This window comes from Coffea eugenioides, chromosome 11 (genome assembly GCF_003713205.1).
Source record: "Coffea eugenioides isolate CCC68of chromosome 11, Ceug_1.0, whole genome shotgun sequence".
Classification (NCBI taxonomy): domain Eukaryota; kingdom Viridiplantae; phylum Streptophyta; class Magnoliopsida; order Gentianales; family Rubiaceae; genus Coffea; species Coffea eugenioides.
In genome coordinates this window covers 43,909,115-44,037,097 of record NC_040045.1, presented here as the reverse complement: position 1 = coordinate 44,037,097, position 127,983 = coordinate 43,909,115, and the positions used below count along the sequence as shown (strand labels likewise).

The window sequence follows — 127,983 nt, the reverse complement described above, 5'->3', positions numbered from 1 at the left end:
AATACAAGACGTCACGCAGGTATGATCGAAATGGACACTCTCAATATGTTGAGTGCTCAAATGAATAATGTGATGAAATTGCTAAGTAGACAAGGTGGAGTTGGTCCAAGTTCATCTAATGCACATGTAGCATGTTGTTCTATATGTGGAGGTGAACATGATAGTAATGAGTGTGTTGATTCTGAACAGGTACAATTCGTCAATAATTACAATCGTAATGCTCAAAATAACCCCTACTCGAATACTTACAATCCGGGGTGGAGAAATCATCCAAACTTTGGATGGAAAGATCAAGGCAATCAACAAAGGCCAACCAATCCGTCGGGATTTCAACCAAGGCAACCACAGGCTGAAACTAAACCAAGTTGGGAGATCGCGGTGGAAAAACTTGCTAAGGTGACTTCGGATAGATTCGAGCGAGTTGAGGGGCGGTTGGACCAATTAGCTGGGATGTACAGAAACTTGGAGGTTCAAATTGGTCAAATTGCCAATGTGATCAACAATAGAAACCTTGGTGAATTACCAAGTAAAACCGAAGTGAATCCGAGAGAGCATGTCAATGCAATCATTCTTAGAAGCGGTAAAACGGTTGAGGGATTCGATTTTGAAAATTCAGGTGGTGAAAAAGACAAGAAGCAAGCAATTGAAGGGGAGCAAGAAAGTCAAAATGATCATGTTATCATTGATATTGATGCACTTCATCCCAAATTAAATTCTAATGTGATACCTTTTCCTCACAGGTTGAAGAAAGATGGACAGGATCGGGAGTTTGAAAAGTTCTTCAAAATGTTTAAACAATTGCACATTAACATTCCTTTCATTGATGCTATAACACAGATTCCCTCTTATGCACGTTTCTTGAAAGACATCATGTCAAAGAAGAGGAAAATTGTAGATAATGAGATGATAGCATTAACGGAAGAGTGTAGTGCATTGATTAAGAATAAACTCCCTCTTAAATTGAAAGATCCGGGAAGTTTTTCTATTCCTTGCACTATTGGTCAATTGCATTTTTCTAATGCTTTATGTGATTTAGGTGCAAGTGTGTCACTTATGCCGTTATCGGTTGCCCGGAGATTGGGACTTCAAGAGCTAAAAGCTACCAATATTACATTGCAATTGGCGGATCGGTCAATCACACGTCCCATGGGTATTTTGAAAAATGTGCTCATAAAGGTAAGACAATCTATAATACCTGTGGATTTTGTTGTCTTAGATATTGAAGAAGATGTGAGAATGCCAATTATTCTAGGACGACCGTTTTTAGCCACTGCACGAACTATAATTGATGTAGAAAAAGGTAAGCTTATATTACGGGTTAATGGTGAGGAATTGGAATTCAATTTGGATAATAAAGAAGGGAATATAGAGCCTACTGCTCTTGTTTCTAATATGCCATATGATGAAAAGGTTAACCAAGAAAGGACCGAAGAAGTTAAATTTATAAATGTCCTTGGTACTAACTTTCATGGTATAGGAACAAAGGAGGAGAAGATAAGGATGGAAGTTGGCTTAATAAATTCTTCATTCCATGAAGAAAATGGTGAAAAGTTGAGCCAATTCAGAAAAGACAAGCAAAATCCACTCCAAGGTGAAGTTGAGCCTCTCTATGACAAGTCTAATATTCCTCCTTGGCATTTGAGGAAATTGGACTATGAAGATCAATGCATGGTTCACCACATGGTGGATTGGTTCGGGAGTTTCGACCCATGGGGAGAAAATCTCTCTCTAATGCTCTAAAGTGATTCAACTTTTTCAGTCGAGCCAACGACTATAAACAAAAGCGCTAATTGGGAGGCAACCCAATATTTAGGTTATATTTGTTAACTTGGTGTGATTTTGTGGTTTGAATCAATGTTTTAGCTAAATTGTTGTTTTTGTAATGTAGGGTTGGCAATTGAAGGCAAGGATGACCAATTGAGTACAAAAAAGGCGAACTTTGATCAAACAACTCAACCCCTCGATTTGCGTTAAAGGTGTTTTTGATTCATTATAAAGGGGTAAAATGCATGTTTTTAATGTTTTACATTTGTTCCAGCCATTACAATTGGCAAACAAATGATCTATGATGCATTTTGAGTCATTGGGGTACCTTTTGTAATTTTTCAAAAGTTAAAATTCTGCTAAAAATCGAAGCAGAAAACGCGTTTTCCAAGAAAACGCGACTCAAAGTCGCGTTTCTCAGAATCGCGTTTTCAATTCTGCGCCTGCAGAAAAGAAAACGCGCCTTAAAAACGCGACCTCAAGTCGCGTTTTAATGGAAGTCGCGTTTTCAAGCCTGGATCAAGACTCAAAAACGCGACTTCAGAAACGCGACTTTGAGTCGCGTTTTCCAACACAGTCGCGTTTTTATTCCTGCAAGATTTGTGCAGGAAACGCGACTTCAAAAACGCGAGTTGAAGGCGCGTTTTTAGTCGCGTTTTCCGTGTCTGAATATAGCCTTCAGAAACGCGATTTCAGCCTTTCTTCTTCACTTCTCCAATTTTTCCAGCCGCGTTTTTCCCTCTTCCTTCTACCCAACTCACAAATTTTCATTTATACTCCATAATCTTGCTAGAAATCATCACCCCAACACCTTTTGAGCTTCATACAACCTTTTTAACCGATTAAAATCCAAGAAAAACACCTAAAATCAGGTTTTTGAGGGATTGAAGGTTAGGGTTCTTAAACTCTAATTTCTTCAATTGGAGGTCAATTGGAGGTTGTTTCATAGGACTTTTTGCATTTTTAGCATCACCAAACATCCTTCTATGTGATTGAGGTAAGTTTCTTCATCAAATCTTTTCATTTTAGAAGTTCATATTTTTTATCCTGAGCTATCTGACATCTTTTAATTTCGAAAATTTGATGAGGTTCATGGCTATTTTTGATTTTATTCATGATTATTATGATTGTTTAAGCATGTTTAAATGTTTAAATGTAGCAATTTATTGGTTTTCAAGTACTTTAAAATTCACAATTGCTATATTTAGATGAAATTGGAAAAAGGAACTAGGATGTTTTTGAGTCATTGGTGATGTTAAATTATGGTTAAAAATGGTTAGTTGATGATGTTTAAGCATGTGCATTGTGTATAGTGAGTAATTTGGTTGATTTGGTGAGTTAATTAGTTTAATTTTTGCCTAAACATGATTATAGCTAAAAGCATATTATTATTGTTAATTCTAAATAGTTATAATCATAATTGTTCCTATTTTCACTAATTAAAGTATAATTGATACATATCTTGTGTAATTTGGTGATTTTGGGCAACTTTAGGCAGAAAATATGTCTTGTACGATCATTGAATGATTAGAACTTGAGCAATTGTATTTGACGTTATTTGGATTAATGCTGAACTTTTGTTGCCAAATAATGAGTTGTAGTACATGTGGATAATTGAAATATTTTTTAGGTACTATGCCAAGGGGAAGAAGAGCGGTACTTTCATCCTCTAGTAGTGAGGAGAGGGAGGTTAATGAAGAGATGGAGGTGACTGAAGAGGAGAATTCACCTTCTCCTCCACCAGTTAACCGTCGACCTGGTGAGGGCACCTCCCGTGGAGCGGGAAAATCGGTATTTGACAGTGCTAGGTTCAACACTCGCAGGAATCAGGAGTGGCATGAGGCGCGTGCTAATTTGGAGTTTTTGTTTGAGATGCACGTCAGTCCACCAGTTGAGATGATGTACAACATCTCAGAAGCTTTTGCTCAGCTAGGATGGGCTCCGATTCTCACCCTTCCAAACCATTACTACCCAGAGTTGGTGCGCGAGTTTTACGCCAACATTGAAAGTAAGGCGCGCCATAGTGGAGAAATAGTTGAGTCCTGGGTGCGTGGAAGACGAATCACCTTGTCACGGCAAGATTTGGCTGCTATTTTGGGGTGTATGGATGACGGACGTCCAGTAGACTTGAAGAAGGAGTTTGTTCCCCCGAATAGGAGGTGGGATCCCTCATTGGCCATGGCTAGGTTTGGTCTCGAGTACCAACCTTTTCGCTCTACCAGAAAGGAGACCATATTGGCGAATGTATTCGAACCTCGTCATCGTCTTATCATTTACATGATGGCTCACAATGTCATCCCAAAGAAGACGGGGCACACGGAGGTCCGCAAGAGCGATATCTACTTCTTGGATTACATGTTCCATAACCGGACATCTCCATATGCTCGGATTTCATTGCCTAACATCATCATCAGCCACATTAGGTCTACGGCGAGGCGTAAGACAACTTCCTTCAAACTATCATTTCCTCGTCTACTGACTTTAATCTTTCCCCGTTTTGAGGTTCCCTTGGAAGGCATGCGGCGGGAGTATGTGCCACCACGTGCTGAGATGACTATCACTACTCTTCGCCGCCTTGGTATTGGCACGGGAGACATTCCACGCCCTGTTCAGGAGCGGAGACAAAAGGCTAGACATGGTCGGGATGAAGCTGGACCTTCTACTGCAGCACCACCTCCTCCTCCACCACAAACTAATTGGCAGCGACTTTTTGATCATATGGAGGACTTTGCATTCCAGTTCGCTGACGTTAGGAATCGTCTAAGCCGAATTGAAGATCATTTGGGCATTCATCCACCGCCCAATCGTGATGCACAGGATGACGATGATGCTGAGGGGGATAACTGACTTGGCACACTGCAGAAGCTATCTTTAGTTGATGAACTTGCTTGCCTAATTATCTTAACTTGTGGAACTTAAGATGTTTAACTTCATTTTATTTTCTATGTGGTAGGTACTTGTATTTTGACAGTGGTTCGTGATTAGTGGCTGATAAGGATCTCAGCCATTGACTTGGGGAGTACTTCTTTCTTTTCTTTTCTTCTTTTGTTTCATTTCTTCCCTACACATTGAGGACAATGTGTAATTTAAGTGTGGGGGGAGAAATATGTGTGATACTTGTGGTTTTAGTTGTGTTTGATATAATTCTTGTGCTTAAATGGTGTTTCTTGTGGTTGCTGGCAGGGAGATTTAGTCCACTTTTAAGGGGAGACTCTGTCAAAATTTTTCCAAAACCTTATACATATATATGTTATTAACTATAATAAATAAATAAAATTTTGTCACTTATCCTTTTGAAATAAATATATGCGGTTTTGATACTTCTTTTCTCATGAAATTTGGAAATGATTTTTATGTGATTATAATTTTTACATCTATAGGAAAGTATATCTAGTAAAGTGGAGAAAATTATGCCTACATTTTGTATATTTGATGAAAATTCTTCTTTTTATCTAATTTTATAAGATAAGAAATTAATATGGTTAATAAGTGTCATACTCTTCTCATGATTACTCTTAGAGGGAATTTTATTATATATTGTTAAAAAAAATAAAAAAAAAAAAATGGTTATTCTACTCCAATGATTCTCGTACCGAGTAACCGGGGGTTGGCATCTACAAATGTCGACATTCGCGTAAAAAGGTACTTGAATTAAGAGTATGCAAAGCAACTTGAGTATGTGAAATGTTGAGTAACCGGGGATCTGCATCTAAAAATGTTGATCTTCGCGTCAAAAGGCATTTTTCACAACTTAAGCAATATTTAACCCTTAAAATAAATAAAAAAAAAAAAAAAAAAAAAAATTAAATCCCTCTTTAAGAAAAATAAGAAGTTGATCATGAGATTAGTTAGCATCTTTATTGACTATAGGAGTTGCTTGCTTGCGAAATTAGATAAAAATAAGAAGTTGAGTTGAATTGGTAAAATTATGGTATACTTGGCTCTTCTTTGCTTGATATTATGAGTACTTGAACTTAATGGAAAGATCACATAAGGGTTATTTACCTTGATTCAAGGAAATGGAGTTGAAATACTACATATGTTTATTTTCAATTTTTGGATCATTGATGGTTGGAATTTCATATTGCTTGAGGACAAGCAATGATTCAAGTGTGGGGGTATTTGATAAGAGTTTATTTTACGTATTTTTAAGTGCATTTTATTAGTTAATTTTGAGTTGATTATTTAGTTTTATAAATAAAATAAAGAGGTTTTTGGTAAAATTATATATTTTTGGTAAAAGTGGATAATATTGCATTTCTATTGATTTTAATGGTAAAAACTTCATTTTTATGCAGGAATGATGATTCAATCACCAAAGGATGTCAAATGAGGTAAAAAATAGAGATTTGGTGATGAATTCAAGTGGCAACAAGAAGAATGAAGTGAAAAATGTTCAAGTGAGGAAATGCAATACAAGTCAGTTTTGACACTCTTCAGTATTTTGACCATATCTGGAGCTACACTTATCGGATTGAGGTGATCTTTATACCATTTTAAAGCTAAGAAAGAGACCTACAATTCGTATGAATACATCGAAATCCATTTCTGCCATCTTCATGGGCAAAACGTTGGAATACAGAAGCTGCATTCTGTGGTCGGAAGTTAAAACAGAGGTTTGAACAGGTGACAGTATTTCGATCATATCTCAGGTTACAATGCTCCGATTTGGATGATTCTTGAAGCATTGGAAAGCTAACTCAAAGGGCTACAACTTTTGTGTTTTGCACAAAAGCTAGTTTGGCCTTTATCATGGAGAAAATCGCAGTTGAAATAAGGCCAGAGTGAAAACGCGAGTAGACAAAACGCGAGTTTATACCGCGTTTTGTGTAGGCGCGTTTTATAGCCGAAATTCTGCAATTTGACTCAGTCAATTCTCTTGTGTGCATACCACTTTCCAGCTATAAGATGCAAGGGAATTCGGTGCACATGCTTCTGCAATAAAAGAGAAGACCAAATGAGTGTGGACAAAAGGAAACATCATATCTTTGACTTCTTTTTACAAAATCTGAGTGGAGGAAATTATGAAGTGAGAGGAATGGAATTTCTACCACCTTTTATGCAGAAATACAGAGGAGAAGCCAGGAGGACCAGACGTAGCTAGTTTTCCTTCTTGCAACAAGTTTTCTCTCTAGTTAAGAGTTCTTAGAGAAGCATTTAGAGTTTTGACTTGTAATCATATTGTGCAAGAACATAGCAGGAATTGGAGAGCTTCACCTTCAATTGGCTAAGCTTTCTTTTATCTTTCTTATACTTGTACTTTATGATGTTTTGCATTAATAAACTTGTGAATATGAGTGTTTTATCATTCATGAGTAGCTAATTTTCTTTATCTAGGGAGTAGATGAAACTTATGGCCAAATGATATGAAGTGATTGTTATTCATTCTTGTTATGTCTTGTATTAACTTATCTACTTGTGTATGTTGGATTACTTGTTGTTGCTTGATCACCAATAGCAGGTTTATAGTTATTTTTATTCATGGAGAAATGGTAAAAATAATGGAATGACACAAGTAGAACTTGAGTTGTATATTCATGAGAATAGAAATACGTTCAAGTGGATGAAATCTGCATTTCATGTGTGAATAAGAACAGATTTAGTATTTACCAAGAGATTAGGACAAACTAATCTGTTTTAACCCATTATTATCATGAGAATGTGATTCTGGTATTTCTGGAAATGAATCCTTGGTTAAACAAGAGCAGTAACAAGTGTTGAATTAATTCATTTTAGATCTTTTGTGTCATAAGTGGAATCTACATCCCTAGATCTTAATATTTAGTGAATTCTACTTCCCTTGAGATATTGCATTTATCTATTTAAGAATTTTTGTAGTTGAATTAAAATCTGAAGTTTCTGCTCAAATTAATTGTGAGTCTAAATAATAGAGTAAATTAGTATCTAATAATTGTTTTAAATTGCTCCTCGTGGGATCGACCCGATACACATCTCGTACTACAATTGCGACCTGTATACTTGCAGTCCAACGGGTGTAAATTCGGAATTAAACTTGCACTTAAAGTAAAAACCCGTCAAGTTTTTAGTTCGAAATTTTTTCTGATTGCAGAAGTGGATCCGAGGCCTCGGATCCATATGGATCCGAGCTCGGATCCATTGAAAAACGACCGCGGATCCTTTTAAAAACGAAGGCTTGGATCACTTTTCAACTCCACTTTTCTTCATGTTGGCTTGTTTTTAGTAAGTTTTAGTTCTTCGATTAATGTTTTTGTGTGTTTTGTAGGTGGCAATGGCAAGAGTTCATGCAAATGATCTCAATTGCAAAGGTGTTTATATTAAGGCAAAAAGGGAGTTTTCATGTTCAATTGCTGCATTTCATGCATTTAAAGTGTTTCATGTTTAAGTTATATTCATGCATGATCATGTTAAATTTGAATTTTATTCAAAGAACATGAAGTAGGTTGAATGTGGAAGGTTGGCCAAGCAAATTTGGAGGAAAAACTGCAGAAAACAGCTTTTTCTGCAGCAAATCCGGCCATAAATCCGGCCAAATGTTGGCCGGATTGAAGGCCGGATAGTCAGGGGAGAAAAGAAAATTTTTTCGGAGCTACTGCCTAATATCCGGCCGAAAATCCGGCCTGAAATCCGGCCAAAAACTGGCCGGATTGTAAAAAAAAAAAAAAAAAAAAAAAAAAATCCGCTGTAGCAAATCCGGCCAACAATCCGGCCGTAAATCCGGCCAGAAAGTGGCCGGATATGCAACAGTAAAAAAAAAAAAAAAAAATTTCTGCCCAGAATCCCTCCAACAATCCCTCCACGAATCCCTCCAATTTCTGGCCGGATTGTGAACAGTAACCAGCGTAAGATGAATCCGTTTCACGGATTCCTCACAATTTTTCTCCCTTCTTCTTCAACCTACACACACACTCACACCTCAAACACACACCACTCACTAAAACACCACTTTTCACCATTTAATCTTCAAATAACCTTCACCAAATCACTTTCTCCTATCCTCTAGAGTGAATTTCATAGTTCATATTTTTTCAAAAACAACTCTAAAGTGGATTCAACCTTACCAATAGTTAGGGTTGTACTTTCTTGAATCACTCAATTGAGGTCATATTGGAGTAAGTTTCTTGGGGGTTTTCACATCATATTCATCTCTAAACATCACCAAACCACCTTGAGGTAACAATTCTTCACCTAACTTTGTTATTTGAATTTTGCCATGAATGAATATTTTCTATTTTTAGGCAATTTTTAATATGTGAAGTTAGGTGCATTTATTTGAGCTTATTGATGCTATTGGTGATTGTTAGTGATAAATATATTTTGTGATTTGCATTTATTGTATTTATTTGGTGAATTCTTGCTAGTTTTATGCTTAATTTGGCTTGGTAACGAAGTTGCATATTAAGTAGCCAAATGTAGCATTTTAATTAGCTTAGTGGGAGTTTTTGATATTCATGTGAGTAATTTAGATTATCTAATGAATGAAAAGGTGCTTGATTGAATGATTTTGTGAATTCTTAGGTAATTCTAAAAGAAGAGGTGAATTGAAGATGACCTTAATTGATGAAATTCATAAATGCACTTATAATCCTTGTGGTTCAATGGTTTTTAGTATTTCATGAATTCTCAAGAAGGTCATTTATATTTTGGCTTGGTGTGTTTGCCTCAATTTTGAAATTACTTTTGTACTTGCGGGGATTTGATCATTGATGACAAAATGTATAAATGGAACTTATTTTGTTCATGATTGTGGATTTTTTGTGTGAAATTAGCTTCCCTTTGCTTTGGATACTAATGCATATATTTGATTAGCAAAGATTAGCTCATTTTATGTTTTTATCCCTTGAACATTGTATGGTTCCACATGCTTGATCATTTTTCCTTTTTCCTTGAATTGCATGATTTTGTTGATTGCAACCTTTTATTTTTAAGAAATTTATTTGTTTTGATTTTGTCTTTTTCAGGGTGCAATAAGTGAACTTCCATTCTTTCTCAAATACGGTTGAAAATTCATCATTTGGACATGGATTCGGATTGCGCAAGTCATAAGGGGAGTATTTTCTTTTACTTTTTCTTTATTTTCCTTTTCTCACATTGAGGACAATGTGAAGTTTAAGTGTGGGGGAGGAAATATGTGAACTTGCATTCTAATGCTATGTGATGATATTTTGTGGATTTAAATGCTTAGAAATATTGGAATTGTGTTTGAATTATTTGCCATGTGGATAATTTGCTTGAAATTGGGTTTGTTGGCAGGGAGTTTTCTTCCATTTATAAGGAGAAACTCTGTAAAAAATTTTCTAAAATCTTTTCCAATATTTCACTATAGCCCAAAATTTCTTCAAATTTTTGCATTTTCATTCAAAAAGGGCTAATTGTTCCAACCTTAAGTGTTTAATTCTTCCAATTGTTGAAACTTTATATGTATTTTGGAAAGTTTAGTCCTCATTTAACTTGAAAATGATTATTATGCAATTAGGATTTTTACATTTTAGAAAGTATATTGGATAAAGTGAGGAAAATTATGCCTATAATTTTACATGTTTAATGAGATTTCTTCTCTTTACTTAATTTTGCAAGTAAGTAATTGATATAGTCGATAAAGGTTATACTCCTCCTGTGATTATTTTTATATATTTTTTCTATGAGGGAAAAATAAAAAAAATAATAAAAAAATAATAAAATAAAAAAAAAAAGAAGAGAAAAAAAGAAAATAAAAGAAAGTAAATAAAAATTGTTCTACTCCAATGATTCACCTACCGAGTAACCGGGGGTTGGCATCTACAAATGTCGACATTCGCGTAAAAAGGTACTTGAATTAAGAGTATGCATAGCAACTTGAATAAGTGAAATGTTGAGTAACCGGGGATCTTCACCTAAAAGTGTCGATGTTCGCGTAAAAAGGCATTTTCACTATTTAAGTAAAAATTAGTATGAATAAATCCCTCTTAGTTATAGAATTTTGAGAAAAAGATGATTATAGGAGGAGGAAGGCTATAAATTGACTATGTGATTTGCTTATTTGTAAAATTAAGTTAGGGTAAGAGATTAAGTTTAACTTGTTGAATTTAGGGTATAATTATCTTTCCTTTATTTGATATTATGAGTATTTAGTGTAAATTGAATAATTGTATAATGATTATTTTCCAAGTCTTGAGGAATTAAATTGGACAAAGTGCATATATTGTTTCACCTCTTGAATCATTGCATTTGATTATGTGTGAATTGCTTGAGGACAAGCAATGATTTAAGTGTGGGGGAGTTTGATAAGTGACTAATTTACGTAATAATTGTATGATATTTTATATTATTTTTAGTCACTTTTGTTATATTATTGGAAGAAAATGAATCATTTTGGCTATAATTGGTGAAAAATGCTTTTAAATGATTAAATGAGGTTTTTATCACTTTTTAGTGGGATTTTGTGTATTTTGACAGTTTTGACACATCTTCGTATTTTGGCTATAACTTGAGTTACAATGATCGGATTGGGATGATTCTTGAACCCATTTGAAGATAAGAGATAGATCTACAACTTTGGTGAAGACATCTAAATCCAGTTTGAAGGTTTTCCAAGTCAAAATGCCGAATTACAATAGCAAATGTCTACTGGTCGAAACTGAAACAGGGCAATGAGCAGTCAAGGGTATTTCGGTCATTTCTCAGCCTACACAGATCCAAATGAGATGATTCTTGATGCATTGGAAAGCTAACTCAAAGGGCTACAAGTTTTATGTTTTGGTCAAGAGCTAAATCAGCTTTTATCATCAAGAAAAGTTCAGTGGAAGTTGATGCAAAATCGGAGCAGAGCTGGAAATTGAACCAGAAGTGACCAAATGGTCACTGTAGCAATCCGGCCGGAATTTGGCCGGATTTAAGGCCGGATTTCTGGCCGGATTGCGGTCAGAAAAGGCTGCTCTGTACGCGTAAAACTCAATTTCACTCCCACCAACTCACATTGGATGCTAGACATGTGAGAGACATTACCAGCTGTAAGGAGAAAGTGTAAAGCTTCATTCCTTGACCATTTTCATCATAAAAAAATAGCCAAATTCATGGTAAGAGGGGTTGGAGTTCATAGCAAAAAATAGAGAGTGAGCTACGGGAGAGAGCTTGAAGTTGCAGAAATGTAGCTCTTTCATCTCCCTAGTGTTAGTTTAGCTTAGTATAGAGTAGTGTAGCTTTTCCATTCTTGTTTATTATCTAGATTAGGATGAAGATGAAGGATGAAGAAGGCAAGGAAGAAAGCTCATGTGACAAGGGTTGTATTCCTTCCAAACTCTTTATCTTTTGTACTTGATTCCAAGTTTAGTTAATATACAAGTTCTGGATTTTGTGTTTAATATGTGTATCTAAAGTTTAAGCCTTGGGTTTGGTTGAACTTTCTATAATTGTTAGTGTTTATTATTTGGTTATTTGACTGCTATGATTTGAGCAAGTTATTTAGCACTTTAGCTCTTGAAATCATGATTAATCTGGTACCATTAATTGTGATTATCTAAGGTGTTGTTTCTGCAATGAAAATTGAAATTTAACACTAGTTCAAGAAGTGCTAAACATAGGGAGTACACTCACGAAAGTAGAGGTGCACTTATGTGGTTTTTAGTGATTCATTTCATGTAATTTCATTGAAGAAATGAACTTGTAGCTAATTTCATAACCATGAAAATAGGTATGGATTAGTTATGAGTATAATTGATTCACTACGAAAGTAGGATTCAAATGCATAAGGAAATTACACCATAATTAGCCTAGATGTAGTATTCAATGATCCAAATATAGCACTTGCATGAGTAGTTAGGGATACCACAACCCAAGGAGCTTTCATTTGTTATTTTGTATAATTTCAGTAGGTTTAATTTGTTATAATTCATTGATAGTCTAAATAATAGAGAAGCTTTAGTAGTACCGGTAATTGCAATCTTCCTTGTGGGATCGACCCTTAATACCCTATACTCGCTCACGATTCGTATACTTGCGATAAATCGCGTGTGGGGTATTTAGGAGTTTATAAATGTAAAACTTGATTAGAATGAGGCAAAATTGATATGTATACCCTGCGCACGTCATTAACCAAAATTCGTAAACCCTTTTTGTTTCCAAATACAACCCTTCTTCCCTGACTATCGCCCCACACTTCTCTGATCAAAAGAGTCTTGAGAAATCATGGCATCTGGCCACGAAAGCTTCCCGCAAATAGAGGCCTCAGCCGATACGTCGACTGCTGTTAACGTTATTACCAGTCCCGGTGCCCATGCCTGCGCCCATCATCTGAGGAAAGACCATGAAAATGTCTTGTCTGGACTGAACAACACTAGCACGACATTGTCCAGCCCTAGTGATTCAAGACTCGTGGACAATGGTAACAAAAACCACAATGTCGTCAAGGACGATGATGATGCTTACAACAACGACGCTATAGATCGTGACAAGGACTACTTTGATACTTTTCCACCGGGGTATCGCTTCTGTCCGATGGATAGTGAACTCATTGTTTGTTACCTGAAGAAAAAGATTCTGGGCGAGCTTTTACCCAGGAATCAGATTAGAGAAGTTAATCTTTATCGCCAGAACCCTGATACAATATCAGGTTTTTCTTTTTCGTTCTTTTTTAATAATTTTTCTATTTTTCCTCAAGTACGCTTTTTTACTATATAATTGATTTCGCCATAACCCTGATTGTTATGCATGCATCAGGTTGGTCTAAATCGAAGTTCATTCGATTGACATGCACTTACTTTTGTGATGATATCTGGCATGGGGTTTTAGGGGTTTTACTTTAAGGGTTTTAGGGTTTCTGTTTTAATTAAGTTTTTACAGTGGATAATTATTAGTGCTTATTTATACATGTGTCCAACTTTACTTGTTCGTAGGCCTTGTTTATCACTGGCATGTTTGCTGCTGTATCTGGTCTAGCGACGTTGTATTCGCATTAACTACTATTCCTGTTCAATAAATAAATACATGCGTTTAATTCCCTCCTATCAAAGTTTTGAATTCTTGCAAACATGCATTACTATTTTGTTATTATACCCGAGAGAGTACTAGGGAAGTTGTGGACCATTAGTTCTCCGGCAGATTTATTTAGTCCCCTTTTTAGTCTATTTACGTGCTTTACTATATATCTTAATCCCTTTCTCTTTTCCACTTTAGGTCACAATCCTTGTTTGCTTCTGAGGTTTCTGACCGTGTTAAGAGCTTACTACATTCACGTTTAGTTTTAGATGTTGTCTTCTAAATTATTTCACTGACAAGAAAAGTGAAGATTTTTCCTTTTTTCTTTTAGGTGTTTGAAATTTTATCCCTGACAGTTACACACTTAATTACCTGATTTTTTTTTTTTTTTTGTTTTGCGAGAGTGATCATGCACTTTACTTGTATACCACACTAAGAAAAATACAGATTTCTCTTCCATGTGGACCTTTTTATGCTACCAATTGTGTATGATAGGAAGATTTTCTACCGCAATTTTCTTTTTTAAAAATCTTTCTTGTTTTATCTTCTCTATTTTAGGGAGATATCCAAGCATGGGCGATAATCAATGGTTCTTTTTCACACCGAGGGATAAAAAGTATTTGAACGGTAGTCGCCCAAATCGGGCTGCCGGTACCGGTTATTGGAAGGCCACTGGGGCAGACAAGAATATCCACTGCAATGGTGTCACTGTTGGTGTTAGGAAGACATTGGTTTTTTATGAAGGCAGACCTCCCAAAGGTGTGAAGACAAGTTGGATTATGCACGAATACAGGGTTTTAGGACATCATAAAAGCAAGAGTGCAAATGACATGAGGGTAGGTAACATTTACATAATTCTTAATCTTTTCCTTGAGTAAGTACTTATTAACCTTCCTTTTCTAATGTTATATATATATGTCGTACGTAATTGTTCTTCATTGATACTATTGTTTATTCTTTGGATCTAACGTGTTATTCTTGTAGCTTGATGATTATGTCCTGTGCAAGATTTATAAAAAGAATCACAAATCTTTCAAAGCTCGGCAAAGGAATGATGAAAATCCTGGTTCATTTAATCAAAGCAATGATGGAAATCCTGATGATGAACTTGGAGAAGAAAAGGGCAGTTTATTTGATCCTCCTCCCGGTAGCAATGAACAAAGTGGCTGCCCTTACACTTACCAAGCTAACTACACCTATCCTCATTTGGAATCTTTTTATCAATATCCGCCATCAGAGCAATTTCCAATGCTTGCGGGCATTCAACCACTATCCATCGAACCTGCAACAAACCCAGACATTGCCAAATACATCAGTAATTTTCCACCGCACTACTATCATCACGGGGCCAAACCTATCAGCAGTTTTATGCATCCATCTTCGTTCCTTCCAATACCTCCTGTCAATCCAGCTTGGATTTACGAGCTTGTACAAGATAATTTGGATTTACCGATGGACTTCACTGATTATGGTAATACAAATTCTGTGGATCCTTACCTTGACTTGGACAAACTCTCCTCGCATGGCTTTGAAAGTCCTTCGATGCCTCAAGATTCGCGTGGCTCCCAAGATTCTTGAAGCAATATAGATCATCTTTATATTGACGATATATTGGTTAGGAGTATATATGGCTACTATTAGCAAACATTATCATTATTGACTCTATTTTCAGTTATTTTTACTTTGTTTTTCAGTTGCCACATTTTTTTTCATGGACAGTGCTGTAGTGCCTATCTATATCTATATGTATTGAGGAAGGGGTTTTTATCAGAGACCCTCTAAATGGCTTCTAAACTTCTCATTCTTTTTTCTAGATTTTTGTATTTATTTTAATACATAAAGTGGGTTATAACTAACCCTATCACCAATCAAATTTAAAATTTAAAACATTTCCACTATCTACTTCATAAACTGTTTATACTTTGTTATTTATACTTTAAATCACTACAACAAAGAAGGGAATTAGCTACAAAATTTTTTACGAGGAGCAGACAAGTCAACGCTATTAATGTGTGGATGACGAGGAACAGAGCATATCCTCACCAAATGTTGGAGACAGCTTGACTTTTGCTAGCACTATGACTTTCCTCGCTTAACATCCTTGCCAAAAAGAAAGGCGGGAAGCTTCCCTCCAAATTGTAGTCATAGTGGCGCCAAGGCTTTTTGGTACTCGTGAGAATTCATGCAGTTCCACGCTGATGTACCGCACTTGGTGAGGACAGGTTCTCGCCGATCTGTACTTGACCAATAGCAAGAAGTGGTTCTATTCTTGCTAAAATAAAAATACAACCAAACGTTGTAGTTTTAAGAGTTAAGAGGCCTTTGAAAAAGGAAAAGAAAAAGAAGAAACAGAAGAGTAAAGTGCAGATGCGGGAAGATAAATGCCACCAAGTTCGTTGATTTCATTCTCTTTCCCTTTTAATTTCTCCGAATTCTCTCTCTAACAATTTGTAATCAGGTGCGCTTTTTCTTCTTCTATTTTAAGATCAAGGCTAGATATGTAAAACTTTACTTGTTATTTTTATTGCGGTTACTAATTGTGTCTATGTGGTCCTCTTGAATTTAATAATCGATTGCTACCATGCGAATCTGATTGAGTTTTCTTTGCTACCTATCATCCTCCGTGTTCATGTTTATAATATTTGAGTTATTCACTTCTTTTAACACATTTGGCATGTTCAACAAGTCAGGATTCTTGTTTTGTGCTTCTTTATGGTAGAACCATGTTCATTACCTTTGTAACCTTTTTTTGCTTGTATGATTTTATATCCCTAATCCTTCTTAACTTGTATAGGAGTTGTGTCTTTAACATGGTATGCTTTTGTTGATAAGTGGTTAAATTATGGTCTGCTATATCATAGAAGATAACAATACTTTCGTATCATTAGCTATTGTCCTTTTGGACAATTTATAGGTTTGGCCTTATCGTTAGTAAAGGCCATTATTCTTCAACTACTGAAAGCATAGAAATAAAAAATTCCAGTCCTCAGAGATGTCATTTTGAGTAATAGTAGTTTTGTTTTACTAGTAACATCCAATGATATCTTCAAGATTTAGAATAGCGCACTACTAAAATGAGTATTGAATAGCACTAATCGGAACATGAAAAATGAGAAGATATGTAGATTTTCTAGTTGATTACATTCACCCAGTAATTCATTGCCAACCAGTATTTGGATTGAAATTGCATTTGTTCTGGTGCATACCTTGTTGATTATAGGATCTTTTGTCAATCTGTGTATGTTTGTGGTCCTTCAAGTTGGCTGAACTTAGATGCAGAAGGCATGACGAATTTGACTATCAGTACTTTACACAACGACATTAATCTCAAGGCTTAGTTTCAAAGGAACAAAGACACAATTCAAAGTAACAAATGAGAAAATAACTCTGCTGCAAAAACATTTTTGTTTTTCTCTATAAAAATTTGACAAGGCCTAGAACTCTCAGGATTTCTTAGCATTCTCTACAGAACCATACATCTATCCAAACCTGGTTGATTTGCCACCTCCGAAATGCGTCCTGGACTTGAAAACAAAGATGGCATTTGGGTCCTTGACATCATACATCCTAGCCAATTTCTCCTTCAACTCAGCCTTGGAAACATTAGGCCTTCGAGGATGCAGAACATCAATGACGAATTGTTTTCTGGAAAGAAGACGATTGGTCATGAACTTCCTAGTACGAATAGTCACCACCTTGTCCGGCGCCGCCACTGCTTCCGCTCTTTCTCCTCTGAATGGGCGGTTGGTTGGGGAAGCGACAGAAGGGGAACGTAAAAGGCTTTCTTACAATAATCAATGTCCATGAGGGTCTTGAATTTTATAGTAATAGATTGATGCCAAGTTAATCCCAGAGCAATCTTGCTGAGTTTTCTTGGCCATGATTCCATGTTCACTCTTTAAAAGATAGGGAGTGTAATTGATCAAATGGGGGAGCCAACAGCTTCAACGTCTTCAGTGTTAGAGCAATGGACAAATGCTGCTAGTCCTTTCAATGAATCAGTTGTGGCATTTTAATTAGCATTATCTTGTGTGAAAAACAGGACTTCTTTTTTCTCTCTCTCTCTCGACTTAATTAGAACATTTCTTTAGCTGTTTCACCACTGAGCTGGGTGAGGAATTGGTATGGTGCCATAATAGCACTGCTTTCTTGAAGTGATATCGCTGCTCTGTTTTTCCTCTGTTTCTAGCCGTGTTTCCAACAACTTCTTTGGAACTCTCCAGTTTTTACAGCTTGTGTTTCTGTCAGCCGTTTCCATGACTAGTTGCAGATGTAGCTTCTCTTCTCACAATCCAAAGCCCCAAAATCCAAACACCCCTCGCCCCCCACCCCCAAAAAAAAAAAAAACTCCTGCATGTATGCATGCAGCTTGGTAGGTGGACAAGTGCATGAGCATGCATGACATCTTTCAGCAATAATAATGACTTTCCATCGTTGTATCATCATTCTTTCAAACAATTTATTGGTGATGTCACCAATTTGTGCTTCTGTGTGATGATGTTAGTACGAATCTCAATTAATATGAATGCATAGAGTCAGTTCTCTGTTATTTCTAGTAATACACTATGACAAAATGATGAATGGATGTGATGCAAGTTATATGTGATTTTGGAAAGCAATATATGGGTAGCCAAATACATGGGAAGTTTTAGTGCTGAGAAATGCAGTTGAGGCACAATGGTTTTAGTAAAAAATTTCATTATGTGGAAAATCTCTTACATTAAATTTTTGTTTTGCAGGTTTATTTTGGAGATTTTGGATGGAAATAGGCTGTGCAATCTAGAAGGAGCCACTTGAGCTTGAATTGTTGTTGTAGTTTGGCTAGTTTTGGATGTGGTAGATGATAAAATATTTTTGAAGCTAGGCTTATTTTTGTTTAAAAGGAGTAATGGTATGTGTTTTCCTTGCTCTATGTGGCAATTTGTCTTCTTGACAAAAGTCCTGTAATTCAATTCTAAAAATGCTTGCATTTAATTTTTTGCTTGAATTTGGCTTGTTAATATGTGATTTTTCTGGTGCAGGTTAACATTGCGAATTTGGAAATAGGTTGCAATCTGGAAGGCACCGTGAAAGTGTTTAAAATGTTTAGGTGGCTTGTTTGGGATGTAATAGGTGACAAGACCTTTTGGAAGCTCAAGTTTGTTTTAAACGGTGGTTATTTTGGAAAGGCACAATTGCTGTTCATGTATTTTTGAAGTAATGACTTCAACTTTTGGTCATGCATAGGTGCTGAATTATGATTAAATGTCACACGTCCCTTTTTCCATCCTAGTTTATGCTTATTGCTTTTTTAGTTTCAATTTTGCATTTTATTATTTTTTATTAATCCGTGTAATGAAAGTGGGAAAGTCTAACAATATGTAATACAATTGCCCAAGATTTTTGGAACTTGGAGAATCATATAGACCAAATACTTTAAATCAAGCATATTTATGGGTTTTGAATTTTATATCTACCAGCCAAACAATGCAGGCATGGAAAAAGTGTTATACATGGCTCATTATCTTTCACAACTCTGTCAAAGAACTTCAAATTTCATGAAACAGTTGTTATGTACTTCCTTTGTCTGTAGTTGTTATCATATTTTTACTTTATTGATGTTCCAAAATAAGAGTCGCTATTTCAAATTAAATACATACTTTTTAATTTTGCCATTTGAAAAAGTTTTTTTTTTTAAATTTTGATACACTTCTATTAAAACAATATTTTGAATTCAAAGGATAGATATGTAATTCATCAATGCCACCTCATCTAAACATAATGATTATCATATCTCCATATAAATTTGGATTCCCAAAAAATGACTCTAATATTAAGATTGAGGGAGTACTTTAGAATCTTGTCACTTAACATGGAAACAAGGGGAAATGATATTACAAATAATATTGAAAAATTAATTAATCTATATATGCATTGGTATTTGACAAAATTGGAATATAGGTCAAAGTCACATTTATTATTTTGGTCTCAAAACAATAAAAATGGAGTTGGTTACAATGATTAATACTCAATGAAACTTCTAAAGTACTTTATTTCAATCAATTTTGTAATTAAGGAGAGATTAAGCCTATTACACAAGACTTTTTTCTTAATAAATAAATTACATACTTTCGTAACAATTCAAGAATCAATTGATAGGCACTGTGAAGCGCTTGTTACACGAAATTCTTTTTATAAACTATGATTAAAATGTCATCATAAAAATATGAGTTTAGAAGAATAACACATATAATTTAAAGTCACATTTGATATGTTGGTATTAGAATAATAAAAATGGAGCAGTTTACAATTATTAATACTCAATGAAACTTCCAAAGTACATTATTTCAATCAATTTTGTATTTGACTAGAGATTAAACCCATTACACTAGACTTTTTTCTTAATAAATGAATTACATACTTTTGTAACAATTCAAGAATAAATGGATAGGCATTGTGAAGCACTTGTTACACAAAATTCTTTTTTATAAACTACGATTAAAATTTCATCATAGAAATATGAGTTTAGCAAAATAACACATATAGTTTAAAGTCACATTTGTTAAGTTTGTATTAGAATAATAAAAATGGAGCGGTTTACAATTATTAATACTCAATGAAACTTCCAAAGTACATTATTTCGATCAATTTTGTAATTGATGAGAGATTAAACCTATTACACAAGACTTTTTTATTAATTAATGCATTACATACTTTTGTAACAATTCAAGAATAAATGGATAGGCATTGTGAAGCACTTGTTACATGAAATTCTTTTTATAAACTACAATTAAAATTTCATCATAGAAATATGAGTTTAGCAAAATAACACATATAGTTCAAAGTCACATTTGTTATGTTGGCATTAGAATAATAAAAATGGAGTGGTTTACAATTATTAATAGGGATAATTACAAAAACCTCCCCCGAGGTTTCTGACATTTGCACTGACCTCCCTTGTGGTTTGAAAAATTACACTGACCTCCCTTGAGGTTACTAATCATTTGCAAATTTAGTCCAAACGATTAAAATATTATTTTAGAGAGTGAAATTAGAATTTTGTGCAAGATTTGCCATTTGTGCTACATATCCAATGAACGACAAAGTACTATAAATCAATTAACAATTAATAAACTTTAAAAAGTATAATTTACGGGCAAACACGCATTACTCATTTAAAGTACCACCTCTTTACGGGTATTTTACTTTCAAATATTTAATTTATGATAAATATATCAATATTTGTAAGTAAAATTCAAAAATTGTTATAATAATATTCTTGCAAAAAGGAAATCGATAGGTTATTTATTTAATATAAATTAATTTTTTTTAAAAAAATGGCTCATAAAGTATTAATTTTTTATGGCTTTCATCTATTACACGAGTAAAGTATTCGCTCTTTATGTGCATTTTATTCTGAATCATTTAATTTATGTTAAATACATAAATGTTTGTAACTAAAATTGAAAAAGTGTTATATTAATATTTTTACGGAAGAGAGATTGGTAGGTTTTATATTTAACAAAAATTAAATATTTGAAAGTAAATACAAATCTGTATTTGAGCATAAATATTTGTATTAAATTAAATATTTAAAAGTAAAATACCCTTAAAGAGCCGGTACTTTAAATAGTTACCGGCTCTTTATAGGCAAACACGTATTATTCATTTAAAGTACCGGCTTTTTACAGATATTTTACTTTCAAACATTTAATTTATGATAAATATATCAATGTTTGTAAGTAAAATTCAAAAAAGTGTTACAGTAATATTCTTGCAAAAAGGAAATCGGTAGGTTATTTATTTAATATAAATTAAATATATTTTTTTAAAAAGAAATGGCCCATAAAGTATTAATTCTTTATGGCTTTCATCCATTACATGAGTAAAGTATTGGCTCTTTATGGGTATTTTATTTTGAATCATTTAATTTATGTTAAATACATAAATGTTTGTAACTAAAATTGAAAAAGTATTATATTAATATTTTTACGGAAGAGAGATTGGTAGTTTTTGTATTTAACAAAAATTAAATATTTGAAAGTAAATACAAATATGTATTTGAGCGTAAATATTTGTATTAAATTAAATGTTTGTAAGTAAAATACCCATAAAGAGTCGGTACTTTAAATAGGTAATGCGTATTTGCCTATAAACTATATTCCTTAAAGTTTATTAATTGTTAATTAATTTGTAGTATTTTGTCATTCATTGGACATGTAGTACAAATGACAAATTTGGTAAAAAATTCTAATTTCACTCCCTAAAACAATATTTTAATCGTTTGGACTGAATTTGCAAAGGATTAGTAACCTCAGGGGAGGTCAATGTAATTTTTCAAACCACAGGGGAGGTCAGTGCAAATGTTAGAAACCTCAGGGGAGGTTTCTGCAATTATCCCTTATTAATACTCAATTAAACTTCTAAAGTACATTATCTCAATCAATTTTTTAATTGAGGAGAGGTTAAGCCTATTACAGAAGACTTTTTTTTCTTAATAAAAGAATTACATACTTTTATAACAATTCAAAAAAATGGATAGGCAACATAAAGCGCTTGTTACACGAAATTCTTTTTTATAAATTATGATCAAAAGTTCATCATAGAAATATGAGTTTAGCAAAATAACACATAGTTCAAAGTCACAATATAAATAGATTTAAAAGTTGAGGAACTGGAATTACAAGTAATTTACTATAATTTCATAGATTATAGTACATCCATATCAATTTTATTCTTTATCCTCGTATTTAAAACTTTAGAACAATTAAATTAAATCATCTAATTATTAACATTTATAAGTGTTTTATACAGTTACTTGAAAAGAATACTCATATATGAAATACATAAGAATTTTTGAATTATGCATATGGACATGTATTAGCACAAATATAATATAAATATTTATTGACTAGCACACTTGCAGGCATTCCTCTCATGCTATTTTATGCGTAGTTAAGTTCTTTGAAGTTTAGCAAAAATATAAGAGTGAGGAATAATTTCAAGAAATGGCAATTACATATCATACAACAAACCTCTATTTGAAAATTAAATGCAAATTTATCAAACTCAGTTAATTTGATTTGCTATATATTGAGAATATTTTGATTAGTTTCATTTTCTCATACATGATCTCTTTCAATTTTTATATACTTCTAACACTCAATATTCATTCTATATAATATACTCCAATTCTCCAATTCTTAGAAACTTTTAACTACAACACTTAAACCATCATAAATGTTTCAGAATTTAGGACACGCGCGCTTTATTCCCTCCAAGAATTTTATTTTTCCCGCAACGTCCTTCCGGCAAAATTTGAAGGCTCATTACAGCTGAGGGATAATACTATTATATATATACGTAGAAAGGCCGGCCCTCACTTATCTCTCTCAATTGATCGAGCACTCATATGTTCTTCTCTCAAAGGCCAAGATTGGTGGTTTTTAGTCCAAAAATTGAAGAACAGATGCGGGAATTGCTAAACGTGAAGGAGACCTCTGAGGAATTGCTCAAAAATGAAGGCCCACCTCCTGTCTATCTCCCAAGAATTGCAAAATGTGAAGGGGCTTAGGTTTTATTGCTGTAAGAAAACCTCAGAGCAACTTCAATACTTCATCCATTTGCTTCAAATACTGTTAGATCTATATTTTGGTGCCATTTTGTGAGTCTGCATATCCTTCTTGTCCATTCTTATTACCATTATTTGTGTCAGATTTCTAAGATTACATTATTTTCCTCACAATTTTAGGAAAATTGAGTTCCAACCATTCTCTAGACTCTGTGAAGGTAAATTATGTGGGTTTGTGCTTAACATCAAAGATTGTAGTTTTCGATTGGTTGAGGTTTAAGCTAACAACCTATGATTTTCATCTTGTTTCCTGGTTGGTTGAGGTTAACTTCTCTGCTTTTCCTAGTTGGTTCAAGCCCCTGTTTTCATATGCAATCAGTAAATTTCTCCATCTAATCTAATCTTCCCTTTTTGTGCAGCTCAGCTACTCTGAATCTGTTGATGGCATTTGCAACTGGAGGATATGCTGCTATGTAGAGGGTTACACAGTTGAACCTGGATTTCACAGAGCACAGCAAACAAGGTGATAGATACCGTGATCTAGCTCACCATGTAGACGAGACTCTTGGATTTATGACTGCTGCTGGACTTCCAATTGACCATATCAACGGTGCTTGCTTCTACCGTATCAATGGTCTATTACTAAATTGGATTCCACATCTGGCTTGTACTGCGATTGTTAAGCCCATTTCCTTTGGTTCGATGGTTCTCATGTTGAAACACCATCAAAGCTCCTTGTGGTCTAAAGACTCTGCCTTTTGATGCTACAGGGCGGAAGTAACAGCATTCTTTGATGTCCATAAGCAGGAAGGCAGCCACCCTGGGAGGAGTCCATCTACAGATGCCTGGCCAAAATGTGACAGAATGCATTGGTGGATTGCGTACTGTGACCCTTTGATGAACTAAGCTCGCGCTACCACACACACTGTGATCCTAGGCTTAATGCTTCCCAATCACTTGAACTTGCATTTATCATGGCTGAGCGACTGAGAAAGAGGCGGCTTGGATCCCAAAAGTCAATAGCATTTTAGATATTCTAGAATGATTTTGAGGGCGTCAATTATGTCTGTACCGTTCTGCATCATATGCTTCTCTGTATCAATTTATACAACATGTTTGTTTCTCTATTTATAAATATACCATGTATTACTCTGTCAATAATGGTAGAAACTGATGGTTTCAGATTTTGATGAGACAACAAATAAACCAAAAGCTTTTCTCCCCAAAAAAACAAAAAAGCTATTTGCAGCTAAATTTTCTAACAAAACCACTCCATATATAATTGGCTCAAGGAATTAAGATTAGCATATTAAAATGGGATTAAGAAATGTTCACAACAGCATTAGAGGGGAACATTAGAGAGGAAACTTTCCTGGCCAAAAACGTTTTACTGGTATATATATGGGGGATTGCAGAATTGTCAAAAAGTTCCTTGCCAATTCTATGTTATTGGTGAGGACGCACTAATTTCCTCACAAAACACCTTGACTATTTGCAAGGAACCACTGCTTTTTGTGGGGAGTTTTCTATTTTAGTGGAGAGGAAAGTTTTTCTCGCCATAGCATTCCAGTAATTAGCGAGGAGGTTTGCCCTTGCTATTGATTTGCTCCATTAGTGGGAAAGGCAGCAGAATTCTCGCTAATAACTTTTAGCGAGGAGGTCTGCCCTTGCTATTGATTTGCTCCATCAGTGTGAAAGGCAGCAGCATTCTCGCTAATAACTTTTAGCGACGAGCATCTAGCGACAACCTTGGCGAGGAAGCATTTTCCTCGCTGAAATTCATTAGCGAGGAAGTCAAAACATTTGGCGAGAACTTTTGTTCCTTGCCAAATCCCTTTTTTGTTGTAGTGAATCCTTTTTACTCCATAATTAAAGACAAATGCTTATTCGTATGCTATTTTAATACAATGTTACATTTTTATAATTAAAAAATATTTATCCCCAAACTAACCCTATAACCACCCCTACAAATGAGTTTTGCAAATTACAATCACGTTTCAAAAAAATCACAAATGTACAACTAAATGTAAAGTTGAAGGGTAAAGTGCAGCTAAATATAAAGTTAAGGGGGTGTTGACCTTCAACCCATCACGTTTTCGATTGCCTTGTGTTATTTATAATTTTACAACAATTAAAACTTCCATAAGACCATAAGAAAAGATAACAAATATAACATCCATTCATGCTTTCTTATTAATTTAAATAAGTAAGATTATTTACACTCAATTTTTGTTATTCACACTCCAATAATCATTTTGATCATATAAGTTTCAATAATTAGACTATATGATAAAATAAATGATGGAATTGCAAATAATAAAAAATTGAGTGCAAATAACATTTTCTTAAGTAAGAAGTGGCTCCCATGCCTTTCTAATTTAAAAAAGTAGTAGCTCCGCTTATATAGGAATTTGGTTTGAAGTTTATTAGTGGGAGGGTAAATAAAAATAAAATATTGCCAAACTTAGTAAAAGTAAAAAAGTAAATGATAATATTTTTTCTTTAAACTTAGCATTCCTAAGTAAAAGGGCAAAATTAAATAGAAAACAAAAAGGAAATAATGTCGTGGATTTAAAAAATCAAGAATGGTACCATTCATGAAATCTAAATTATGAAATCACTAAATAAAAAACAAAGTACCACTGGCCTTTTGAAATATTCATTTTTGATAAAAAATAATGATAATAACAACACCAGTTCTACCAAAAAATTTTAAAAAAGTAATATTATAGTTTAAGAGAAAGATGTAGAACATTCAACCTTAAAATACTACTTAATTTGTAATTTAACATTAGATTTGAATAAGAGTGTAAAACCCAAACACTAATGATAACTTTTGATATCATTAGTTATTTTATGTATTCTTATTACTGTCTTCATATATAAATATGTATTTGCTATGTTAAAATATATATATATATATATATATATATGAATTGATTGTAGTACTTGAGGATATTATAGATATTGTCAGTTTTTCGTTTCCATTTTTAGATACTAATAATTGCAACCATTGTAATTAATTTTTAATTTTATATTTTTATTATGATAGGTAAAGTTAAATATATTGAATCGTAGGAATATGAATTTATATGTTAGGTATAGGGGGAGGAGCGAGGGAAGAAAATGGTGAGGTGTTAAAAAGTAGCAGGAAAGGTTGAAGAAGAAATATGGATTACAGGGATTGCAGGGATATGACAGAGATGACAAAAAAATAATAATAATAGAAAGGGTGGTACCATGGTAGAAGGTATAAAAGTCGTAGGAGGCATCTGATGACTAACTGGCGTATAAGAAAAGAGAGAAATGATAGTGATTTTTAATAATTTTAAGAACACTAAAAACACATAGTACGGAGAATTTTCTTTAAAATATACGTTAAAGTTTATGAAAAATGTTAATCGAAATACATTCAACAAATTTAGGGGCACAAGATAGGAGAAAGATCTTTTTTTTTTTCTAAAAATGGAAGAAAATAAATTGGTTATAATTTATTTTTTTGTATTACAAGTTTTGATATATGGGTATAACATAGTAATATGTTTTGTTGGATATTGATAAATTGACTTTTTTTTAGAAAACTCTTCTCACCTTACCACCCAACCTAACTCTCTCCTTAAATGCGTTAACAATTCTTTTATCATGTAAATCATTATAAATTACAATTTTTTTCAAGATATTAAGCATGCATTTCTTTAAAAATTTTATTATATATATTTATTATTTTGTAACACAATATATAAATATATAAAATATTATTTTGATTTGAAATATAACCCGTGCATAGCACGGGTCAAAACACTAGTAGTTATGGTAACGATGTTAGGGAAACCTACTATTACAGGTTTCTATTACCTTTAGTGACAAATCGAATTTTTTAGTGACTTTTTAAATATTATATTAAAATAATTAATATTAACTTTAGTAAGTTTTTAATTAAAACGAGTAAGTATATACCTAAAAGATAAGTTTTAGTCAAAAATAGAAATTTACCCTTTCAGTAATTTAATTTACTTATTATTTGACAAATGTTACTTTTGTTTAATTAAAACTTATTAATACTAAAAGTAAAAAAATTACATATTAAAATAAGAAAATAATCGATTTCTAAAACGGTTTGGGTTTCCACATCTCTCTAAAGTTGCTTCCCTTCTTTTTATTATCTTCTCACCTCACGGAAGATTGTAGAAATTTTTCCCTGGAAAAGGAAGGAGTACGATCATCATCTTATGGAACGGGATTAGCTTTTGCTAAAATTTAGAAAATTGATCAAGCGGGCTAAGCAATTCTATCTTCAGGCTAAACTCTTCTGGTAGGTTTCATGCCTCAGTCTCTATTTCTGCCTTCTACTAAGCATTGATTCTCATTTCGGTCAATCAATTGGCCTGCCTAGGCGTGGAGGAAAAGCTAAATATGCTTTATAGATAGCACAGGTTCAGGAGAAAGGGTTTCCCCTCTATCAGACACAACAAAAGGGTTAGCAACGGTGGTAGCCAACCAAAGAGCATATGAAAAATAGCGGTGACGAGGTTAGACCATCATGTTCTCTTGAAATCGTTTGTTTATATTGCTGTAATTTATTTATATTTCATTTGTTTTGTTTGTCAAGATTTTCTTGTGAAATCAGGGCTGAGAATTTGAAGAATTTATTGCAATTTTGGGGTTGAAATTGTCCATTGAAACATCTAGGAAATGGTTGTAGTTTTGATTGTTTACGAGTAAAATATGCTTAATAGCCATATGAAACATCTAGGAAAGGACTTGAGACTAGGTGTTTAAGTTAAATGTGATTAATTTGGGAATGCATATAAGGTGTTCGGTGAAATGTCAAAGAGAAATTTGACTTGGTGGTTTTGATTTTCAGTTTGGCGGACAAAATACAATTGATTCTTAAACATTTTAATATTTTTGATGATAATAAGCTTTTTGATAACTACCATTGACTTTGTCTCTAATAATTTCGTAAGCACGTTCCTGGCATATATACATAATCATAATTTATAGTCTTTTAGGGTCAACTTTCAGAAGCAGTCAAATGGTTCGATATCTGTAAGAACATTCATAAAAGAGCATGAAGGCAAAATACGCAATAACATAATCAATTTTGTCTTCTTGAATTCCTCTAAAAGAAGGAATTTTGTCTTCTTTAATGAACGGAAAACTGATGTTGCAGACAAGTTTTTGCTGCTTATAGGTTTCCTTTGCATAAGAACTAGGCAATCTCTTTCAGGCATTTGTAGGTTGTACTAGGCTCTCTTCTGCAACTTTCGACCAATCCTATTTGCAAAAATTTTTTTTTTAGTCGCATGTTCTTTGAGAAAATCAACTTTGTTCAATATTTGAGAAGCTCACTTATATATTTCCTAAGACAGGAAACGCATGGTACAAAGTACATCTTGCTAAACAAATACGCAATCAATGTGCCTACTTGTACTTTCATTTATTTCATCTTCAGTATAGAAGAACAAACAAATAAAAAAAATGACATAATCAATCTTATGCAATAATGAAACATTTTGAAATGTATTTACTTCCAGTTGAATTATTCCGTGGATGACCATACAAAATAACCCTTAACATTTACTTCATCACTACAAAAGGATGAAAAATACCATAAATAATTACCTGAAGGAAGAATAGCACATATTCTGCTATTGTTCTATCGTTATGTAGTTGTTCTTGGCTATCCAACCTAACAGCTTCATAATAATTCTTCCAAAATTTAAATGAAAGGAGCAGTCTATCTTTGAGAGCCACAATTTTGCTTACTCAATTGTTAATCGAGTATTCAAAAGGTGATTTTGAATATATCTTATTCTGGTAGTATCCACTCGAGATTTTAGGAGTGTTAAACTTGTATCATTTTTTTAAACAACGGCTGCAGAACAAGGTGAAATTATTGTCAGCTACAATAGCTAGAGTTGTAAGACTTTCTTTGCCTTATCTTGTAAAGGGGCCAAAAAGGAGTTAATGGATAGTAACTGGTTTCAGATCATTCCTCCTGGTCAGGTAATATATAGCTTGTTTTTATTTTTGTCTCGAGACATGCAATATAATTGTGCTGTATTTGCATTTGAATAGGCATTAATGTGGGCATGCAATCCTTCATTAATCCAAAGTCATGTACGAAACACTAGCTTGTTAGGAGACGAAAATCAGGTACATTTTTTTCTTCTTCACGCCTAAGTTTTATGTTACCTATTTGCTATGATTATGTGTTGTTGTGGCCTTTTTTTAATACAAATCTTGTGATGGTTTTGTAGTGAATGAACCAGATTTCAGCCAAGACCATTAAGAAATTTTATTCTTGAGAGGGTACAGATTTTTCAGATGGACTTTGCTAAAAAATTTTAGGATGATTTACGTTTCTCCGAAGGTAGTGTAATGCGTTTTGATTGTAAATCTGAACACAATCTCCTTAGTTTGCAATGGTTGGTGTTTACTTGTTTTAATGTGAATACTTTCAACATCCAAGTGCTCTTGGGTTTGTAAACGAGAAATTTCAATTCAAACCGAAGCTTTTGATAGTGATTTCAGAGCCCTTGATTTGCAGGTGATCATAGTCTCAAATCAAGTTACTAGCCTCTTGATTGTTTCAGTTTTCTGAACCCAAAGCCTTTGTGCTCTAAATTCAGTTCTTGGCCATGTAATCTTGTCATGCTTAGATATCCATATCTAGTAACCTGCCGCCTTAATTCTGGTGCGTAAGTATCAGTTATTAAAAGTTAGTAAATTATATAAGATCTGAGGTTGCCATTCTTTGTTTCGGCCAATTTGCATTAGATGGACTTTTGTTTAGTCCAAGTACTAAATAAATTGGTGAGTAGATTATTACTGATGCTCAAAATGAGCCGTTTCATCCTATTTTGAAATACCAGTTTTATATAAAATGTCGTGAGACATGTAGAATTTTGTTGTTTACTTCAAATTGGACTGGCTTACTTGATTTAAGTGCCGTGATTTCCTCAGTAAGCCATTAGTAGAGGTCCAAACAAAATGACAATGGAAGTTTTGAATATGGTTCCCGTGTTGCTCAATATGACTTTTGATATGCTTCACTTTTGTACAAGTTATTGAGCAATGTATGCCTTGATCAGGGAAAAGAAAAGAGTTTGAGCATTTGTCTGTCAACTCTTCTCTCTATGTGATCAAAGTAAAGAAGTTTATGTGCAGGGCGGCAATCTGTGCCTTATGGTGGGGGAAAAATAAAAGAATTTGAGGACGTGTCTGTCAATCTTTTCTGTGTTTGATCAAACTAGAGAAATTGAGGTGCTTCACAGCTGTCTGTACTTTTATCTCTATTTCTTTTAAGGGCTTTGAACCTTATGCAGTGATTGTGAATGGAATATGCAAGCAACTCTGTTTAAAGGTGTTCCCTGAGATGTCCACTGTTACTCGTGCTATTGAAATTTGTAACATTGTAGAACCTGTGGAATCCAGGACCAATGAGCCTATTGAATGGGCATGTCTGAAACGGGACCATAAAGTATATGCATTTTTGGCTCAAGGTATTGCCTCCTTCCCAAGAAAAGAATGCTTGTCTGAGGCACTTGGTGCTTCAAGCACTGACAATTACCCAGATGAAAGCATTCAGAATACCCCGGAACCAAGTGACAGGATTGGTCAGAGACCTTCTTACTGGTCGAGCAAGGGTGAAATTGATTCTGCAGTCCCTGAGACATTAACGTATAAATTGATGGCCAAACTCTGTGTGATTACTGAAATCCATATTCAACCATTTCAAGGTTATTTTAGAAGACTTTTCATTTTTGTTTGGGGAGGAGGGGGTTGACGGTGACTTCTTGTTTAAAACCTGTCTCTTTATTGGTAGAAAAACTTGATTTGCATTATCAGTGTACTTTCAGTTTGGTTCCCCCATATATCCAGCAAAGGCTGTAAGATTTTTGATGGGGGATTTGTATTGCTGGTATGGAAGCACAAATGGAGGGAGAAGTGTCTTCAGCTGCACAAGAATCTTGTCATGAAATATTGCTGGTCCAGATTCAGTATTACTAATTAACTGCGTTATAGGAGAATTGTTTGCAAAAGTTCAAGCTGCCAGAACCTGTCCTCTGCATTGGAGGGATTCTGCAAGTCCAGCTATTGGGTAGAGTGCAGAAACAAGAAATAGATAGTTTGTATTACATATGGTGAGTCCTACTTTATTATGATTTTTGTCGCTTGTGTTTGGTGCACAAGCGAGAGGGATTTTTCTCGCATTCACAGGTTTGGTGCAAGTATAAGAGGTTGGGAGCACATGATCCTCAACACATTACCCGGTGCTAGAGGGATTATGGTAAATGACTACGACTACGACGGCGAGGACGATGATTCAGATGACCAGTATAACTAAGTGCTTCTGCTTCTTGCTACGCTTTCTGGTTTTCTTATGCTCTGTTCCTGCTGCCCTTCTGTAAGCTCTGAAGCACAAGATAGAATTTTGGAATTTTGGATTTGTTGGTGGGAACTAGTTTCGACTTTCTTTGTCCATTCATCGTAACCGAGGAAACAATAGTTGTGGGGGTCTCGTAAATACCTTCAATGAATCCGGAAAAAGGCTACCAGCTTTAGGTACTATGAATTCTTTGGCATAAAGAAATCCAAGCGTTACTAGTGCATCAACCTTTCCTACTCTAACTATAATTAATGGCTAATAAAAGTCACCTTGGTACTTATCTCTTGAATTCTTAACTGTTTCAAAATTTAATAAAGAATTTTATCACAACCACAACACTTTTGAATTCAAAACTACAAACAGGCCTATCCTTTTTTTTAAAATTTTGGGTTAAAGTTAGCAAAAGTTCTACTTATTTGCACCTTTCCTGTTAAAATTAATTTTTGTTGCAATTTCCTATTTTAGTTATCCATTCGACACTAGTACGGGCATAGATACGGATTAAGCAACCAGTTTGAGGAATAATATTTTTTATTAAAAAAAATTAATTTGAATTGAATTAGCAATTTGATATTTTCACAAAAAAGTGTCATTTTTTTTTGTCCTTTTTCAAAAAAATTTAAGACAACTATATTTTAGTAATTGTTGTCATTGACACTTAATTGAAGTTCATTAAGAATAATTGAAGTTCTGATATCAATACTCTATTCAAATGTAAAAATTCAACCTAAGTAACAAAATAAATGATAGCTAAACAAATGAAATATGCGTTCAATTGATCGTGTTCAAACTACATCTTCTGTTAATAGTTAGTATATATGAAATTGTATTTTCCATTTGTAGAAAATTAATATGCATTTTATATCTACTAACGAATAAATTACCTATGTTTTGAACAAATCAAACCTAAACTTATGGTGTGATATGTATATAGTTGCTTACATTTATACGTATGCCATCATCCTTTCTTTATGATGGAAATTTCTTTTGATTATATTTAGGGGTGGCAATTTGCGATACGACCTGAAAAAATGATATGAACCTAGCACGATATATATTGATTCGGATTGAGGTTTTGCGGGGTCGGGTCAGAATCGAGTCGAATGCGACGAACCCGAAAAGAAAATGGGTCTTATTCGGGTCAAACCGTGGGTGATCCGATACGACCCCCCGATCACCTGTTTATGAATTAAAAATTATTTTACCTAACTAAACTACGTTATTCTTTTTGTTTCAAAGGCATTAATCACTTAATCCTAAATGAATTTATTTAACTTATTTGAAGTTGAAATTATTATATTTAGAAAAATAATTTATTATATTATTTTTTACTTTTATACTGCTTTTATTTATTTTATATTTGGTTTGGAACAAAACACTTTTACGATGTTTTTAATTTATTTTTGATTTGGTTTGGGATTATTTATTTAAATTTTTATTACTTGATTATGTAATTAGTCTTGTGTGAATTACAAATTACAGTGGTAAATTAATAAATTAAAATTAAGTTTTGGGTCATTCGGGTCGTCCCGCCAACCCGACAACCTGGAATTTTCAGATTCGGGTCAGATATCCTGACCCGTTTCGGGTTGGGGGGTCAAGTTCGGGTCAACCAGTTTTCTATTATACCTGGATCTCAACCCGACCTGTCACTCCGATTTGGACCCGATTGCCACCCCTAATTATATTGTCAAAAAAATAACATATTTTACAAATTATTCCAATTTATTTAGAAAATGTTACTAATTTCATTAGAAATTATGAAATGTAATCATGGTTTATTAATTTTTTACTAAATATAAATACAACATACAAAAGGAAAATATATTTGACTTTGTTTTACTTTGATCAGAAAAACTTGTGGTACAAATAACGAAATAGTGACAAGGGTGCAAATTTCAAATCAACAACCAACGTACACTTAATTACGCTAATTTTTTAGTTGACCAAACTAATATATGCCATAAAGTAACTAGATTTTAGCATTTATAAATTGGCAATTTTAGCAGTTTATATACCATTCACCTATAAAAATTATGATTATTATAAAATGACATTTTATAATAATTTACATACTATTTGCCAATTAAAAGTAAGTTTGATAAAAAAAATATATGCATATAAATCCATATTGTAAATGATACAAAATATATTTGAATCTCACGAAACTTAATCTATGGGTAAATTTACTATAGTTTTCAAAGATTATGCCACATTAGTACAAATTTAACTTTTATGCTTGTGACCTAGAAAATAAATTTATTAGAACACATAACCTTTGTAAATGATACATACATTTATTAAAATGCTTAAAACACATAACATTGATGAATGATACATACAATCATATATTATACATTTACGTTACCAACAATTACTAACTATAATATTAAGTTTCAATCATTAATAAAAAAATCTTAGCATTATTTTAAATAAACTTTCTAATACTTGTTTCATATAAGTTTCTTTAAGTAAAATAGTAAATTTATGCCACAAACTAGTAAGTCTTGATGATTAACCAAATTTACTATTCTATCAACAGGATTTACTATTAATCCGTGAAAACTTACTATTACTTGAACTAAACTTACTCTCCAAGAAGAAAGTTTCGAATATAGAGTAGTAATTTATTTTTTTTTAAAAAAAAGTAACTTTCATTTTTATTTCAATTTACTTTTTAAGACATAAATAGGATAACAGATTTCGTTACCATTTTCGATTTATTTTTTATTTGCTTTTAGCGACCATTTGATTATTTGATCGGTCTATCCATTTAAATAGGATAACACTTAAAAATAAGAAAGTAAGTTTTCTATCTAAAATAATAAGTTAACAGTAATAAATTAGTAACTTTTATACTTCAAAAGGTAAGTTGGAATAAATATTAAACTTACTTTTTAAATAAATAATTACTACTTTATTTCCCAAACTTACTTTTTAGAGAGTAAGTTTAATTCAAGTAATAGTAAGCTTTTATACATAAATAGTAACTCTTACTAATAACATGGTAAATTGATTAATAATCCAAACTTACTGATTTATGGGACACATGTGCTATTTTATTTTAAAACATATTTCAAACTAGTATTAGGAAGTTTATTTGAAATAATGATAAGATGTTTTATTAATAATTAATTCTTAGTACCTTAGTTAGTAAGTACTCATAATATACCTATATGATACCTGATTATAGGTATAATTTAAAAAAATTATTTATATATTTTAAAATACTATGAAAAATAGTTTGACTTTTCACATAATCTTGTAAAATATGAAATAAAATTTTGTCGTATTATAAGCTTTTAATCATTTTCAATTTTTGAAAGGTTTGAAAGTTCGAATAACAATAACAACAAATCTTACTAGTTATATATAGAATATTACTTGTTTATATATCAAAATTTTTATAATTTAACACCTATGAATATAATAAGATGATAAAGTTTTAATAAATTTACATCTGAGACACAAGAAATAATAAGAGTAAAAGCCTAAACAAAATGAGAAATAATATAATAATAAAAATGACAAAACTAGTATAACAATTAATATAAGAAAATCAGCATGATCTTGATTTTTTTCCTTGGGAGATTGTTCATAAGAATGGGATCCAATAATTATAAATGAAAATCACATGCATGTATAATCTATTGTATAATTTAAATTAAATTTAGTTCACCTATAAAATGGTCCTAAAATAATTAGTACACTATGATAAATGTTATTTTAACAAAAAAAATTTTTTAACTCAAAAATTTTTTTTAACTAAAAGTCTGAAATATCCATGACATATGTATGAGAGATATTTTACCATATTTGTATCTCACATCTAATCATGAAAGTTAATTTGAGAAAAACTAATTTTGACAATAGAATTATTTTGAATTTAACCAACAAGTTGAGATTTTTTAAACAATAAAAGTGAAATATTTTGGGAACTTAGTTGTTTATTTTCCCGTAATAAAAAATTTAATATATGACAAATTATTCTTACATATTTTATAAGGTCATATGCAAAAAAAAAGTTTTCATAGTATATTTTAAATGCTTCAAACATATAACATTTATAAATGATACGTACAATTGTAAGTTTCTTTAAGTAAAATAGTAAATTTATGCCACAAACTATTAAGTTTTGATGATTAACCAAATTTACTATTCTATCAACAATATTTACTATTAATCTATAAAAACTTACTATTACTTGAACTAAACTTACCCTCCAAAAACTAAGTTTCAGATATAGAGTAATATTTTACTTCATAAAAAACAAAGTTAGTTCCATATTTATTCAAGTTTACTTTTTGAGACATAAAAGTTACTAATATATCGAGTTAACTTACTATTTTTTATGCAAAACTTACTAACCAGCATTTTATGTACTATATCATTTAGATGACCAGTACAACAGGTCATCAAATGGTCTCTAAAAGTATTTTTACCTGTTATATCAGGTAAAAATAGTTTTGTTACCATAACTATCGTTACTTCAGACTTTTCCTTTTTTCATATGTACATATGAGTTTATTGCCAAAATAACTCTTCTTCTAGAATATATACTCAAAGTAATTTAATTTTAAAACTTATTACCTTTGTGATCCTTTTTTGCCACTTAATTTTAAAACTTATTACCTTTGTGATCCTTTTTTGCCACTTAAGCTGCATATGTGTCAGGATAGAGATAAAAACATCTTCCATTTCTCTTTCTCATCTAATATTTTCTTCAATTTTCTCTATACAGTTTCCCACATTTTTTTCTTTCGTTATTTTTCCCTTGTCAAACATAATTTAAGAAGCCAATCTTTATATTAATAGCATCTAAAAAATATGTTTCGCAAGTCGATAATCTTAAGGTAGATGAAGATTATTTTCGTCTTTTCAAAGAGTAGGAAGGATAACATAAACAAATATGATAACCTTGAAATTTTTGTAATTGATTACAATTTTCGTTGCAATTTTTGGTGCAATTTTTGTATTTTTAAAATTATTTTTTGAAAAAATATATATGCAATAGGTTTGATACATTTAAAAAAATTCGGAGACCAATAATAGTAAGGTCAATAATGGTAAAATTTATTTCAGATAATTATAAGGAAATTATAAAAGTTATGCAATCTTCTTGTGCCTCTATAATAAAAAAAATTAAAATTTTAGTTAATGTTAGAAACTATAATCTGGATTAGAACTTTCCTTTCTTGTTATTCTACATGGCAATCAGGATAATTAGATGGGAACAATAATATCATTATGGTAATAAAATTTGAAAGTGAATCACATTGGAAATATTTTTTAGTAAGAGTGTTATTTTGGCAAAAAACTCTGTACATATAGGGATTGGATGAATTTGACCGTTCTTGACTTGCCGTGGGGCGCATTTGTTTCGAGTTACATTTAGCTAATATATGTCAGCAAAACATACCACTAGGCACCTTGAGGTTTGCTTCCATCTTAATTCGTTTTCATTCTTGTACTAAATTTGCATTTTTAAAGCAAATGTAGAACTGGCAATTTGAGGAGCATTTAGTTGACTTCATTCATGAATTTGTGGATAAAAGGGCGGTGAAATGAAATCACATGATACTGTGGTAGCCTTTTATTCTCATCCGTAAAGTTTTAAAATGAAGGGCACACTGAGATGAAATTACAGATTCAACACAACTTAGTATGAGCTGAAAGCGCATTGAAATGAGATTACAGATTGAACACAATTTATTACTACTCTTGAGAAGATTCGGTTGGCTTTAGACTATGTGTTTTTTCAATCTTAAGATGATTTGAGCTAAAATCGCAGTGACATGAAACTACAGATTGAGCATAATTTATTTATTACTCTTGAGAAGATCCGATTGGCTGCAGACTCAGTGTTTTTTCAAACTTGAGATGATTTGATTGGCGTTAGAATCTGTGCTTTTCAATCTTCTTCTGGAGTTCCTCCTTTTTGGCTCCAACAATCTTGTCTATCGCTTTTCCTTTCTTTAGTAGTATGAAAGTCGGCATTGCTTGAACTCCATATTCCTCAGCCACGTCCTGTTTACAGCTTCCAAAATTAGTAGTATCATATTGTACTTTCTGAAACTTGTACTATTCCCAACACCTATGAATTATTCTGGAAAAAAAATGGCAATATATTAATACTATTGATTATGAGAAGTGTGAACATACATCCAGCTCGTCCACATCAATCTTGACAAACTCCACATCGGTGTATTTAGCAGCTAACTCGTTAATGGATGGTTCGATGTATTGACAAGGGCCGCACCAGGAAGCTGTGAAGTCTATGACAATCTTCAATTTGGGGTTTGGAAACAAAAACAACAGGATCAGTAATCAAGAATATGTAGACCCTAAGCAAAACGGGAACAGATGGAAGAGGTTTTCAATGCTTACCAGCTTGTTAGTTTCTTTGGAAGCTTCAAAATGGATCTTCCATTTTGCTGAGGAATGGAATGCAACGACCGGAGACTTCTTGAGTGCCATAGATGAATCAATATTAGCTTCTTGCCATGCAGAGACGTTGGCTCCCATGTCTCTTCTTTCCAAAAGTAGATGACTGAGAAATTACAAGCGTGTGAAATTCTTTTCTTTCCACTTGGGTCTATGAAAGGCCTTCTTTGGATGGATTTGGGACTGTGGTGAGAGGTGCATTTTATATTTGGTCATGGAACATATTCTTCCAGCTGATCGAGAGCCCTTATTAGTACCGAGTATTATGCCCACCGTTCAAATTAGACAAGGAATAAATATATAAACTAACATTGATAAAATTAAGCTTTCATCTCAAGCGCTCTTAATTCTCAAAACTAACATCAAGTGGTGAAAAGTGGATTACCACTTTATGCTCATATTCTTCTTGATGTATGCTCTGTTTCTCTCCGTTAATTAATAATATGTCAGTGGAATTTCGAGGTTCTGTTCTTCCTAAGTAGGAAGTTCCATATATCTAAAAATGGTTGGTACTCTGTTCCTGAGTCTATAACTATGAATGAGACATGATAATGTAAGTGGAAGTAAAAAGGAGGTATTAGCAATCCCATGCAGCTATTAGCCTTAAGGAATGTCAAAGAATTCATTTCACCTTCGAGAGTATTTGATTCTTAGACACGCACACAATCTACACAAAATTAAAGTATGCATGGTCATGGTGAATGTCGAATATAAGAATGAAAAAACTAAACTTGATTATTATTTCTCCACTCCCCCCCCCCACCCCACCCCACCCCACCAAGCTAAGAAAAAAATTGTCTGTGATTTTTAATCCTGGCATATATGCCATTCATTCTCGCATACAAATTAATCAGGTGTATGTAAGTGCCTCAAGGTAATTGAGTTCTTTTTTTTTTTTTTTAAAAAAGGCTGAAATAATTAAGTTAAGTGATGCTCATATGGTAGTTGTACCTAAAATAAAATGATGCTACTTTTTATATCAGAAAGCAACGTCGATCATCCTGATACACAGATTGTGCGCCAGCCGAAATTCCGGCCGCCCGAAAGCGAGATCCTCAGTGATGTCTCGTTTAAGTCGTATCTTGGGTTCCCATCACCCTTTCTTTTGACGCCAGCCACCACCAAAAATTCAACCGCTAAAAGGTAAGGTACCCTTGGACGGCATTCTCCTAAAAACGACGGCTTTGGACTCTCCTAATATGCTCTAAGTCACTATTCACACCTAGCACGAATAACTTCATAAGGACGTTATGGTATAGATTGAGTCTCATTTGAAAATTTTTTTGAAATAATTATTGTATCCTTTTTGTGGTGTGTGAAAGGAAAAAAAATAGTTAAAAATGTTATTGCAGCACAAATATTTTAATCATTTCAAATAATTACATATCCAAACGCTCCCACTATACTAACGACAAAATCACATAGGTCAAAGAATGCAGAAGGGAAATCAGACTTTGGATTGGAAAAATTTTTTTTTTTCTTTTTTGGGTCCTTTCGCCATGGGGAAGTAAAGGTCATTAAAATTTTTTCTTTAGGAAGAAAAAGCATGGGCTAAGGGAGGTATAACATATATGGAAGTCGCAATGTAGTGACCATGAATACCTTCTTCTAGTTTATCCAAAAAACAAATTTACGTTATTTCATATTTTACTACACAGAAAAAAGTTTGTAGATATACGCAGATACTATTGTTTGAATTAGTTATTTTTGGAAATATTTTTTGAAAAATTTTACTATAACAATATATACGAAATTTTTTTTTGAAATATCTAATAGATTGTATGAATGAAATATTTCTGAGTTATTGTGTATTATTATAATATTATATTTAAAAATTTTATTTTTAAAAAAATGACCGATCCAAACGGACAGGCTCTGTTTGAATCCAACATCTCCAAGATTGTGTATTATTATAACATTTTTCCTTTCGTTGTGTTAGCATGAGGGATGACTGGTGCACGAAAAGGCATCATAACTAGGAAGCGAAACCTTTATCCTTGTGCCCAACTCGTACACAGGGCAGGGCACAAGAGGTCTGAAAGGCATACATACAAGTTCCAAATAACTTTCCAATTTGCCAGCAAATTCATGGCATCGTTTCGTTTTATGTGCAAGTAAAAAAATTAAAGAAGAAGCTATTCTGAGTCGAGAAGCTGAAAAAGAAGTTTCAATCTATACATGAAGAGCAAGTGGCTTGCACGACTTGAAATCACCACCATTCATTCCCCTAGGAAGTCAAATTGCAAAATCAATGCTATGGCATCCACCTTCCGTATCCAATAACTTGTGCTAGAACATCACGTAATTCACAATGCCATCCAAGTCCGTGTGCAAAACCGCAGTCTGCTGCTACTAATATTCCGCATTACCCAACAAATCAAAATTACGAATGGGAACATTACTACTCGGTCTTTCTAAAACCTACCACATGAACTTCCATGAAAAATGTGTGAAACTGAACTACGACATCTTAGAATGCTTTGCATTACTTCCTACAGAAGACCAATAAAATAGAACAAAGAAAGGTGAAGAATAAATCTGGACAGTAATGGCCAAGTATATTTGGTCAGTTGTACTGGTTTTATCTCTCAATTCACTTGAAAAAAAGTCCTAAACTTGAGACTGTATCAAGGGATCCACAAGCTTCCTTGCAATTTATCAGCATTATTGTAAGCATGCCACCTCCGATCAGTATCACTAACAACAAATTTCTAGGTCCCTGCCTCCTTCGACTCGACAGCATTTAACAAGTACTTCACATGCCTCTAAACAAGAATAGACTGAGAAGAATGACAAAGTGAAATGCACCAGAATACCAAGAAATTAGCCAAAACAAGGGGAACACACACACACACACACACACAAGGCGAGATGCAAATATATAGCAGTTGGAGAAGCTAAAGTTGACCTTTCTATTTTAAACCCCATAAATAATCTGTTTATCATACTACAAAAACAGGGTTCTGGATGGCATTCAAGGGAACAACATCCAAATAGTCCTTGAAGTCCAGACAAGTTTCATAACAGCCCCAACCCACCCACCACCCACACACACACCCCCCCCTCCCAAAAAAAAAAAAAGAAAAAAGAAAAAAGAAAAAGAAAGAAGGAAATGAAAGGAGACTACCAGACCCTTGAAGCATCAGCCTCATGAATCTGCTACAACATAGCCAGCTTGACTGGCATGATAGTTGTAGTTCCCATTGAAACCCCTACCCCCTCTTCCTCTGTAATAGTTGTTCCTGGGATAGTAAGTACCAGGCTGGTCATAGTGCTGGTTGCGGCCATTCTGATAGGCCCCTCCCCTGCCGCGCCCTCCACGGCCATTAGCATATCCCCTACGGCCGCTTGCACCCACAGTACGACCACCTCTGTAATTTGGATACGATCTTCGAGGAGCATAATTTTGCTCCTTGGGCTCATACTCCTGCAAATTTTGTGCTTGATGTGTGGTGGGCTCATTTTGTACGGGAAGTTCAGAATAGTTTTCAGTCTCCCCCTGCCAAGCACGATTATTAAACGTACCATCAAGGAACAAACAAAAGGTAAAAAAAATCTTTGGGAGGAAAGACTACCTGATGAAATTCTTCTGCAGGGCTCAACTGATTATCATATGATTCATCTTCTTCAGCATTTGCTGTCTCTTCTTCCTGTATAATCCATAGAGATTTGAAAAGAGCAAATTCAATTCATATTTATTGAGCAAGGGCATGTAGACAAAGTGAATTCACCCCCACAAACAACCCCCCCCCCCAAAAAAAATAGAAAAACACAGGAAAAGGTGAAAAAGGTACAGCATAACCGAAATAAAATAGTGGGCTCACTAAAATGCTGGAACCTCTTATCATGTTGTGTGAGAGAGAGAGAGAGAGAGTCATATTTTTAAATATATAATCCAGTAATCTAAACGAAATATGCAATGAAATTGCAGATGTTGAACGTTCATGGGCTAGACCACACATTATAGGTTGTACCTCCATGTAGCAGAACTATGATAGGCAACAAAAATGCATCCCATGCAAATAGTAGTATAAACAAAGTGTGAACAACCAAGCCCATGCAACAGCAAAAGGATGCTTGTGCCTTTCATTGAAGAGCAGTTTAAGCCAAAATAAACTAAGCATCCAGGGTATAACACCCCAGCCTCCATTACAATACTAAGGAAAGCATAGGCCAGTCTAACAACCGTACCTGAGTCACAATTCGCAGCACTCTATTACACAATCCATGCATGCTAAAAATGAAAAAACAACAAATTTCAGAGTATCAACCCAATCAAGCATAACCACATCTCTTACCTTCTGTTGATACTGCACCACAGAACCTTCGACTTGGACTGGCATGACAGATCCATGCGCTGGCACTTGAAAGGAACCATAGCTGCCAGCAGCAGCTGCCACCTCAACAGGAGCCTTCATCTCTGGTGTTGTAGTGAAATAGTCTGATGCCATGATCTTGTTTAGTTTCCCCCTCAATCCAGAATCTGCAAAAATTCCAAAAAAGCCATTACAACAAACAGAAGTGAAATGCGAACCAGTAATTATAAAAGTATATAACTAAAATTAAACAAAAAATTGGAGCAAAAAGGGGAAGAATTGTAACTTCATTCAATAGCCTAGAATCACCAAGCAATATAACAATAAATGAAATGCACAAAACACAAAACCAAAACTCATTAAAGCAATAAGCAGGATAACAGCATTGAAAACAGATAAGCTAGACACACACATATTACATGTTCATTCCACAGAAAAATGAGAAAAATTCATCATACATGTCAAATAAGGGTTAGATCCAATGGGCTGATCAGACTTAGCAAGCCAGAGCCTGGCATGCTTAACGCACAGTTGCAGTGCATTCTGATGGGACAAAGTCCAATTCACAGGCCTTGATATTAGCAGGCTCCCAAGCATAGATATGAGGGTTAGATCCATCTCACTAACAGCCTCCCGCGCATTACTGTCATTGACATTAGTATATGCCAAACGTCACTCCCTCTCACTCCTAGTTGCCCAAAAATCAGGTCTACGCGGAAAGCTAAACACCGTCGCAAAGTACAACAGCCTTATAATTTCCTCAACCATGGAAAATTTTTTTTCAACCTCCGATTCCTTTAATTCCTTTTGAAGGCCAGCACAGACTGGTGATTTGAGCTTTAATACTCAACGCCACTTTAATACTCCTAATTTATAATTTCTTCTACGAACCCACCTTAATACTCAACGCCACTTTAACACTTAAGGTCAGCTAACTGGATTACTGGGTTTTATTGGACCCTTGCCCACCAATTTACAAGCTCTTCTCACCTTGTCAATGATAGGTCATGATTTATTGTTAAATTAATAACTATTTTTCCCTTGATTTTAGCCAAATAGTATTTTAATTGATAGATACTACTTATATTTGGTTAATAGTGCTAATTGTAGGAAAATAATCAAAACATGATTAAAAGGGACAATTTCTAGCTAATTTGGTGGTGACACATTCAAGTTCAGAAGGTTTGGGATTCGAGCGTGGAAGTTTCCAAGTCCGAGTAGAAGTCAACAAGAGCACAAGGAGATTTCCTAGCTTGATTGGGGCGGATGAAGAGCAAAGTGGAGTCAAAGTAGGGCTCTTTCCTTTAGTCTTCACACGGCCGTATAAGACAAGGAAATAATTAGAAGAAAAAGGAAGTAGACTTAGCTTAGGAGATTTATTCCTTACTTTTAGCAGGTTGCCCGTAGCTTTAAAACATGGAGGGGACTTTTTCTTTGAGGGCTGATTTTTACTTTTCTTCCTTGAACGAATTTGGGAGGCAACAATTGTAACCTTCAAATACCTTTTCCGTGGGGGTTGTTCTCCATTAATGGAGGACTAATCTCCTACTGCTAGTCAAGGGGACAACTGAAGATTTGGTTCAACAATTACTGTGAGATCTAATTTATTTTAATTGCTTCCTTAATTTATTGGTATTTATATGTTTCCTGCTTTTAATTGCTATAGCTCGTGTGAGTGATTGAATAGATACGCAATATTTAATTATTCACATAGGCTATTTTGCCAAATAGGGATAATTGAATCCGTAATTGTTCGTTATCTTTATCTCAGTAGCAACTGGCGTAATCGGGTTTATGTCAGGGAAACATACAATCTAATTTAAACAAACCCTCTTAGCGTGTTTGTTAGTTAGGATTGGGCCTTTCTAATTATTAATCCAATCTAGAAATTAAATCCTACGGTCGTATCTAGAATTGTTTTTGGGTTAGAGAAATAGTAACCGGTCGTACCTTAACTATCGAGAAAGTAAGGAAATGTTGGTTGTTTATTGCGTGTATGACAACTATAACCAATCTATTAATAAATGTGGAATTATCTGTGAATCGATTATCAGTGCATGAACCATTTCTGAAGTGTACCCTTGGTTAGAGTTTTCCCTTAATTATTTCTCTTAATCAATTATTTTCTGCAGTTAATTTATTTAGTTAGCGTTTAATCCAAAACCCCCACCCATACTTTGGACTCTAGAAGAAACGAATCATCCCCAGTCCCTGTGGATTCGACCCTACTCACCGCTATATACAAAATCTGTATTTTTCTCAATAGCCTAGAATCACCAAGCAATATAACAATAAATGAAATGCACAAAACACAAAACCAAAACTCATTAAAGCAATAAGCAGGATAACAGCATTGAAAACAGATAAGCTAGACACACACATATTACATGTTCATTCCACAGAAAAATGAGAAAAATTCATCATACATGTCAAATAAGGGTTAGATCCAATGGGCTGATCAGACTTAGCAAGCCAGAGCCTGGCATGCTTAACGCACAGTTGCAGTGCATTCTGATGGGACAAAGTCCAATTCACAGGCCTTGAAATTAGCAGGCTCCCAAGCATAGATATGAGGGTTAGATCCATCTCACTAACAGCCTCCCGCGCATTACTGTCATTGACATTAGTATATGCCAAACGTCACTCCCTCTCACTCCTAGTTGCCCAAAAATCAGGTCTACGCGGAAAGCTAAACACCGTCGCAAAGTACAACAGCCTTATAATTTCCTCAACCATGGAAAATTTTTTTTCAACCTCCGATTCCTTTAATTCCTTTTGAAGGGCAGCACAGACTGGTGATTTGAGCTTTAATACTCAACGCCACTTTAATACTCCTAATTTATAATTTCTTCTCCGAACCCACTTTAATACTCAACGCCCCTTTAACACCTAAGGTCAGCTAACTGGATTACTGGGTTTTATTGGACCCTTGCCCACCAATTTACAAGCTCTTCTCACCTTGTCAACTAATTTACAAGTTTTTTTTTTTAACTCACTTTAATACTCAATACAAACCTATCTTAACATCTAAGGTCACCTCTACTCCTAATTATGGACCCACTCTTTTTTGAAATCCAAACTGAATTTTTTGAATCCTTGCCAACCCTCGACTTCTTGGTCTAACACCAATCGGATCCTTGTCAAACCCTTGGCGCACTTGGTCCAACAGAAGCCAAACTCCCCAGCACTTTGACATTTTAGTCCACCATCAAGAAAAAAATTTTCACCGGTCCAACTTCGAGAAGAACCCACTTACCCATGAATAGCCCAATATATAAGGAAAAAGTGTCTCGAAAGAGTCTACCAAAGATCTCAATATGTAAATTAGGAATCCAACTCTGACCCAAAAACTAAAGTTATTAGATCTCGAACCTTTACTTACATATTACCCTTTCCTTTCCATCTCTCAAATCAATGTGGACATAATCTAATATGGTAAATAATGGTGCATTGCTAATTCTTAGGGATGGCAACGGGGCAGGTTTGGGGCTTGAGATCACTCCCCCGTCCCTCGTCCCGTTGCCCAAAAATTCCCCCTGCCCCTGCCCCCGCCTCTGTCCTCCCACCCCTCGCCTCGCCCTACTTCCCCCATGAGTGCTTGCGGGTGATAATTTGATTTTTTTTCTAGAAGCATTTATTCAATATATCGAAGCCAAATTCAAAAAATAAAATAAAATAAGGAGTTGAAAAAGTGAAAAATGAAATATGAAACAAGAAAAGTGTTGATATAAAACACCAAAAAAATTTAGAAACTCAATCGAATTCTATAGATAACATTGGGAAATACTCATAAAATGAGTAACATACTTGTGCCAAATATCAACTAAGAATTTGGATAGAAATTGGATAAAGGTTATATTTAGTTGTCAAATATTCTAAATTTATTATTATTAGATTATATAATATATTATATTTATTTATATTAATAAATTGAAGTGGAGGATAAGACGGGGGATGGGGCGGGAGCATTGTCCCCCATCCCTCCCCCCGTCCCATTTAAAACGGGAGAGAAAAATTCCCCCATCCCCGTCCCATTATTTCCCCGCGGGACGAGCACCCACCCCCATTGTCATCTCTACTAATTCCATGCATAATAATACTTGAATGAGGTACGCGGTTATCTGGCAAATTAGACGACACCATCTTCGAACAAAATAATGAGAGGATACCATGGAAATATATATTATGAATACTACAATGTTTATTGTTTAACGGGAGCCACTTCTCAATGGAGTTGAGGTAAAACTTTTGTCCCAAGAAAAAAGGTCTTTAGAAAGTAAAACCAACTTCGGAAGATATCATCAACCATCAGTGAAAAAATTAATCTTTGGAATATTTGTACATCACAAAACTACCCAACTAATATTATTTAGTCACTCAAAAAATGCCTATTTTATCGAGAAAATTAATAAAATTTCTCTGCCAATATAGAATGTTAGTGAATTATCTGCAAGATGATAGTTTTTCATTTTTATTTCCTGATTTCAATAGTTTTATGAGTATTGTGATATATCAATTTTGAAAGTTTTTCATTTTCATTTACAGATTTTATTATTTATATGAGTATTGTGGCATCCAACTTTCACCCTGGATGATATTGTTAATATGGTCACTAAAAGTTTTATCCTTATATTTCGCTCTCAAAAATTTCCAAGATATAAGGTTGAAATCTAGCTCAAAATGATGCAATTTTCTCTAGAATTCAAAGTTGAAATAGTGAAGATAACTTTAGAACAAGCATTTGTGCCTAGCGTAGGAAAGATTAATTCTCATCTATATTCATACTTCTTTTTGAGGGAAAGAAACAAGTTTTTTCGAGAGGAAAATGGAAGGGACAAAAAAATAAAATACGAAAATATTTGTGCCTAGCGTCAGAGCGTGCTCAGCTCCTTCCTTTGTTCATGCAAATTCACATATTTTCTCCGATCTCAATTCAATATTGTCCAAAAAATAAACAGCGTTGTGATTAAATTTGTAAATTTCCGTAATCCAGGACTACTCCTAGTCCAAATTAATCTAGCTATTAGTATCCGAGTCGTATTGCAGTAGCTACATACAATTTTAGATCAGTTCGAAATCAAGAGATAAAGATGGAACCCCAACAAAATCTTGAAAAAATCTCGAAATTTTCTCTCGTCACGGACCCTATATTAACCAAAATTCGTAAACCCTTTTTGTTTCCAAATACAACCCTTCTTCCCTGACTATCGCCCCACACTTCTCTGATCAAAAGAGTCTTGAGAAATCATGGCATCTGGCCACGAAAGCTTCCCGCAAATAGAGGCCTCAGCCGATACGTCGACTGCTGTTAACGTTATTACCAGTCCCGGTGCCCATGCCTGCGCCCATCATCTGAGGAAAGACCATGAAAATGTCTTGTCTGGACTGAACAACACTAGCACGACATTGTCCAGCCCTAGTGATTCAAGACTCGTGGACAATGGTAACAAAAACCACAATGTCGTCAAGGACGATGATGATGCTTACAACAACGACGCTATAGATCGTGACAAGGACTACTTTGATACTTTTCCACCGGGGTATCGCTTCTGTCCGATGGATAGTGAACTCATTGTTTGTTACCTGAAGAAAAAGATTCTGGGCGAGCTTTTACCCAGGAATCAGATTAGAGAAGTTAATCTTTATCGCCAGAACCCTGATACAATATCAGGTTTTTCTTTTTCGTTCTTTTTTAATAATTTTTCTATTTTTCCTCAAGTACGCTTTTTTACTATATAATTGATTTCGCCATAACCCTGATTGTTATGCATGCATCAGGTTGGTCTAAATCGAAGTTCATTCGATTGACATGCACTTACTTTTGTGATGATATCTGGCATGGGGTTTTAGGGGTTTTACTTTAAGGGTTTTAGGGTTTCTGTTTTAATTAAGTTTTTACAGTGGATAATTATTAGTGCTTATTTATACATGTGTCCAACTTTACTTGTTCGTAGGCCTTGTTTATCACTGGCATGTTTGCTGCTGTATCTGGTCTAGCGACGTTGTATTCGCATTAACTACTATTCCTGTTCAATAAATAAATACATGCGTTTAATTCCCTCCTATCAAAGTTTTGAATTCTTGCAAACATGCATTACTATTTTGTTATTATACCCGAGAGAGTACTAGGGAAGTTGTGGACCATTAGTTCTCCGGCAGATTTATTTAGTCCCCTTTTTAGTCTATTTACGTGCTTTACTATATATCTTAATCCCTTTCTCTTTTCCACTTTAGGTCACAATCCTTGTTTGCTTCTGAGGTTTCTGACCGTGTTAAGAGCTTACTACATTCACGTTTAGTTTTAGATGTTGTCTTCTAAATTATTTCACTGACAAGAAAAGTGAAGATTTTTCCTTTTTTCTTTTAGGTGTTTGAAATTTTATCCCTGACAGTTACACACTTAATTACCTGATTTTTTTTTTTTTTTTGTTTTGCGAGAGTGATCATGCACTTTACTTGTATACCACACTAAGAAAAATACAGATTTCTCTTCCATGTGGACCTTTTTATGCTACCAATTGTGTATGATAGGAAGATTTTCTACCGCAATTTTCTTTTTTAAAAATCTTTCTTGTTTTATCTTCTCTATTTTAGGGAGATATCCAAGCATGGGCGATAATCAATGGTTCTTTTTCACACCGAGGGATAAAAAGTATTTGAACGGTAGTCGCCCAAATCGGGCTGCCGGTACCGGTTATTGGAAGGCCACTGGGGCAGACAAGAATATCCACTGCAATGGTGTCACTGTTGGTGTTAGGAAGACATTGGTTTTTTATGAAGGCAGACCTCCCAAAGGTGTGAAGACAAGTTGGATTATGCACGAATACAGGGTTTTAGGACATCATAAAAGCAAGAGTGCAAATGACATGAGGGTAGGTAACATTTACATAATTCTTAATCTTTTCCTTGAGTAAGTACTTATTAACCTTCCTTTTCTAATGTTATATATATATGTCGTACGTAATTGTTCTTCATTGATACTATTGTTTATTCTTTGGATCTAACGTGTTATTCTTGTAGCTTGATGATTATGTCCTGTGCAAGATTTATAAAAAGAATCACAAATCTTTCAAAGCTCGGCAAAGGAATGATGAAAATCCTGGTTCATTTAATCAAAGCAATGATGGAAATCCTGATGATGAACTTGGAGAAGAAAAGGGCAGTTTATTTGATCCTCCTCCCGGTAGCAATGAACAAAGTGGCTGCCCTTACACTTACCAAGCTAACTACACCTATCCTCATTTGGAATCTTTTTATCAATATCCGCCATCAGAGCAATTTCCAATGCTTGCGGGCATTCAACCACTATCCATCGAACCTGCAACAAACCCAGACATTGCCAAATACATCAGTAATTTTCCACCGCACTACTATCATCACGGGGCCAAACCTATCAGCAGTTTTATGCATCCATCTTCGTTCCTTCCAATACCTCCTGTCAATCCAGCTTTGTACCCTCCCACACTTACCATCAATGCCCCAAACTTAAAAGGGGGTACATCAGTTTTTAATCCTGTTGGAGGAGGAAATATTGGTGATATGGTGGTACAAGATTATTTGGATTTACCGATGGACTTCATTGATTATGGTAATACAAATTCTGTGGATCCTTACCTTGACTTGGACAAACTCTCCTCGCATGGCTTTGAAAGTCCTTCGATGCCTCAAGATTCGCATGGCTCCCAAGATTCTTGAAGCAACATAGATCATCTTTATACTGACGATATATTGGTTAGGAGTATATATAGCTACTATTAGCAAACATTATCATTATTGACTCTATTTTCAGTTATTTTTACTTTGTTTTTCAGTTGCCACATTTTTCTTCATATGTACATATAGGGATTGGATGAATTTGACCGTTCTTGACTTGGACGTGGGGGGCATTTGTGTCGAGAAGCTGAAAAAGAAGTTTCAATCTATACATGAAGAGCAAGTGGCTTGCACGACTTGAAATCACCACCATTCATTCCCCTAAGAAGTCAAATTGCAAAATCAATGCTATGGCATCCACCTTCCGTATCCAATAACTTGTGCTAGAACATCACGTAATTCACAATGCCATCCAAGTCCGTGTGCAAAACCGCAGTCTGCTGCTACTAATATTCCGCATTACCCAACAAATCAAAATTACGAATGGGAACATTACTACTCGGTCTTTCTAAAACCTACCACATGAACTTCCATGAAAAATGTGTGAAACTGAACTACGACATCTTAGAATGCTTTGCATTACTTCCTACAGAAGACCAATAAAATAGAACAAAGAAAGGTGAAGAATAAATCTGGACAGTAATGGCCAAGTATATTTGGTCAGTTGTACTGGTTTTATCTCTCAATTCACTTGAAAAAAAGTCCTAAACTTGAGACTGTATCAAGGGATCCACAAGCTTCCTTGCAATTTATCAGCATTATTGTAAGCATGCCACCTCCGATCAGTATCACTAACAACAAATTTCTAGGTCCCTGCCTCCTTCGACTCGACAGCATTTAACAAGTACTTCACATGCCTCTAAACAAGAATAGACTGAGAAGAATGACAAAGTGAAATGCACCAGAATACCAAGAAATTAGCCAAAACAAGGGGAACACACACACACACACACACACAAGGCGAGATGCAAATATATAGCAGTTGGAGAAGCTAAAGTTGACCTTTCTATTTTAAACCCCATAAATAATCTGTTTATCATACTACAAAAACAGGGTTCTGGATGGCATTCAAGGGAACAACATCCAAATAGTCCTTGAAGTCCAGACAAGTTTCATAACAGCCCCAACCCACCCACCACCCACACACACACCCCCCCCTCCCAAAAAAAAAAAAAAAAAAAAGAAAAAAGAAAAAGAAAGAAGGAAATGAAAGGAGACTACCAGACCCTTGAAGCATCAGCCTCATGAATCTGCTACAACATAGCCAGCTTGACTGGCATGATAGTTGTAGTTCCCATTGAAACCCCTACCCCCTCTTCCTCTGTAATAGTTGTTCCTGGGATAGTAAGTACCAGGCTGGTCATAGTGCTGGTTGCGGCCATTCTGATAGGCCCCTCCCCTGCCGCGCCCTCCACGGCCATTAGCATATCCCCTACGGCCGCTTGCACCCACAGTACGACCACCTCTGTAATTTGGATACGATCTTCGAGGAGCATAATTTTGCTCCTTGGGCTCATACTCCTGCAAATTTTGTGCTTGATGTGTGGTGGGCTCATTTTGTACGGGAAGTTCAGAATAGTTTTCAGTCTCCCCCTGCCAAGCACGATTATTAAACGTACCATCAAGGAACAAACAAAAGGTAAAAAAAATCTTTGGGAGGAAAGACTACCTGATGAAATTCTTCTGCAGGGCTCAACTGATTATCATATGATTCATCTTCTTCAGCATTTGCTGTCTCTTCTTCCTGTATAATCCATAGAGATTTGAAAAGAGCAAATTCAATTCATATTTATTGAGCAAGGGCATGTAGACAAAGTGAATTCACCCCCACAAACAACCCCCCCCCCCAAAAAAAATAGAAAAACACAGGAAAAGGTGAAAAAGGTACAGCATAACCGAAATAAAATAGTGGGCTCACTAAAATGCTGGAACCTCTTATCATGTTGTGTGAGAGAGAGAGAGAGAGAGTCATATTTTTAAATATATAATCCAGTAATCTAAACGAAATATGCAATGAAATTGCAGATGTTGAACGTTCATGGGCTAGACCACACATTATAGGTTGTACCTCCATGTAGCAGAACTATGATAGGCAACAAAAATGCATCCCATGCAAATAGTAGTATAAACAAAGTGTGAACAACCAAGCCCATGCAACAGCAAAAGGATGCTTGTGCCTTTCATTGAAGAGCAGTTTAAGCCAAAATAAACTAAGCATCCAGGGTATAACACCCCAGCCTCCATTACAATACTAAGGAAAGCATAGGCCAGTCTAACAACCGTACCTGAGTCACAATTCGCAGCACTCTATTACACAATCCATGCATGCTAAAAATGAAAAAACAACAAATTTCAGAGTATCAACCCAATCAAGCATAACCACATCTCTTACCTTCTGTTGATACTGCACCACAGAACCTTCGACTTGGACTGGCATGACAGATCCATGCGCTGGCACTTGAAAGGAACCATAGCTGCCAGCAGCAGCTGCCACCTCAACAGGAGCCTTCATCTCTGGTGTTGTAGTGAAATAGTCTGATGCCATGATCTTGTTTAGTTTCTCCCTCAATCCAGAATCTGCAAAAATTCCAAAAAAGCCATTACAACAAACAGAAGTGAAATGCGAACCAGTAATTATAAAAGTATATAACTAAAATTAAACAAAAAATTGGAGCAAAAAGGGGAAGAATTGTAACTTCATTCAATAGCCTAGAATCACCAAGCAATATAACAATAAATGAAATGCACAAAACACAAAACCAAAACTCATTAAAGCAATAAGCAGGATAACAGCATTGAAAACAGATAAGCTAGACACACACATATTACATGTTCATTCCACAGAAAAATGAGAAAAATTCATCATACATGTCAAATAAGGGTTAGATCCAATGGGCTGATCAGACTTAGCAAGCCAGAGCCTGGCATGCTTAACGCACAGTTGCAGTGCATTCTGATGGGACAAAGTCCAATTCACAGGCCTTGATATTAGCAGGCTCCCAAGCATAGATATGAGGGTTAGATCCATCTCACTAACAACCTCCCGCGCATTACTGTCATTGACATTAGTATATGCCAAACATCGCTCCCTCTCACTCCTAGTTGCCCAAAAATCAGGTCTACGCGGAAAGCTAAACACCGTCGCAAAGTACAACAGCCTTATAATTTCCTCAACCATGGAAAATTTTTTTTCAACCTCCGATTCCTTTAATTCCTTTTGAACGGCAGCACAGACTGGTAATTTGAGCTTTTCAAGCTCATTGATGCAGCCCATCACAGAGGCTTTGGAATGAAGGGTTTCTTCCTGCTCTTTATTGAGGGTCTTGCCCTGTGAAAGGACCTCTTCCATTTGAAGAATGCGGTTGTATTTCTTGCGGAGGGCACGAAGGCGCTTGTTGATGACGCTCAGGACAGGCCCATCACTAACACTAGATGCCCCAATTACAGCCATTGATGGGTGATTGATCTAATTGGTATTAAACAGGAAGGTAATTGAAGGGTATATGTTGTCGAGAAAACAAACTGGGGAAAGGGGGATTGACGGAGTATTCGAGGACGAAATTGAGGGTTTAAAGAGAGAGTATGGCAGGGGTGGTGCTGTCACACAGTAAATTGGAGTTCACGGGGCATGTGTGTACGGTCACAGGGGGTATTTATAATTCACAGCATATTACTTGATACAAAAAAGTCTCAATAATTGCACCGATTAATTGCATCCATGACATTTATTGGAAATACCTATTACAGCTTTTAAAGATTGACTTCCTATAAATGCCTTAACAACCGTGATAATGACACTGCTGTGACGTTCATGATGTCAAATCAAAGCATAAGTTAAGAATATAAAATGTGATAACACGTATTTGTACACTACTCATTACAGTCTCTGATTAATGCAGTGGTATTACATTTTACTTTGGTCCCTCACAATTTCATTTGAACTCCTAGAAAACTATAAGATTTTCAAGTTGCCCCAAATTTTCTAGCAATTTAAAGAACAGCACATGAGAGATCTAATGTGCGTTTGCACATCAACTGTAGATGAAAGATAAGGATGTAAAAATCTTTTTGCACACCATATAGGAGTTTGTTCAAGCATATCTAAGTTAAGGTGTTTTAAAACCACCTGCTCTAGCTTACACATTTAGCAGATGGTCATGGCTACACAAGATATTATGCTAGAGCCCTATTTGAATCCAGATATCTAAGACGATACCCTGACTGTTACCCTTTTTCAGCCCACAGACAATGCATGTGGATCTTTCCATCTTTATATACAGATTCTGTTGTTTATTGACTAGATAGGAACCAGTAAGAATGTCCAGGGCTTATTTATCAAAAGCAAAGTTTAAGGAACCAAACTAGAGAAGGCTATAGATGCTAGGGACCATTGGAGCAAGTACCCTCAAATAATTTATATACATGACACTTACGGTAACAAGATCAAGAAAGCATCTTTAATCATTGTGTTATGAGTAACCACCACTTATATCAGTATAGAGGTCGAATGCTATCTGTTTCAGCCATTAGCCATAAATTTTATTTATTTATTTATTTTTAAGAAGATTCTTTTTCACCTCCAGTTATCATTATTTCAGAACAGCACTTTAGGATTGGCTAAGCAGGTAGAGCAGGCACAATAGAGTAACAGTCAGATAGCATCCACATCTAAGGAACTCTACACTTCATTTTGGTGGGAAAAAAATGTTTTATACAGAAAGTTCAAGTGTTCTCTCGTTTGGGAGAATAAGACAAAGAGAGGAGAAGTAAAATAGGGAGATTTCACTAACTCCAAATAACCTATATATGGAGAGAGATTCTTCATTAAAATGCTAATTTTGCCCATGAAACAAACATCAATGTAATTGAGATGTAACCCATTTTTTCTCTCCTAATAGTGATTTCTGTTCATTTCTTTTCTTTCCTGAATTCGCAAACTAGGCCAAAAAGTATATGTAGTTAACGTACTATGCTTGTACCAAATTCATGCACTTCAACGGATGAGTAGACATAAAAATAAGTTGAAAATATATGCATGACCTGATGATATTGAAATTGAATGTATTTGCAAAACAGAAGAGTAGACTGAGCTTCCAAGCAGGACAGAAATTAGGAAATTATTCCTTAGGCCATCATAACAATATATCTAATTTCCAGTATGACACAAACTAAACACGGTAACGGAGACTAATAGTAATAACTTAAAACATCAAAGGAGAACTTTACTCCGCGGCCACATATCCAGAATGTTAGTGTTATTTAATCTCAGCAACTTATCTTAAAAATTTCAGCAATTTGGAAAAATCTAGTAAATTTTAAATCACAGCATTGATCCATTACAATTCTCATTGATTTTCTTCTAGCACTTGATAGGAAAAGTACCATTTTAAAGCCAGTTTAGCTGATGATTGATTATGATCACTAGCTTCTTGAATGATTCCAAGTGTAAAACAAGACCAAGAAGTAATGAGAGAGCTTAATTGCCCACATATTAAAAGAACACAATTCTGAACATAATAAACAAGAAATTGAGAAGCTATAGAATCCCATTGAGACACCAAATAATGAGTACTCCACTCAATGTGAGAAACGTGAACTGGAGAAAATCAATTAGAACTCCATACATGATGCTTTCTTAACCTTGGATGAATAATCATAACATATTAAGCTTGATTTTGAGGTTAATACTTTTGTATTCCCTAGATAATCCTTTCTAGATCTTGGATTGAGAATGATACAAATAGTAAGCTTTAACTTCAAAATTAACACTTTCTGTGCTATCATCAACAATAATAGCCTGACTTTATCACAGCAGCACAGCCATGGCATGTTAAGCTAGACTTTGAGATTAAAACTTTTTTATTCCCTTGATAGTCCTTTCTACGTCTTGAATTGACGATCATAAAACTAATAAGTTTAACTTCAACAACAGTCATCCCAATTTTATTGTAACAGCAGAGTTATGACCTCTGCCAAAGACAAATATAACACAAACGACACATAGAGACACGTATGAACATACACATGGAGAGAAACAGTAAAAAAAGGATAACTCAACAATGATTAAGTTCCCAAACAAGCAAATGGATGTTTAGCATTCATACAAGTGACGTTAGAAGCCGGTTCAACGAGCTGATCAGACTTGGCTAACCAAAGCTTGGCATGCTCAATGCACTTCTGCAAGGCATTCTTATGGGACAAACTCGAATTCACTGGTCGCGAAATCAGTAACCCTCCAAGCATTGAAATCAAGTCCAAGTCTCTCTCCCCCAACAACAGATCCGCAGCATCATCATCCGTGACATAATCATAAGTTAAACAACACCCCCTCTCATGAGTCCTAGTTAGCATTGTCGCGGTAAAATCATTCTGATTTTTCACATCAAACATACTCCCAAAATACAATAAGTTTAACAGATCCTCAGCCACCCCATGTTCCCCACTTTCCGCCTTATCCTTGAGGTCTCCTCCAATATTAGGATTATTATTCTCATTACTACCATTGTCATTACTAGGTTTTTCCACTACAGTAGTACTATCGGTGGTTGTCGGGCTATTTTCGCTGTGGCTCTGGATGGCAGCGTTGATTTCTTCGGAAACGGCAACGGCCAGGGGTTGTTTAAGCTTTTCGAGCTCATCGATGGCGGCGATGACGTAGGGTTTAGAACGGAGGGTTTCTTCTTGCTCTTTATTGAGGGCTTTGCCCAGGGAAAGGGATTCTTCCATTTGGAGAATGCGGTTGTGCTTCTTGCGGAGAGCGCGGAGGCGTTTGTTGATCAAGCTGAGGACTGGGCCATCGGTGGCGTCAGAAGAGGAGGAGGCGACGGTGGCCGCTGCCATATTTGACAGTGGTTTGTGAGGCGGCGGTGGTGGAGGGGTTTGGTGAAGTAGGTTCTGCCGCCGTGCAAGGCGGAGGTGGAGGGGATTTAAGGGAGGGTTTTGGGAGAGCTGCTGAGGCGAAGGAGTAAAGCCCGAGAGAGAGAAAAGAAAAGTGAAGCGGCTGCTTGTGGTGATGGACCTGACAGAAGATTTTCACAAGTGTGGTGTTGGGGAAATTTATATATAATTCTATTATATTTGGTGGGAAAAAATTGAAATGATATCAACTCACGATCATTGGTACCAACCATTTCCAGTGATGAATTTTCTTTAGGGGTAATAAATTGATGAATTTTCTTGTTGATGAAAATTTTTGGGTTTCGATCTATTAATTCTTTTATTGTAATTCAAGCAATCTGCTCAAAAAACTTTAGGTGAAGAAGGTTCCCATCAGTGGCTATCTATAATGAAGAAAAGTAGCGTTGCAAAAATGGATTTATAATGCGTGAGATAATAACACTCACTTTATATTATATATTATATTATTAAAGAAAATTAATTGTATAATTTGTTGCAAGTCCCATGTATGTTAAAAATCGATGAACATTTTGTAATATTATTGAGCCATGCAACTTTTTTCCTGACCAATCGAGGCCAATAACAGTTCAGTTCAGTTCAGTTCTTGATTGTCAAAAGAATGGGAGAACAGCAGAATCTGAAGTCGCACATCCAGTATAGACAATCACAGTAGCAACTAGCATTGCTGTCATAATTCTCACATCTCAACTCTGTTGGTAAGCTGAATTCAAGCAATGAGATTTAGGCCGTGCTAGGTCACTAACGGGCTCCATTTTTTATTGCAACACTGGGATTTCTTCTGGGCCATCTTCATTTTTTCCCTATATGGGTGATGCATAGGAAAAAGTGTCAGCAGTGTTCGAAGACTATCCTTGCAGCAAGTAGCAAGGATGCAGTCACTGAGAACACATTGCTGGTTTCCCCCATAGCCAGTCTTAAACTTTCTTTCAGTGTTCAATGTCTCTGGGAAGTTTGGCTTTTCGTGCATAGACGTGCTGCATCTCCTCCTCCCAGGTCTGTAAGAGATCCAGGTGAGTAATTCGACACATGAAGGCAAGTAAATGTAAGTCATATGAGGTACATCTAAAGTCATGGTCCCGGAAGCAAAAGTTGCGCATGGTAGATCCATTCTTCACTGACCGGAGACCACAAGCAATGAGGGTGTCAAATCTTACCTCATATCTAAAGGAAATCCTTATATTTGGCACGTTTGTCTTGTGAATGTCATTTGCTTCAGGGCCTCTTCTGAAATACTGACTTCCAAGCCAATGCAACTAAAACCAAGACAAGAATCTAGTCAATGCGATCTTGCCTTGTTCATGATTTTTAGGAACAATTGAAATTCAAAGACTTGGTCAAACAGCAACAACTCTAGTGACAGCTTCTAATTGACTATGATAGGAATCCCGTGCAAAAAGGAAACTTCAAATGCTCCACGAACAAAAGAATGAGCAATTGCATTACAAGTTTAGAATTAAGAGTTTCATTTCCCTCCTGTCAACTAATGTTTGAGTTCATGCAAATTGCATGCAGAAAGGTTACTGTGATGGAAGTAAATGTGGAAGGTAAGGTGTACTAAATGCTCATACAACAAGTTTTCTGCTGCGCATTGTAGAGAATAGGATTATTGTCAATTAGATACCAATTTCAACAATCTATAATTAGCTGACTAAGCCACATCAGTTAACAAGCATAAAGGATCTTCATTCAAGATCCATGGTGTAATTAAAATGCTGTTAACCTATATGTGATTGTTAACCAACGACAAAAACACTGATACCGCTGCATTCTGAAATTGCTTACCTTTGCAACATGTGAGAATCCAGATTGATAAACAGAATTTCTAGCTATCTCACACAGGTCACATGAACTGAGCTTCCACACCTGAGGGAGAATAATTATGTGATTTATATGACCTTGATGGGACAATGATAAAGATAAAATTCAAAAACCTTTGCAGCAACACTGTATTCTTCCACAAGTGGCTCTTTGGTCAAATGGATTTGCAGAGGATCGTCAGTTGACAGTGAGACATTTAAACCTCGCTGGAAGAACACAGGAAATGGGTTGCGATGATAGTCAAGGAAAAGTGAATTATTGCTAAGTGGAGACATTGCCAAACCAATCTGCAAAAATCATGAGTAGCAAACTACATTACACCATTCACATGACAAATTAACTAAATAAAGGTAGTATGGGTTTTACTCTTCCTATCAAAACACTAGAGATATCTAGATAGCATAGGGTGAACCCGTTTTAAAGAAAATTGCAAAGCAACTTTGTCTGCAATCTAGAAAACTGATTATGCTTTCTAGACATGGCCTTTTGTGCATGGAGACTACATAATTGTGCAATCCTAGCATGTGACACACCTGCGCAAGGTAGTACAGGTACTGCAGGACAGGCGATTTCCTCAAATTGATCCCATGAGAAATATTGTGGCATAAAAGAAACCCAGCAGCTAAATGGTCTATCTCACCTGCCTGTGAAAATATACACATTTAAATAGCAAATCACAAATCTTGTAGCAGGTAAAGATAGGATAGGATTATGGGAAATAAGAAAACAACCTCCCCACAGTGAGGGCGGAACCTAATTGTCGGCAGTCCTTTCGATTCCCGAAGCTGAAAATGAAGAAGACATGATAAGCTTAAACTTAAGACAAATATGTCGTCAATGAAGCAAAAGTTATGCTCCATTCCTCTCTGAGAGAGAGAGAGAGAGAGAGATGAAAAACAATATGAGGAAGGTATTTGAAGATGGTTATACATATTCTAGAAAGAAAGAGACCAATCTACTATCAGCTTCAATTGACTCTGACTTTTGCAATAGTGTATTAGGTTTTAGGTGCCATTTTGGCATATGAAATAAACATCTTCACCTCAATATTTACACTCTTGCAAGATAATCTCACTTGACCCTTTTCCGCTATGTTTTCTGGACGAGCACCCAATTACATTAACCACACGCATAAGAGATGAAATAATCATTCATTAGCTTCTAGCTGATAGAAGTTCAGATAGTGCTATGAGCTGTATAAACTCATTAGCAAAAATGTTCTCACCTTATTCAGTGTATACAAGTTTGCATAGCAGTAATAGGCATAATAAGAGAAGGCAGGGTTGAATTCATTAGTCCATTCAGCTGGCTTAGGCATGTGTTTGGTCGGGCGCCTCTCTGGTTTACTTTCATCATCTACAATGTCAAATCCTACAACCTGGGCCAAGAAAGAACATTAGGCATTTGTACAAGAGAGGAAAGAAAAGGATAATATATCAACAATAAACGTTGACCAAACATGAAGATCGTTTAAAGAAATGTTGGAAGTATCAGCACAAAGAGATGAAAACTATGCCACATTTTTAGGAGTGAGTGAGGACCTGCATTAGGAACAGATGTAAATGAGGGTGAGAACGTGGGTCGACAGTAACTTCAAAAAGTGGTATGAATACGTTATCTAATATGGTCTGGAAGGATGTAACAGTGCCCATACTCCGGTAGATGTTGTACAGCCGTGGAAGCTGCAAATAGTGCACTTAGAAATTTGTCAACCAAAAGAAACAAGGCCCAAAAACTTGAGAAAATATACACTGATAAAAAACTTACATGAATGGAAGCAACATGAATAGTAGACAACTATTTCTAAGTAATTTCTCACAAATGAATTGCAAATCGAACTATGTTCTGTCCGAAGGAAAGCACCATGATAAAACCAGAGCAGGCTTGTTAAGAATGATTAAGAACTTGTTCAGTTATTTCCTGTGCTATGAATTATATAATTGAAGGTTTCAGGTGATCCCACTAATCCTGTAGATCATTCCATGTAATTCTAGTTTTGCAACTACAAACAGCTCAATTACACATAAAGCTTCCTCTTCAAGCAAACAAAATTAGAAACCCTGTCAAGTTAAGAACATCAACGACATGAAGCTACAATGCCAATGAAGGACTAGAAGCACATCAGAGGAACATCACAATACCTGAATTAACCACACAGCATTTTCACTATATAGTGCATTGTTAACAAACCAACTTGCAAGCTGATCCCATTCACTTTGTTTCCTTCCATAGATTGAAATTCGGTACTCAGCCATCTGAAAAGGAATAGACAAACAAAAAAAGAGAAATTTAACGTTGCACCCTCCATTAGGCAGAAGAGGAATGCCTTTCCATAGCTCAACCATACGAACAAGGCGCAAGGGAATTATCATATAATCCAATCCAAATAGAAATGAGAACTATTGTTTTTCCCGTACACATGTTTAGCTAAAAGCCCAAAAAACCAAGGGAAAAGATATCAGATTTATGGTGGTGAAGCTTTAGAAATTTCAAAAGAGAAAACTCCTATACACCACATAAGAACAACAGATGCAAAAGTCCTGATGTATGCGAATGTTGAAAGATTAGATGGCTCTACCTGGTATTTACTAGCTTCAAGATCCGATAACACTTCCTTTGTTACTTCAGCCAGAAAACGCCCTGACATCACAAAATGATAAAACCCTAGAATAATCTTGTAACTAGTTCTCAAATCAGAGTGGCACATTCAATAATACATGCCTGAAGGAGGTTAGACAGTTGTGAGGAACTAAAGTGCTAGGCAATAAATTCTTCAAGTTTTTCTTTTCTTGCAAAAGAGAAGCATCATCTAGCTAGGCACTGCACAAGAATTTATATTTCTGTCTGAAGCTCCAGAGGTCTCTAGGCATTACTCCCTCACTCTTAAATGATAAAAAGCTTCAAGAAAAAATATTGAAATGAAAAAATATAGAAGGAATCAAACTACATATATGGATAACCAACAACAGTCATTTCAATTATGTACAATGATTTTGACATGGCCATTAAAGTTTCGTATCATTTTTAGGAAACCACAGCAGCATTTGTTTTACAAGAGCAATCCTAATCCAGCCAAAGAAAGGTCCTCGTATATCACACCTTGGATGAGATTGTCCTGCTTTAGAAAGATCTCCCTGAGTCTGCTTTGCCCGCAAGGATTATACTTGAGATTGAATTTGTCAAAGCGATGGAAGGTACTCTTATCAGCATGCACATCTAGCAAATCAACGTTAAGGTCATACCTGCAGAACAAACCTGTGTAAAATGCAGTAAAGGAAAAAAAATCTGGCATTAATATTCAAAATTTAGGCAGACCCTGTCAAGTCCAAACTCTCAAAGACTTCCTTCAAAGTAAGATACTGTCCATCACGGAATATGACAACCTGTATAACAATAGGCAATTGTATGATTAGAGATCATCAAACAGATACACGGAAAGTGCATTTGCAATAAAAGCCCTGACACAAAAAAGTTGTTCAATTGAAGAAACCATACTGAAAGAATGCACAAAGAAACTAAATGCACAGGGAAACTTATGCTCTACCTCATCTGGTTCTTTTTTTAATTTTGATTTGATGAACCGGAGAAGATGCTTCTGGTTCATACAAGCAGAATGATGTACATGAGTATCAACTTTTCTGATATTATATAGATCACGATGAGGAGCACTCTTTTGAGCCAGAAATTCCCTATCAGCATTTACTAGTAGGTGAAGACGGAATTTCTGTAAAACATTCAGAAGTCAGGAACAAACAGGATACAACAGCTGAGCACAAGCAGGAGACAATACGAAAGGTGCTGGGCATGGGAATACAGATGAAGAGACCAGAGATTCCGCTACCTCCTCAAGGAACCGCAATCGATGATGGCATGCAGAGCGAACATTTCCAACAGACATCACTTTCAAGATATGATGCATATCAGTGAAAAATGATGTTGCATTTGCAACAGGGAAAAGGTCTTCAGTATCTAGAGAGTTCGGCACATTTAGAAGATTTATTAGATGTCATCATGCAAGACGCCAAAAAAAAAAAGTAATCAACAAAATTTCTTCATAATTGTTGTCTTCAATCATCACTATTCTCCATTGCAGCCTCAACTTACCACTTTCATTGGCATAGACATGTACAACTCCATCTTCCATTTTAAAGTGGTGCTGATCTCAAATAGAAACAGAACATCAGTCAAAAGTTATCGAGTTTGAGCAAAAACAAATGGTTTCATCCATGTAACTCTAGATGCATAACCTAAAAGCCCAATGACAATTAACACATAAAGCGATATGACTCACTGCAGTGGCTTCAACGGGAGCAGAGTTAAATGGATTCTGTTTTACATCTGATGTGGCAGATTCCTGGACTACTTTAGTCCATGGAGGAACTTTTTCCCTGAAAACATATTTTTCCCTCAAATCTAAACATTCCCGAATCATCTTCAGTACTTCTTCCTCTTCAATGTTCAGTGATTCTGAATTTCATATTTTTAGCAAGCATCAGAGAAAGAATATGGAACTTAAAACCCCATTGACAAACACAATCCTACTATACAATTAGATTTCTTAGCAAAAACTAAAACTACCACTATTTTAGTGAAAAGACATAATGCCGTCTACAAACTATTATTGGTAGGGTGGCAAGTTAAGTAGGAGGGCACCTAAAAGCCACTAAAACATTTGAGATTACCAGGATGAGGAGTTGAGAATACCATGAACTGTAGCCCTCACAGGTAAATATTTGCTAGTACTGGTGCAAGAACTTCTCATTGTGTGCATTGAAGCCTTTTCAACCTTTGCATCCTCATCATTTCCATTAGCTTTTGATTCATGTGCGATTTCTTTGCATCGTTGAGCTTGGATGTAGTTGGCATTTTCAGCATTTGATGGAGCCATGTGTAGATTTGGGATATTAATATTTATTTCCTGCAGATGAATTGATGAAAAACGCACTAGTAACTTTACCACTAAAATTTTTCCCTTTAATTCCTCTAGAATTACCCAAAAATGTAACCTGGCTTCAGGCTCAGGCAAGGAAACATTTCTACAAATGCTTATCTATGCCATTTGATAAAGAAATACAAGATGACAGATGGCAAATTGATATGGGGATATTTTAATGGGAAAGACAAATATGTTGTCAACAAATAAAGTCCTTTTACTCCTGCAAATGAGAACAGAAGAAGTGACTAAATCAGCAAATTCTCATTAGACAAGTTACACGATTGCATCTCCAAAACAGCTGCAGATTACATAAGGTAGATAGTAAATGATATACTTAAAACCAGCAAGAAGCCATTACCTTCATAACTCCTAAGCCCTTTACAAATTCCAACGTTACTTTTTTCAATCAGCAAGAGCAATGCATAAAAACCTAAACTAATCACAATTGAGGTATTAACCTGACAAGCATATTTTGGTTTGGTCCAGAATTTTCAATAGCATTGATGACTCTTATACTTAAATTGTTGCAAAAGTATCAAAAGTATGAAGCATTATCTCACAAAAAAGGGCCAGGAAACACAAAGCATTTTCCCAAAAGTATAAAAAAATAATTAAACACCAGAACTGAATATCAATATTTGGGTAGAGAGGTGTTCATTTTTCTTTAACTCTAAAGGCCATTGAAATAGACCAGAACATGTTGATGAAAAATTTTGTTAGAGCTATGCTTGAAGATGTTTTAAATGATCAAAAAGACTTTCTCTTGGTCAAAGCCATCAACTGTACACGTCACAACTCTTTAGAAATAAAAATTACACAACTCTTACCTTGTTGTAAGACAAAAGAGTGGCACCCATAGTTGTACGCTCAGTTTCTTCCTCATCAGAATCTCCTGCACTATCAACAGTATAACCAGCAGATGATCTTGGAGTAACTAAACGACCAATTGATCCTACCATAAGCTGTGGGCCCAAGTGGTCAACATATTGATCATCTCCTGCTAAAGAGAAAATGAGATACTTGAAGTGATCTTTTGTTATATATTTTTCTGTTAACATAGATTTTTGTCATCTTCAAAAATCAACATCAGACCAGGGACAACAGAATCAATTAATCAAAGAACCCTATCATCAAGCTCCTCATCTGCTGTTTCAGGTCCCTCAGAAAACAACCAAAATGCTTTCGGTCCTCAAAATTGTACTGCATTAGTAAAGATTCACCATTTTACTTAGCATATCCTCCTATCCTCATCTTTTCGTTCAGAGCTCTCGTGATCAAAACTATTATCAATACTATCTCCATGTTGAAAAGAATGAAATACATGTCATAGTAATGGCAGCGGAGTTTAGGAGTTACAGGTGGCAAAATCATTAAAACTTCCAGCAAAATCGATAAAACTACCAATTTATTTAACTTTCAGTTAAAGATTTTAAAATTTAACGAAATAACCCCTCACATACAAATCATCTCTGACTTACAATTTGTGATTGGATAATTCAGCCATCTTTGATTCCATGATGATTAACTTTCGCTGATCTAAAGTCAAATATAGGTTTAAAGGTTAAAATATTGATTATCTCAGGATTAGTTCAAGATAGCCTATCCACATTCTATGCACAGTTAATTAACCAAGCATACAACAAAAAAATACTGACATAAACGCATTTCTAATTCATAAACTTACACTAAAAAGAGGAAGAAACTATTTTGATTTGTAAATGCAGAAAAAATACCATCTCTCTGCTGAGTTCGAAGAGGAGGCAAGTCAGATGAAATAATATCAAGATTATGATCCAATAAATTTGACAAAGCTTTCTTCTCCTCCTCATCAATCCACTCATTGGATGTTCTCACATTCGGCATCGACGACCAAACTCTATAAAGTCCAACCCGCGCTTTTTCCTCCTCCTCCACACCATCCCCAATAATTCCATCGATATTGTCAAATGATGTCGATAACTTATCCCGCCTACCTCTATTAATGCATTCCTCACTATATGCAGCAGCCGAGTAATCAGCATCTTCTTCATCGGCGTCGGAGACGATATGGCAGTTGTAGTGGTTTCTGAGGGTGGAGGAGGGCAGATGTTTGCGGCGGAGCTTAATAAGACGGTCGAGGACTTGGTCGACACTGCGTTTATGAATGTAGAAAGCGGAGATAGCCATGACCGAGGCTCCCAATAGAGCTGCTAACGCGAGCTGTACTGGTGACTCCATTGCTCCCTGGCGCTGGCAGTGGCGGGATTCTGGTGTGTGTTTTTAGTGCGTGCCCGTGAGTGTGTGCTGCCGTGCTGGGTTTTAGGCATTTGTATTTAGGCAGCGTTTGGATGGAAGGAATTGGAAGAAAGGAAAGAAGAACGGAAGAGAAAAGAAAGAAGAGTAAAGTGAGTGAAAGGAAACTATCATCCATTTAGTTATTTTTCTCTCCATAATTTTAGAAAATTTTAAAATTTTTATTAATTTTGATATCCTACCCCTCTTTCTGGTCACTTTTGGATGGAAAGCAGGCTAACAGAAAAGAAAAAAAAAAATCAAACCTTTATCCCACCATTTCTTTTCCAATCTTTTTCTTTCTCTCTGTAAAGATCATTTCAAACATCAAAAACTTTATCCCTTCTTTTTGTTTCTCTCCCATTCCCTCAAAACAAATAGTCCTTGGTATTTGAGGTTATTGATTTTATTTTTGTAATTTAACTGAACTAACTATTTATTGAGTTCATATTGAGTTACTTATTAGTTAACCAGCGTGGTTTTGAGGCAAGTTCAATTTGTCCGAATTCATACCAAATTCAATAAGAATGTGATAAAAAAAATTTTGGTGCTTATATAGATATATATATATATATATATCTTATAGAAGATATTACTATAACACATTCAAAATAATAGAAAATTCCATTTAATCAACTAAATCAACATAACATATATGTCTAACATTTTGAAGCATGATAAATTAAGAAATTAGACATTTTAAACATGAAAAGAGCTCATAGTTCACGGAGGTTAAAACGCTCATGATGCATTTAATTGTTAGTAAAAATAAAAAATTACGTAAATTACACTAAGAATGATAGAATAAGTTAACAAATCATAATTTTATTTTGAAACATTCACGTATCAAAGGGGAAAAATAAGAGACAACGGTGGCATTAAAAAATGAAGAAGAAAATTACAAAGAAGAAAGAAATAAGAAAAGAAAAAAAAATAAGTGAAACTTAATAAGAAAAAATATATAATTACATGATCGTATTTGTCCAATAGAATAGTAAATCAAATGTGGAGTGAGAAAAGTGTTGTTCATTGGTTAAATGTATAAATGATAATGATTAATAATAGGTATTAGATTCAAATCCCCTTTCTTCCTCCCTAATTCTAAAATCACACCTTCCTTGCTAAAAAAGACTTTAAATAAAAAAAAATAAAAAAAGAATTGCTGTCGACTCCGAATTGTGGGGGACAAATCTATAATTAAGCCTATGGAAATCTTCCTCCCATCCGCTCAGATTCTAAAATTTTCTCTGTTTCTCCTCATCCTCCATTTTCATCCAGGAAAAAGCTCTGTTAAACTCCAAGTACATCTAAAACATGAAAGAGAAAATTGCTATGAGATGTAAGTTTCAAAGTAAAAATTTTATTACTACATTCTTGCTCCGATACTCAAATGAGAAATTACAACAGGGAGCAAGAATTGATTCGCTGCCTTCCCAGAAAATGAGATCGGTGCAAGAAGATGTTGGATTAGCCGAGGCATTAATCCTTGTCCCCTTCTGCACTCTGTAACTAGTGTACTTGCACTAAAACTTACATCTTCGGTCGGGAGGAAAGTGTAATGAGATAGGTGCTACACTGATATCTAAAACCCTCGCTTACAACCTTACACCAGGGTATGAACTGACCAACCTCCCAGCCCTAATCTAATATGTGGAAGCCCTAATCTAATATGTGGAACATAGTAGGTTAAATCGTTGCAGGAATCAATTTGACACCCAAGATAAAACGCACAGATGGCTTGCGTGCCATGCTATGTTTCTTGTGATATTCTTCGCAGCACATTGCCTTTGACATAAGCTGTCTTTTGAATTTCCCCTTGAATTTGACCATCTGCAGCAACATAAATCAAAGTAAATGAGATCAATCTGCAATGCTAGATGCAGATGCAAGCCAAAGCAGGAAGGACAAACCAGCGAGCTTAACAGCCAACTTTGCCTGTTTATCAGCCTCAGAGTTCAAGTCCTTCAAAATTATAAACCAGATATCAGGCCAAGGTATATTACGGTTTTTTTTTTTTTTTTTTTTGCCTCTCTAGCGGACAGATAAAGAGAATCGTTGTTAAATGCCAAACCTATAGCTCGAAGTTAAGCTAAGCTTATCTACCAATCTTAGCATGGCAAACGAGAGAGATGGAATAGGGAGACCGGACTTAATGAACTTACCTTTTGCACATGAATGATCCGGAATGACGTGAACTTATGCTTCAAACTTTTTGCCTTCTCACACAAGATGGAGATCTTTTTGTCTTTCACCTTCCATAAGCCTTGAATCTATTTCGTCGAAATATGAACTTTTGGAGCAGATAAATCGAGAACGAATCCGTGTACTATTATTCTAGGAACAAGATACTACCATGCAGCAAAAGTCATATTCCTAAATGCCCCATAAAGGAAATAAACCAAAATAACCAGCCCCATTACACACAAGTATAATGTTTCAAGCTCTTATACCTACTATAATAGAATACTTTTCTAACTTTTTATCAGTAAATTACCAGTCTACCACATGAAACATTTAAAAGAACAGCTCTATTTACAGCAATTTTTACAGGGAGAAACATAGCCTGGTATATACATGAAAAAATGGTCAAAAAAAAAGGGGGTCACATTGATAGATTATTGAATACGATGCCAGGAGCCCTATTCTGGCAAATGACCCGAGGTGCGTACTAGCTCTATGTCCAGACAAACTTATTCCTGAAAATAATTAAGAGATTCTATAGATTAAATTACGAAAAAGAGGAAGAAAAGAAAATGTGGAAAAAGGTGTGCTAAATGATTGGAAGGTAAACAAACTTATCCAGGGGATTACTTGCCTAACTGAATAAAAATGAATTTGATAAGATGCAAATAATATGGCATAGACCCATTATAGTCTAATGTGTTTTCAGAACAATGCTTTAGCCTTATGCAAGTGAGTGGAGCAAACTAAATCCTTCCTTAGCTCATGACTGAAGATGGACACATAGAACATTGGTGTAAATATATGCTACTCACCCTCTAGACATTACCAATTTAAGGTTCTTTGCTTTGAACCATTGGTGGAATGGAACTTCAAACCAGATTTTTGAACCACGATGCAGCAAAAAATGGACCACATGGAAAATGGAAGAAAGGAAACAAAGTCATATGAAATTGAGAAATTTAACAAGAAGAGAGCCAAGCAGGTCAGCACCAAATGAATAATTGCAGAGTGAATGGGGAAAAAGCGGATCCAAAGCATATGCCCATGGGTGTGACAAACCTGCATGCAAACAAGGTCAGAGTCACCCTGAACATGGATGCTTCTAAACCCTTTATCCAGTGCATATTGCAGCCCTAAAATTATAGCTTGATATTGAGAAGCATAAGCGGTTTCTATGCCCAGACCTTCACGCAACCTACAAATCTTTAGAGGAAAAGGTAAGGCGCGTGCATGAATCAAGAAGCCAAATGCTTGAAATAGAGCAAGATGTTTACCCAACTTCCATCAGCAGCTCGAAGCACAACTCCCGCACCAGATTGCCCAGGATTTCCTTTTGAAGAACCATCAAATTCTAGAGTGCAAGAATGCTGACAAGAAGTAAACGATCAACTAATAACCTCCAATTCAAAACAGTCTAGCTACCAGAAGAACAACGTGGAAAGTATAATAAGTCAGTTTTCTAAAATGAGAGCACCTACATACAAGAATATTAAACAAGTTCTATGCAGTGTAAATAAAAGTAGTAATAAGAATATAGAGATCTGTAATATTTGCTGGAATAATAAGTTGAGTGAGTTTAGCTTATTCATGTGTCCAACAGCATCAGGAAATGGGACTCAGGAGATAGGACAATCTTAAAGATTAAGTATAGCCAGTCAACAGCTTAATGATAATATGCTATTGAAACTTACCCCAGATAAAGAAGATAACACTTCCTGTGGCCACTTCTTTGGCCCAAGCTTGATGGATATTTCGTCTCTACAAGAAGAAGGGAGCTGCAAGAAAATGAGATATTAGGTAGATGCTGATGAAATGGCGAAAAGTAACAAGGACATTTCAATGTTATCTAAGCACCAAAATCCACAGCAATTCAAACAATGAGCTATAATGCACATTTAATTTCACCTTAGACAGATAAGTAAGCCCACCTTTACAAATTCATGGACGGTTGGTTCAACAAGCAAAATTTTTAGTAACATTACCTAGCAGTTGCAAAAGGTTCATCAAAGTTTTTATTCATGATACATCAGCTAAAAAAGAAAAGAACAGACAAACACTTTCAGAAGAAAAGAACAGACAAACACTCCCCGAAAGTCAAGCTCCTGACATATTACTGATGATCTTTGATGATTTCTACATTAATAGGTTCACCAAACAGAAGAACCATGTACATACTTAGACAGCATAAGGTACCAAACTAAGGAAAGAAAACGTGTTTTGCTTCTTTTTCTTCTAATTAGTGTTTCCAAAACATTACATTTAAAAGCTGTTAGTCTTGCTGATTTTGAAACATGTTATTGAATCAAGAATTGATATGATAAAATTTGTTTTCTTAACAACTCAACACTTTGTCCTGACCAATGAGGTTCATACATCACAACACATTTCACTTCCTGATCAGACTATCAAACTGGAGGCAGTTCTGCAAAGAATATCTAGCTGAGCAAGCCACAGCTCAAGTTCATATCACACTCATCATGATAGTTGCATTTTGATAATTCTTAATGGCAAGGGTTGATACTGTACAAGCAAAACTTTCTCTGATGCAAATATTACAAGCATCACTTTATGCAATCTGATAACTCAATAAACTGTTGGTTTATGTGAATCACCTTGAATGAAAATCATAAGATTTAAGTAATTGGAACATCAAAGACAACGAAACAAAAAAAGAAAGCACATCCCAAACTTTACAGAACCATGAAATCACAGGTCACCTGATATGAATGGCAAGGCAAAAGAGTACCAAAAAGCCGTTCAGTTAGATCACCAGCCTTAAAAGAATAAAGAGCACCTTTAAGGCCACAAGAAAGAAGATATTTCTCTACACCCTTCGGCATAGCATGACCTTTATACACACTGACAGGAGGATCACGTACCTATGAGAAAATGAAAGAGGAGAATCATTTAATCCATCCATCAAAATTAACTACAAGTTCCATGCCAACATGGAAAAATCACCAAAGTTTCAATGATTGTTCTTGAGCAGAGACATAGCTGGAATAGTGTATAGAAGATACTACTGCAGATCTAGACATCTAAGACAACCCAAGTGACATTCAAAATGTGTACTACGCACATAATCCACTTTGACCAAAAGCCTATTACATGCCACATATGAAGTCAAACAATTATACCAGGCAGAAGTAAAGATGAAATCAGATAACACTTCAGGAAACAAATCTCACTCCTTTTCTCTGCCTTTTATAACACTGACAGTCTCACATTACGTAGACCTCAACTGGTGTGTGAAGCTCAAGTGTTCCTGGAGATGGAACACATATATCATTTAGTTTAGATTTGAATTCGAAAAATATTATGCACCACACTACATCATACTATCCCATGTATCAGAAAGATGACTGGCTGAAGGTGAAAATTTTCACAGTAAAATTTCAGTTCAATATAACAATTTTGCGGTTCTCTCATCCATTCGCCTGGAGCTCTACAGCAAAAAGAAACGGGTAATATATACAGAGATAAATTTGGATGCCAATACAAAATCAATGGCCTATTTCGCCGGTAATTTAAAGTGGCCTATTTTGTGAAAAAAGGTTCATATATCAATCAGTAGAGTTACAGAAAACATAGGGAATCGGATTAGTTACCGACGATCCAACTTGAGCCTGACAATCACTTAAACTCTTGTAAACACCAATAATATCCCCTTTTCTAACCACAAAGAATGCATCCTTCTCGTCCTTCAGCATCGCTTGAGTCCCAGTGTCCTTATGTCCAATAGGCCACTCAGATGAATAGCACTGACAGCTAATTCGCGTCGAGCAAAGTCCCAAATTAGCAGCTCTACTACTATCTACATCCTGAAAACTTCTACTCCATGACAGAGAATAAGCTCCATGCATTGCACTCCTCACAACACCACTGGTCCTGGGTAACAAAGCCCAAAAGCAAGCCGAAACCATCTCTCTTAATCATCATAAGAAGCAATTTGTGAGTGTTTTTAGTGTGTGCCCGCGAGTGTGTGCAGTGTGCTGCTGTGCCGGGTTTCAACTTTCAATTTCACAGAGACTGAAATCAATTTAAATTATGAAAAGAAGCCTCATTACCATAATTTAAATTACACGTCTGCTGACCAATTGACTAGGGACAATAATAAATGTAAAATTCATCATTTATTTACGTTCATCATGTCATGTGCTCCTAAATTAGGAACCGCGGGAACCAGAGTTTCCTAACCATATCCCAATTCGTTTCATTCGAACCATTTCTATCGATGCTAAAGGCCCATACTAAGACCACTGAGGTTTGGCCTTTTATTTCTGACCTTCCATGGGCCATGACTTCCTGGACTAAAATTGGGTCTGGGAAGCTGGGGATGGTAGGATGGTTTTATAGCGCAACGGATCTTCTGTCCTATATTTTGTGTCATTCTCTGTCCCACTTTGTATTATATTGCTATTTTTCCTTCATAAATATCATGTTTTAGTTCTTTTTTGTTTCCTTATGATTCAATAACTATTAATTCAGTAAAAAATAAATACAACAGCTTCAAAAAAGCAATATATAATAGAAAATTAAAAAATACAGCAGAAAATGCATAAAAGATCTCATTTTTTATGCATTTTGATTTTTTGAGTTTGTTAAATTTTGTGTATTACTGAATTAGTAGTTATTGGATCTTATGGAAATAAAAAAGAACTAAAACATGATATTTATGAAGGAGAAATAACAATATAATAAAAAATGTGACAGAGAATGGCACAGAGTGTAGGACAGAAGATCCGTTGCGGTTTTATAGTCTCTTTACATCACTCGTATCTTTATACAGATGAATGGACCTAATTAATCAGCATTGAAGTGACTGTTACCACAATAACTGTAGCATGTTTGAAAGTTCAGCCTTTTTGCCTACTTCCATTACTCTTTCTGTCGGTTTTGTAGGCTCCATCGTTAATACTTTAATCTGAAATGTGTTTAAGGTATGGATTTGGTGCTTAACTTTTTGTCATTGAAATTATGTTTTTTAATTGGTAAAAAGTTGATAATAGCTTTTTGTATAGAGTAATAGGTATTGTGAATTGTTGTAAATCCGTTTTGGCGTATTTAAGATGATTTTTTTATTCTTACTGTATATAGTCATTATTTCACAACTTTCTGGTACAGATTAATTTAGTGTAGATTTGCTGATTATATTAGTTATTCAATGAAGCTGGCTATTGCTTATTAATTAATTTGTCTTATGCACAACAAATTCAGGGTTATAATCCTTTGCTTGTGTATCAGTAGGCTTTCTTGATATATAGATATAATAAGCTCAAATCTATTAATGAGGCTAAAATTGCAACTCAATCTGATCATCTTTTAACTCATCTCAAAGTTCACTTGAACTTGTCTGACTCCTTCCACCAGAAATGATAGAAAGCTTCGAACAATATTGCATTTTCCATTTTTGCCATTCATTCTAGCGTCCGCTAATATTAATCTAAACTTCCGAAATACTAACTTGAACGAAAAAATAGAGAGAGGCTTGAAAATTCTTGACTTGCACAAAACAGAGACCAGGATTAATTTAGAAATGCTTTTACCAAGAAATCGATCCATGCTTGCAAATAGAGCGCTTGTTTGAGAACGTGGTCTGGCCAAGATTCCTGGACCAAAATTGCAAAACAAAACAAAGTTTTGTTACTCCGCAAAATCTGAGCGCAAGGATCTTGATTAGGTTGTGAGTAGCTGTCACGTTAGTTAAGAAATTGATCAAACAAAGCCATTTCAATGAATTTAAACCTCCATATGACGGTGAACAACTTAACCTGTTTCTATGTTTCTTGCATGGTGTAGTCGGCTGAATCATAAGCCAGGACTCTTGGGAGTTTTAGGGAAATTGAACAACTTATTAGCGGTTGTTTTGTTTTACTTCATTTAGGTCCGTCGTAATGACAGCATTAATTTGGAGAGCAAGGACAATTCTATCGATCAAGAATTTGTTTGTCCAAAACAATTTTTTGATTGGTTTTTCCAAAGGAGTGTCTCACTTCTCACTCGGTTCTCATCCCTGACAAGAAACAAATTGTATGACTCAGAAAGCATGTTTGAAGCTTAAAAAAATGGCATTGCATATATTGAGTAAATCTTATATGCACTGACAGTGCATATACTATCACCGTTAGATTTATGACGTGTGTGTAAAAATTGAATTTCAAATTCAAATTTTGCATAGTTGTCATTCATCAAACGCTGTCATCGTAGGAATTATTAATTCTACAAATATCTATTATGTACACATCACCTAGCTAACCTATGATTCTAGAAAGTTAGGCCGAGTATTGGATTTTGTACCGCCTTCCTAGTCCTACTCGTTAAATGGAAAGGACGACCACGTACCATCGTATTAGCCACCACAAATGTATTCAAGAATGATGCTGATATATACCCTGAGTTTTTATTGGTGTTGCAAGGACCATTTTTAAGTATAATAATAATAAGTATGTGAGCAAATTACTCTGATAATTCGTCGCTCAATTATTAAGAGTATGTTTTTATCCACTGCACTATCAAAAGTGTAAAATTTGGACAATTTCATCTGATTTCATCATTAACTGTTTTTTAATCTCTCCAAAGTGAAGAGTTGGGATTTAGAAGAATGCACGTCAAAAGCTTACGATGATTGGTACCAGACCATCTGACCAATATAATCCGGTCCGATTCGACCAACTTAACAAGAGTAAAAAAGAATTTGGGCATTGACCCCTCTAAAAGAAAGTAGAAAACTATTTTAAAAAGTTGGTTTAAGATTTATTTGTTCAGTTTCTACTGATTTTATCGTTGGGGTAATCTTTAAGCATCAACCTAAAACAGATTGAACTGTCTAGTTTTGCCTTCGTATATATGCGCAAATCTTGTCTTACTTTCGCCTGCTTATGGATTAATTAGTTCGAGAAGGTGAATTAGTCGTAAGGTTGAAGCCGGCTAGCTCGAAAAATAACAGGAAAAGGAAAAGAACAAATTACATTATTCTGCAATATTTTGTTAGAAGAAAAGACATGGTATTGATTTCGAAGCTTTCATACGCTAGTTTTGGAAAACAAGGCAAATGCAACATGCCATATAGCTTCATCACTGCTGCGCTGTGCTTTTGTGACCCCCATAAGACCAAGTTTCCATCCTAACGAGTCCAAATTCAAGCATGCGCGATGCGTCACTATATCACAAACTTTGTTTCTCTCCCAGCTTGAATCAACACACCATGCAGATTTTACGTCAAACACAAAGAAAACCTTCTATATAAATAGACGTGTGGAGAGTAATGCTTATCAAAGAGTTGAAAAGCTCTAAGAAACTTTACTTATCAAACATGGAGTCACAGAATAAGAAGAAGAGCTTAGCTCTTCTTGGCTGGTTTGCTGTGGTAAAGGCTTTTTCTCGCCCATTTCTTCTTCTTCAAAGTCATCGTCACCCACAGCGGAAAACAAACAGGATGAGGAAAAACATGATTTGTCTGCACCAACATCATCAGAAACCACCCAGAGGAAACATGGTGGATGGAAGGCCATCCCATTTATCTTAGGTATCTATTTCTCCATTATTATCTTTCCATTTCAAGCACAGGCGGAGCCAGAATTTTCACTCGGAGGGAGGAAGCGAACCGAGTGGATTGCTATACAAAACCATGAAACAAAGAAAATGTAGCATATAAAAATTTCAAATTTAAAATACTATAACTAGCATTCTAATGCTTCAATAAAATATGAAATATCAAAAAATAAAATACTAAATCAAACTCTCTATCATTTTATTTTTTCAACAATCCAAGTATTATGCGACGAAAAATGTTATTGTATTATTGCTCACCGTGTAGATAATTATAAATGATCTTATATTATGCAAAAGAACTTTGGTAATTTAGTTGATATTTTACATAAATTAGATATTGGTTGTGGGATAAAAAATCAATTTATTAGACTGTTAATTTCTTTTAAGAACACAAAATATATGAGATTTTATTAAGCTGTGTTACACAAAAGACATATAAAAAAGAGTAGGTTTGAAAATAATTTTGAGTGGGCGGCTGTCTGTCCCCGCCCCGGGCTCCGTCCTTTAGTAAAACAACACTCTATCGCCTACAGTTCTAATTCGTCGAAGTATACGTGCATACAGATAGAAAAACAATGCATCTAGTTATTTCTTTAAATTGTTTTCATCTACCTATTGAAGATTTATCTCATCAGTTACATTCTGATAGTGTAACGCTTTTTAAACATAGTTTGGAGTCAAATCACCTGCATAATAAGATGATTTGTACAACTAATGATATCATGTTCTACCAATTTAAGCCAGCTTGTGCGAACACAGTTTGCACACTTGCGTGCTGTAAGTATAAAGATGCGAACATCATCTTGTATATATCTTTCGTGTTCATGTGTCTTTTTTTTTTTTCCCTGGTCATGTGAAAACAATATTTTGAGCCTTTGATGATAACTAGTGAAGTGGTTTATACATGCAGGAAATGAGACGTTTGAGAGGTTGGCAAACGTGGGATTGTTGGCAAATTTTAACGTGTTCTTGTTAACACAATTTCACACGGACCAAGTTTCAGCTTCAAATGTAACCAGCATATGGTCGGGAGCGACAAGTTTTTTACCCTTGGTTGGTGCATATATTTGTGATGCCTATATCGGCAGATTTGTGACCATTGCTTTCGCCTCCTTCTCTTTGCTGCTGGTACGTATGCTCCTGTGGATCAGTGGATGTGCTACTTACAATATTTCCCTCTGTGAAACTACTTGGAGTTTCTTTTAAATAATAGTAACTAAAAGAAAATCGTCACGATCAGGAATTCCGTGTGGTGTAACAATAATTGCTTGTTGTAACACGGAGAAATTTAGCATGAAATGATCTAGGTTATGTGGATTGTAGGGAATGGTAATAATGACACTGATCCCGTGGATTCCTCAACTGCACCCGCCGCCATGCCCAACTGAAGATTCTTGCAAAAGACCTACGGTATCCCAGATGGGATTCTTGACCATAGCACTCGGATTTTTGTCCATAGGCTCAGCTGGAATACGGCCCTGCAGCATCCCATTTGGTGTGGACCAGTTTGATTCAAGGACTGAGGAAGGAAGAAAGGGAATCAACAGTTTTTTCAATTGGTATTACTCCACTTTTACCATGGTTGTAATCATTTCTCTAACCTTGGTGGTTTACGTCCAAAGCAACGTCAGTTGGGTTTTGGGCTTTGCGATTCCCACGATCCTCATGGTAGTCGCGATTATTCTCTTCTTTTTATTGGCAACAAATTATACGTCCACAAGAAGCCGGAGGGAAGTGCATTTTCCGGCATTGCTCAGGCATTGGTCGCCGCCTACAGAAAGCGTAAGCTTAAGCTTCCTGAGAAAATTCGTGGACCATCTGATAGAATCTATTCCGACCCACCATTGAAGCTAACTATTGTGACGAAATTACCACTAACAAATCAATTCAGGTATGCACGTTATTCCTTTCTTCAAAGTAATATAATTCTTTTCCTTTTTATGATTAATACTATAACGGTTCGATTATTTGGTTCCCTGGTGGTACATAATAATAATAGGTGGGTTTGTGTTATTTTTTGTCGACGTAAATTTCTTTAGAGAAAATGTTACAATTTAGGGAGCAGATTATAATTTTAAAACACTAATAGTTTATTCGCTCTCCTTTTTACCTTAGAGTACCAAGTACAAAAAACCCCACTGTAATATTTCCATTTGGATTAGTAGTTGTTAAGGAGGGCTTTGCTGAAAGATTAACTAACACCTGTCTATTTAGGAACTTAATTAACATTACGAAGAGATGGAATACCCTTGTAAAAGAGTATCAAGTGTTGGCATATAATAGGTTATTCACTTATTTGCATGTGGTTTGGTGCCTTCAAAGGTTGCAGTAAACTAGCTGGCGACAAATCATTTTCCATCACCTTCACAATTTTTTATTTTTCTCTTTTTGGTTGCACTGCTTTTTATCGTTGAAAAAGTCTATGTCGACTGTTTCTAGCTCTTCCAAAATATGGACCCATTCACATTTTCTAGTTTACCAGTACTTTACCGACAACAGACAGAGATGCAATGCAATCGGGAACAAACATACATGCAATGCAATTGGAACTCTTTCTTTTCTACAATAAAAATGTTTCAGCAGACGATTATTTAATGCACTAATGAAAGATACTTCAAAATTTCTTTTTTCATATTTTGTTCTTTGTCACCTGTATAAAGATTAGTGCCATTTGATCACGTTAATCCCAGGTTCTTAAATAAAGCAGCAATGATAACGGAAGGTGATGTGAAGGCTGATGGATCAAGAGTTAACAAGTGGAACTTAACCAGCATACAACAAATTGAAGAAATGAAATGTATCTTGAGAATTGTCCCGGTATGGGCGGCTGGAATCATCTGCCTCCTGTCCTTGGGACAACAAGGGACCTTCACATTATCACAAGCATTAAAAATGGACCGTCATCTTGGCCCCAATAAGTTCCAAATCCCAGCTGGATCCCTCTCGTTAATTACCATGATCACACTTGGAATATGGCTTCCTGTATATGATAGAGGGATCGTACCATGGCTAAGAATAATCACAAAAATAGAAGGGGGAATTACTCTCCTCCAGAGAATTGGAATTGGGTTAGTTTTTTCTGTTCTGTCGATGGTTGCTGCTGGATTCATCGAACGTATGAGAAGGGCTGAGGCTATAAAGCATGGAAGCCCTAATGGTATCTCACCGATTTCAGTAATGTGGCTTGCCCCGCAGTTAATTCTCACGGGTTTTGCGCCGAGGCATTCAACATTATTGGACAGATCGAATTGTACAACAAAGAATTTCCTGAGAACATGACAAGCGTGGCGAATTCTATATTGTCGATTACTTCTGCGCGGGCTAATTACTTAAGCATAGTTCTTGTTAACGTTATTCATAACACCACGGGGAGACATGGGCGTCCTGATTGGTTGGCTGAGGATATTAACGACGGAAAACTTGAATATTTCTACTTTGTTATAGCCGGTTTGGGAGTCTTAAACGTGATGTATTTTCTACACGTTGCTCCTAAATACAGATACAAAAGTAGAGTACGGATTGATGAAGATGACGATGATGAGAAGGCTGCGCAGGTTTTAGCATTGTGCTAAATGCGGTGAAAGAGTGAAGTCTAGTTGAGGATTTAGGCAGATGTATAGACTACTCCATCCGTACTACGTGCGTATGGTTTAGTCACCTACTTGTGTATGTATAGCAGACCCTTTGAAACTGTTTTCATGTTAGATCATTATTAACGGTAATGAAAATGGCATGCCTTTCCAAGTATTTCAAGTGTACTTGTTGGTTTGCTCACATTCTTCCAGAAGAACAAGACGGGAAAAAAGAGAGAAAGAAAGAAAGAAAGTGGTTTGCGGATTACAAACGTAAGGACTCTTATTTCTAAGGCGAAGCTTTGTCTACTTTTTTTTTTTTCTTTTTCTTTTTTGGAGGGCAAAAGTAATTTGTAGTTTAATTGCATGCTCTTTTCTTAATGTGGATGGCAGATTCCTTTCTTTTGATATAGAAAAATACCTGGAAATGATTCACTTTTATCTTCTTCTTTTCAAATTCAATGCAAGTTTGATTTTCTCTCTTGATTGTGAAGACAAAGGCGAAGCCATGTTCCATTGAGGGTCGACAATTGTCCACCCCTCTACTTTGAAAAATTGCTAAAGATGGTACTGAAAAGTATTTTTGTTTTTTAATTTAGTTCAAGGAAATGATTTTGGATAAACTACATTAACTTGCTAGGTGATATGTTCATTCTAATTTGCCTCCTCTAAAATTGTTTTATTAGTATTTAACCCTAAAAGGAGGGGGAAGGAGGGGGAAGGAAGGGGCGGAGGGTTGCAGGGGAAGGGAAGGAGAGAAGAGGAGAAAGAGAGAGAGGGAGGAGAAGGAAGGATGAGAAGAGGGAAGAGGAGAAGAGGGAGGGGTGGTGGTGGCAAATAGTGGTGGAGGGATGCGATGGGTGGTAGAAATGAATCAAAGAAGAAAGAGATGGAATAGTTTATATTATTTTATTTTGTGTATTTTTTAGGTGTTTTTAGATGTATTTGAGATTATATGTATTTAAAGTGTTTTTGAAATGTATTATACAATAAACGTGTGTATAAAAAACTTGAATTTGAAAAACTCACCGATCCAAACAGGGTCTAGGAATCAGGGCAAGTGCCCAACGATTGAATGTTGAGATAGGTTTAGCGCACAACTTCCTCGTCACCATAATTCCACTGACTAATTTTCATATCTTATTTTATTACTCCATTAGTAATTCAAGTCCATGGTGTCGGTATCATTGAAATGGTGCAACAATTTTGTTCCAACTTCCTCCACCCATTAAGGCTCTTGAAAACACCGGGTAAATTGTTACCTGTGGGTTGTGGCAAGCAAAATTGGTTAAAATTGTCAATGCCTTGAATTGATGCATGTGTCTGGTAACTAATTAACTACAGACAATGATACCACTCACCATTTTATTAACATTGTTATGTACTTGTTTGTTGTGTGCAAGGGGAACTAGAATTGTACCATATCCATGGATGCCATAGGCCCATACCAAGCCCGCTAACATTGGCGTTTTACTCCCAACCTGCTTGGCATTACTTGAGCCATGGCTTGCTGGACTAAATTTGGGGCCAGGAAATATGGAGACTCCAGAAGCTGAAGGGTGGAGGCTGCATAATTTCTCCATGCATCTCCGTGTATATGAAGATGAACAAGAAAGTTGAATTGGACCTCTATATGATGGGCACAACGGACCTGTTCCCATGTCTCTTGTATGTGTATCACGCTGTCAATTTTACTTCATTCATTTTTCTCCTACCAACCGTATTAATTTGGAGAGCTAGCAAGGACTATTTCAATTGATCAAAGACCAGTCCCAAGCAACTTTACTAGCGCCTCGCTTCTCAATTCTCATCCCACACAAAATACAAATTGTATGACTGAAAAGATATGATTAAAGCTAAAGAAAAAGGGATTACGTCCATGTCACCTAGCCAACGAGTCTAAAAAGCTAGACATAGTAGTATTGTATTCATAAAAGCTTAGGCGGCGCGCCTTTATATTATAATAAACCGCGTCTTGGCCCAGTTATTTGGAAAGTGATGGTCATAAGTGTGAATTTAGGAGCAAAACTTTCGATTCTTGTCAATATATGAGGGCATGAAACATTTTCTTGAAAGCGAAGTTCGTGTTTTCTGTTAATGATCAGCTAGATAGATGCCACTGTGCTCTGCCTGATCCCTTGAGATAACAACAATAATGCAGGACAATAAAGATGATGGCCATAACGTTGGTGATTGATTGACCATATGATTGATTAAGTTCACCCCATATCGATCTCGGTTGATGTCGTTTCTTCTACCCAAATATCTTTCAATTTGAATGCGTTCGTTCACACTATACATTCAAGGCATATAAATATGTATACCAGACAAAAATTTAATAATACTACCACCAAGATTTTGTAGGTATTAATTAGCTTCCCCAGTCGTCTACTTTCCAGCAATTCAGTACTAGCTAGTTTGAACAGAAAACATGGATCGCCCACCTCGTCAGCAGTCAAAGAGATGATACTGAAGCATGATGTTGATATGGATCATGCATCCTGCTCAAAAGTCAAAACCTGTTGCAAATTGCTGATAAATCATAAATCAATGATTGACGTTGTGGAAGATGGATCATCATATCTATCTATGTCTCCACCTTAAATTTTTCCTATTGGCGGTGCGTGGAATACAATAATAAGTGTGTTGAAAGTGAAATTAGTACTGATCGACCATGAATATCGTGCAACGATGGTCGACAGCCGGAAAGCCGGAAACTGGTGCTGTTTTGCTTAGGTCAGATGTGCATGAGAACAGCATTCTCAGTTGAAGTAAAAGGAAGAGAATCATTGAGATGATGAATGGAGAATCTTTCCTGCAGCGTCTTTTTCAAAGATAAATCCAAACAAAATTTACAATCATTGGCTTGGGAATTCAAGTTTGATCCGAAAGCAAATTTGAACGCAAGGGCCTACAGGCCGCAGCTGGTTGACAGTACTGATTGTGAAGATGATGATGAACAATTTGAGGCCACCAAAGCACCTCCACTATGAACAGGTTGGACTAACCAGTCAATCATACCACGACAGCAGTCGTTCATGTGGTGCATTTTGCGTTTGGGAAATCTAAGCCTGATACGTACAACAAGACAACAGGGATATATGCAAATTGAATTAATCAACCCAGTTATACGTTCAAGGTCTGCCCTGCCCTTGTATTTGTATGTTCCAAAGCAGGAAGCCTTACAAGAGAATCTCATATTCCTGCAGGACTGAGATCAACATGTTTGAATGTACAATCGCCCAAACCCCCATCTCGATCGATCTGCCACCTTCGCAATTATTGTTAAGTGACAATCACACCATGCGATGTAAGCCATGACGTAATAAATATAAACACGAGTACGATCATGTTATCAAAACACAACAATAGTTTTTATCGCTAATTGAAATATGCATCCAAAATTCAAGCTCAAGTATAAATATTCGAAATTATCAATTTCCTATCATGAAATCGTTCCTGCAATCGCACTAGTAATGATTGAAGAGAATCGGGATCCCACGTCCATGTTTTTCCAGCTAGCTAGAAGTAACTTGTTTGTTTTTCTTAGCGTTCCCATTTTGGTGGCTTTAGTCCAATATTAGAACCCTCGCTCCTTGAGGACTCTCTAGCACCACCATTTGTGTTGTCCTGTTCCAATGAAATGTACAACACCTTAAAAAGATTTTGGAAGGAAGTGATTTTTGTCTTCAAATTGTTTTTCTTTTTTTTTTCGTGTGTGTGCGTGTGTTTTCACTAGACAATCATAAATCTTATCCTAATTTCCAGAGTTAGTAAAATATTATTGTCACCTCTATCCTCTTCTAATCTTTTTTTTAGTAAAATATTATTGTCCCCTTTATCCTCTTCTAATCTTTTTTTTAAACATAGGAATTATCCCAACTTTACCAGACTAATCTCCTTGCGCCTGTGCACCCCGCCCTTAGGGATGGCAATGGGGCGGGGGAAGGATCCCCCGTCTCCCGCCCCGTTGTCAAATAACTCCTCCCGTCCCCCGCCCCTTGCCCCCCATGCCCCGCCCCGCCCCGCCCAGTTTCCCCCGCGGTCCCCCGTGAGGAAAGAAATCAACTTACGAAAAGCAAAACTCTCCTTATATGTCTAAACATTTTTGAGAACTAACAGGAGAGAGAAAGAATTCCCAAACACTAACCAAAAATATCAAGAACAGTTAAAATCCAGAAATAACAAAAGGCAAAGATCAATGGAAAACATAAAAGAGAAATTCAGCAAAATGAAAGGAAAAACAAAGCCATGGTTGTTGGAACTGCTTATAAACGATATCATAGGCCATCGAAAGAATTCTTGTTCCATTAGGCTCTCGTATTTACATTTTCATTAAGGCTTTTAGACAAACATCTTTTCATAGGTCATGGTTGTTACTTACTTTTGTTTTGTGTGTGTGTGTGTATATATTTTTTTTTATGCGGGGGACGGGGCGGGTGTACGTTGCCCCATCCCCCGCCCCATTTTAAGGTGGGGATAAATATTTTGCCCCCACCCCCGCCCCATTTCTATCCCCGCGGGGCGGTCACTCACTCCCATTGCCATCCCTACCTGCCCTCCAAGAATACATAAGCGTTAGAGAGTTAACTCGAACACACGACCTCGGAACCTAATTATATTATCTCGAAACCATTGGAGCCAACCCCAATGGACTATCCCTTTCTTCTAATCACTTATCTGTTTTAGCATCATCCTTGATTCTGCATTAACGCACTATTCTAAAAAACGAAATATGGGATACTGTATTTTCTTTGGTGCTGTGATTTTGCCCGACAGTTGGCATCTTTATCCTGTCATTCATCGCTCCTTTTAAGCTTGATGATGAAATAGTTGCCACTTCCCATACAAATATACGGTACAATACAAGTCTTCATTCCTGAAAAGACAGAAGTATGCAATTTATTCTTCAAAATTTCATTCAAGACTCTTGGACTAGTTAATTTACAGAAAGGCATATCATATTTATTGCGGTTAATAATGATCTAACATAGCAAAAAACAAAAATGAAGTAAAACAACCGATATAGATACATAACAGGTGATTAACCATAGGCAATTAAGTAGCATATTAGCCAAAACCCGCAACTAACAAGACTTCACCCCTTGACTACAGCATTAAGTTCAATGCTAAAATCAGGCTTTTCCTCATCATCTTCATCAACCCGTACTCTGCTCTTGTATCTGTAATTAGGAGCAACATATAGAAAATACGTCAAGTTCAAGACTCCCAAGCCGGCTATAACAAAGTAGAAATTTTCAAGTCTTCCGGCGTTAATATTCTTAGCCAACCAATCCGGATGCCCGCGTCCCCCCGTGGTGTTATGAATAATATTAACAATAATTGCACTTAGGTAATTAGCTCCCGCAAAGGTAATCGACATTATAGAATTCGCGACGCTGGTCATGTTCTCAGGAAATTCTTTGTTGTACAATTCGATCTGTCCGATAATGTTGAATGCCTCGGCAAATCCCATGAGAATTAACTGCGGGGCAAGCCACATTACTGTAATTGGCGCGCTCCCATCAGGGCCTCCATGCTTGATCGCCTCAGCCCTTCTCTTCCGTTCGACGAATCCAGCAACAACCATTGATAGAATGGAGAAAACCATGCCAACTCCAAGTCTTTGGAGGAGGGTAATTCCACCTTCTACTTTTGTGATTCTTCTTAGCCGTGGTACAACAATTCTGTCATACACCGGAAGCCATATTCCAATGGTGATCATGGAAATTACAGCGAGGGATCCAGGGGGGATTTGGAACTTGGGGCCTAGACGACGGTCCATTTTTAATGCTTGTGACAAAGTGAAGGTCCCTTGCTGGGCCATGGCTAACAGGCAGATGATTCCAGACGCCCATACTGGGATAATTCTCAAGATGCACTTCAGCTCTTCAATTTGTTGGATGCTACTTAAGTTCCACTTGTCGGCTCTTGATCCATCAGCCTTCAAATCACCTTCGGTCATCATTGCTGCTTTGTTTAAGAACCTGGGATAAACAAACGTTGTGGTTAGATGATCCATTAATCTTCAAGTGGGAAATAAAGGAGAGAATGGACCAAAAATAGGGGCAAAAAAAATATTCAAGCACTATCTTTCATTCATTATTTGAAGGGTTGTGCATTAGAGCATTAATAATTATCTGTCGAAAGATTAAAATGTTTATTATTACAAAAATTAAAATGTGCAAATAAGATGAATTGATACTCAAAGGTTTCATTACTTTCTTGTCATATTGATATTTTACACTGTGTGTGCGCATCTCTGACGAAGTACCGTGGCACTAAATATCAGTATGGCCAAAAGGAAGAAAATGGAGTGGACAAACGTGCCCTTTAATGGGCATTTGATAATGGACGGTCCACTTGCGTCAGGATCTGATATGACTTCTACAGTTCTACCATTCTTCACCGAGAGAGAGAGCGATATGACTTCTACCCAAAATTTGATAAAACGAAATCATCACCTTCTGAACAACATCTAGTAGAAAAATAGCGTATTCTTCTGAAGCAGAAGGAAAACATGAGCGGACACACCTTCTAGAAGAAATAAAAACAGTACCGGTGAATGTGTTTGAAATGAGTATTATTTAAAATAATTACTGTAATATTTTTTATGATGCGATGTATATGAAATAAAAAAATAAATTAATAAATATATTTATAATACAAATAAAATATTATTTAAAGTAATTTAACAATTCAAACACACTCATTCCGAGTGACATTTCAGGAAAAAACACAAGACAGCCAAAAAAAAAAAAAAAAAAAAAGCGAAAATGGGTGATAGTGATCGATAATGAAATGTTGCCAGCCACTTCAGTACTGCAAATATTAAATAACCTATATTATCTGCCATCACTTGGTACTCTTTTTCAAGCGTGTGCTGTCAGTTGAACTTTTAACACACAGCAGGTGTTAGTTGATCTTTCAACATAGCCCTTCTTAACAAGTAATAATCAATTGAGTGCAAGTGTGATTTTACCAATCATAAAGGAAAAAAAAATATTATGATACTTGTGAGAAAGAGACGCGTGCATACCTGAATTGATTGGTTAGGGGTAATTTCTTCACAATCGTTGGGCTCAATGGTGGGTCGTAATAGACTCCATCAGATGGTTCATGACCATTGTCAGGAAGCTTAAGCTTTCGCTTTCTGTAAGCAGCGACCAACCCCTCAGCAATGCCGGAAAATACACTTCCCTCCGGCTTCCTATGGATGTATATTTTCGTCCCAACAAAGAAGAGGATAATTGCCACGACCATGAGAATTGTGGGAATTGCAAAGCCCAAAACCCAACTTACGTTACTTTGGACGTAAACCACCACGGTTAGGGATATTATTAACACCATGGTAAAAGTGGTATAATACCAATTGAAAAAACTGTTGATTCCTTTCCTTCCTTCCTCAGTTCTTGCATCAAATTGGTCCACACCAAATGGAATACTGCACGGCCGGATCCCAGCCGAGCCTATGGACAAAAGTCCTAGTGCTAGGGCCAAGAATCCCACCTGGGATACTGTAGGTCCTCTGCATGAACTTGGATCATGGCATGGCGGCGGGTGCAGTTGAGGAAGCCACGGGATCAGTGTCATTGCCACCATTCCCTGCGAGTCACACAATTAATTTAGATTCAGTTTACATGGGATCAATTCATTATAAATTGCTAAGTATCTTCTAAAACGTATCATTTCTTTTAATAAGAAGCAATTGTAGTTGCACTTGCACCACATCATGTTACTAATGAGAACTTATTCAATGTAGCACTTCTACACCGTGTCAACTCACAGTAAAAGGATTTTTCCGTCAAATTAGTATATCAAAATGATTGTTTTTTAATGGGCGTTCACGTCAAATTTTGTTAAGAATTTTTGTAACTAGACCTAAATTATATTGCAAGTTGTGTTAAAATTATAATAATATCTGCGGGGAGGTAGGGTTTGGGGTTGTCCAAAAAAATTAAAGGGTAAACATGATTTAAGTGGGGAAAAGGACCCTTCGACGCGGACATGGAACTAGCAAATCTCACAAACATTAAAGTAGCAGCAAGCAAATTGCTCGCTCGGTTTCCATGAAAGAAATGATTAAAAGGTTAAAAAGTTTCCGTAATGATCATGTGAAGAAGGTATTAAGTATTAGTTTAAGGAAAGTTAAATAGAATTATTGGGTGAAGGGAAAAGTCATTATGAAAGAGGTGTAGGGAAAGGAGGACAGATTTGTAATTTAGACGAAAAAGGCAATTTTGCAACGATGAATATGCAAAATCGTTTCCTCTCAAGTTGTATCCTTGGATTAGTTAAATGAATATATATAATAAAACTAAAGGAGGAATTGAAAATCCAAATAAGTGAAGATGAAATGTAAAGGACAGTAATGATCGAGTTACAAATAATAATCAGTAGGATTGAAATTATTAGGCTCATGAATACTTCTGATTGCTTGTTAAGAGAAACCCAGCTGGCGTTAATATCTTTGGAAGAAGAGAAATTAATTTGAGAAAGTTTCTAAACGGTAGGAGTGCCTTTAAATAATGTGAATTCGTGCATTAACGTGATGGTAAGTTAAATGTGATGGTAGTATAATTTAGGTGCATCAAGGATCGATAATCTCCCAATTTACTAAACTTGTCATCTAGACCATAACTTTCGAAATTCCGGATTTTGGCAGACCACCCAATTCTTAACCAATGAAGAGTCGCCAATTCAAGAAATTAAATAATAAGCATGCTCCACCACTATTATATCACGTGCTAGCGGGGCCTACTGTTTTACTGCCAAAGAATACTTACTAGTAGTAATTGAATATACTACCTATAAATAAATAGCATCTGCTTTGCCTAATATCCGATCACTTTAACCAATTTCTATTAGCTGCAGCATCGTCTGCCGAACGTTCTGGCATACATATAATTCTGGTCCTAGGATATGACGATAATACCCAAAACAGCGACATATATCGGAGCACAACAAGGCCGGCCCCGCGGCCGGCACGGTACATACGTGAAATAATGAAAGTGTTTGAATATCTCATTATTTCAAATAATATTTCGCTTACATTATAAACACATTTTCTAATCTATCTTTTTATATTTCTAATCACATTATTTTTATCTCACATCACAAAAAGTGTTACAGTAATTAATTTGTTTGCAGTTCATAATATAAAATTAGCCATAATATCTTTGGTTAAGAACCTCATCGATCATATATAATTGCTAATGTGTTTTTTTTAAAAAAAAAAATTGTAGGAATTTAGGGTACCCAACCCAAGCACAGATTTAATTCCTGTTCAAGTTTCAGCAACAGTACTTGTTATTTTTATAAAAAAAAAAAAAAACATATTTTGGAGCATTTATTATAGTAGTAAAGAGTTTAGTACTAATGCAGGTATGAGTTATATAACATCATCCACACAAAGGAATTAATACACGCACGTACGTACCAGCAGAACGGAGAAGGAAGCGAAAGCAATGGTCAAAAATCTGCCGATGTAGGCATCACAAAGATACGCACCAACCAAGGGTAAGAAACTTGTTGCCCCCGACCATATGTTGATTACGTTTGAAGCTGAAACTTGGTCCATGTGAAATTGTGTTAACAAGAACACTGTGAAATTTGCCAACAATCCTACGTTTGCCAGCCTCTCAAACGTCTCATTTCCTGCATATATAAGCCACTTCATTAGTTATCATCAAAATTAAGCTCAAAAATATAATATTTATTGTTTCCACAGGATTAATTAAACAAATATTAAAATATATATATATATATACACACACACACACAAGATGGTATGATATGATGTTCCAATCTTTATACTCATGGGAAGTGTAAAAACTGTAAGCTGCAGGTTTAAATTGTTAAATCATAGTTTTTGGACGATATTCATCTTATTATGCGGCGGGTGATGTAAATGTGAAGTGACTGTGTTAAAAAAAAAGTTCACTATAAGTGTAGCTCATGCATAAAGCTTGAACAGTTAGATGAAGGCGATTTAAAGACACAACTAGACGCTTTTTTTTTTTTTTCAAACTTCATGCATATTTGAAGAAGTAGAAGTAGAAGTAGGCGATCGACAAAGTGTTGTTTTGTGCAATCGTGCAGGTCAATTCAAGAAACAAAACTTGACAAGCTTCATCTCAAATGGATCCTTGTAGAAGCCGCACCAATCTCACGAATGGTCAGAATATGCACGCACGTAAATGGGTTTTTGGCGAAACGGAAAGAAAAAAAAAAACCAACAGATCAGATCGACCTAAAACAAATGGCATGGCCTTCCATCCTCCGGGTTTTCTCTGGGTAGTTTTTGGCGAAGACAAATCTTGCTTTTCCTCATCATTTTCGTTTTCCAGCGAGGGTGATGCCGACTTTGAAGAAGGGATGGGCAAGGGAAAGCCTTTACCACAACAAACAAGCCAAGAAGAGCTAAGCTTCTTGTCTTCCTGTGACTCCATCATGTTTGATGGGTAAAGCTTTTTAGCTTTTTCTTAGAGCTTTTCAATTCTCCCCACGCCTCTATTTATAGAAGGTTTTCTCTCTCTTTGACACTACAAGATGGGCATGGAATTCTGTTTCAAGCTGGCTGGGAAGAAACAAAAAAGTTTGTGATATGGGGATGATTACTTGGGTGACGTTTGCTTAATTTTGTACCTATTTTAGATGGAAAGATGGTCGTATGTGGTCACAGCCTCACAGGACAATGATAAGACACATCACTCCACGTCGCATTTCATTTCCCTTTGTTTTATGAATTTAGCGTGCGAAAGCTTCGATTCAATTCTTCCCAGAGAATACTGTAGATCAATGATGAAATTTCTTTTTTGGCTTTTAATCTGATATCTTTCGAGCCAGCTCCAACATTATGACTAATTCGCCTTCTCAATGATTAAGTAAGTAACCCATAAGCGAAAGTATCCACAAGTGTAAGATAAGATTTCTGTTTACATGGCAAGGCGAAACTAGAAGAAAGTTCAATCTGTTTTAGCTTCATGCTTACAAATCGTCCCAACAATCAATAATATATTGCTCAAAATCAGTAGAAACTGCAAAAGTAAAAAGGGCACTAAACCACCTTTCAAAAATTTTTCTTCTTCCTTAGAGAAGGGTGGGTGACCAAATCCTTTTTTAATTTACTCCTTGTAAATTGATCAAATCGTACCAGATAATATTCGTACCAGATAGTGTAGGATCAAGTAATCAATTATCATAAGCTTTTGACCTCTATTCTGAATCTAATATCCGGATTCAAGCCAGTGAATCCCATTCACGCTCCTCATAACTCCCCAACTCTTTACTTAGAGAAGACAAAGACAAATTAAATAAAGTTCCGAAGGTTGGAAAAATAAACGCCAACGTACGGTCGACGTAAATGCAGGGCGATGATGATATATTGCACTAAATTGCGGTGTTAAAATCGAAGGCCAATTATTACTTCTATCTTACGAAGTCGAGTCGAAAGCTAGGCCTCACAATTTTGGTGTTGTCATGTAATGTTTGGATCGATACAGTTCGTCGTCATTTATTTGAGATGCCGTTGTCACGTTCGTTCCCATAGCGACATAATGGAGTCCTATATATAGCTTGATCATTTTATCATCATTGTTTTTAGAAGTTCACTGGAAAATTTGTTAGTTGATTTGATAATTCAATTTATTTATGTTGAGAAGGAAAATGGTCTCCGGCTACTAGATATCGTCTGTACGAAGAAAATGAAGGAAGAAAGAGAGAGGACGAAATGTTTAATTAATTATATTATGAGATGATAGCAATAGCTCAATCATTAAATCGATAGCACCAGCTCACCTGTAAAATTTTAGTGGGGATTTGATGATCTAGATTATTGCTATCTATAAACACCAAATAGAAAGTATGAGCTACAAGCCAAAAACTTACAGCAGCAGCCTCGCAATGAGATACTTGGGTCAGTAAATCAAAGTTACAACCGTAAGCAGACATGAGCTTGAAGCTTGTAAGGGGAGAAGTCGCATTCAAAAGGAAAATTATGGTATAATGACTTTAGCTCAAAAGTCTTTATGCCAATGTAACCAAGTCAAGTCACAGTGGTGGGATAATACCTACAAATTACAACTCGACAAATTAACTCAAAAATGGTGGAACTTACAGCTCAATAAACTCGCAGAATAATACGAGAAAAAACTCGATCTTACGATGAAACTAAAATCCAAAACTTTTAATTCCTGAAATTTTAATCTTAACTATTAGACCACACCTCATCCGCAAATCACAATAATGTATTCTAATTGGAATATTCCTCCCCCAACTTACTTTGTCCTATATATATATATATGTATCTACCATGGCTGCCACATACCTCCTATAAATAAAAAGTAGGTTTGTGCTTTTATTTTCCCTTTATTTGTTGAGCAGCGGGAGGAAGACTAGTAGAAGAATATAATGTAGACCTTTGTGTTAATTTGCCAAAATAACCCTTTACATATTCAACTCCGCTAGCTGTATTTGTACTAGGTAATCCGATATTAGTGATGAAGGCAGAGGAAGCATTTTCAGGTAAAGATACTACTATTACAGAGATTCCGAGATATGAACACATATATTTTATTTGCCTGGAGAGCCACTTTTTTAAGTTTATCTACGTACGATAGCTGTTAAAATTATAGTGCCTTGCGCATATGAACTAGAAAATGCATAGACGGGTATACCTACCTCTTAAAATTAAACAATGTTAGCTTAACCAAATACGATCGAAGCTACAAAGTCATGCAACATTTGGACCGTAACATAAAGTGTTTTAGAGGAAATTTTTGAGTTACCTCCTCTAGCTAGCTAGTCTTTGTCATGATCAGTTGATCAAGAAAAGGGGTATTTGTCATAATTAGTTAAAACGTGATTCAGGCCATGTAAATACTGCGGCAAAAATTACTGTAAATAAAAAGAAGCTGTGAATGTAAATTTACCCTATTTCCAACCCAATAGGTATTAATTGGCCTTCTAAGAATTCCCCATATCAGTATTTACACTCTCGCTAGCTTTAGAAAATAAATAAATACATGCATCAGGGTTCAGACCCTCGTCTCAATAGTGTTAAATAACTAGAAAGTCTCATCCCTAAACTCAGCCGTCAACAATGGGTTCAAGAATCCTACCTTTGTATTGATCATTGTTTTTCTCTATATAGTATATAGTATATACCTCTTGCAAAAAGCATCAAAAATTGGAGTCTTGGACATTTAATATCGTCTAAGTGCTTCTGTTCAGATTCGCCTGCAGCCTCTTAGTTAGTGAAGGTTCTAGTTAATATGACTCTGATGGCAAGTGCAGCCCGGGACCAAAGTTTAGTCGGGGACAGGTCTTATAACCATTGAAGCATGCTTTTTAGGTTTTATATATGTACCGACCTTCTTTCTATAGGTAAGATATTTCAGCCAGAGTTCAATTTGAATACAAATTTTGCTCTGCCCTGCAAAACCAAGTGGCCACCAGGCTATAGCCTATGCTTTTCAAAGAGCAGGAGACTACTTAAGAAGAAAATTCTCCTGGCAATTGGCATTGGGACGTATACGTGATTGGTTTATTCAGATACAGTATCCGATCTCCCTACCGCCCCACTATGATTTGCCCCCCTAGGGTTTTGATTCGCGTTGCAAGGACTTGAAAACTACTTTTCATGATTGTATTGCTCAATTCCTATTAAATCTGACATTTTTCTTCCTTATCTACAGAGATTACGTGTCCTCAATTTTGAAATCTAACTTGACATGTGTCTGGGATACAAAAAATGGTCCATAAGAAAAAAAAAAAAACCCTTTGTGATGTTAGTACGTAAGAGTTGTGACCACGAGGCCAAGCAGTGTCACAATAATTGTTTGCAGTTTTTTTTTTTTTTTTTTTTTTTTTTGTAAGAAGAGACTCTTAACCTAACGAAATATTAAGAAGAAAAAAAAAAGAGTGATTTTAAAGCGGAACCAGGATCTCATATAGTTCGTCACCTAACTAATGTATTGTGATTTCATTGTAGAAGAACGTCTGTTTATAATTCAGCTATATCATTGAACAGCATCATTCATGTACTTGTTGTTTCATTATTCATGTGAAAGACTAAATTAAACCATGTGATCAAGCGTTAATATATAATGAACTCAAATTATAATCCATCCTGCCATGGCCCCTATAGGTTTCTTGTAAATCAAAACCACCCACCCAAATGAGCAGAAAAGAGCTGCTGCAGCACGTCAGCGTGCCCCCCTTCTCTCTCTCGGATCCGGGCGGGAACAGTTGTCAGAGCAACCGTTTCGGAAGGTGTAATATCATTTACACACGATGTAACATCATCTGTACAAGGTGTAACAATAGAACAACAGCGAGTAAAACTAAAATAATATTTTTGTGGACCCCACACAACGTGAAAATCGAGTTACAAGGAGTGATCTGAGCCGCACAAATTTTTTTACCCTAATCATGGCCGTGAACCTTCCGGAACGGTTGTCTCTGAGAACCGTTCCAGCCCCTCCTCCTCTCTCTCTCTCTTGTATTTCTTGCTACAATCTTCCAACTAGGAGCCCTGCTGTTAATTGGTGAATCCTGCCGGTCCAGGCTTAGACAGAATTATTATTGGTTCATTGGAAAAGGGGCATGCCCAAATTAAATGTTTGGCATTGACTAGCGTGCCTTGGTTTTTGGGATTTTTATGATTACAGATAACGTTAAATATATAAGCATATCACGGGGCAAACACTAAAAGAGCATGTTGTTCTTTTATCTTGCAGGGGTACAGAACAGTACGTGGAGCATTTACGATTCTAGGGGCCTTTGGCTGCCTCGGTATGTAAACTATATATTACTTTTAGTAGCTCTAACATATTTGCTATCTTTCCTACCAAAAAAAAAACCCTAGACAGCATTGTCTTTTCTATGTCCAGTATTGCCATGTTCTCGTGTTTGCCTCTGCAAAGAGTTCTTGTTGTCTAGTTTTTTTTTTTTTTTTGGGTCTGGGAGCTATTATCTAGTAGAACTTTATATAAGCTGATAAGTAGTTTACCACTTTTAGGCATGGAAACCAACATGGTAAACCCGCTCATGACCTTTCACATGGAACCAACGGCTCATGACAAGGAAATCGTGCATTCAGGTATTTTTTGTAGAATAAATAGACCAACTAGCGGGCCCTCCGATTCTCTTTTTGGGCTAAAGAGGAAGTCCAACAAGTGAGTGAGCCTGAACCAGATATTGCCTATTCTGCTCTCCAAGAGTCCACTTAAAAGAAATAAAAGAAAACTTTCCTAGAGCTGAAAACAACACTCATCGAGTCGGACAAAAGTATATTCAGAATTGATTTGAAGATTAAAATGAATGTTTGAACTTGGTATTTTTTTAAGAACATTGATCGAGTTTGGGTCGAAAATTTAGATGTATGTTCATGAAAAACTTGGCTTGGTTTGGTTTAAAATTTCAAACACATACAATCAAAATTTGGCTTGGTATTTGTTGCTTATTTCATTAATTTTTGTTCTATGATATTTAAGAAATCTATTCCAACAAATTAGGGATGTGATTAAAATCAATTATGACTATTCAAGAGACGAGAGTATTATATATTTACTATTTTATAAAATAAGCAATATACAGGAAAAAAAAAAGTGGAGTTAAGGAGGGAAATTATAGGTATAATTTTATTAAATTTATTTGCCTTATATGTTATCGAGCATATCGAGCCGGACAACGTGACAATCGTGATTGGTTTGTTAATATTTTTGAATTTAAAATTATCTTCGAGTTTGGATTGATACCTAAACAAACAAAGCTGAACGAATCTGGTAGTATCAACTTGTCGGATGGGCCCTAGCTATGCTGTGGATTCCCATAATAGTCGGCCCAACTTGATTGGACCAATAAAGGTTATAATTCAGGAAATTCTGATGTTCTGCCACGAAAGTTTAAAGGCTGGTGACCGTGGCAAGTGGCCCACTATTGTTCTGCATCGTCAGCTCGTTGTTAAACAGCCCAAAGCTTTTTTCTTTTTTCTTTTTCGATTTACTTGACATGACCGTAAAATAATTGTTTGAGTCGTCCAATTCCATGGGAGAATTAATTTCGTAATTTTATTGATGTGTGTTAACTGAAACATGACCGTAGAATAGCAATATACACTTGCATTGATTTGGTGGAGCATCATTAGTATTATTATTATTACCCTTCCATCCATAATTGTCAGGTGCAGGATTGATTCGAATCTTAAATTTGATAATTCTGAATCTGAACTCAAAAAAGATTCCAAAAGCTCCCTCTTCACACAAATTTTTTTTTTTTTCATCGATCATATGAAAAAATTGCAGTTGTAATAACTGTTTGTACTTTCATTGCACATATATAAAATTACAAACTGCATCTAAATATCTCATTCCGTTCCTCTCATTAGGTACTTTGTTCGATTTGAATTGTCTATTTACTTACCAAAATTTTCCCGCCATTCATAATATATCCGTCAAGCGGACCCTACACATATACTCATGACAAAGAACAAGACTGTTGAGCAAAGAGCCAAAGCAAAATGAAATACTACCAAAACACAGCCGTTTTGTCTCGTTGCTTGCTGCACCAGTTTCCGAAATTGGAATTTGATAGTGAAACAGTCAGAAAAACAAACCAAATACAGTACCATACGCTGTTTGTTTGGTTTCTGAAACAAATAATCGCAAATCTAAGAGGCGAGCCCTCCCTCCTCTGCAAACCAAAAATAAAAAAATGGAGTAGGAGTGGACCTCCATCGTCACAGAATATTTTTTTTTTCTTTTCTTTTGTACGTAAACTTTCTTGATAAAGTTGTCACAACAAAATTTTAAAATAGGTGGTTCTACTGACAAGTACTTAGTGGTGTAAACTGCATTTCCACAAAGTATTGCCGATTGTTAAAAAGAAATCAATGCTTAGCCACACTTGGATCCTCATTTTTGTTAGTTTTTACGATGATTTTTATGAAATCATATGGTAAGGTTAGCATGTACGTGCATACACATAATATTTTTCTAAGAGTTTTCCTAACGGAGGTCCTTAATGCACTCGTTAACACATTTAATATTCACCTAACATATCATATGTATAAATATATTAATAATTATTATCATCTCTTACATATATATTTTATCCTTTCTTATATTTATTTATTTATTTTAATTAATTTTATATTTTACAAAATATAAAGCATGAAATATATTTTAACGATACATCGGTTAAATTAACCGAAAAAGTAGCAGAAGACGTGGCCTTGAACAAATAAGGCTACTAAACTATGGACAGTGCTACAGTGCCTATAGTTATGGTAACGATATTAGGGAAACCTGCTATTATAGGTTTCTATTACCTTTAGTGACAGATCAAATCTTTTAGTGACTTTTTAAATATTATATTAAAATAATTAAAATTAACTTTAGTAAGTTTTTAATTAAAACTAGTAAGTATATGTCTGAAAGATAAGATTTAGTCAGAAATAGAAATTTACGCTTTGAGTAATTTAATTTACTTATTATTTGACAAAATTTACTTATGTTTAAATTAAACTTACCAATACTGAAAGTAAAAAATGTACATATTTAAGTAAAAAAACGGTTTTGGGTTCCTGAAAACGGTTTTGGGTATCACCTTTCTCTTTAAAGTTATCTACCTTCTTCTTATTCAGTTCCCAGTTCCAATGATACGATTGAATTCCCAGGCAAAGGTTTCCACTTTGATCCACACTTTCTCTTTGTTACAATTGAATAAATCTTCTCACTTCAAAATTTTCATCTTTAGTTCACACTTTGCTTCTATCCTTTCTCATCGTTCAGTTGGGTTTGAGTGCTGCCATATGCAAACACAACAAAAGGGTTAGCGACGGTGGTAGCCAGCCAAAGAGCATATGAAAAATAGCAGTGACGAGGTTAGATCATCATGTTCTCTTGAAATCGTTTGATTATATTGCTGTAATTTATTTATATTTCATTTGTTTTATTTGTCAAGATTTTCTTGGGAAATCAAGGCTGAGAATTTGAAGATTTTATTGCAATTTTGGGGCCGAAAATGTCCGTTGAAACATCTAGGAAATGGTTGTAGTTTTGATTGTCTACGGGTAAAATATGTTTAATAGCCATGTGAAACATCTAGGAAAGGACTTGAGACTAGGCGTTTAAGTTAAATGTGATTAATTTGTGAATGCATATAAGATGTTTGGTGAAATGTCAAAGAGAAATTTGTATGTTGTGATTGCTACTCTGTGCGGGTGAGAATTACTAATATATTAGTAACTCAACATGAGCTTTATAACTTGAATTCTTCAGGCAAGAGAGGTTTCTCCCGTTTTGGAATTCTAAGTTGATACGCTTGATGGAGCATATGTTATTGAACTGAACTGATCTAGAATCATTGTTGCGAATCTGTTGTTTCTATGGAAATTTATTATCAGCCTCTTTAATTTTTTACTCCATTGTAACGTCTGCAATGCCACGGAAATTTGGCCATTATTACTCTTGTAAATCTGTGTTGCAGAAGCAATTCTTATTACCATCCTATGATACATGTAGATTTTGTAGAATCACATCTTCCCTCTTCTTCAGTCAGGAAAGGAGAGAAAATTCATAGAACAGTTTCCGACCATCAATCAATTATGGTGTTATACATACTTCATATTTTTGCATTTTTTTGTTTATTTTTCTTTTGAATGGTGTTGCATGGGGCAAACCTGCGGAATCCAGTGGTCTTTGAGCAAAGGATTGTCAAATGCTGGTTGTTGATACATATAGACACAATCAATTATATCACCGTCTTTGCTCTGTCATGAGAAAAAATTTTGAATTTCATTGTAAAGAGCCAAAGGCATTCAACATAATCAAATCTACCTACCCGCAAATTTGTGACTTTCATTGAACTAAGGATTAGATTATGCTGGTTGTTTCGATATTTTGGACATGGGAATAACTCATCTTCCTCCTAAAAAATTACTAATACGTAAACCCTTACCGGGAGAGTCAAAATAGCTTGTTAATGCCATTGCTATATCATAACGATTAGACTGGAACATAAATCTGTTGAATGGGTTGATTGGAACAAAATTCAGATGAATGGTTTATATGAGAATTGAGGTTTTCAATTAGTTTGATGATGGTTTGTAATATAGAGAGAGAATGGAGTTCTAATCATAAAATACCTAGAAAAGAAACGGGTTGCCAAGTCGAGAAGATAAGTAAGTTTTTAATTCAAACTAGTAAGTATATGCCTGAAAGATAAGTTTTAGTCAGAAATAGAAATTTACACTTTGAGTAATTTAATTTACTTATTATTTGACAAAATTTACTTATGTTTAAACTAAACTTACTAATACTAAAAGTAAAAAATTTACATATTTAAGTGAAAAAATCACCGGGTTTCTGAAAATGATTTTGGGTTGCTGAAAACGGTTTTGGGTTCCTGAAACACTTTCGGGTATCACCTATCTCTTTAAAGTCATCTGTCTTCTTCTTATTTAGTTCTCAATTCCAACGATACGATTGAATTCCCAGGCAAAGGTTTCCACTTTGGTCCATACTTTCTCTTGGTCCAATTGTTGTTGCTACAAAGGGACAAAAGGCAAAACAGTCCACTCACAAGCGAAAGCGAAGACGATGCAAAAATTGCAAGTAATCACCTACTCTTAAAATTGACTTATTCTACGGTTAGAATAGCTTTGCAAAACCAGATATGAATGAGCAATGCTAAATTTCATCCACTCATTGGCTTTATGTTAGAAGGCCAAAAATGTTAGTTATATATGTACACTTCATATACGCCTTTATAAATTCAATCTTATTGTTTATGGATTGTGCTTGGCAATTTTTTTCCCGCAGGTCATTTGGACATGATAGACGAAAATGTACTAAAGTGTGCACAGATGCATATGAAACTCACAATTATGATCATGTTGGGGCACCCAATAATGTTGAGAATGTAAATTTGAATCTGATAGGATCATCCGATGGCCTATTGCAATCAGATTCACAGCATGGATGCAATAAGGAATTAATGGATAGTAATTGGTTTCAGATCATTCCTCCTGGTCAGGTAATGTATAGCTTGCTTTTATTTATTTTTGTGTGAAGGCATGAAATATAATGGTGCTCTATTTGCATTTGTATAGGCATTAATGTGGGCATGCAATCCTTCATTAATCCAAAGTCATGTACAAAACACTAGCTTGTTAGGAGATGAAAAGTATTCAGGTACATTTTTCCTTCTTCACGCCTAAGTTTTATGTTATTTATTTGCTATGATTATGTGTTGTTGTGGCCTTTTTTTAATACAAATCTTGTGATGGTTTTGTAGTGAATGAACCAGATTTCAGCCAAGACCATTAAGGAATTTTATTCTTGAGAGAGTACAAATGTTTTTGCACGTCTTTGCTCAAAGCTTTTAGGATGATTTAAGTTTCTTCGAAGGTAGTTTAATGCGTTTTGATTGTAAATCTGAACATAATCTCCTTAGTTTGCAATTTCTGGTGTTTACTTGTTTTAATGTGAATAATTTCAGCTTGCTTGGAAAAAAGTTTGGTGATCAAATTTCAGATATTGTTAGCATCCAAGTGCTCTTGGGTTTGTAAACCAGAAATGTCAATCCAAACTGAAGCTTTTGATAGTGATATCAGAGCCCTTGATGCTGGTGATCAAATTCTCAAATCAAGTTACTAGCCTTTTGATTGCTTCAGATTTCTGAAGCCAAAGTCTTTGTGCTCTAAATTCAGTTCTTGGCCATGTAATCTTGTCATGCTTAGATAGCTATATCTAGTGTCCTGCCAGCTTAATTTTGATGCGTAAGTATCAATTATTAAAAGTTAGATTCATTCTGATGCTCAAAATGAGCCGTTTTCTCCTATTTTGAAATACCAATTTCATATCAAATGTCTTGTGCATGTAGATTTTGCTGTTTACTTCAAATTGGACTGGCTTACTTGATGAGCAGAACTCGAAAAGCAACTCAAATACTCATGTTATACAATACTCAGCACACGGTTTTTTAGGCTTTAAAACGTCATTAATGAAAGTTACCCATTCGGTTGTTTAGGAATGTTAGGAGATTCGTCAAATTCAAATGACGATGCCTGAAACTTGTACTTATCCCCAAATTTGTGTTGTAGTACAGTATCAAGATCTTGCACCTATTCCATTCACCTATAAAAATTATGATTATCATAAAATGACATTTTATAATAATTTACATACTATTTGCCAATTAAAAGCAAGTTTCATAAAAAATGTGCATGTAAATCCATATTGTGAATGATACGAAATATATTTGAAACTCACGAAACTTAATATATGGGTAAATTTACTATAATTTTAAAAGATTACGCTACATTAGATACGATCACTTTACCTTTTATACTTGTGACCTAGAAAATAAATTTATTAAAACACATAACATTTATAAATGATGCATACATTTATTAAAATGCTTAAAACGCAAAACATTTATGAATGAAACATACAATCATTATTATACATTTATGTTACCAACAACTACTAACTATAATATTAAGTTTCAACCATTAATAAAAAAATCTTAGCACTAGTTTAAATAAACTTCTTAATACTTGTTTCATATAAGTTTCTTTAAGTAATATAGTAAATTTATGCCACAAACTAGTAAGTTTTGATGATTAACCAAATTATTATTCTTTCAACAAGATTTACTATTAATCTATAAAAACTTACTATTACTTGAACTAAACTTACTCCCCACAAAACTAAGTTTCGAATGTAGAGTAGTAATTTAATTTTTAAAAAAAGTAACTTTCATTTTTATTTCGATTTACTTTTTGAAACATAAATAGGATAACACTTATATGACTATTTTCGATTTATTTTTTATTTACTTTTAGCGGCCATTTGATTATTTGATAGGCCTATCCACCTAAATAGGATAACACTTAAAAATAAGAAAGTAAGTTTTCCATCTAAAATAGTAAGTTAACAGTAATAAATTAGTAACTTTTATACTTCAAAATGTAAATTGGAATAAATATTAAACTTACTTTTTAAATAAATAAATTACTACTTTATATCCCAAACTTACTTTTTATAGTGTAAGTTTAATTCATGTAATAGTAAGTTTTAATACATAAATAGTAATTCTTACTGATAACATGGTAAAATTGATTAATAATCAAAATTTACTGATTTATGAGACACATGTACTATTTTACTTTAAAACATATTTCAAACTAGTGTTAGGGAATTTATTTGAAATAACGATAAGATGTTTTATTAATGATTAATTTTTAGTACCTTAGTTAGTAAGTACTCATAATATACCTGTATAATACAAGATTATAGTTAACATTTAAAAAAATTTATTTACATATTTTAAAATACTATGGAAAAAAGTTTGACTTTTCACATAATCTCGTAAAATATGTAATAAAATTTTGTCGTATTATAAGTTTTTAATTATTTTCAATTTTTGAAAAGTTTGAAAGTTTGGATAATAATAACAACAAATCTTCCTAGTTATATATAGAATATTACTTGTTCATATATCAAAATTTTTATAAATTAACACCTATGAATATAATAAGATGATAAAGTTTTAATAAATTTACATCTGAGACACAAGAAATAATAAGAGTAAAAGCCTAAACAAAATGAGAAATAATATAATAACAAAAATTATAAATTTAGTATAACAATTAATATAAGAAAATTAAATTAAATTTAGAAGGTAAATTAAATAACAATGTCAAGGTTAGAGGTCATGGTAAATGTTACAAATTTTAGGAGAAATTATGTACTGTAAAAATGGTTTAATAATTTTCTATTAAGCATAACTATTGCATACAAAAGGAAAAGATATTTGATTTTATTTTGCTTTGATTAGAAGAACTTGTACTAGTAATAAAAGAAATTTCAATTCAACAATCAACGTGTACATGATTACAGTAATTTTTTAGTCATTTAGACTAATATGTGTCATAAAGTAGTCAGATTTAGTCGTTTGTGAATTCATAATTTTAACAGTTTACATAAAATTCATCTATTAAAAATTATGATTATTATAAAATGCCCTTTTATAATAATTTACTTACCATTTGCCAATAAAAAAAGAGTTTGATAGAAAACATATGGATACAAATCCATAATGTAAATGATACAAAGTATGTTTGAAAGTCACAAAACTTAACATATGGGTAATTTTACTATAATTTTCAAAGATTATTCTATGTTAATACAACTTTAATTTTTATACTTGTGACCCAGAAAATAAATTTATTAAGATTTTACCATTTTATTAAATTCATAGGCATTAATATATGAAAATTGCGTACCATTTTATTATATTCATCGGTGTCCATATATGGAAATTGTGATGTATAGATAAGTGCAATTCTATATATAACTCAAAAGATTTTTTTTTACTGTCATCCAAACTTTTTAACCTTTTACAAATTCAAAAATAATTCAAAATTTATAATATGACAAATTATTCTTACATATTTTATAAGGTCATATGCAAAAAAAAAGTTTTCATAGTTTATTTAAAATGCTTAAAACATATAACATTTATAAATGATACGTACAATTGTGTATCATATATTTACATTACGTGTAATTACTAACTATAATACTAAGTTTCAATTATTAATAAAAAATCTTAGCATTATTTCAAATAAACTTCCTAATACTTGTTCCATATAAGTTTCTTTAAGTAAAATAGTAAATTTATGCCATAAACTAGTAAGTTTTGATGATTAACCCAAATTTACTATTCTATCAACAATATTTACTATTAGTCTATAAAAACTTACTATTATTTGAACTAAACTTACTCTCCAAAAAGTAAGTTTTAGATATAGAGTAGTTATCTACTTCCAAAAAAAAAGTAAGTTCCATATTTCTTCAAATTTACTGTTTGAGACATAAAAGTTACTAATTTCTTGAGTTAACTTACTATTTTTAATGTAAAACTTACTAACCATATTTTTAGGTACTATTTTATTTAGATGACCAGTATAACAGGTTATCAAATGGTCGCTAAAAGTGTTTTTACCTGTTATATCAGGTAAAAACAGTTTCGTTATCATAACGCTCGTTACTTCAGACTTTTCCCTAAAACTATACGGATCAAGTAGTTTACTATAGTGAGGCGGTTTATACAGAAGACGCCACTGAATTAAATGCTTGCTCCGCTTTTCAGTACAACATTGTTCGTTGCTTCACTGCTATTCCTTCTCTCTCTCTCTCTCTCTCTCTCTCTCTCCCGCGCGCGCGCTCTACCCTAGTAACAAAGCATAGAAGCGGGCGTTTCTTGTTCTTGAAAGCAAAGCTCAACCTGTTCGACGAAATGCCTGTGCGATGCTGTCCCTGACCACTCCAATCCATTTCCGTTTCCATTTTCCTCCAAAACCCGTTTCTCATTTGAACATCCCACCAATATGTCTTGTTTTAAACACCAGAAAGAGGGCTCAAGTTAGGAAAAAAAGCTTTACGGGGCAAAGTAGTGATTTTGTTGGGTTTCTTGAACTGGGAAGGGGGGGATTCTGGGAGAGTTCTTGGTGTTGTTGGTGTAAAGAAAGGTCGGCAAGAGAAGGAGATAGTGAATTGGAGGAGGAGATATTGGAGTTCATGGAGAAATCAGCTAAGCCTGGGTACTTTCCCACCAAGAAAGAGTTGGTGGAAGCAGGAAGACTGGATTTGGTCGAGGCTATAAAGAACAGGGCTGGATGGTTTACTCTGGGTTGGGAGTCTGACGACGAGGGAAATGAAGAACAGAATGTTAAACGAGATGAGGCGTTGAGGATGGATTTTGATATTAAGGAGTTTCAGAAGAGAGTTGAGACTTGTGAAGACGGTGGTTCCTTGAGAGAAAATGAAGCTGGTTCTAGGCCTTCTTCATCAGCTAGCAATAGTTCCCTATCTGAGGAATCCTCAGCTTCATCTAATCATTCTGCCTCCTCCTCTGGTAGACCATTGTGAGGTTCCTTTTTGCAAAAATAATAGCTTCTTGAAAGTGTGTTTCTTTAATGTTTATCCTCTTATTTTTTTTATCAGTGTAAAGTGTCCGTTTTCTTTGTTTTATTCGTGGGAATTACACACAATTCTGTGGGAATTTGTATTCACCAATTACTTGCCTTTGCCTGTCTGTTCAGAGAAATTGGGGTTGAGGAAGATAGTGGGATTGACGGCATATTGAGTCGTTTAGAGAAAGAAAGGAGTTCATCTTTTGGTATTAATTTGGGGATGCCTGAATACCTAACTCATGCTCCTGGGGATAACGGTTACTTTGGAACCTCTAGAGATGTAGGTAAGTCGTACTTGTTTTTGTCATTTTCTTTGCAAAACCTCAAGGATACGGTTAAGTTGTAGCTGTTCTTGTCGGTTTCTTCGTAGTTTATTTTTGATAAACCCCTGAGGAAATAATTCAGACCAGATCTATTTAATCCTTAATTCATTCTTTCATGATTGCATGACATCAGAATCCATGTTCGTCTCATAAGCTATAAAGTTGGTGGAGTGCACTTGTTCCTTTTAAAAAATTATTGGACAAAACTTGAAATCTGATCTTGTTATGCCTCAATAGACGTTCTATCACAGGGTGCATGACCTTCAGAAGTCAATCACTCTATAATATGTTGTACATTTGGTAGAACAAGTTTAGTAATGTAAATTTTTGATAGACTAGTAGTAGAAAATCTTAACAACTTGTTTGGGTTAAGAATTGATAATATGATTATGTGGGCTTCTATTTTCATTTCAAAGTTACTTCCTTGTTTGAGTTCTAAAACATATATGTGGTTTTGGTTAAATTGTAAAAGACAGAATGGACCCTGGAGAAAACAGCAGATGTACATCACACGGTCCTAATGAAGGCAGAACTAGTAGTGCAGATGGCAATCACCAGCATTATACTAAGCCGGACACATGGAGAAGTTGGAGTCTAAACCGTGCTGGTTTCAACAACACAGAATTCGAAGGTACATTGTTTCCCATTTTGAACTTTATTTTAAGGTTTCGTCACATGGACTTTTGATGTCCTCCTAAAAATTGCAGCTGCAGAAATTTCTTACAATAAAAACCAAATAGAAGATAGCAGAGAAGCTTCAAAATATGAGATCATCAAACTGGCAGCAGATGTTACTAAAGCTTTGGATAAATTGAAAGAGACAGACAATACTCTAATACAAACTCGTCTTCAGAACCTAGAACTGGAGCTTGCCTCTGCACTTAATTCTTTGAGGTTCAAGAGTGAGGAAATAAATTCAAAGGAGGTACATTATTCCACTACTCTGGATTTTTAGGGGCACCCTTGATTATGCTATACAGTTAGTGTAATTAAAGACTCTGGCTACTTTTTTCCAAACCATTTTGTCTGTTGCTATTTTTAATGTTATGATTGTGATAATGACTGATCTCTTGCTACTCAAATCCAGAGTAGCAAGAATACTTTTTGCATGGGGAATTGGTATCAAACACTCTTAGTTATGATCTTTGCAAGGCCAGTTTTTTCTCTGAACAGGGAAATCCACATTCTTCGTTTTGTTTCATCAATCTAGTTTTGTAGTTTTAGAAGTGCCATCTGCTATCTTCTATGATACTGGCCTATTTCATAAAGTACAAGCTTACATAAGCTTGTTTTGATTTGTTATATGAATAGACAGGTGTAGTGCCATTGCTTTTGCAGATTTTCATATAGTTTGCTTATGTGTGAACAAATGTAGCTTTTGCTGATAAAGTACATTACATTAACCCCCGCCTCCCACTATCCTCCCAAACAAAACAGAATAAAAAAGTTTTAGAGCAGCTTTAAGGAAGGATGAAAAGTAAGAATGCTGAATACAACTTGCTAATCAATTATTTACCATGTTCAACCACAAAAAGGATGAAGTTACACAACCCTAGAAGCATGCCCTACTCAACAATAGATCTAAATCAGCTATCTATTTTTCAAGGTTGAAGAGGATCTCTCCCCCGTGCTTGTCTTTGACTGCTAGCTACCGCTTTTTTAGGTTCTTGCAAACTCTTCCAGGGACTTGCAGACACTTTCTGATGCAGTGGAGTTCCAGGAAAATGAGTTAATGAGTTCTCAGGAGAGATTACGGTCAATACGTGCAAAATTGGCTGTTGTAGAAGGGAAAATGGCATTAGCAATAAGGTGAGCATGTCTTAATTTGTTTGATGATTTACAAATCTGATTTTTTTTTTTTTTTTGTAAAGTGTGTGACATGTCCATTTCATACTGTTGCAGGGATGCAGAAAAGATATTGGAAGAGAAACAGAGGAGAATTGATGGTGCTTGTAAAACTTTGGCACTTCTTCGCACTGCCTACATTGTTTGGCCTAGTTCAGCCTCAGAGGTTCTCTTAGCAGGATCATTTGATGGTTGGACAACTCAGGTTTGCTTGTCTTTAAATACAATTCTAGTGATTGTTATTATTGCTATTAATATTATTGTTGGTGCTTTTGTTATTATTACCTATTGTGATTGCTAAGACGTGAGGTTCAGAATTTTTTCTTCAAATGATTGATTTGGTATGCTTATACCCTGAAACTTTTACTCACCAAACTGGATAGATCCCCTTTGCTATCCTATCTACATCCTTCTCCCCAACTTAGCAGACAGACTAGCCCTCACTGGCGCCTCTTCAGAAGGAAATGAAAAACTTAAAATCTGTTGACAAAAGATGTGACGGCATAAGAATTAATGACAGCTTAAAATAATTGTATTGAGGTTCGCCTGCTTGGCTAGCGTGCACAGTTTGACATTGATTTTTTTTTTTTGTACGAGTGATTGAGTTGCATATATTGATTGCTCACTTGTACTCGACTATACATTTGCAGAGAAAGATGGAAAAATCGCAAACAGGTGTTTTTTCTGTCTGCCTGAGGCTGTATCCCGGCAGATATGAGGTATGTTTTAAACATTTTGTTGGTCATGATTTGAAAAAAAAAAAAAAATTTGTTACAAATGGACAATTTACCCTCCGTTATTTTGCAGATCAAATTCATTGTTGATGGTAAATGGAGAATAGATCCGCTGCGTCCCATTGTAAATAACAACGGATATGAGAATAATCTACTTATAATAACTTAGAAGAAAGCTCAAACTTGGGCAACCCTTGGTCTTGTGCGTGAGTCAGAGATGATACTGGGCTGGTTGATTGTTGGATGCACAGACCACTAGTTTTTCGACACCCTTTGGTCTTACACAAATTTGTAATACCACAATTTTAGCTTTTACTTTGTAATGAGTTTTCTCCCTATTTCAAGTTTCATTCAGTTCTGTACATAATTCGACTTCCAAGTTGGAATCTTTCATACATATTTTGATCTTTTTGCACAGTTTCTCATTCAGTTCTATGTATTTGGTCTGGTAGGAATTATTTACAGATTATTTATCATAAACTTACTGCTCAGTACGTACAGGTTTTGGCAAGTTTTCAGGCAAAAGAATATGTCTCGGTGATCTTTGATTGACTCTAATTTTGTAAGACAACATTACAAGAATAGCTACGGTAAGAAAGCAGAAGGGCAGTCTTTTCTTTTTCTTTTTTTTTTTTGGGATCTTTGAGCCAAATTGTCAACTTCACACTACTCTTGGGATAGCCTAATTGGGCCAAGGGACTAGAGGGAACAGCACCAACCTCTTGAGTGTTTAGATCGAAGGGGTGCAATGCTACACGCCCTTTGTAATGTAGAGATTTGAACTCCGAACCTGCATCTTATGATTCACCGTGGCCAACCCACCAAACTAGTTGGTTAATAGGACCATCTATTTAGGAAATGAAATGCTGCCAAATATCCCTTTTAATGTTGAAAGCCAAAAGACCAAGAAAATACTCTCAGATTGTTACAACTGCTTTAAAGAATACTAAACCTCTTTCTACATTTAGTGCTATTAAATAAAGGAAAGCTGGTTACAATAACTTAGCGCTTGATCTGATTAAGCATATATGAAAGCAGCCATAAGCATATAACCAAGAAGAGAACACGAAATTGGCCAGTGGCCTTCCCCATGACTGCCTACCTTGGACAAATTTCAGAACAAACACGAAATGGTCTTGACCACCCAGCATCCAGAATTACAAAACGATTGCTTGAATCAAATGATTGAAGCTTCCACTTGCAAGACCGATTGTTTTAAATCCCTCTTTATTCATATTTACTCTGAATTTATCAAGAATACATCCAATTCACAGTTCTTTCAATACTGTCACCTGCATAACTTGGTTTCTTGCTACCAGTACCCATGTTTCCATTTGGAAGCTGCACTTGCCCTTGCCTCATATCAGGAAGCTGTTTATGGGCAGCGCAGTTAATGGTATCTAAGCGACATAGAACTGAGTGAGTAGCTGTAGTTGCTGTTGACATAGTACTAAGTGATTAAAAACCAATTTTTTGGCAAACTTGAAAGGATCATCATCTCTTACGTGAGCTAGCGTCTTGTTCTAGCAATCTAGGTCAAAAACATCTCCAGATCCCAAATGCAGCCAGGTCAAACATTAGAATTCGTACCAGGAGTTCTTATGGCATAAGTGAACCCACTTCCGCAATATACTTGACAAACAAGATGCTGAGGAGCAATTAATTTGCCAAAACTTACAACGTGAGGGCCAGTTTGATCTGCTGTATCTCCCAATCCCAACTGGCCATGTTCACCCCAACCCCATGTCAAAACTGATCCATCATCTGCAACACATTATAAAATATAGGAGATATATAAGCTAGCTAAGGATGGATGGTACTTTCAAACAAAATTCTTGATGATAACTTGCCAGTTACTACAGCAGAGTGCTCAGCTCCAGCAGCAATTTGCCGAACCTTCAATCCATTAAGCCCTGGAATTCTCCATACAGCATCTTTATCTGATTCTTCTGTCATAACCATAAATTTTAAATTAAAAAAAAAATTAAAACACTTGCATTCAAGAAGGCAGCTACAGATATAATCCTAGCCATGATAGAACTTGTTAGAGATAAATGTTTCATTGGTGACTGGTCAGATTTATTCTGTCATATTTACAACCTTAGATAAGTTCAGGATGAGGACAAAGACAATTAGTCTATCCTATGGTGGAAAGTTACTTAATTAGCTGTTAAAATATAATGTCTAAGTACATTATATTCAAATAGATAATAATCTCATTCAACATTTTCACACATATTGATTCCAACCCCCCAAAAAAAAAATAATAACGAACTCCAGTCACAGATTAAGCATTCTGTCAATTACACATTAAGCTTATAACTGCTTTATGACTCTAAAGCCACTATATATTATCAATCTGCATTCTCAAACATACTTTTTCTGCTTCTTGTCATCTGAGGGTCGCTAAGAATTCCATGGCCATAGTCACCAAGCATGAAGGCTTCCCCATCACCTGAAACAACAACATTGTTCACAAGTAGTTTGGAAGACTTTCAGCAGATACATAGAGTGATATCAACTTGGAGGTGGATATGAAAAAGAAAACTAGACAAGAAGCAGGTACCTGTTAAAAGTAAAGCATGATTCCACCCTAGAGCAGCAGTGCTGAATGACAAACGTGTGGTAACACACTGCGGAATATGCACATCTGAGGCACCACTGAATCCCCTTCCCCATGTGTATAGTTGTCCTTCGGCTGATAGAACATGCCACATTTAACAAAAGAAAGCAAGAAAAATGCAAGGAATAAAAAGAATAAAGAAAGGAAAAAAAATAGTTTTGTACAGCTAAATATTTGAGGAACAGATGGCGCAATCCAAGCCACAAGAAATTACTGAATTATCAAGTGCCATGAAAGAAATTTTTGAAACTCACCACATAAAGCTGCACTATGATCTCCATTTGCATAAACACTCACGATTTTGACATCATTCAATCCCACGGAGGTCTGAGGTAGACTTACTGATTGGAGTCTTTCATTAGATATACCTAGTTGACCACGCTTTCCAAAACCGAATCCATGTACTTGCTGTCCTAAATGATCTGCATAACAAAATTTCAGATTTCAAAACTTGGCATAGTGTGAAAAAATTGGACTGCTCTCTAACACATCACATGTACATTTCTCTAATAGCATATATATTAACTCGTAACAGACACAAGACTGGCAATGACTAGTGCAATGGTGATTATATTTACCTTTAACCAGCACTACTGAATGGCGCATACCACATGCAATTTGCGTAACATGCCTCAGCTCGAAGTATGATACCTTTTCTGGTGAAAACCGTGATGTACAGTCACCATGTCCAAGCTGACCAAATGAGCCATCTCCACAAGTGAAAAGGTAACCCTTGTCTGAAATTTATTACGGAATTTCACCAAAAGCAAGACAATGGAAGGCAACTATACAAATGACCACACCAAATGAATTTGCAAATTTTCAGGGACCTTTCTTGAACGTCAGCTAATAAAGTTAAATACATAGAATTGCTATAGCTGATGATGGAATCACGATTGAAAATAGTTCCGGATTAGCGGGAAAAAAAAAAGGTTTTCAGTTGACATAATCAGGCATGAAACACATGCTAGAGAATCTGAAAGCTCAACATTCAGCTGAAAGGTAATTTTGACAAGTTCGGAGAAAAGCAAGCCAAACCAAGAGATTATAGTCCATTCCATAAAGGCACTTGAGCTTATGACATGAAATCCAGCATTTTGATTTAACTAAATAAGTCCAAAATTCGAACTTTAAGATTATAGTATTCAAGTACTAATTCAATTGAATTGAAGGCATGAATGAGAAAAAAGTCTAAAAACCTGAAACAAATCCCGAGTGATTCCAACCAGCCGAAACGTGAGTGATGACAAAGCCTTCCAAAGACTCTACAGCCTTGGGCTGTAAAACATTAACCATCTCCCCATGACCCAATTGCCCCGAAGTACCCCTCCCCCATGTCAACACGCTTCCACCTATAAATTCCATAAAAAAGATTTAATTTTTATTGAACCCAAAAAAGAGAAAATGTGAAAATGTTATGTATACAAACCAGGGGTGAGAGCAATGACATGGGCGCCGCCACAGGAGAGGAGAGAGATGGGCCCCGCAAAAGAAGAGAGGGAATTGAGTAACTGAGGATTATGTTCATCTTGGAGTTTTCCAGTTCCCAGTTGTCCTTCTGTACCTGCGCCCCAACTCCACACTTCTTGTTGTTGTTGTGCTAATACTTCTTCTTCTTCTTCTTTTTCGTTTTGTTCTATGATTCTCTCGTTTTCTTCCATCAACTTGGCGAGTTCGATCAGGGCCCGACAGACAAACGAAGTGCTATTCCTACACGAGAGGACTTGTTCACTTCTGGACTCGGTTATTTTTAATTATGTCGTGGCAGTCAATTGATTTTGCCGGGCGCTCAGATACCTTTTTTTTTTTTTTTTTTTTTGTTTACACAGGAATGTCCGGATCAATCCTTACCAGGCCCGACTAATCCCCTAATCCTTACGCGACGCTCAAATACTTGACGTTCATGCTTTCAAGTCGAGATTTAGTCGATTTCCAATTTCAGCGCAAAAGTAATGTATAAAACTATGAAACTGTGGCTAATATAAATTTAATTATAAAATACAAGGAAAAACCCCTTTCTTGCAATTATCTATATTTATATCTATATGTATTCAGGAAGGGATTTTTAGCAGAAACCCTCTCAATGCCTTCTAAACTTGTCATACTTTTTTCTAGATTTTTGTATTTATTTTAATACATAAAAAAGTAGTGGGTTATAACTCACCTTATCACCAATCAATCTTCTTACTATCCCACTATCACCTTATCACCAATCAATATTTCCACTATCTCACTCCCACTATCCCACTATCTTAATTTATCATACAATTACTCCTACAAATTCTTCTTTTACTGATCGACTTAATTAACTTATCGAGTTAATTCCCTCACCCTCTCTCTCAGTTTCTTATTTGTTTTAGATTCTCTATTGATTTTGTAAATGTATTGATTTTGTTTCTTTTGTGAGCAGTAGTGGAAGATATTATGTGCAGAGACTCCAGCAGAAATCAACCTTCTTGCGGCCAGCTTAATTTTTCAGGTCAGTCCCCTCTGCCTTTTAAGTATGTTTTGTTTTTGCTTTGTTTTTTGTCATGAATGATATTGCATTGATTTTCTGATCATCCATTATTTCTGAAAATTTTTTACAAAATCTTATGAACGGTTGTTTGCTTATTGTTACACTGTAAATCAAAGATAAAAATGTATTGCTTGCTTATATAATTGCGGATGGTATAGGTTCATGATTGAGGGTTCTACTATTTCTAACATAAATTGTATATTATAAAAATTTATTTGTTTGTATTACTGAAATTTTTTTAATTATTTTTTATTGCACATTTATCACATAAAATAGGTGTTACGATAGTTATTTTCATAATTTTATTCCAAAAATGATCGTGCATGAAATAAAAAAAAGATTTTTTGATAATTAAAAAAAATAATTAAAAATGGTTTATAATTGGAGAAAAACAATTCAGATACTACTAATAACTAAGGCACTATACGCCCATTATTAAAATTGGATTAATTTTTAATTTCGTCAGAAATCCTTTTGGCAAAATTGCATTCTAGCCTTTCTTTTCTTTATCAACAATGACAATTACAACTACGTGATTCATCTATCTAGCAACAGCACAATTCAACTCATGGAATAAATAGTTCATTGCTTAAAGTACTTAAACGAAAGGTTAGAGCCAAGTCCTACTTAACACCTGCAAGTAATATATTACAATTAGAAAAAAGAAAATGATTCAAGAGGAGCAAAAAACTCACCAAGCCCCTGACATATGTGCAATCGTCAAGGCACTTTTGAGCATTTAAAACTGCATTCCTTAGTTCAGGTAACCACTTCTCTGTAATTGTTTTCATTTAATTAGTTCGAGTCGCGTTTCCTTGACTTAAAAAAAAAATAAATAAAAATAAAAATAAATTTTTTTTTTTCCTTTTAACCGTAGACATTCTTTTTCTTTCTTATTTCTTTTCCCTTCTTTCTTCTTTCTTTTTTTCTTTCTTTCTTCTTCTTTCTTTCTCTTTTCCTTCTTTCTTCTCCTCTGTTTTGCTCTGTCCGCCGCCCGTGCCCACCGCCATCTCCAACTCCACCGCGCGCCACTCTCTTCCTCTCTCTCTCTCCGCTGCCGCCGCCACCATCAGCTCGCGGAGCCCAAGCTCCGTGCGTCGCTGCCCACCCGTCTTCGAACCCCACCGCAGGCCGCTTGTGTGTCTCTCTCTCTCCCCCCAGTTCCACGACACTGCCGCTGCTCTCTCCGCCGAATTCCGAGGTACTGGCAGAGGTATTTGGCCTTTATTCTCCACTTTCTAATATTGCGTGGTGCTTCCTCGTTTGCCATTGTTGGACATCATTTAGCTGTTGAATTCTTCCTCTCTTATTGGCTGATTAATTGGGAGCTGAAAGCTTGGAGTTCCTTTGTCACTGTCCAATCTGGATTGTTATTGCTTGATTTGTTGACTTTTGAAACTTTCACTACGATTTCGGTTGATTGAAGTGTGCATTCAGTCTTTAAAAAAAAAAAAGAAAAAAAAAGAGGGGCATTGGTTGGAATATTCTCACTTGAATTTATTGCTCCTTTTGAATTGAGTGCAATGGTGCAATTAATTGGCCAACTGGAGCCGGTTATTGAGATTTTGGGTGAGCTACAATACTGCATTGGTTTGACTGTCTGAGTAGCTGTGTTTATTGCATTGTTACTGTCCCCTTGCTGCACTACTACTGCTGAATATGAGTTAGCACTTTTCTTGGCCAACTGGAGCCGTTTATTGAAATTTTGAGTGTGTTGCAATGCTATGATTATTTGTTCGATTGGGAGACGACATTTTGAATATCACGTTGCTTGTGGATATTGCTTGAAGTGCTGGGTAACTCGCTGGGGTTTCTCTTGAGGTTTTAGTTGAGTTATTTCTGATATTGCTTGTTGATTTAGAGGGGCTGGCCGTGTGAATTGCTTGTTGATTACTTGCTGGAACTCTTTTGTTTGCTATTGGCTGGGTTACTACTGGGGGATTTTTTTATTTTTTTATTTTTTTATTTTTTTATTTTTGCTTTGTTATTGCTGGTTTCTATACCTGTTGGATTTTCTGTAGATTTGAGCTAACTGTTGAGAGCACATGGTGAGACCGAAATCATCCTCTAGGTTTAGAGCCTCTCGTTCTCAGCCCCCTCCACAGGCATCCATTCCTGTGAATACACCTACCAACCTACCTTACTCTGCTAATGTCCGAACCCGTTTGGGTAGGGGCAGGGGTGCTCATGTAGATACCCCAGCTCATTTTGGAGGGCACCTAACTTTCACTAGACCTGCCGATCAGCAGCGATATGCTAAAGTCTGTGAGCGGCGTATCATACCTTGTAAGACTATTAGCAAATTGACCATGATGGGCCTCGGTATACGAGAGGAGGTCGAGCAGATGTTTACGGCCATCGGGTGGCGCCCATATCTCGATATCTTTTGTCCCGCCTTTGTTGAGCTGACTCGGGAGTTTTATGCGACCTTTGAGTTTGAGTTGCCCCCGAGGTTCACCGTTGAAACACCCAATGTCATCCATTTCCGTCTCATGGGTCGAGAGTTCAATTTCTCCATTACCCAATTCAATCTGGCATTTGGGTTTATTACTAGAGAGTATGCTGAGACTAGGGAGTATGCGGAGAGTGCCTGTGACTACATAGAGCCATTCCTCTCCCGATACCATGATGTGTGGAAGGATATATCCGTCGATACGCAACACTACGATCCTTCCCGGTCAAGGAGCTCTTTTCTTAAGGATCCCACTGCCCGCTGTGTTCAGCGATTCTTCGCCTACAGCTACTCGGGGCGCAAGGACAGCTCCGGCATACTCTCTCGTCCTGAGTTTTTCTTCCTCTGGAGTATGACGAACAATATCAAGGTCAACTTGGGGTGTTGGTTGGCGGCGCAGTTCAAGACTGTTTTGACCAAGAAGAACAAACCTCTGATTCTTGGGTCCTACATTACCCACTTAGCGACGGAGTTGGGAGTTCTTAACCTGGAAGACCACGACCTACATTTGGCATTCGAGATGGAGCTCTTGGATGAGGATTGCTTAGAGAGGATGGGAGTCCTCGAGCGCCTGCCTGATGGATCCTACCAGTTTACCCCTCCGGGACCACCTCGAGCCCCGGGTGGGCACCATTCGACCCGGGCAGGGCCTTCTTCATTCCCAGGGTCGGCCGAGGACACCGCAGGGCCGTCATCTTCTGCGCCACCTCCACCACGTGGGACAACTGAATGACAGCAACTACGGGAGCAGGTTCAGAATTTGGAGGCTCGAACGCTCAACGTCGACCTCAATGTAGCTGGCATAGCGCAGAATTTGGCGCAATTTCTGCTTCATACGGGCTTTGCTCCTCCAGCTCCGCCCCGCCCACCTCTTTGACCGGATTTCAGGGAAGTGTTACTGTCCTCTCATCCACTTTTGTTGGTTATTTGTCACATTGAGGACAATGTGTCCTATAGGTGTGGGGGGATCTAAGGTGGTGCTAGTGCCTTATAAAATAAAAAAAAAAAGAGAAAAAAGTAAAAATTATTCCACTTTTTAGTAGTATTTCTTAGTTTTATTTCTAGTTGCTCGTTTTCGTTCTTTCTTCTTGGTGCTTACCCTTCATGTGAATGCTAAAAAATTGAGATGTGACTTATTGACTCCAAGTCAACTTTTGCCAAGTTTTTAAAATACAAAATGTATCGGGTTAATGTGGTTGGATCCAGAATATCTCCCGGGTGAATATCGGATTGCTTGGCTCTTTTGATTTCTGTGTTAATTTCTCTAGGCATAGGGAATGACTGTTGGCATTTCGATGTGAACTGGTCCAATATTGACTCCAGTTCTCTATGTTTGGCAATAATGAGGCGAGCTGTTCCTGTTTGTGGTTCTTAGTGTTGTTAGTATGTGTTTCTGGCATTGTTTGGCTGTGAATAAGCTTGACTGTACTCCGCTATTAAGTTACTACTGAGTAACCGGGGATCGGCACCTAAAAGTGTCGATTCTCGCGTCAAAATGTGGTACTTTATATGAGTACGTGGTCGTATAGCGGTAGGAGCTGAGTAACCGGGCTCTTTCATCTAAAAATGTTGGAGTTCGCGTCAAAAGGCCCCGACGGCTAACGACTAAGTCTTTTTGTGTTAATTATTATTCTCTTTGAAAAAAAAAAACGAAAAAAAAGAGAGAATGAATAATGGGAAGGCTTGCCGGTTCATGGACTTAATATGGAGACTTGTGTGAATATCTGGACCATTAGCTGATAAATGTTGTGCGCCATTCCCTTTTCTTAGAGTAGTTAACCCGGAAATTGAAGGAATTTGCAGTTTAGGGGCTAATCGGGGGGATGCTCTTGGATTTTAATCACCAATGCTCGATATATGTTCTTCTCTGGAATATCTTGGCAATATAGGAGATTGGGCAATGGCCATCATCGAATTTTGGTGTTCGTTTACTATTCTTATGCTTGGGGACAAGCATGGTTTAGGTGTGGGGGGAATTGATAGGTTGCAATTTATTCATTTATTTTATTATTAATTCCTCCTATTACCTGACTTGATGCGGACTTATTTGCTGGATTCTACTCACTTTTAGTATTTGACGTTTATTTCAGGGAGTAGAATATAAATATGATGACAGGTGCCAAATTGGCAGGAAAAGAATTGAGATGATTAAGCTTGTTCCAGGGGTATTTTTGGAAAAGAAGATGATGCCCATTTTTGTAATTTCCGCAAGAAAGGACGGACGGGGGGCTTGTCCCTCCTGGTGAGCCGCCGCAATAAAAAGGAAGAAAAAGGGATCAAAAGGGGAGAGCTGAGTGGGGAAGTTTTTCGGTCTGGAGCTTAAGGAGAATTGTTGACTTTTCTTTGAAGTTTTTACTTTTTGCTTTTGGGACTCCTGCGCATGGCAGGGGAGCTTAGCTCCAATTCTTGACTTTTCCTTGTTGGTTTATTGTAGTCTTGCATTGGCTTGTCTCCACGCATGTCAGGAGCAAGGAATTAAGGCCCACTTTCTTTGACTTTTCCTTATTGTACTTCTGGAGTGAATTTGCTTTACGAATGCTAGGAACAATTAGAAAGCTTCAGTTGTTACCCGTGCCTTACATTCGCCTTCTAAGTGCTTGACGAATTGCGGCTCTTGAAATACACACAATGTCCGTGACTTTTGCTGAAATTTCCCACGGGCTTAGTTCATCCAATATGAGCTAATCCCCTCGTTCTAGTCAAGAAACGACGGATGCTTTGGGGCACCTGAAAATTGTGAGATCGATTTAATTTAATCTTTCCCTTTTATTTATTGGTATTCGTGTATTCCCTGATTGTTATGCTTATGGTTATTTAATTAATTGATTGTCTTGGATCCGGATAATTAGTTGATTTGGTAATCTATTGTCAATTGGGGTATTAAATCCGTAATTGTTTAATTACCTCAAAATAGTGACAACTGGCACCATTAGATTCGTGTCAGGGGGATACGCGGGCTAATCTAAAATAACCCTGGTAGTGTGTTATTTGGTTAGAATAGGGCTCCTCTAATACGTAAGGCAATTGGGGAATTAAATTTTACGGGCGTACCTAGGATTATTTCTCAATTAGAGCAGTGATTAACGGGCGTACCTTGATCACCGACACAGTAAGGAGGGGTTGACTGCCATCGCTTGTTTGGTAGTTATAACCTATTTATTGGTAAATAATTGGGATTGCCTTTGCTTCGATGATCAATTAGGTGAACCATTGCTGAAGTTATTTCTTGGCTAGATTCTTTAATTAATATTACTTTGGTTTTAGTGAATTGCCATTTGATTTTTAGTTGCCTACTGGATTTTATTCTTAATTGTTTAAATTGTCACCCCTGAGAAAAGAACATCCCCCTTTGTCACTGTGAATTTAGAAAAGAAACAATTACTCCCAGTCCCTGTGGATTCGACCCTGCTTACCGCTATCTACAGAAATCACTTTTAGTTTGAGCAGATTTTATTATTGCACAGGCTGACGACCTGTCAATTACAATGCAATTCTATTAAATTCTATTGATGCTATTTCTATATTAATTATTATTTTTTTTGGTTAACAGTTCTCATACAATATATCACTATTTACACATAAAATAAATACATAAACTATTGATTTTTAATTTAATATATATTTTATTTCTAGATCAAAGAAATGAAAAATGTAACTATCCTCAAGATCGCCAGGCATCCACATCACCAATGATTTTGCATGATCATGGTAAATATACAGTTTCTTATATCGTCATACACATCTTACATATACATTTTTTGGCTGCACTATCTTGCTAAATCAACTATAGATACAATACAATACAATTGTATTACAATTGTTCGATTACAATACAATTGTATTACATTCTATTGATGCTATTTATAGACAACTTAGCAATTTATTTTATTTTATAGATTACCAATTACTACATGTACCAAAATATTTTTATATAGGGATTACTTCATTAACTATGGGTGCTAATAACAATTCAATTGGTGCGTATTTTTCATTTGATTATAACACAATTGTATTAAATTCTATTGATGCTATTCTATATTAACTATTGTATTTTTTTGTTAACAATTCTCATACAATGATAAAAAAAATTCTCATACAATTGAAAAAAGACGGTTCTTGAATGATATATACATTCTATTATATTTCAAACTATTGTTAAACAGATATTATATTTTAATTTTATTGGTAAAATTTTTTCACCTTTATTTGTTCACCATTTTATTTTTTTTCCAATAATGTCAGCACCGTGCATAGCACGGGTATTCCCACTAGTTTATATGTATTGCAGAAGGGATTTTTAGCAGAGACCCTCTCAATAACTTCTAAAGTTCTCATTCTTTTTTCTAGATTTTTGTATTTATTTTAATACATAAAAAGTAGTGGGTTATAACCAACCCTATCACCAATTAAATTTAAAATTTAAAACATTCACACTATCTACTTCATAAACCGTTTATAGTTTGTTATTTATACTTTAAATCTTTTTTACTCCTTAATTAAAGACAAATGCTCATTCACATACTATTTTAATACAATTTTAATTCGCAAGCATACAACATGATCAAGAAACAATAGAACCAATTAGGACTAGATTTTGACTCCAAAAAAATTAGGCCTAAATGGCACTGGCCCGTTGTCGTAACTTGCGATGCCAATTAGAACTATTTAGTGTTTTTTTTTTTTTGCAAGGAGTTAGAACACTGTAAATCTTATTTAGACAAACTTTGCCTCATCGGTGATTTGAGTATCAAGTTATTGAATATACTACAAATCCTATAATATCAGTCTGCTACAAAAAAATAATATTTTACTAGCATGTGGTATTTGCGTACGAAATTTCAGAGGTAAATCAAATGTTTTTACTTATACTCTATATAATTTGAATAATTTTTTAGCGAATATAACCATACTATACAGGACCATCACTTTGTACAATTGGAACTAGTAAATTATATATCAATCACAATTTAGATTTTGCTCGATACCTGCGCAGTTGGTGAGTTCCATCAGCAACACTACATCAAACTTTTAATGTTGTTTCATACTTTTATCAACATGTATTTCAAAAAATTGTAAGTTTGAAAATGACACATGTGCTCGAAAGTTAGTTATGTGGTTGAAGTCAAACAATTTTACAACATCACAAGCATTGTTGATAGCAAATTCAAAGAGAATATGGATATCCGAATATGCAATCATGCGTACGGTAAACTTACTCTATTTAATTTAATTACTGCTCAAATTTTTTATATTTATAATCATAACCTATACCTTCTTTCATTCTTACTAGGTTAAATATTTTCGAATACTTGCTTATTCAGAGTATTAACATAGAAAACATGTTCTATGAGCTACGCAAAAATTGTGGATAACTATGTGAAGGTCGTTTTTCAAAACAGTGTGTATACATTGTAATGACGTGGTCGACACTGTTGTTAGGTAATTAATTTCATTTACCTTTAATTTCAACAATTTTTTGTGTATTGTATATAACATTTTATTTGTCAAACAGGTACAATGTTAACATACAAATCAAAGATTCAATTTGTAGCATGCATCTTAATCTACATGACAGACCTGCACGATTCATATTTGATTGTAATGCTTCTTATCTCAGAGAATTACAAATGAAGGTAGAATTCTTGATATATGTTTATTTTTTATAATACTATTTATAAACTATGTAAAAAAAATGCACTAATTTTGAATTTCGCACGTACTTAATTCTCAAGATAATGGTGATAGGTTGTTCAACCAACGAATCAATTCATGCAAAGATCATACATTTTCATTTGTAGTACGCATTCCACAAAATTCAACAGAATTAATTAAATCACCAATTTTGGCTTTCGTACTAAAAGTTGATTGGTGTGAAGAGTGTTCGCACCTTTATGTAAGATTATCAAATCAAATGCATAATATTTTCAAGTATTTTATTTTAACAACATTTAATTACATTCATTTTTATTCATATATCATTCATTTTCTAATATAAATTTCTATTATTTTTTCAGGATCTATCTTCCGAAAAAAGGTAATTTTTAAATAATATACACATTCTATCATATTTCAAACTATTGTTAGACAGATATTATATTTTAATTGTGTTGGTACAATTTTTTAACCTTTTTTAATTCATCATTTTATTTTCAGTTTTTCAATAATGCCAGCACCGTGCGTAGCACGGGTATTCACACTAGTATTATTGTATGGAAGAAAACCTTTTGCATTTCTTGGAAAAATTTTTGTTTTTGGGCTTTGGATTGTATTCTGTCAGCACTTTATTGGATTGTACATTTTGGGAAAAAAAATTTTAGAATCATTATTAATGTAGCACGTGATTTGAAAGTGTGTATGTGAAACAAAATATTAACTACAAAAAATGTTAAATTGATCTCTTGAATTTCTTTTCGACAAAAGTTCAAATCAAACATATCTGGACCACACAATGGAAGAGTATTCTTTTTTCTCTTTCTAGTGTTAAAGTTCATTTTTGCTAAAACTTTTACTGCAATTTTTAAATTGGTCCATAAACTCCTTTATTATTTCTCCCTTTTTTTTATTACAACAGGGGGGATGAGCTTAAAAAAGGGGAAGGACAGAGAATTTGAATCCAAAATATGTAATTCTTGATGTCTAAACCTTGGTCCTAGTTTTTTTTTTCTTTTCTTTAATTTTGGATTTTTTTTTGGGTTATTACTTAATCTTTTTTGCTGTTCACTTGACTGGTGTTGTATTAATTTTAGAAATTCCATTAACAATTGTCTTCAAGTAGCAAATTTTTTACAGTTGAAGAATTAAAGTGTCCTAATTTATAATTTAGCGACTAAAGTAAAACTTGATGTATAGTGGAGGAATGTTAAAAAAAAAAGAATTAAACCTTGACAAAGTAAGAAAGAGGTGGAATTAGGCAAAAGGCTCCTTATGGTACATTGGTGCCCTGCGCCTCCTTTCCCTGGTCCAGTCTTCCCAACAACTCAGATCCAAACTACCAAATCCAATGTCCAAAGACTCCAACGTCCAAACCCCTCCTCCTCTGGGCTCCAACTCCTCCTGTTCATGAGTTCCATTCGTCAGAAATAAATCTCCATTTTTTATTCTCCAAACTTTTAATAGGAGTAGTACTGACTACTAAGTAGTAGCAGCAAGAGAAAAAAGGAAGGAGAAAAGATAAAAGAAAAACCAAGACGCCGCGCACACCACACACACAACACAATGAGCCGTAAGCGAGACAGGCCATCTTACTCCTCCCGCCATATTCCTTACTCTTTCCCGAAACGACGCCGTCCTCTTCCATTCCAACAGGACTCCATAGCCAGCGACTTGGACGACTCCGCCCCTTCCCCCGCCCCCGCGAAGCAGCCCACTACAGTGGTGGTAATTGGGCTCCCCACCGATTGCTCAGTTCTGGACCTCAAGTCCCGCTTCGAGATCTATGGCTCCATCTCCCGCACCCGCATGGACCCCAATGGTCTCGCTCACATCACTTTCCGCTCCCATGACTCAGCTCGGGCCGCCGTCTCCGCCGCTCTCGACCCTTCCTTCGCCATTACCCTCATCTCTAAACCAGTAAGCCCTCTAAAACCCCACCCCATCTTTCTCTTTTCCATAATGAATGCCAACACTTGTTTCGGGCTTCATATCCAGCCCAGTTTATCTTGTTCCCAGAACCGGCCCGGGCCAAGTTTGATGACCGATCGAACCCAACCCCTTATTCCTTTCTGTTTAATATATATTAACATTCGAGGAATATATTATTATTTTTGTCGTAGCTATGCTTGAAAGTTTGGATTTTTACCTCACCAAGAAAGGAAGAAAGTAAGAAACAGCAATGCTTTCCTGTTCCTTTAGACATCTGAATTAGTCAATTGTTGGCCACGCTATGAAGAAATCATTAAATTTTCCAGTAAATTGCTGAAATGAGAGCTAACCTTCTTTTTTTTTTTTTTTCGGTGCGGGGAGTTTAAAGGAAGGAGCCCTTTTTTATTCTGGTTCCCATTGTTACCATTGTTCTGGAGTTTTGATTTTGTCCATAAGGGGGCCAGGCATTGAATTTTATTCAGTTCATGTAAATTGGTATAATGGGGAATTGAAAATTTGGATATTTGAATTTTGTTAATGAAGGTGCAAGTAATGTGGGCTAGTGATCCAGTGCCACAATGGAAGGAAGGAGTTGCAAAGAATGAAGGAACGCCATCAACAATATTGCCGTTGGCATCGAAGCTATTGAGGCCTGAGGTGCCTCTTAGTAGGCGTGGGAGAGGTAATAAGCTGGGCTCTGCTATTGTGAATCCGAGAGCTGAGAATAATGCCAATGGTGATACAAATGATATCGATAACAGTAAGAAAGTTGGAATTGGAGATGAAGGTGGTTCTGGGCTTTTAAAACCTTTCATGGGCAGAGAAATTGTTGCCTATGATGATATTCTGTAAATTAGTTAGCTGGGTCTTCTTGGGGTGTCTCCTGATTGTAACAGTAGCAGCATAGTTTTCGATTAAAGAATAGGTTATCTTTACCAGCAGAGATTTTGAATTAGGTTTTGATGTTATTGGTGATTATGGTTTTCTTCTAGTTGAGTCTCCTTTGCTTCTGCCTTTGTATCTGTATGATTTAAAGATTTATGAGGAGACCCCATTTGTAATGTATTCTCTCGTCTAAATAAGTTGTTCTGTGGATCTGAAACATATTCAAACGCTGTTGATTTGGTGTTTTTGAAGTGCTCATGTTTTCTGGTTGGTGAACAGTTGATATGTTCAAGGATTACAAGCGTGCGTTTCCCAAGGATTGTGGCTTATAATTTGATTCCTCTTGAATATACTGAGCAAGGCTACTTTGACTCAGCTGGTCCCTCTTTGCAAGGATTTACGTAGAATGACAGTGCATGACAAAGCCTCTTGGTCGTTTCGTTATAGGCTTTGCCTTGGATTGTCAACTTTCCTCTTGATTTTTATTGTACTGTTCACGTAATAGGAGCTGAAGCATATTACTTCCAGATAGCATTTATTTTCATCTGTGAAATAATTTTTGTAGTAGCCCAGGCAAAGTAAATTCTTTCTAGGTTTTCTGCATTTTTGATATCATGATCCTACCTAAAGTTTTCAAGACTTTTTCATCTCATTTGTCTGCAATTTTCCAAGCAACATTGTACTGTTTATAACAAGCAATTTGTTTCAGTTGGTACAAGTTTGGCAAGGAGGGAATATGTGTGCAGACTATCTAGCTAAAATGGCAAGGAGTTTGGCTTCAGGGATGACTAACCTCAGGGACCTCCCGCATCATCTCAAACAGCTTTTTGGACAGGATGTTTGTGGCATTTCTTTACCTGGGTTCCTGCGTAATGGGCGTTGACCCTCCATTGTAGAGAAAAAAAAAAAATTTTTTGGTTTGTTCGATTTTGGTCAACCAAGTATGCAGCTTTGTGCTTCTTGTTCTTGCTATTGTAGCAGTAATGTCAGTTCTTTCTCTGCCTCTGGCAGCTGTAGCTTTGGATCTGTCTTGTTCTTAGGCTGCCATGAAGCGTTGCTCCATCACTGTGTTACATAAAGATAACAACTTGATGGATCGTCAGTAGATCGCCGGTGCCCTGTGTCTTCATAAAGTTCAATATATGATCAACTATGATTACAGGATTTAGTAGGCAAGATCATTTTGGATCGGGATTATTTGTGATGGCAGGTGCAATTGCAAAGTATAGTTAACAGTCGAGATCGGTTGAGGAGAGTTCAGCCAGATCTTGGTTCTTCAAATGAAATCAAATGAACAGCTGAGATTAGTGCAAGTTCTCCTCAACAAATCTTGCAAATGAACTCCTCTAGTCCCCCTGTCTGCTTTGTTATTTTTGTATCCCACAAGTCTTTACAAATGCTAAAACTAAACAGAGCAAAATCTAACTGGAAATGGTGTTGAATTTTTCGAGATTTAGACGCGCCTCCAAATACATTCTTATCCTCTGCTTAATTCGTGCTCCCTTGCTTTAACCTCATCCCAAACCAACAAACTGCTCTGAACTGCATCAAAGACTCATATAACAAAATTCCACATCACAGTATTGGCTGACCTCGGTTAGTCCGCCCCAATTTTTGTTGGCTTATGCTCAATGCTTCCGTTTGGCCATGCTCTGAGTGTCATTAAGAGACCAGAAAATTAACCAATTTTCTCTTTTTCCTTTATTTAATTTTTCTGTAAGCTGCTTGGCAATTGGCAATATATCATTTTTTTAATCCCAATTCCGCCCCACGCCCGGAAAAGTCCAAGTACTGAAGTAGACCTTCAGTCAAGGATCTCGTAAAACCCTCTTTCCTATAGACTCTTTCCCTTCAGTCCTCTGTTGTTGTGGCAAAATTGGACATACGCAGCTGTATGGTATATAGCTGAATGTATAGAGATTGAGCCTTTTCACCATTTTGGCTCCTCAACACTCTTCCCTCAGCAATGGCTGCTTCTTTATCTAACCCGCCAATGCTTCTGACCGTCAATCATGGAAAGTCCCATTTCAAAGTGTCTTTTTCGACAACATATTTCCACCTACTTTCCAACAAACAAATTCCCATCAAGTTCAAACCTTTTTCAACATTTCATGCCCCTAATTATCTGGGGCAGTTCCAGACCTCTTCTTTTCCCATTCTAACAGCTACAAGAGCTTCCTCAAATGATTTTCTTAAAACAATTGAAGAAAAAGATAGAAATTTGGCGAATGAGGAAAGGCCAGTGAAATTCCTCTTCTGGGTACTTTTCTGGGCATCTGTATCTATTGGTATATTTGCTGTCTCTGGCGATGCTAGAGCTGCTGTTGATTCCATTAGAGCTTCCAGCTTTGGTTTAAAGGTTGCCACTGCTTTGAGGGGTTTTGGTTGGCCTGACGAAGCTGTTGTGTTTGCTTTGGCTACACTGCCTGTGATTGAGCTTCGTGGGGCTATTCCTGTGGGTTATTGGTTGCAGCTCAAACCTGTTTTGCTCACTGTCTTGTCTATTCTTGGGTTAGTGCCTCACATTTTTCTGCTCAATGTTAATTTTCTGAGATGATTACGTACCAGATCGTTATGTTTAGAAGTTTTCGAATTTAATTATGGAATGTTGATAAACTACCATAAGATGTTTATTTTTCCTAATCTCCAGTGGCACTTTTTAGTTTAACCATGTCATTGAACTACTGTGATCAATAGGAATTGAATAAATTTTATATGGGAGCAAGCGCTAGTCCAAGTGATAAAAACCACCCTTTTCCCTTCGGCTTAGATAGTGATGTACTTTAACAAAAATTTAGAATAATTAGAAATTTCTCGATTATAGTCTTCCAGATTGTTTGTGTATACGGGTAATGCACTCAAGCTTAATGCAAAAGCTCTCGGGTAGAACTCTAGATGACTGTGACACCCCCAATCAATGTATAAGCTCAAGATCAATGTATAATTAGAAATTTTAAAACTAATGATCCCGAATGAATGTAATTTTCCAACTCTTTGAGATGGCCTGTTTATTGAGGATAGCCAATTTTACGCATTTTCATGTTCATTTATTTTTTATTGCTGTTTTCAAATGCATGAAACGGAATGTAAAGAGACTTGTTGAGGTTTCTGGATTCTCGTATCATCTTGCTATGCAGGAAACTGAAATAAGAAGTTGAGCTGTACATGATTTTGTGAGTTGTCAGTTATTCAATTCAGTTGCATAATTGTAGGAATATGGTTCCTGTTCCTTTCATCATTCTATACTTGAAGAAGTTTGCAACGTTTCTTGCTGGGAAAAATCAGTCTGCTTCTCAGTTTCTTGAGATGTTATTCGAGAGGGCCAAGAAGAAAGCTGGTCCTGTGGAAGAATTTCAATGGCTTGGTCTAATGCTTTTTGTGGCTGTGCCATTCCCTGGAACAGGTGCTTGGACAGGAGCTATTATAGCTTCTGTACTTGATATGCCTTTCTGGTCTGGTTTCTTGGCCAATTTTGTTGGTGTTGTTTTAGCTGGTCTTCTAGTGAATTTATTGGTGAACCTTGGACTCAAGTATGCTGTTATAACTGGTGTTATACTGTTCTTTATCTCCACCTTCATGTGGAGTATCCTTCGAGGTCTCAAAAAATCTCTAAGCTCAACAAATTGAGCCGTATTATATGTGGAGAATGACTGAACAAAGTTACTTGACATGAATCTGTCAGTTTATTGATAAACATATTTCTTTTCTGTTGAGTAAGTTGGTATCACTTCCACTTAGTGCCCTTCTACTTTGGTGTGCTTGTCCAAATACTACTTTTGTACATTAAAATTACTGCCGAAAAGGTTGCACTCGCTTAAATGATCCAAAGGGGAAGAATATTTAAATAGATCATAGATGTGATTTAGTACTTGAAGACTACGTCAGATATGTTTGGTTAAGAAGAGTCTTTTAAGAGAAATGAGATAATAGCTCCAGATTTATCACCTTAAACTCTGCTGAATTCTTTAGCTTCTGCCCATCAAAGAAGAGTCCATCCTCACTTGCATTTGATTTTTCGAGTACCAGCATTCATTTTCTGTACGGTCTTTCTCCTTACCTGTCAATGTTTTGGCTGCTTGTTTGTACTTGTGGAACTAATCAATGGTTCCTAAGTTTGTTATTTCTCATCACTACTTTCCAGAAAACCTTGCAGCTTTATTTTAGTTTCCATTGATGGAAGGCTCCGAAGTTCAAACTACTGCATGAAAATTGAAGTGATTAAGGCTTGAACTTGTACACTCACAGATCCCTAAGACCTAGCATGTTTAACCAAATAATCGAAGTGTTATTTACAATCCCTTTGCAGTAGGACATTATCATTATGAACCACATGAGTAATAAAACCACTATGGATTGCAATACTTTGAATACATTTCTCATAAATTGGCTTTCTCGAAAATATGTAATATATCTTTATGGCGAGAAATGCAAAGATAGCTATTGATGTTGTATTTGGTTTCAGATGATATGACTCAAGAAACTATTTTTCCACACAGCTTAGAATGATTAGGTTACTAAGATTGCAATTTTGGTCTTTCACCCTTTTCTGCAGATGATATCTCTGATTCTTAGTTGTTCATATTCATTGAATCGATCTCGTCAATTTTTCCTTGACGTTGTCTCCTGTACAAGAAATGTCAAGCAAGACTTGGATTTTATAAAAGTTTTATTTCAGCATGTTTCTGAATAAGTTTGGCATTTTTATTGGACTGAATTGAGCTCCTTTTGTCA

General features: G+C 35.6%; 13 protein-coding genes, 2 long non-coding RNA genes and 1 pseudogene across 29 annotated transcripts; 9 read left to right on the top strand and 7 right to left on the bottom strand.

Moving 5' to 3' along the window:
* Positions 1-12,906: 12,906 nt before the first annotated feature.
* LOC113752665 (NAC transcription factor 25-like) lies at positions 12,907-15,273 on the top strand. The gene is made up of 3 exons (XM_027296751.1): positions 12,907-13,330; positions 14,254-14,531; positions 14,680-15,273. Exons 1-3 carry the CDS (start codon positions 12,907-12,909, stop codon positions 15,271-15,273), a joined length of 1,296 nt encoding a protein of 431 aa, XP_027152552.1.
* A 537-nt stretch (positions 15,274-15,810) lies between these two features.
* On the top strand, positions 15,811-19,034 carry LOC113754182. Of its 2 annotated transcripts, none has more exons than XR_003465141.1 (3): positions 15,811-16,086; positions 18,435-18,586; positions 18,717-19,034. It is a non-coding gene; the product is annotated as an uncharacterized LOC113754182 (long non-coding RNA). The 2 variants fall into 2 exon arrangements; XR_003465142.1 differs by lacking the exon at positions 15,811-16,086 and adding an exon at positions 16,116-16,153.
* Positions 19,035-27,439: 8,405 nt separating this feature from the next.
* Positions 27,440-29,799, top strand: LOC113751187. 2 transcript variants are annotated; one of them, XR_003464794.1, is made up of 5 exons: positions 27,440-27,557; positions 27,670-27,774; positions 29,199-29,254; positions 29,327-29,404; positions 29,509-29,799. It is a non-coding gene; the product is annotated as an uncharacterized LOC113751187 (long non-coding RNA). The 2 variants fall into 2 exon arrangements; XR_003464793.1 differs by lacking the exon at positions 29,199-29,254.
* Positions 29,800-30,626: 827 nt separating this feature from the next.
* Positions 30,627-31,663, top strand: LOC113752664 (F-box protein At4g00755-like). The gene is made up of 2 exons (XM_027296750.1): positions 30,627-30,990; positions 31,100-31,663. The coding sequence occupies exons 1-2, from the start codon at positions 30,627-30,629 to the stop codon at positions 31,228-31,230; spliced, it is 495 nt and encodes a 164-aa protein (XP_027152551.1). The 3' UTR covers positions 31,231-31,663.
* Positions 31,664-37,200: 5,537 nt separating this feature from the next.
* LOC113751186 (thioredoxin H2-like) lies at positions 37,201-38,241 on the bottom strand. Its single transcript, XM_027295096.1, has 3 exons — positions 38,028-38,241; positions 37,803-37,925; positions 37,201-37,667 (listed from the first exon to the last, which is right to left on the bottom strand). Exons 1-3 carry the CDS (start codon positions 38,163-38,165, stop codon positions 37,536-37,538), a joined length of 393 nt encoding a protein of 130 aa, XP_027150897.1. The 5' UTR covers positions 38,166-38,241; the 3' UTR covers positions 37,201-37,535.
* A 2,924-nt stretch (positions 38,242-41,165) lies between these two features.
* LOC113752663 lies at positions 41,166-44,986 on the bottom strand. Its single transcript, XM_027296749.1, has 5 exons — positions 44,898-44,986; positions 42,859-43,043; positions 42,383-42,567; positions 41,660-41,734; positions 41,166-41,583 (listed from the first exon to the last, which is right to left on the bottom strand). The coding sequence occupies exons 1-5, from the start codon at positions 44,984-44,986 to the stop codon at positions 41,233-41,235; spliced, it is 885 nt and encodes a 294-aa protein (XP_027152550.1). The 3' UTR covers positions 41,166-41,232.
* Positions 44,987-51,214: 6,228 nt separating this feature from the next.
* Positions 51,215-57,065, bottom strand: LOC113751183. The gene is made up of 4 exons (XM_027295085.1): positions 56,158-57,065; positions 52,446-52,630; positions 51,723-51,797; positions 51,215-51,646 (listed from the first exon to the last, which is right to left on the bottom strand). The coding sequence occupies exons 1-4, from the start codon at positions 56,891-56,893 to the stop codon at positions 51,296-51,298; spliced, it is 1,347 nt and encodes a 448-aa protein (XP_027150886.1). The 5' UTR covers positions 56,894-57,065; the 3' UTR covers positions 51,215-51,295.
* Positions 57,066-57,457: 392 nt separating this feature from the next.
* Positions 57,458-66,061, bottom strand: LOC113751181 (probable AMP deaminase). 2 transcript variants are annotated; one of them, XM_027295081.1, is made up of 19 exons: positions 65,459-66,061; positions 64,553-64,725; positions 63,494-63,707; positions 63,081-63,256; positions 62,894-62,945; positions 62,631-62,758; positions 62,334-62,513; positions 62,105-62,172; positions 61,889-62,031; positions 61,368-61,429; positions 60,931-61,044; positions 60,331-60,471; positions 60,015-60,167; positions 59,521-59,574; positions 59,323-59,433; positions 58,903-59,076; positions 58,754-58,834; positions 58,126-58,224; positions 57,458-57,966 (listed from the first exon to the last, which is right to left on the bottom strand). In XM_027295081.1, exons 1-19 carry the CDS (start codon positions 65,940-65,942, stop codon positions 57,898-57,900), a joined length of 2,676 nt encoding a protein of 891 aa, XP_027150882.1. In that variant the 5' UTR covers positions 65,943-66,061; the 3' UTR covers positions 57,458-57,897. The 2 variants fall into 2 exon arrangements, with proteins under 2 accessions (XP_027150882.1, XP_027150883.1); XM_027295082.1 differs by having other exon boundaries at positions 64,553-64,722.
* Positions 66,062-67,203: 1,142 nt separating this feature from the next.
* LOC113751184 lies at positions 67,204-72,322 on the bottom strand. Of its 7 annotated transcripts, XM_027295089.1 has the most exons (9): positions 72,248-72,322; positions 71,789-72,068; positions 70,898-71,059; positions 69,872-69,955; positions 69,455-69,547; positions 69,240-69,383; positions 68,159-68,266; positions 67,911-67,958; positions 67,337-67,826 (listed from the first exon to the last, which is right to left on the bottom strand). In XM_027295089.1, exons 2-9 carry the CDS (start codon positions 72,041-72,043, stop codon positions 67,683-67,685), a joined length of 1,038 nt encoding a protein of 345 aa, XP_027150890.1. In that variant the 5' UTR covers positions 72,044-72,068; positions 72,248-72,322; the 3' UTR covers positions 67,337-67,682. The 7 variants fall into 7 exon arrangements, with proteins under 7 accessions (XP_027150893.1, XP_027150890.1, XP_027150889.1 ...); XM_027295088.1 differs by lacking the exon at positions 72,248-72,322 and having other exon boundaries at positions 67,907-67,958; positions 71,789-72,179; XM_027295086.1 differs by lacking the exon at positions 72,248-72,322 and having other exon boundaries at positions 71,789-72,179.
* A 3,170-nt stretch (positions 72,323-75,492) lies between these two features.
* On the top strand, positions 75,493-79,303 carry LOC113752662 (annotated as a pseudogene).
* A 4,894-nt stretch (positions 79,304-84,197) lies between these two features.
* On the bottom strand, positions 84,198-89,869 carry LOC113751182 (protein NRT1/ PTR FAMILY 2.13-like). The gene is made up of 4 exons (XM_027295083.1): positions 89,556-89,869; positions 88,743-88,960; positions 86,343-86,908; positions 84,198-85,290 (listed from the first exon to the last, which is right to left on the bottom strand). Exons 1-4 carry the CDS (start codon positions 89,755-89,757, stop codon positions 84,402-84,404), a joined length of 1,875 nt encoding a protein of 624 aa, XP_027150884.1. The 5' UTR covers positions 89,758-89,869; the 3' UTR covers positions 84,198-84,401.
* Positions 89,870-97,102: 7,233 nt separating this feature from the next.
* Positions 97,103-100,123, top strand: LOC113751185. Of its 5 annotated transcripts, none has more exons than XR_003464790.1 (6): positions 97,103-97,190; positions 98,806-98,918; positions 99,130-99,343; positions 99,420-99,501; positions 99,605-99,717; positions 99,809-100,123. XR_003464790.1 is itself a non-coding variant. In XM_027295093.1 (5 exons), exons 1-5 carry the CDS (start codon positions 97,170-97,172, stop codon positions 99,634-99,636), a joined length of 462 nt encoding a protein of 153 aa, XP_027150894.1. In that variant the 5' UTR covers positions 97,103-97,169; the 3' UTR covers positions 99,637-100,123. The 5 variants fall into 5 exon arrangements, 2 of the variants coding, with proteins under 2 accessions (XP_027150894.1, XP_027150896.1); XR_003464791.1 differs by having other exon boundaries at positions 98,806-98,922; XR_003464792.1 differs by lacking the exon at positions 99,420-99,501 and having other exon boundaries at positions 98,806-98,922.
* A 3,378-nt stretch (positions 100,124-103,501) lies between these two features.
* On the top strand, positions 103,502-107,600 carry LOC113753778 (protein PTST homolog 2, chloroplastic). The gene is made up of 8 exons (XM_027298018.1): positions 103,502-104,243; positions 104,421-104,575; positions 105,087-105,245; positions 105,322-105,539; positions 106,278-106,423; positions 106,517-106,664; positions 107,110-107,178; positions 107,267-107,600. Exons 1-8 carry the CDS (start codon positions 103,627-103,629, stop codon positions 107,360-107,362), a joined length of 1,608 nt encoding a protein of 535 aa, XP_027153819.1. The 5' UTR covers positions 103,502-103,626; the 3' UTR covers positions 107,363-107,600.
* A 505-nt stretch (positions 107,601-108,105) lies between these two features.
* Positions 108,106-111,740, bottom strand: LOC113753353 (ultraviolet-B receptor UVR8). 2 transcript variants are annotated; one of them, XM_027297484.1, is made up of 9 exons: positions 111,711-111,740; positions 111,246-111,613; positions 111,016-111,168; positions 110,395-110,553; positions 110,071-110,238; positions 109,760-109,891; positions 109,571-109,648; positions 109,044-109,142; positions 108,106-108,957 (listed from the first exon to the last, which is right to left on the bottom strand). In XM_027297484.1, the coding sequence occupies exons 2-9, from the start codon at positions 111,475-111,477 to the stop codon at positions 108,764-108,766; spliced, it is 1,215 nt and encodes a 404-aa protein (XP_027153285.1). In that variant the 5' UTR covers positions 111,478-111,613; positions 111,711-111,740; the 3' UTR covers positions 108,106-108,763. The 2 variants fall into 2 exon arrangements, with proteins under 2 accessions (XP_027153285.1, XP_027153286.1); XM_027297485.1 differs by having other exon boundaries at positions 109,044-109,139.
* Positions 111,741-121,816: 10,076 nt separating this feature from the next.
* LOC113752902 (uncharacterized protein At1g27050) lies at positions 121,817-123,503 on the top strand. The gene is made up of 2 exons (XM_027296948.1): positions 121,817-122,355; positions 122,911-123,503. Exons 1-2 carry the CDS (start codon positions 122,002-122,004, stop codon positions 123,217-123,219), a joined length of 663 nt encoding a protein of 220 aa, XP_027152749.1. The 5' UTR covers positions 121,817-122,001; the 3' UTR covers positions 123,220-123,503.
* Positions 123,504-124,885: 1,382 nt separating this feature from the next.
* LOC113751702 lies at positions 124,886-126,979 on the top strand. Its single transcript, XM_027295809.1, has 2 exons — positions 124,886-125,763; positions 126,465-126,979. Exons 1-2 carry the CDS (start codon positions 125,219-125,221, stop codon positions 126,877-126,879), a joined length of 960 nt encoding a protein of 319 aa, XP_027151610.1. The 5' UTR covers positions 124,886-125,218; the 3' UTR covers positions 126,880-126,979.
* Positions 126,980-127,983: the final 1,004 nt, after the last annotated feature.

Coding starts and splice junctions, on each gene's coding strand:
- LOC113751183 (XM_027295085.1), bottom strand. CDS start 56,893: ATGGCAGCGGCCACCGTCGCCTCCTCCTCTTCTGACGCCACCGATGGC. Junction 51,798..52,445: donor TGGTGCAGTATCAACAGAAG/GTAAGAGATGTG, acceptor TGGATTATACAG/GAAGAAGAGACAGCAAATGC. Junction 51,647..51,722: donor CTGCAGAAGAATTTCATCAG/GTAGTCTTTCCT, acceptor CGTGCTTGGCAG/GGGGAGACTGAAAACTATTC.
- LOC113752664 (XM_027296750.1), top strand. CDS start 30,627: ATGTCCACTGTTACTCGTGCTATTGAAATTTGTAACATTGTAGAACCT. Junction 30,991..31,099: donor CCATATTCAACCATTTCAAG/GTTATTTTAGAA, acceptor TTGCATTATCAG/TGTACTTTCAGTTTGGTTCC.
- LOC113751184 (XM_027295086.1), bottom strand. CDS start 72,103: ATGGTTTCGGCTTGCTTTTGGGCTTTGTTACCCAGGACCAGTGGTGTT. Junction 69,548..69,871: donor TGTTATCTTCTTTATCTGGG/GTAAGTTTCAAT, acceptor ACTTCTTGTCAG/CATTCTTGCACTCTAGAATT. Junction 69,384..69,454: donor GAGCTGCTGATGGAAGTTGG/GTAAACATCTTG, acceptor TTTCCTCTAAAG/ATTTGTAGGTTGCGTGAAGG.
- LOC113751185 (XM_027295093.1), top strand. CDS start 97,170: ATGAAAAATAGCAGTGACGAG. Junction 99,344..99,419: donor AGATCATTCCTCCTGGTCAG/GTAATGTATAGC, acceptor GCATTTGTATAG/GCATTAATGTGGGCATGCAA. Junction 99,502..99,604: donor AGGAGATGAAAAGTATTCAG/GTACATTTTTCC, acceptor ATGGTTTTGTAG/TGAATGAACCAGATTTCAGC.
- LOC113751702 (XM_027295809.1), top strand. CDS start 125,219: ATGGCTGCTTCTTTATCTAACCCGCCAATGCTTCTGACCGTCAATCAT. Junction 125,764..126,464: donor ACTGTCTTGTCTATTCTTGG/GTTAGTGCCTCA, acceptor GCATAATTGTAG/GAATATGGTTCCTGTTCCTT.
- LOC113751182 (XM_027295083.1), bottom strand. CDS start 89,757: ATGATGGAGTCACAGGAAGACAAGAAGCTTAGCTCTTCTTGGCTTGTT. Junction 88,961..89,555: donor GGCCATGCCATTTGTTTTAG/GTCGATCTGATC, acceptor TTATATATGCAG/GAAATGAGACGTTTGAGAGG. Junction 85,291..86,342: donor CCCCTAACCAATCAATTCAG/GTATGCACGCGT, acceptor TGTTTATCCCAG/GTTCTTAAACAAAGCAGCAA.
- LOC113752663 (XM_027296749.1), bottom strand. CDS start 44,986: ATGGATCTAACCCTCATATCTATGCTTGGGAGCCTGCTAATTTCAAGG. Junction 42,568..42,858: donor ATCTAACCCTTATTTGACAT/GTATGATGAATT, acceptor GAATTTTTGCAG/ATTCTGGATTGAGGGGGAAA. Junction 41,584..41,659: donor CTGCAGAAGAATTTCATCAG/GTAGTCTTTCCT, acceptor CGTGCTTGGCAG/GGGGAGACTGAAAACTATTC.
- LOC113753778 (XM_027298018.1), top strand. CDS start 103,627: ATGCTGTCCCTGACCACTCCAATCCATTTCCGTTTCCATTTTCCTCCA. Junction 104,244..104,420: donor TCCTCCTCTGGTAGACCATT/GTGAGGTTCCTT, acceptor CTGTCTGTTCAG/AGAAATTGGGGTTGAGGAAG. Junction 105,246..105,321: donor CAACAACACAGAATTCGAAG/GTACATTGTTTC, acceptor TAAAAATTGCAG/CTGCAGAAATTTCTTACAAT.
- LOC113751186 (XM_027295096.1), bottom strand. CDS start 38,165: ATGGGAGCCAACGTCTCTGCATGGCAAGAAGCTAATATTGATTCATCT. Junction 37,926..38,027: donor CCAAAGAAACTAACAAGCTG/GTAAGCATTGAA, acceptor CCCAAATTGAAG/ATTGTCATAGACTTCACAGC. Junction 37,668..37,802: donor TTGATGTGGACGAGCTGGAT/GTATGTTCACAC, acceptor AGCTGTAAACAG/GACGTGGCTGAGGAATATGG.
- LOC113752902 (XM_027296948.1), top strand. CDS start 122,002: ATGAGCCGTAAGCGAGACAGGCCATCTTACTCCTCCCGCCATATTCCT. Junction 122,356..122,910: donor TTACCCTCATCTCTAAACCA/GTAAGCCCTCTA, acceptor TTGTTAATGAAG/GTGCAAGTAATGTGGGCTAG.
- LOC113753353 (XM_027297484.1), bottom strand. CDS start 111,477: ATGGAAGAAAACGAGAGAATCATAGAACAAAACGAAAAAGAAGAAGAA. Junction 110,239..110,394: donor TTCAGTAGTGCTGGTTAAAG/GTAAATATAATC, acceptor TTTGTTATGCAG/ATCATTTAGGACAGCAAGTA. Junction 108,958..109,043: donor GCACTCTGCTGTAGTAACTG/GCAAGTTATCAT, acceptor AATGTGTTGCAG/ATGATGGATCAGTTTTGACA.
- LOC113751181 (XM_027295081.1), bottom strand. CDS start 65,942: ATGGAGTCACCAGTACAGCTCGCGTTAGCAGCTCTATTGGGAGCCTCG. Junction 63,708..64,552: donor CTCTTTTGTCTTACAACAAG/GTAAGAGTTGTG, acceptor ATTCATCTGCAG/GAAATAAATATTAATATCCC. Junction 62,759..62,893: donor TGTCTATGCCAATGAAAGTG/GTAAGTTGAGGC, acceptor CGAACTCTCTAG/ATACTGAAGACCTTTTCCCT.
- LOC113752665 (XM_027296751.1), top strand. CDS start 12,907: ATGGCATCTGGCCACGAAAGCTTCCCGCAAATAGAGGCCTCAGCCGAT. Junction 13,331..14,253: donor GAACCCTGATACAATATCAG/GTTTTTCTTTTT, acceptor TCTCTATTTTAG/GGAGATATCCAAGCATGGGC. Junction 14,532..14,679: donor AGAGTGCAAATGACATGAGG/GTAGGTAACATT, acceptor TTATTCTTGTAG/CTTGATGATTATGTCCTGTG.